This window comes from Trachypithecus francoisi, unplaced genomic scaffold, assembly GCF_009764315.1.
Source record: "Trachypithecus francoisi isolate TF-2019V2 unplaced genomic scaffold, Tfra_2.0 Lachesis_group14, whole genome shotgun sequence".
Lineage (NCBI taxonomy): Eukaryota > Metazoa > Chordata > Mammalia > Primates > Cercopithecidae > Trachypithecus > Trachypithecus francoisi.
Genome location: NW_022681459.1, coordinates 10,162,986 through 10,307,164, shown reverse-complemented (window position 1 = coordinate 10,307,164; position 144,179 = coordinate 10,162,986).

The following is a 144,179-nucleotide window of genomic DNA, read 5'->3' as shown; positions in this document are numbered from 1 at the left end:
CAATTGCAACTAGATGGAAGGAAAAATTTTTAAGGTTCTGTAGCACTGTAAGTTGACTATACTACTAAAAATTTATTGCATATTTTTAGATAGCTAGAAGAGAGGATTTGGGATGTTCTCAACACAAAGAAGTGACAACTGTTTGAGGTGATGGATTTGCTAATTTCTCTAATCTGATCATTGTACATTGTACACATGTAATGAAATATACTATCATATCTCATAAGTATGTACAATGAGTATGTGGCAATGAAAATAATAACAGTGAATAAAAGAGGAGCACATTGGCACATTGTTTGGGGGTAAAATGTTGGAGAAACTTAGATGCAATAAATGGATGTGAGAAGCCTGGAGTCCCATATTTCCAGAGAAATTTTCATTCAACTGTGCAGGACTTGTCATGTGCAACTGCAGAGGCAAAACATATTGGATACAGGAAATCAGCCATATTGTCATCTTGCTTCAAGGTGCTAAACTATGAAGATTTGATGAGGATGTGCCTACCTCCCTCTTACACTTATGGAATGTAAGAGTTCGTTTCTGAATTCCCATGAGAAAAGTTCTCACTGATATAGATAGATAGATAGATAGATAGATAGATAGATAGATAGACAGACAGATAGATAGTAAAAGCAGGAAAAATAATGAGCACCTAACAATACAACAACATTAAAATTGTTGTTCAAAGCAGCATTAGCATAACCTTTTCACTTTATGATATTTCTGGTTAAAAAAAATCCCAGCTACTTATATAAATTAGAAATGAAGGATCTGAGAGCTCTCAACATTGCATATTTCACAATAAAAATTTGGAAAATTATCAATGACTAAGTATATGCTGTAACCTCTTAAACAAAGCTGCAAGATACGTAGCAAAAGTTCCATTAATCCAGAACATTTTGGAGTAAACTTCTATGATTATTCAGATAGTCTGCTTAGGTGAACATTATAACATACAATTGCAAACATAGTGAAAGAAATTTGATATTTTCCAGCAGGCATGCTTTTATTTTGCACTGAATTGGAGATACAGTAATACGCACTTTAACACTGTAGGGCAAAGTAAACATAAAAGGGTAGAAAAATAAAGTCAAGCATGCCCCCTGATATTTTCCTTTTAAAATTAAATTTCTTGCATCATTTGGTGTAATTTTGATATACTTGGTATACTTGAATGAAGATGATGGCCCCAGATAAACAACAGCTTTCTATTTGAGAAGTAGTTTTTTCAACAATAATTTTTGCATGTGTAATTTGAAAAGACTTGGCTATTTATTAAAATAACATCATTTGACAATGAATACGATAGGAAGAAAATCTTTTTAATAATTACATACTTATATATAAATAAACATACATTGTGTATTTTCATATAATTTATGTAAGGCAATGAGTAAAGTATGATATACATGACATATTATTTTGTATTCACTACTATATATATGGTTTTAACACATTGTGGATAACAATGAAACCCAAACATGACAATTAACCAGCCAGTGGGCAAGTCGGAATTTAAATCTAATTTTATCTCTTCCAAAAATATAAGCTCTTAGCTACTATGGTACTCTATCTCCTCTTTGTTCATTTTCCGTTCAATTCATTCTTGCAGTGTCATAATTGAGCTTCTAAATAAAAGCTCTCAAAATTTCAATGGACTTTGTATTTGTAGAGATCCAAATGATACAGGACTGACAGATGTACAGCTAATAGGCAGCTGTCTTTCAATTTTGCACGTTATTGAGGAAAATTATAATGAATCCAGTTTATGATTTCACATATAACTCTGCTGCTATAGGTATAATATTGAAACTCACACAAGATATTATCTTGATTATACTTGTCATTAAAGTCTTTCTATTTTTATTATAGGTTAGCACCAATCTACTTTTACTTTGATAATTTACTAAATATTGGTTAATCATAGCAATCCAAACAATCAAGGCTGTGACAAATTGTCATTATTGCTAGATTGAAATTATCCACCTCCACATGGCAGTAGGAAATCTGTAAGAACAACTTGGAAAATGAATTTTTCAACCGTAACAAAAAATTACTAAACACATTTGTCTCCCCTTATTTGCAGGACACACATTCTAACACCCCCAGAGGATGCCTAAAATTCTGAATAGTACTGGACACTAGAGATACATTTTTTCTAACACATACAAACAGACCTATGATAAAGTTTCACCTTTTAACGTAAAGGAATCACTCTATGGCTTATTGTACCACCATGAAAGTCTGTGTGATAACCAAGGTGGCTACTAAGGGGCAGGAAGCATCTACAGTGTGGCTACTCTGGAGAAAGGGATGATCCATGTCCGAGGCGGGACAGAGTGGGGTGGCACAAAATTTTATCATGCTACCCAGAAGGCATATAATTTAAAGCATGAGTCATTTATTTCTGGAATTTTCCATAGAGTATTTTTGGACCACGGTTGACCACAGCTACTTGAAACCACGCAACGTGAAACTGCAGAGAATGGCGTGACTACTGCATTCTGGTGAGCATACACCAGCGTTCTCAAAACCATAGTTTCTCATCACATGCACTTTCCAGAAAACTTTGTTCACATGTAACGTATGCATTGCCATCTGGTCTCAGATTTCAGTGAACTTGGAGTGAGAAATTAAGACCATATTCTGAAATTATGTTTTCTTTACATATTTTTAAAAATAATATTGAACATAAAGAAGGGATACAAAGAAACAGAACACTATTTTAGCCATGTGAACTTTAATTCATCCCGTTTTTAAGTGTTTTACCTTAGTATTACATCCATAACATTCTGCATCTTTTAATGATATGTTAGATTTGCCTGAACTTTCATGGAATGTTGATAAGGGAGACTCAGATTACAGATGTCAGCGCATCCTATGTGGACAAACATCCTTGAAGCTGAGTTTGAGTCTCACTTAGATGATTTTTCTGGGACTCTCCTCCCCTCCCCTCCTCTCCTTTCTTTCTTTCTTTCTCTTTTTTTTCCTTTCTTTTTTTTGTTTTTGAGATGGAATCTCGCTCTGTCGCCCAGGCTGGAGTGCAGTGGTGCCATCCCCGCTCACTGCAAGCTCCACCTCCCCGGTGCACGCCATTCTCCTGCCTCAGCCTCCCGAGTAGCTGGGATTACAGGCGCGCACCACCACGCCTGGCTAATTTTTTGTATTTTTAGTAGAGATGGGGTTTCACCGTGTTAGACTGGATGGTCTTGATCTCCTGACCTCGTGATCTGCCTGCCTCAGCCTCCCAAAGTGCTGAGATTACAGACATGAGCCACCACGCCCGGCTATGACAAATATTTCATAATTTTTCTTGCATTAAATTTATTTCACCAAACAATATTTTAGGTCATGTTCTGTCATAGAGTCTGAAAAGGGCAGCACTCAATACTTTACTTAGATTGAGTTACTAGGAGAGCCCAAATAATGAATGGCTAAAAGTCTATGATTAATGGTAAGAGTTTCAGAAAATGAATTTTGTGAACTACTTCAAAATATATCTACCTCTTGTTTTTGTGATTAACATGGATTATAACACAGTCTTTTAATGAATGAACATTCAGTATATGTGTATATATACATTATTTTTATGGGACATTGGATTCCATCTTTGGGTTATAAAGAAAACAATAAATCCAAGTTTAATTCATTTTAAAATGTTTTGTCAATAATAATGTAAACGTGCTTTTCCTTCTTTTATTATATTGAAAGTAAAAGAGTATAAACAATCAATTAAATTTATATGCACAAGAACAAAATCTAGCACTATGATGAGAAGGATTAAAACTAATTATACTGGTTTTATGCTAAATATTAATTAGCCATAATTAGTAACAAACTTATTTAAATAAAAGCAAGCTTGCAATTACATATTTAATTTAAAAATTTCAGATTTTATTATAATAAAACATTTATTTTTATCTAAGCTCATTATCAGGCTTGCATAAAACAACTTTATATTTTTGAAAATGTATATGTACATTGTTATGTTCTGGTTTTGATAAAAGCCATGTCTCCACCAAGGTCTGTTAGAAAAAATTATTTTTTAAAGAAAAATATTGCCCATATAATATTCATTTATCTGTATTCAAATGTGTGTATCTTCAATAGCAAAAATTCAATAGTTTGCTGTTGAATAAAAATCATTAAGCAGGAGGCAAATATGGATACATAGGAGAAAAATCCTGCCAAAATAATGGATGTGTTCATTAAAACCAGTCAGTACAATGGTCTCAAGTTCAATACATGTACATATATAAAATGTCAATGGGGACTTAGGGTCAATTTGTTCTGGAGATTGGACTCTAAGGGCATTTAATCTTCACACAACAAGCATCTATAGCTTTCAGCTTCAAAACAGTGTGACTGTACCTATTAGAAAATCAATGAGAAATTTTTAATATTTTTCTCACTATTTCACATAAACAGTAAGATTATTTTAAATTTAGGGATACTATAGTAGCTTACCAGTTATGTTGTCTAAACAATAACATAACCTTGACACTGACACTATGAGGTTAAGAAAAATTCAAACCTTTTTTTTTTTTTTTTTTTCTGCACCACAGTGGGGACAATATTTGTAGCATGAACCTGGGATCAGCTGAGTAATATCTTAGTTTGCATGTATCCTAGGCTTTGATTCTCTTGTTAAACTCTGTTATCAAAACTGAAGCCCTATACATTTTGATTTGCAACTACCACCTGGAGCAAAGTTTGGCAATGATGGCCCTTGCACAAGCAACCCCAAATTCCAGGAATTCCTCCTCCTTGGACTCCACGTTCTGTAGTGCACTAGCCGACTGGCTTGCTTTCCCAGTAGATATCTCTGCTGCTTTAACCTCGCCTCAACTGACCCTACTACTGTCTCACCTCCTTCTCAGAGAAGGGTATTGTGCACTGAGAGCTCGTGGGCCAATGAATAAGAATCATGGTCTCACAATCTGGACAAATCCAATAACTTTTCTCCAAAGAGTGCTCTGCCTCTTTCCCTCTGTTCTTGGTTGTCCAGAACCTCTTACATTTCTATTAACCCAAATCTGACTATTAGCAGCTGGGGTATTGTCCTGAAACTCGGTTTGCAAGTCCTTATTTTAATTCAGTCTCTGTCTCTCTTAATTTTTTTCTTCCCTTTTTCTTCTATCTCTACCTTTATTTGTTTTCCTACCTCTATTACTCTTTAATTTTCAGTATCTGTTATATATTAACTTATTTAGATTTTACCAAACAATCCTATGATTTTATAGCATAACAAAACCAAAGATCAGAAAGGTTAATACACCTTTGCAAGGTCATCATAATTGTGTCTAAATTAATCTAATTTAAAAACTCAGTGGGAAATTATCTTTTGACATAATTTATATATTTTCCTGAACATATGTTTTTCATTTATTTATGTCTTCTAGAATTGTTATTTGGCTTTCCAAATATATAAAATTATCTATAGTGATATCAATAGTGACACATATCCTTCTATTAACCTATATCACTAATTTGTGTCAAAAATGAAGGTTTAATCAGAAGTGAGAAGAACATTTGGTGATGATTATGGCTCCAAAGATTATCTATTTTTTCTACAATATATGTGATACAGAAATAGGAGAAATCAGACCAAAAATACCTTGTTCTCAGACATATATGAATAACAAATCATAGACACTTTTAAGTTCTATGTAGTCTTCTGATGCTACAGATTATGGTAGATAAAGATAATGATTTTATCTGGAAAACATTTTTTCACTTCTTTCTATGTGCTATGGTAACAATAAGAATCATTACTTAGAAGATGTTGAAACCACTGGATAATCTGCCACTTAGCGCTGCTATGTGCTTATTCTATTTTAGATTCCATCCCAGTAAAACTTTTATTTTGGTCACTATAATGTTAAAGTTTACTTTTCTATAGCTAACAGTTATTAATATGGTATATATTTTTCAAAGAAAATTTATAGTTGTTTAAACGAACTATAAAAGCTTAATTCATGTTTAAATGTATTAAATATAACATTTTCAGCATGTCACAAGATCAATTAATGTCAGGTTCTTCTCAATTGAAGGTATTGTGAGAAATAAAGATAATAGAATATTTTGACAGAGCCTCAAATATGTCTTCTAAATGCTTTCCCATTTGGTATTTTTCAATATTGTAGAATAAATATTCTCATGGGCAGTCACTTAAACAAGACTTGACTTTGCAGCCTGGTGTGGTGGGGAAGACCCGTTTCTAAAGAGGATTTGTTAAATTGGGGAATAGAGAGCTAAGGATGGATTCAGTACTACAGCAATACAATCCATGTCAATCGAAATCTTGTCTTTACTTTTCAGTTTTCTGTTTCTGATAGATATCCTACAGAATTTGTCTGCGTGTCTTCTCCATTAACTTAAATTCTTAAATTTAATATCTTTCTTTTTAAAAATGTAACTACATTCTTCTCTCCCAAATGAATGCATAATAATCAACAGTTCAAGTCCACCAGATAAGATAAACTGGTTCAAGGAATGGCTACTGATGTAATGCATCATCATTCCACTGGAGATAATGGACTGGAAGGATTTCAAGGCAGAATGCACTATAAAATAGTCTGTTTATCCTTTTTGAAAATCTTCATTTATTTAAAGAAGTACAGTTTGGTTTATTGTTAATATGGGAAAGGTCTTACAGGGCTTCACGGTTATAAACTTACATGGTTATAAACTCATCATTAGTAGCTAAACATTACATGAATTTGTATAAATCAAGGGTAAACATATATAACAAATCACTGAGAAATTGTTTTAGGGAAGTTAATGTATTTAACAAAAATTTTTTTAGTCATTTTACTTTGAGATATTTATCTGATACCATACATGACAGAAGATGGCAGTGTAGTTCCTTTTGATTCAGTGTTTAATTCCAAACAGAGATCAACATTTAGATTTTTTAGAAAGTATTTATATCTACAAATACTGATAACATTTACAAAAAGTTTGCAAGAAGGTCATTACTAAAATGCAATTCCTTAGAAGCCACATTTTACACTACTAAATTAACAGGTGATTTGTATTATATATATACCACTAATGATATCATTATTAAGAAGAGTCACTTCTCTTTAGTAAAAGTAGCAGTTGATAAACCATAGACGGTTTAAAAGAGTAAAAAGTTAGAAATTCAATATAAACAAATACTGCTTATTGTAATTATTTTAAATTTGTAATAAGGTAAGTGCTTTCTGCACAATTTAAAGGTAAGTACACTAGAAAATTTTAATAAGGGTAACAAATAAAATTCAATATAAATATTAAAATTAATATTGAAAAGGTGAAAGTCAAGATTAATTTTTTCTAATAATTTTCTACTTTATTGCATGCAACATTTTTATTGATTTTTTTTCCAGTAAAATGAATTGTAAGAGTCAATTTGAAGACATACAAGAACTAACATAAACCAACAGAAGAGGGAAATTTAATTTAAAAAAAAAGAAAGGTGAAAGCAAACCAGTTTTTGGATTTTAATATTTTGAAGTAATTAAGCATTTAAACTTTTTAATAAACTGCTGCCTGTATTTAATTAATATGTGTTTTATATTACGACATAACGTACACATTTATTTTTTCCTCATAAAATGCTTTTAAATCCAATGCATTTAACAGAATATCATTTTTTCAAATACTCCATGAAATGATAAACATACAAGGAATTAGTGAGTTTATTTTATAAATGCTAGCATTAAAGATCATAGAACAGTGTAGTAAATCTTTGCCTCCTAGCCTCCAAAATATTGAACTTCTCATTTCTATATTTGTACAATGCAATAGAAGTATAAGTCATACATGGACTCATGGAGAAATATTTTCCTTCTTCTTTGAAACATATAGTCATTTCAGTTAGAATCAATCTTTTATATTGAATCTGGTAGATTAATATTAAAAGCCGTAAGAAAAACAAAAACAAAAAATCCAAAAACCTAATGTTCCTCTGTTTACGCTACTCTGATGCGAGGTAATTCACACTTGAAAAGATGTAGAAAGATTTTTCAACAATTGTGTTAAGTGTAGAAAAGTGTTTTCGAAATTATCAAACTGTTTCAGGAAACATATTTTGACGTGGTTCCTTTAGTTTACTGAGGTATGTTTTAGAGATTATTGATGACCTATGTGTGTGCTCTGAGATTCTTAATCCAGCCTTAACATCTCTTGAGAGAATACAGAAATAATAATGCCTTTGTAAAACACATAATTACAATAACCCTCACTCTACCCATCAGTATGAATAACTACATCATCAAGGCAAGATTAAGCCAAAGATAATCAGGAATTGTTAATTCAAATGTGTAATCTGTTTTGCCCTTTACAAATTTTTCTTTTTTTTTGAGACAGTCTCGCTCTGTCGCCCGGGCTGCAGTGCAGTGGCGCGATCTCAGCTCACTGCAAGCTCCGCCTCCCGGGTTCCCGCCATTCTCCTGCCTCAGCCTCCCAAGTAGCAGGGACTACAGGCGCCCGCCACCTCGCCCGGCTAGTTTTTTTGTATTCTTTAGTAGAGACGGGGTTTCACTGTGTTAGCCAGGATGGTCTCGATCTCCTGACCTCGTGATCCACCCGTCTCGGCCTCCCAAAGTGCTGGGATTACAGGCTTGAGCCACCGCGCCTGGCCACAAATATTTTTTATTAAAGTACATCTCTAATGAAGGCAGACAGATAAAATATTATTAATAAGTATTGCTCATAAGCATTGTGACATATGAAATGTTTTTTTAAGATACTGTGACATGAAAAATGTATAAAGTAGGAAGAATTCAATATATTTATTTGTGTATTTAAGTATTATAGATTTTAAGATAATGAATTGAGTGTAATGGTTTAGCTGAATGACAGAAACCAATGAAAGAATACATTCAGTGCTGCTGTTGTGCCCAGAGGATTGTCCAGTGCAAAATATATACAAGATAGCTTTGGAGATAGTTATATGGCATATGATAAAGGAGCATCTCTTTTGTTCAGAGTGCTACAAGGGAAGCTGTCTTTCTAGGGGATGGTCATATTTTAACTAAGGCAAAGAAAGAGAATTGAGTGAAGAGGTTAAAACTTAAAAGTACAGTTGACTTAAAGAAAAAATCCCTAAGAGTTGGTATTGGTGAAATATGTAGCAAAAGAACGTATAAAACTCTCACATGGCAGAGAATATGCTTACCTATTAGTTGATGATTACAATAGGCATGTTGGATTTAGCAGGTAAAATTTGATGCTAAAGAAATAGTTTCTGTGTTTATCTAGCAGAGAGTGAAAAGAGCCTGCTCTCTTTGTGTTGAAAATATCATAGAATCTCAAGAGTGAGAGCCAGGTGACTTGCAGTTTTGGGCTTTGAATTTCATATTCTGTGAAATTGAATACATTGTGTTATTATAATCTCCAAACACTATTAAATGAATGATTTTTAAAGGATATATCAGATTGATAGATTGTCTTCTTTAGTTACAGTGGTCCCGAAAGCCCATTGGGGGCAAATGTTACTATGAAAGAGCTTAAAATGGGGCAGAGATAAAAATATTATTTTCCAATAAATAAAATGTGTCGTTGAGGACAATTCTATAATCTAACATTTTTAGTCTTACAGATTTCCATTGATTGGGAAAAACTTCTGTAATCTGGACAACTGCATATATTAAATGTACATATCTGCTATCAGGATGGTTAGCTATTCCTTAGATGTGGCTATAAAATTATACTAGAGGTTAAGGAAAGCAAACAGTGCAGTGTCTAATATTCTACACATAACGTCCTCCCACCTCAACCTCCCCATAGCTAGCACTATAGACACATGCCACCATGTCCAGCTAATTTTTGTATTTTTTTGTACAGACAGGGTTTTGCCATGTTGCCCAGGTTGGTCTCAAACTCTTGGACTCAAGTGATCCACCTGCTTGGCCTCCCAAAATGCTGGGATTGCAGGTATAAGCCCCATTGCCTGGGCCAGCCATCATTTTTTTTTTTTTTTTTTTTTTAAAGAAAGGAAATACAGATAGTATTAGATATTTGAGCTCCATGTTGCTCATTCCATTCTAGGTCAGCACAAATGGTTTTGACAAGGCTAGAAGTCAGACTCTGTTTAAGGAATCTTGACATTTGAGGATTAAGGCTTCTTAATATCATGGTTTGGGCTCTATTTCTTGGGTCATATGGGTCAGAGCACAGTGGAAGTATGATGCAGTAGGCCCTTAGCTTCAGCTGTAACCTGCCAGTTCTGGTAAGTGAAGATAAAGGACCAGCAAAAGTCACTAAGAAAAAAACAGAAATGAGTTAAGAGAAGAAACATAGAGAGTAGTCTCTAAAGGATATATATGTTTAAGCAAAGTTTGACAAATTGATCAAACAACATCAGGGCTGAGGATTTCTCAGTGAATTTTAAAATAGATCACTGAGGACCTCGACAAGGGCAATTTTACTGGACAATTGGTCAGGGAAAAAGAACTAAAGAGAATGGGTGAAATAGACAATGTGAGAAGAAAAACTGTGAAAAGAATGCGCAGAACATCAAAGAATATCATTTTAACTTTAGCATATAAAAGTATTCCATGTAACTTAAGATACTAAAAGTACATGTAATTTTCATTGTATATTTTCATTATTAGAATAAAACTGCACTGTTCTTTTTTATATTGCTTTATAATGTCTTAATCTCAGCAGGGAAAGTTAAGTCCTTGCCACTTTCTTTAAAAATACTTTTGTTTCTTTTTCCTACATTTTCTTCTACATTCACCTTGTATATACCATGAAAATTATTTTGATACTTTTGTTTGCTTAATATCACAGTAAATCTTTACAATATCCAGGGAAAAGAGGTAATTATGCTTTCTTTATTTTTCTAAAATGTTTCTGATATATTTTTCTAAAAGGTTAACCACACTTCTATTTAACTTAATTATTTAGCAAATTTCATTGAGGTGTCAACCATGGAAGGCAAGTTCTTTCTGGTATAATTTAGCTAGTTATTCTAAGCTAAAAGGAAGGTAATTGCTTTTGTGTATTAATAATCACTTTACAAAAAGCTAACCATTTTACTAAATCCTGGTTACTTCAGGTAAATGAGTTGATTGAATTAACTTCAGTAGATTTCTAATGTATTGAGTTTAAGCTCAAATGATGTTTAGTTAAAGAGTTATTCTCTCAACAACTTCGAGCTAAAGTAGACTTGGACTGTGGCATGTTTCCCAAAATTAACTTTGCCCCTTCGTGATTGTCACCATAAATTTTAAAGTATTGAAATCACACAAACTATTTCTTTTTAGCACAATAGTATAAAGATAGAAATAAAAATAACTGTCAATTATAACATCAAAAACTAAAATATGAAGATAGTTTTATAATGTCTTTTGGGGTAGAATTAGGAAATACAATACTAAATGCTTCATTGGGAAATGGGAAATCAGGACCATTGTAAATTTGAAAATTGACTTTTTACAAAGTTACAGTAATTAAGCCAGGGTGGTATGGCAACCAGCAGAGAGAAGCAGACAACTGGATCATCAATAAACAGACTCATAAGTATATGATCATTAGTTTTATTTTTACACAAAGGAAACACTAAGATTTAGTGGGGAAAATGGGTTCTTTTTAATCAATTGAATTAGTTCAATTGATAAAAACATGGAAGAAAATATCTCATGTCATATACAAAAGTCAATTTCATGTAAATTGTAAAATACATTACTAAATTTGCTGCAGGCAAAAAGCACTAACCAAAACTGAAAATACTGATAAACTGAACTGTTATAATTAAGAATTTGTTATTATTTAAAAACACCAAGACAACATTGAGAATGTGAAAAAAGCAACCTTCCAAATAAAATATTTACATATATCTGGATAGAGGGTAGTGTACAGAATATATTACTTTACTTAAGACATCAATAGAAAAAAGATAAACAGTGCAATAAAAATTTACCTATGTTGAACCATCTTTGCATCCCAGGGATATATCCCAGTTCATCATGTTGTGCCATATTTTTAATGTGCTGTTGAATTTGGTTTGCAAGAATTTTCTTGAGGATTTAGCATCTATGTTCATCAAGATAGTGGCCTGTGATTTTATTTTTTTGTAGTGTTTGTTTTGTTTTGTTTTGTTCTTGGTTTTTGTTTGTTTGTTTTTTGATGGAGTCTTGCTTTGTCACCCAGGTTGGAGTGCAGTGGCATGATCTCGGCTCACTGCAAACTCCACCTCCTGGGTTCAAGCGATTCTCCTGCCTCAGCCTCCCGAGTAGCTGGGACTATAGGCCTGCACCACAACACCCAGTTGATTTTTGTATTTTAAGTAGTGTTTCTGCCTGGCCTCGATATAGGGGTAATCCTGGCTTTGTAAAGTGAGTTTGAAAGTGTTCCTTGCTTTCCATTTTCTTGAACAGCTTAAGAAGCATTGGCATTCATTTTCTTCATGTTTGATATAATTCACCAGTAAAACCATTTGATTTGGGATTTTCTTTGCTGAAGTATTTTTAATTATTTATCAATCTCCTTACTCATTTTTGATCTATTTGGATTTTCCATTTCTTCACAATGCAGTCTTGGTAGTTTTTATGTGTCCAGGAATTCATCCAATTTTTCTGAATTATCGAATTTGTTTGCATATAAATGTTCATAGTGTTATCCTATAATCCCTTATAATGTCTTCCCTTTTATTTGTAATTTTGTTTGAGTCCTCTTTATTTTTTCCTTAGTTAACTTAGCTGAAGGTTTGCCAATTTTATCTTTTCAGAAAACCAACCCTTATTTTTATTGCTCTTTATTATTGCTTTTCTAGTCTCTATTTATTTTATTTCTGCTCTGATGATTGTTATTTTCTTTCTTTACTATTTCTGAGTTCAATTTGTTCTTCTTTTACTAAAGCTTCTTTACAGCAAAGGGAATAATGAACATAGCACAAAAGCCAACTCTGGAAAAGAAGAAAATATTTGCAAACCATCTATCTGATAGCCAATTATTCTTTAAAATACATAATAAACTCCTACAACTCAATGTCAAAGAGTCAATAACCCAATTCAAAAATTGGCTAGGGGCCGGGCAGGGTGGCTTACGCCTGTAATCTCAGCACTTTGGGAGGCCAAGGCAGGTGGATCACGAGGTCAGGAGTTTGAGACCAGCCTGACCAACATGGTGAAACCCCATTTCTACTAAAAAAAAAAAAAAACAAATATTACCTGGGCATGGTGGTGTGCGCCTGTAATCCCAGCTACTCAGGAGGCCAAGGTGGGAGAATTGTCTGAACCCAGGAGGTGGAGGTTGCAGTGAGACAAGATGGTGACACTGCACTCCAGCCTGGGTGACAGCATGAGACTCAGTTGCCAAAAAAAAAAAAAGGAATTTCTTTGAAGCAGTCACCAGGTACATGAAAGGATATTCAACATCACTAATCATCAGGGAAATGCTGATCAAAATCACAGTGAGATATCATCTCACAACTGTCAGATGACTATTACTATTAAACAAAATATAATATTGGTATGGACATGGAGGAATTGAAACTCTTATACACTGTTGGTGAGAATGTATGCTACTATGAAAAGCAGTATGGAGATAACTGAAAAAATTAAAAATAGAGCTCTCATCTGATCCAGCAATCCAAATTCTATGTATCCAATAAACTTAAAATCAGGATCTTGAGATATCTACAACCCTATGATCACTGCAGTATTGTTTCACAAGGCAAACTGTGGAAAAAACAGAAATATATACTGACAGATGAATGGATAAAGAAAAGTATATATATATACTTTATATATATGTGATATATATACTTTATATATGTGATGTGTGTATGTGTGTGTGTGTGTGTGTCTATATATATACACTTTAAAATCCTATCCTTTGTGACACCATTGATGAACTTGGAGAATCTTATGCCAAGTGAAATAAACCAGTACAAGGACTGCATGATTCCATTTTTGTGAGATATCGAAAACAGTCAAACTCATAGAAGCAAATAATAGAATAATGGTTGTTAGGAGCTTGTGGAAGGGAAAATGTGAAATTGTTGCTTAATGAGTATAGGGTTTCTGGTCTGCAAGGCAAATGAGTTCTAGAGATTTTCTGGGTTATGTAGTATCTGTAGTTAACACCAGAGTGTTGTGCATTTAAAGCATGTTAAAAGGATACATCTCATGTTATGTGCTTTTACCACAAACAAACAAACAAACAAAAACACAAGCAAAGCTTTGGAGGTAAGGGATATGGTTAGTATCCTGTTCCTTCATCATGGTGAGTGTATGCATATTTTCAAACTCGTAAAAATTATACATTAACTATGTGCAATTTTAAAAATATAATCTATACCTCAAATGCTAAGAATATGAGAAAAACTCTGCACGACTTCATTCAAAATATTATGTTAAAAAGTATTTGGCAGGTACACTTCATGATTGTTATAAAAAGTGACATATCCAACTATTAACCTGAAATCAAATATTTGAAAAGTAATGATTCTCAATGACCTTGTCATTGTTCTCCTGTAACCAGCTATATTTGATATGAATTACTTTAAGCATATCATATTTTATTATATAATTGTCAAGTTTTAATCTTTTATGGAAGATTCTTTAAAAGTGATTAAAACTAACTAGAAGTCTTAGGAAGTACTAGATTAAAACACTAGATAGGTAATGCAATGCATGCTATTTCTAATATTTAACTAATTTATACAATTGTATAAATTAATATTATAAGACATTTGTTTTAATGTCATCTATTAAAATATTAATGCCATTAAACAAAGTTTTAATAACATTAAAAATTACACATATATTTTGATGTGGGTGATATTTATTTTCCTTGAATGCTACACATTGTACACATAAGTGTATATTACACATCCCCACATGCATCCTTAGACATTTAGATACATAGACAAAGACTGAACACTGTTCTTTGATTCCCAGCAAGAAAGAATAACATCTGTATCTAACAATAATGATTATCGCCCTTTCTGTTTTTTAGAGTTAATTATTAGTCTAACAAGATTTTAAGTTTGATTAGAGGCGTATATACACAAGTGAAATAAAACTATTGGTTGTATCTGACTTTTGTAAGACTTATGTGTATTCAAACATATATGTAAAATTCAACCTTGCTTGTACAGTGGAAGCACTTGGATAGAGAGCTTCTCTGAAACCTGCTTGTATTGTAAAGACTAATCTGACTCCAGACTTAGCCATATTTATGTAAAGTTTAAACCCATAGAGCACTTGACTTACAAAAACCATATATTTTAATTATTATAAAACTATATGGATTATATTTTGAAAAAACATTACATATTTCTTGTACTACATTGGCAATGATAATTGCAGTTAGCAGGCAGCATAGAATAATTGCTTTTGGTTCATTTATACTATTAGTTAATTTTTAAAGTACATTTTAATAAGGCAAAACCTACCTAATTTTAATTAAGTCCATACCTAAAACATATATCTTTCTATTATGAAAAGATTTCTCACATATAAATATATTTGTATATCTCTATGCAATTCTTATGTGTATATATACCTAGATAATGTTCTCCACTTTACAAGACATTTACAAATGACAATTAATAGCAATAAATGACTTCGGTCATTGATTTCATTCTCCAATTGGCTAAATTTTATTTATTTATTTATTTATTTTTTATTATACTTTAAGTTCTAGGGTACATGTGCACAACGTGCAGGTTTGTTACATATGTATACATGTGCCATGTTGGTGTGCTGCACCCATTAACTCGTCATTTACATTAGGTATATCTCCTAATGCTATCCCTCCCTCCTCCCCCTCTCACCAAAATAGGCCCCGGGTGTGTGATGTTCCCCTTCCTGTGTCCAAGTGATCTCATTGTTCAATTCCCACCTATGAGTGGGAACATGCGGTGTTTGGTTTTCTGTTCTTGCAATAGTTTGCTGAGAATGATGGTTTCCAGCTGCATCCATGTCCCTACAAAGGACATGAACTCATCCTTTTTTATGGCTGCATAGTATATTCTATGGTGTATATGTGCCACATTTTCTTAATCCAGTCTGTCACTGATGGACATTTGGGTTGATTCCAAGTCTTTGCTATTGTGAATAGTGCTGCAATAAACATATGTGTGCATGTGTCTTTATAGCAGCATGATTTAAAATCCTTTGGGTATATACCCAGTAATGGGATGGCTGGGTCGAATGGTATTTCTAGTTCTAGATCCTTGAGGAATCGCCACACAGTTTTCCACAATGGTTGAACTAGTTTACAGTCCCACCAACAGTGTAAAAGTGTTCCTATTTCTCCACATCCTCTCCAGCACCTGTTGTTTCCTGACTTTTTAATGATTGCCATTCTAACTGGTGTGAGATGGTATCTCATTGTGGTTTTGATTTGCATTTCTCTGATGGCCAGTGATGATGAGCATTTTTTCATGTGTCTGTTGGCTGTATGAATGTTCTCTTTTGAGAAGTGTCTGCTCATATCCTTTGCCCAATTTTTAATGGGATTGTTTGCTTTTTTCTTGTAAATTTGTTTCAGTTCTTTGTAGATTCTGGATATTAGCCATTTGTCAGATGAGTGGATTTCAAAAGTTTTCTCCCATTCCGTAGGTTGCCTGTTCACTCTGATGGTAGTTTCTTTCACTGTGCAGAAACTCTTTAGTTTAATTAGATCCCATTTGTCAATTTTGGCTTTTGTTGCCATTGCTTTTGGTGTTTTAGACATGAAGTCCTTGCCCATGCTTATGTCCTGAACGGTATTACCTAGGTTTTCTTCTAGGGTTTTTATGGTTTTAGGTCTAACATTTAAGTCTCTAATCCATCTTGAATTAATTTTCGTATAAGGAGTAAGGAAAGGATCCAGTTTCAGCTTTCTATTTATGGCTAGCCAATTTTCCCAGCACCATTTATTAAACAGGGAATCCTTTCCCCATTTCTTGTTTTTGTCAGGTTTGTCAAAGATTAGATGGCTGTAGATGTGTGGTATTATTTCTGAGGGCTCTGTTCTGTTCCATTGGTCTATATCTCTGTTTTGGCACCAGTAAAATGCTGTTTTGGATACTGTAGCCTTGTAGTATAGTTTGAAGTCAGGTAGCGTGATGCCTCCAGCTTTGTGTCTTGGCAATGCGGGCTCTTTTTTGGTTCCATATGAACTTTAAAGTAGTTTTTTCCAATTCTGTGAAGAAAGTCATTGGTAGCTTGATGGGGATGGCATTGATTTTATAAATTACCTTGGGCAGGTATGGCCATTTTCAGGATATTGATTCTTCCTATCTATGAGCATGGAATGTTCTTCCATTTGTTTGTATCCTCTTTTATTTCGTTGAGCAGTGGTTTGTAGTTCTTGAAGAGGTCCTTCACATCCCTTGTAAGTTGGATTCCTAGGTATTTTATTCTCTTTGAAGCAATTGTGAATGGGAGTTCACTCATGATTTGGCTCTGTTTGTCTGTTATTGGTGTATAGGAATGCTTGTGATTTTTGCACATTGATTTTGCATCAGGAGACTATGCTGAAGTTGCTTATCACCTTCAGGAGACTTTGGGCTGAGATGATGGGGTTTTCTAAACATACAATTATGTCATCTGCAAACAGGGACAATTTGACTTCCTCTTTTCCTAATTGAATATCCTTTATTTCTTTCTCCTGCCTGATTGCCCTGGCCAGAACTTCCAACACTATGTTAAATAGGAGTGGTGAGAGAGAGCATCCCTGTCTTGTGCCAGTTTTCAAAGGGAATGCTTCCAGTTTTTGCCCATTCAGTATGATATTGGCCGTGGCTTTGTCATAAATAACTCTTATTATTTTGAGATATGCCCCATCAATACCGAATTTATTGAGAGTTTTTAGCATGAACGGCTATTGAATTTTGTCAAAGGCCTTTTCTGCATCTTTTGAGATAATCATGTGGTTTTTGTCTTTTGCTCTGTTTATATGCTGGATTATGTTTATTGATTTTCGTGTGTTGAACCAGCCTTGCATCCCAGGGATGAAGCCCACTTGATCATGGTGGATAAGCTTTTTGATGTGCTGCTGGATTCGGTTTGCCAGTATTTTATTGAGGATTTCTGCATCAATGTTCATCAGGGATATTGGTCTAAAATTCTTTTTTTGTTGTATCTCTGCCAGGCTTTGGTATCAGGATGATATTGGCCTCATAAAATGAGTAAGGGAGGATTCCTTCTTTTTCTATTGATTGGAATAGTTTCAGAAGGGATGGTACCAGCTCCTCTTTGTACCTCTGGTAAATTTGGCTGTGAATCCGTCTACTTTTTTTGGTTGGTAGGCTATTAATTATTGCCTCAATTTCAGAGCCTGTTATTGGTCTATTCAGGGATTCAGCTTCTTCCTGGTTTAGTCTTGGGAGGGTGTATGTGTCCAGGAATTTATCCATTTCTTCTAGATTTTCTAGTTTATTTGTGTAGAGGTGTTTATAGTATTTTCTGATGGTAGTTTATATTTCTGTGGGATTGGTGGTGATATCCCCTTTATCATTTTTTATTGAATCTATTTGATTCTTCTCTCTTTTCTTCTTTATTAGTCTTGCAAGCGGTCTATCAATTTTATTGATCTTTTCAAAAAACCAGCTCTTGGATTAACTGATTTTTGAAGGGATTTTTTTGTGTGTGTGTCTCTAGCTCCTTCAGTTCTGCTCTGATCTTAGTTATTTCTTGCCTTCTGCTAGCTTTTGAATGTGTTTGCCTTTGTTTCTCTAGTTATTTTAATTGTGGTGTTAGGGTGTCAATTTTAGATCTTTCCTGCTTTCTCTTGTGGGCATTTAGTGCTATAAATTTCCCTCTGCACACTGCTTTAAATGTGTCCCAGAGATTCTGGTATGTTGTATCTTTGTTCTCATTGGTTTCAAAGAAAATCTTTATTTCTGCCTTCATTTCGTTATGTACCCAGTAGTCATTCAGGAGTAGGTTGTTCAGTTTCCATGTAGTTGAGCAGTTTTGAGTGAGTTTCTTAATCCTGAGTTCTAGTTTGATTGCACTGTGGTCTGAGAGACAGTTTGTTATAATTTCTGTTCTTTTACATTTGCTGAGGAGTGTTTTACTTCCAACTATGTGGTCAATTTTGGAATAAGTGCAATGCGGTGCTGAGAAGAATGTATATTCTCTTGATTTGGGGTGGAGAGTTCTGTAGATGTCTATTAGGTTGGCTTGGTGCAGAGTTGAGTTCAATTCCTGGATATCCTTATTAACTTTCTGTCTCATTGATGTGTCTAATGTTGACAGTGGAGTGTTAAACTCTCCCATTATTACTGTGTGGGAGTCTAAGTCTTTTTCTAGGTCTCTAAGGACTTGCTTTATGAATCTGGGTGTGCCTGTATTGGGTGCATATATATTTAGGATAGTTAGCTCTTCTTGTTGAATTGATCCCTTTACCATTATGTAATGGCCTTCTTTGTCTCTTTTGACCTTTGTTGGTTTAAAGTCTGTTTTATCAGAGACTAGGATTGCAACCCCTGCCTTTTTTTGTTTTCCATTTACTTGGTAGATCTTCCTCCATCCCTTTATTTTGAGCCTATGTATGTGTGTCTCTGCACATGAGATAGGTCTCCTGAATACAGCACACTGATGGTTCTTGACTCTTGATCCACTTTGCCAGTCTGTGTCTTTTAATTGGAGTACTTAGCCTATTTACATTTCAGGTTAATATTGTTATGTGTGAATTTGATCCTGTCATAATGATGTTAGCTGGTTATTTTGCTCGTTAGTTGATGCAGTTTCTTACCAGCATCAATGGTCTTTACAATTTGGCATGTTTTTGCAGTGGCTGGTACTGGTTGTTCCTTTGCATGTTTAGTGCTTCCTTCAGGAGCTCCTGTAGGGCAGGCCTGGTGGTGACAAAATCTCTCAGCATTTGCTTGTCTGTAAAGGATTTTATTTTTCCTTCACTTATGAAGCTTAGTGTGGCTGGATATGAAATTCTGGGTTGAAAATTCTTTTCTTTAAGAATGTTCAATATTGGTTCCCCACTCTCTTCTGGCTTGTAGAGTTTCTGCTGAGAGATCTGCTGTTAGTCTGATGGGCTTCCCTTTGTGGGTAACCTGACCTTTCTCTCTGGTTGCCCTTAACATTTTTTCCTTCATTTCAACTTTGGTGAATCTGACAATTATGTGTCTTGGAGTTGCTCTTCTCAAGGAGTATCTTTGTGGTGTTCCCTGTATTTCCTGAATTTGAATGTTGGCCTGCCTTGCTAGGTTGGTGAAGTTCTCCTGGATAATATCCTGCAGAGTGTTTTCCAACTTGGTTCCATTCTCCCTGCAACTTTCAGGCACACCAATCAGATGTAGATTTGGTCTTTCCACATAGTCCCATATTTCTTGTAGGCTTTGTTCATTTCTTTTTACTCTTTTTTCTCTAAACTTCTCTTCTTGCTTCATTTCATTCATTTGATCTTCAATCACTGATACCCTTTCTTCCAGTTGATCGAATTGGCTACTGAAGCTTATGCATGTGTCACATAGTTCTCATGCCATGATTTTCAGCCCCATCAGGTCATTTAACAACTTCTCTACACTGATTATTCTAGTTAGCCATTCATCTAATCCTTTTTCAAGGTTTAACTTTCTTTGCGATGGGTTCAACCTTCCTCCTTTATCTCAGAGAAGTTTGATCATCTGAAGCCTTCTTCTCTCAACTTTTCATTCTCCATCCAGCTTTGTTCCATTGTGGGCAAGGAGTTGTGTTCCTTTGGAGGGGGAGAGGCACTCTAACTTTTAGAATTTTCAGCTTTTCTGCTCTGTTTTTTCTCCATCTTTGTGGTTTTATCTACTTTTGGTTTTTGATGATGGTGACATACAGATGGGGTTTTGGTTTGGATGTCCTTTATGTTTGTTAGTTTTCCTTCTAACAGTCAGGACCCTCAGCTGCAGGTCTGTTGGAGTTTGTTGGAGGTCCACTCCAGACCCTGTTTGCCTGGGTATCAGCAGCGGAGGCTGCAGAACAGTGAATATTGCTGAACAGCAAATGTTGCTGCCTGATCATTCCTCTGGAAGCTTCATCTCAGACGGGTACCTGGCTGTGTGAGGTGTCAGTCTGCCCCTACTAGGGGGTGCCTCCCAGTTAGGCTACTCGGGGGTCAGGGACCCACTTGAGGAGGCAGTCTGTCCGTTCTCAGATCTCAAACTCCATGCTGGGAGAGCCACTACTCTCTTCAAAGCTGTCAGACAGGGACATTTAAGTCTGCAGAGGTTTCTTCTGCCTTTTGTTTGGCTATGCCCTTTCTCTAGAGGTGGAGTCTACAGAGGCAGGCAGGCCTCCTTGAGCTGTGGTGGGCTCCACCCAGTTAGAACTTCCTGGCCAATTTGTTTACCTACTGAAGCCTTAGCAATGGTGGGTGCCGTTCCCCCAGACTTGCTGCCACCTTGCAGTTGGATCTCAGACTGCTGTGCTAGCAATGAGTGAGGCTCCGTGGGCATGGGAACCATCTGAGCCAGGCATGGGATATAATCTCCTGGTGTGCCCTTTGCTAAAACTGTTGGAAAATCACAGTATTAGGGTGGGAGTGACCCAATTTTCCAGGTGCCATGTCACAGTTTCCCTTGGCTAGGAAAGGGAATTCTCCGACCCCTTGTGCTTCCCGAGTGAGGCAATGCCTCGCCCTGCTTCGGCTCATGCTCAGTGTGCTGCACCCACTGTCCTGCACCCACTGTCTGACAAGCCCCAGTGAGATAAACCCGGTACCTCAGTTGGAAATGCAGAAATCACCCATCTACTGCACCGCTCACGCTGGGAGCGGTACACTGGAGCTGTTCCTATTCAGCCATCTTGGAACTGCCAGCTAAATTAAATTTTAAAGGAGACAAATGAAAATAATCTCTTAAAAGACAGTAAATTTGGGCTTAAATGATAAAGATAGTTTAATTCAGCTCATACCTTCTAATTGAGGTAATTCTATAATAGAGGGATATAGTGTCTTTGAATATATGGAACTGTGAATACCATATAATTGGCAAATGAACAACTAGCACTTCAGAGCTGGTAGTTGAAAGCCTTTTTAAAGCAGATAGCTGATAATTTCATTGTTCAAGATCAGCAGGTGTTCTCACAAATTACCTGAAGTAATTTGCAGTAAAGAGGTGCAACAGAGAGCTTCACATTAAATATGAATATGGTGTATGCATGTATGCAGTTCTTTCTATAAAACGAAATCAAAGGTAATTTTATCTTTTTTCTGGTGCTCACTATTTACCATATAATTATTATCTCAGCTTATAAGAAAATGTGTAAAATGCATATTTTAATGTAAGGGGGCATTTTCAAGATCTTAAGTTGCCTGAGCAATTAGGATATGAATTTTAATTTTTAAGGAGTAAAGTGAAACCTATAAAACATATTTTGTGTTATTAGAGTGGGTATTAGTAGTTATTCACAGCTTTGCCTTCTATGTGTAGCCTATGCCATTGTATGTACTGAAATGTATACACTATTCTATTGAAATATCATTAATACATATTAATCAGATGACATTTTACCTATAAACATTTGTGAAGTCACTTTAACGTTTTTATAAAATTTATTACATTTTGCATATGTACCTAGTTTCTGATAAACCTTGTGTGAGAGTTACATCATTTTTTGTGCCCTCAAGTTTTTTTTTTACTTCATCCCAGAATGGAGTTCGATAGTAACATAATATACTTTACTTTTTTTATGTAAATTTAAAGTACAATAACTTAGAGTTTTTGTTAGTTGATCTAATTAGAATAAACAGCTCTTATTAATGTGTATCTAAATATTTATTTTTAATCATCGAATTTTAGATATCTCTTAATTAAGAAAAACAGTAATATCTGGACAGTGCTAAATTTCTAATGGATAAACAGCATTGTTATAGCACATATCGTTTAAACTGTATACAATCTGTCATAAAGATGTTTTAGAGTTTGACAGTGTAGTTTTGTGATTAATTGTCCAAATTTGGAGAAAAAGAGTTTATTTCTAATTCAAACATCAAATAAATTATTTACTTTTAACTCCAACTTCTTTGCTTCAAGCTTCTATCTCTAATAGAAGCACTTCAGCCATAATGATTTTGATTTAGAAAAATTTAGTCAAAGCAAGTTAATGAGTTAAAAGACGTAAGAATGGTCTACATGATTTGTGACAAGAGCAAAATTAAACTACCATAGTAAAAATATACAGTTTCATTATTTTTGCTACAAATTCAAATTTTTCAATATAGTTAAAATTTAAAATCCATAGTATCAGTACGGCCCGATGCATGTCCTGTAGGTCTGATAAAGTTTGATATTGACAAATGGAAGCTGCTCCTTACGCTATTCAAGAAATATAATTATAAAAAGGAATCATTGCATTTTACTCATTAGTTTTATGTAAATATAATCACATTTTGTTTCTTATGAAGTTCAATATTTCTTATCAAAATACATTACTCTTTAAGAAGAAACAAAATTTGAAAAATTTTTATGTCAGAGTACAAAGACATTTTTTACCAAAATATTTCAGTTCTCTAAGATGAATAAAATGTACATTTCTCTATGATGTAGGTCTCTATTAGGTAAAGAGTAAAGAAAGGAAGATAGGAAGAAAAAATAGTAAGAAAGCATGCCACGATGGGTGGAGCACTTTGGGAGGCCGAGATGGGCGGATCACGAGGTCAGGAGATCGAGACCATCCTGGCTAACACGGTGAAACCCCATCTCTACTAAAAAAATACAAAAAGAAAAAAAAACTAGCCGGGGGAGGTGACGGGCGCCTGTAGTCCCAGCTACTCGGGAGGCTGAGGCAGCAGAATGGCATAAATCCGGGAGGCGGAGGTTGCAGTGAGCCGAGATCCGGCCACTGCACTCCAGCCTGGGCGACAGAGCGAGACTCCGTCTCAAAAAAAAAAAAAAAAAAAGAAAGCATGCCACTAATTTTACAGCTGTTATTGGCAGGTAATATAACCATGAGATTAATTAAACATTCAGGACTTCACTTTTATTTATTTGTTTAATTTTCATTTACTTATTTATTTAGTTTATTTATTTTTTCCTTGTTGGAAAATAGGTGTAAAAACAATATGTAAGACAGATTAGGAAGCTTTTTATTATTGTAAATTATTAATTTAAAAAATAAGAAAAAAGAAAGCTATTATAAGAATTTCATGCCTAATATGATTAAAAAAATAATCAATGCTGCTATCTTTCTTCCCAAAATCAAGTCTGTAAAAGCAAAGAGAGAGGGACATATGATGAACTAACATTTAAAACAAATGATCAGAAAACTCCTGGCCATCAGGAATTTGTTTTAAATTGTAGATAGATTGCGAACGCTTGGACATGTAGGGGCAGGTACAGTGGTGACAGACACACAGGGGTTGGAGGTGGGGGCTCCCAGGGAAGCTGTGTACTTCTTCATACATTTCATTGGCAGAGTCATACCCTGAAGTAGGTTTAACACCACCAATTTTACAAAATAATATATATATATATATCTGGACACCACTGAAGTCCTATAAAAGATAATGGAAATGGACAACCTGTCTGCGCAGGGTAATCCTTTCCAGGGCTATTGCTATCCAGGGTTCCAAAGACAAATTTTAGCACGGAACCACTTGCTGCTTGATTAAGCTTCTGCATAAGGCTGGAGGTCAACTGTGGCTCTCTAACCTGAGCTTTATTTTCTCCTGTCCACTTAATGCCACATGATCAGATGAAAACTGTGGTCTGGGCTTTAACCCCTCCCAAAGCAAATTTTACCAGTAGGGCTGAAGCTATTTTCAGAGGAACAGGAAACAAAATAACTAGATATCAGAGCAGTAAAATGGCTTGCAGGTGAAGTAAAATTGCAAATTACATACCATAGAAAGAAGATTAATTAGAACAGATAGGTCATTGTCTTTTAATTTAGATAAAAACATCTTTGAGACATAAGGAAGGATTTGGGTAACTCAAGCTTTTACAAATTGGCATACCGTATTTCTAAAGACATGGGTAAATATTTTGCTCAAAAATAATTGTAGGATAGAAATAGATGTGCAATCAGGTAGATAACCGAAGTCTCAGAAAGACAGAACAAAAGAGTAGAAAAATATTTTAAATAACAGTAGAAACGCATTTCCCAGAGTTGAAAACGAAAGAACCAAGAGTGAAAGATCCATTTGATCCTAAAGAGGAGAGTTAAGGAACAACTGTTATGAAAACATATCCTAGCAAAATTAAAGTTTAAAATGCAAAAATAATAATTAAAATTTTAAAAGCAATTAGATTTCATATAAAAAACAAATTCACATTTTATAACATATATTTCAATAAGAATACTATAAGCAATATTATGCTTCAGTGGTATTTTCAATAATTCAATAAAAATAATTTTGACAAATATTAGTCCTTATAAAATTTGCCACACATTGAACACTCTGAATACAGGAGGGAAAGATTCATTAGATAATCCCAAAGGTGTATGAAGAGAATACATCGTGTCAAATTAGATTATAACTGGTACACATAGATGGTTCAATTTACTAAAAATAATCCATGAATAAAATTTAAAGCATTCTCTGATTAAATGACTAATAAATACGATGACTCAATACATACAAAAATAAAATGTAGGAAATAAAACTCATTACCCACTCTGTAAACACTCTTGAAAAATTAAGTATAAAAAACAAAATAAGAAAGATGACACATACTTTTTAAAACAGTGACAATTTTCTAAAGTTGATTAATTTTAGAAAATGTCAGAAAAATTCCTTTTTAAATAAAAAATGAGCCCAAGATTTTTACAGCCTTTTTTCTATGTATTAATCCATTGAAGTTCTTTGACAGTTTTGTTTTCAAAAATAAAAAATTCAAAGGTGAAATAAAATTTATTTGTATGCAATGTGATAGAAAACTAACATGTGATAAATATTATAGGAAAACTATTTTGGTGAGTAGTTACAAGATGTATTTTAAAAGTCATTTCTATTTATATATACCATTACCAAACAACTTGAAAGCATAAAGTGAAAATATCAAAGGATATCAAGTATCTAAGACAAATCCTACAGAAGATATTGAAGATCTCTCCAGAGAAAATTGTGAACTATTTTTAGAAATATGACACAAGCCTTACTTAAAAACAGTAACAGGTTAAATGTCCTCAAATTGATATACATATATATTTAAAATAAAATCCAACTCCTGACATTTTATTCTGTACAACTTAATAAGGTCATTTCATAATTTTCAAGAAGAATAAAAGGACCAAGGTTGACCTGTAATTTTCTGAAGAAGAGAGCAGGGAAATAGTATTTGAACTATGAAATACAAGTCATTCTGAAGCTCTATGGATTTGAAGATACTGGCACAGGGATAGCTATAAACCAAAAATAAAATTCTAAGGCCCCAAACCATCTGAATGGACCCCTCCTGTAGGCCTAGGGGATTCCAAAGATAACCTGAAAAACTAGTTCAGGTCATGATGGGAAGGGGAGTTAGACATGTGTCACTACTCTTAAGGTAAAAACAGACCTTGAGACTGATACAGCAGACTTGGCAAGTCTAATAAGAAACGTTTACAATCTATTCTCTTTGAAGTCTACTCCCCAGAGGCTTCATCTGAATGATAAATCACTGGTCTCCTCAACCCCCTATTGTAACTCAGGCATTCCTTTCTATTGATCCCAGGTCTTTAGTTAGAAGAAGAAAAGAAAGAAGAAAAACACTTGATATATGCAACGGGAGACATGCATGACAAAGTTAATCATAGTATCCATGAAAATAGAAATTGAAAACCACCCAAATATTTATGAATGGAAGAGAGAATGATAAAAGTGTGGTAAAGTGACATAAAAAGTATTGTATAGAAGTTGAAAATGAATATATAACAAAGGAATATATCTTAGTAGTAGACTATTGAGATAAAAAGTAGATACTTAAATAGTATATACAGTATAATCAATATTTCAAAAAGATAAAATCACCCCAAGTAGTATTTTGGTAATAATTTTATATAGGCTTGCCATGATAAACACAGAATTTAGAATGAGGTTTATATAATTTGCACAAATTATGGCACCTGGAAAACAAAGTAGAGGAAATCTAGGGTTAATTATAGGTTATTATTGAGATTTAAGCCTTTTTTAACACAGCAAAATTATAGTTGTTTTTGAAAGTATTTTAAGTTGCTAGTTAAAATTTTCAATTTTAGCTTCACACACAAAAAATTGAAATCATCACTTCTTACTCTCACAGAAAAAAAAATGCTGAATAAAGTGAAAATCGATGGACTCTCTTGTGAAAATACTAGAATTGAGGTCACAGAACAAACTATTACCCCAAAATTTGGAGAGACATATGAATGTAGATTTTTCTTTCTTTCTTTATCTCTTTATTTATTTATTGTATTCCTTGGCTCCTGGCTTAGTCTTCCATCTTCAAAAGCAGCAGTGTAGCACATTGTTTCAGTGGCCCCATTGCATTCTGCTATGGTATCCAGTTCTCTCTGCCTCTCTGTACTAAAGACACTTTTGATAGCATTTAGGGCCCCACTGGATAATTTAAGACAATCTCCTCATCTCAAGACCCTAAACTTCATTCCATTTGCAAAGGCTCTTTTGCCATCTAAAGACACAGTCACAGTTTCATGGATTAGGACCTGCATCTTTTTGATGGCCATCATTCAGTCTACCACAGTAACTTTGAAAAACTACGGGATCGTTTCTTGAAAAGATAAGAATAGTCTTAGCATACATTGCTCAGTCATGCTCATAAATATTTAGCAAACTGTATTAGTCCCTTCTCATGCTGCTATGAGAATTGCATGTTTCACAGTAGAAACCCTTGACACTGGGTAATTTATAAAGAAAAGAGGTTTAATTCACTCATAGTTCCACATGGCTGGGGAGGCCTCAGGAAATTTACAATCATGGTGGAAGGCACCTCTTCACAGGCAGCAGGAGAGACAATGCATGCCAGCAGGGCAAATGCCAGGTATAAAATCATCAGATCTCGTGAGAACTCACTCACTATCACGAGAACACCATGGGGGAAACTGTCCTCATGATTCAATGACCTCCCATTCAGTCCCTCCCATGACATGTGGGAATCATGGGAATTACAATTCAAGATGAGATTTAGGTGGGGACACAGCCAAACCATATCACAACTAATTGGAAAATATAACCACAGAAAAACATGCACAAAAACATTTATAGCAACATTATTTATTATACAATCATCAAAATGTGAAGCAACCAATATTTTCTTCAACATGTGCATGCATAAACACATTGGCATACAATTATAAAATAAAATATTATTATTTTAAAAAATGAGCTATGAAACCACAAAAAGACATAGTTGCATCTTAAATATATATTGCTAAATGAACAAAGTTAGTCTAAAAAATTGACATACTGTACAATTCTAATTTTATGATACTGTGGAAAGTAAAGATAGGCAAAGGGTAAACACATCATAGTAACTAGGACAGGGTAGGGTTAAATAGATAAAGTACAGAGGATTTTTTGTGGTAGTGAAATTTTTCTGGATAATACTGTAACTGTGGATACATATTATCATACATTTGTCAAAACCCATTGAACTTTACAGCACACACAAAAAAGAACCTTAATGTATGAAAATTTAAGCACATCATTTAAGTGGTCTAGGGAATTCTGGTGCAGAATACAGAATTTGACAAAACATTCTAACTGTACTACAAGTATATAAAACCATGTCATCGAAGGTAATAGGGAAATGGTGCTCACCTAAATTACTGAAAATTAATGAAGTCTGTAAAACTGAAGACCAACTGAAAAATACACACACTCTGTATTCTAGAGCAAGGGAAGAAGGCTTAAATGATTCATGTGGGAATAGATTAGCACTGGAAATATTAGTATGATCTTATTTTAGCTTATTATATACAGATGTTTACATATAGACATATTTATAGATATGTATACACATACAGGTTACAATACATGTGTATATTCCTCTGTTCTATCAATTGAAAGAGACCAGAAGCAACAGTTCTGCAGTAGCAAGAAGCATACCCAGTACCCGGATATTGCTTCTAAAAGTGTTCTGCAATAAAATGAACCAGGACTCCTTGGAGAAAAGATAATTCTAGAACTAAAGCATGAAATGTGGAAGATAGGCCCAGAGTACCTTGTAATGCCAGATATCAAGGAAGTGGATATATATACACACACACATACACAGACATATATATGCGTGCGCGCGCGCACACACACACACACACACACACACACACACATATATATATATATATCAGGTATAATTTGGCCATGGTGCTGCTACATGAATCTTTATTCCAGTATCCAGACTGTAAGTTCCCATGCTTCTATAGGAAACACAGGAAACTCATAGCAGAGTGATGTAAATTATTAGTTGAACCACATGAAGGCTTTTAAAATTTGTACTGAGAAGTAGTACTTATCTGCCACTTATATTCTAATACCAAAGTAAATCATATGGTCACATCTGATTGTATTAGTCAATTTTCACACTGCTGATGAAGACATACCTAAGACTCGGTAATTTATTTTAAAAAAAGAGGCTTACTGGATTCACAGTTCCATGTAGTTGGGGAGGCTTCACAATCATGGTGGAAGGCGAAAGGCACGTCTTACATGGCGATGGGCAAGAGAAAAAATGACAGCCAAGAGAAAGAGGAAGCCCCTTATAAAACCATCAGATCTCGTGAGACTTACTACCACAAGAACAGTATGGGGGAAACTGCCCCTGTGATTCCATTATCTCCCATTACTTTCCCCGACAACACATGTGAATTATGGGAGCTACCATTCAAGATGAGATTTAGATGGGGACACAGCCAAACCATATCAGTGATATAAAAGTGGCAGGGTAGATTTGATTTTATTATCATGCCTTATATATGCATTATATATAACACAGGCATGATAAAATAATGTGTAGAATATATACTTGTGATATGCATGGTATTTTATATGTATTATATCATATAATCAATAAAATAAAAATAAAATTAATAACTGTCAAAGAGTAGCAAATTTTGAAAACGTAGAGCAATGTTAGGATAATGTGCACTTTCAGGAAGATATAGTAATGTAAACAAGATAGTATGACTTTAAAGAGGAATTGCAAATAGAATAGAGTAGAATAGCAAGGTCTGACAACGTATGTATGGGAACATTATATAGAAAAACCTGGTAACAAAAGTTTGTGGGCAAAAACCATGGCAGAAGTTAACAACACATATCTACATCTGTATGTTCATTTGATAAATGTACTTTTCCTAATAAGATAAATGTTTTGGTAAACTATTGGTAAATTAGAAGGCAGACCACATGTCTCCCCAGCCCACAGGTCTACAGAAAGTGTTAAATGAAATATTAGAATGTTAGCTATTACTATCTGTGTTAGAGAGGGTATTATGAGAAAGATACAATCTCAGAAAAGAATTGCATGTTTTACAGTAGAAATAAAAGAAAATAGTGTACTGTAATCTGAAGTTTTCCAACACTGGGAAAGATGATTGATTAGGCTCCAAAGACAAAATTATGAGATTCATAAAAGACTTTGAATGGTAATGGTTCAATTCATATATGTAGTTAAATAAACTTACTTAGAGCAAAGACAAGTTTAAAGGTGCAGCTTTCCTATTTAATTCCAAGGTTCTCAAGGAAGCTTCTTTGTTTTAAGGAGACAGAGAGAGAGAGAGAGAGAGGGAGAAATAGGATCAAGGAAGCAGTTAATAAAAAGGAGTTTTGTGAAAAATGTTCATTAAAAAATATTCAATGTGTTTTTTGGCACAGGAAACTGGCAGCAAGCAAATGATTTTTCTTTGCAAACATTGGTTTTGAGGAACTTTTACCACCAAAAATTTGGACTAAATAGCCTTTGAATATTCTGGACCCTTAAACTTCCCAAAGCTGGTGACAGTTTCCGAAGTCACACAGCTCTAAATAGGGCCAAAGAGAATAATGATTAAGAATAAGCTTCCTAAAGTATGGCATAACTAGCTATGATAACGATGGCAGAAGCAGGTTCCATTTAGTTTACAGATCAGAAGCCTTAAAAGACAAATATTTTGAAGACTATACATAAAGAATATCCCAGACTTTGTGTCCCATAGAAAGGGTGTGAGTGATCTGTATGTGGGAAGTGGGGACAAAACTATTTGAAGTCCACAAGGCTTTGAATGTAAAAGTTTCAAATAGAATATTGTACTCATACTTGCTTGAATTAAATACATTGTGACCCAGAAAGGTTCACTCCTACTGTCAGATAAATCTTTTTTATTTTAATTTTAATTTTTACATTTAACTGGAGTAAATATATGAGTTACCATGAGAACCATTTTTCCAGTGTACAAATATGCAATGTTAAGTACATTTATATTGTTGTGCAATGAACCTCCAGAACTCTTTTCATTTTGAAAAGCCAAAACTCTACACCCATTAAAACATAACTTGGGAGTGGGGTCAAGGTGGCCCACTAGAAGCAGCTAGGGTGCATGGGCTCATGGAGAGGAACAAAAGGCATGAGTAAATAGAACACTTTCAACTGAAACATCCAGGTACTCACATTGGGACTGATCAGGGGGAAAGTTTGACCCATGGAGAATGGAGAAAAGCAGGGCAAGGTGATGCCTCGCCCTGGGAGCAACAGAGAGCCAAGATAAACGCCCTCTTCCCAAGGAGGCAATGAGTTAATGTGTGAACCTGGGAAACAACACTTCTCCCACAGATCTTTGCAACTCTCGGGTTAGGAGATCCCCTCATGTGCCCACTCCGCCAGGGCCTTCTGTCTGACATACAGAGGTTGCCTGAAGTTTTGGCAGAGCAGCTACTCAGGCAAACACAGAGACCCAGGAGCTTTATATGCTCTGGCTCTGGGATCTCATTCTATGAGGCCAGTATCAGCCTGATACCAAAACCTGGCAGAGACACAACAAAAACAGAAAACTTGAACGTGGATGCGAAAATCCTGAACAAAATACTGGCAAATCGGATCTGGCGACACATCAAAAAGCTTATCCACTCAGTCAAGGAGGCTTTAATCCTGGGTTGCAAGGTTGGTTCAACATATACAAATCAGTAAATGCGATTCATCACATAAACAAAACTAAAGACAAAAAATACGTAATTATCTAAAAAGACCCAGAAAAAGCTTTTGATAAAATTTAACATACTTTCATGTTAAAAACTCTCAATAAACTAGGTATTGAAGGAACATACCTCAAAATAATAAGAGCCCTATATGACAAATCCACAGTCAATATCATGTTCAATAGGCAAAGGCTGGAATTATTCACCTTGAAAATCAGCACAAGACAAAGATTCTCTCTCACCACTCTTATTCAACATAGTGTTAGAATTTCTGGCCAGAGCAATCAGGCAAGAGAAATAAAGGGCATTTAAATAGGAAGAGAAGATGTCACAATATCCCTATTTGAAGATGGCATAATCCTGTATCTGGAAAACCCCATTGTCTTAGCCCAAAAGCTGCTTAAACTGATAAGCAACTTCAGCAAAGTTTCAGGATGCAAAAATCGACGTACAAAAATTGCAAAGCATGCCTACACAGCAACAATAGTCAAGCTGAAGCCAAATCATGAATGAACTCCCATTCACAACTGCCACCAAAAAAAAATTATAAAATACCTAGGAATACAGCTAACAAGGGACGTGAAAGATCTCTATAAGGAGAACTACAAACCACTGCTCAAAGAAATCAGTGATGACATAAACAGATGGAAAAACATTCTATACTCATGGATAGAAAGAATCAATATCATTAAAAAGGCCATACTGCCCAAAACAATGTATAGATTCAATGCTATTATCATTAAACTGCCATTGACATTCTTCACAGAGTTAGAAAAAAACTACTTTAAAATTCATATGGAACCAAAAAAGAGCCTGAATAGCCAAGAAAATCCTAACCATAAAGAGCAAAGCTAGAGGCATCACGTTACCTGACTTCAAACTATACTACAGGGCTACAGTAAACAAAATAGCATAGTACTGGTATAAGAATAGACACATAGACCAGTAGAAAAGAACAGAGAACCCAGAAATAAGACCACACACCTATAAATATCTGATTTTTGACAAACCTGACAAAAGCAACCAATGTGTAAAGGATTCCCTATTCAATAAATGGTGCTGGGAGAACTGGCTAGCCATATGCAGAAAATTGAAACTGGACCGCATCCTTACACTATATACAAAAATCAACTCAAGATGGATTAAAGACTTAAATGAAAAAGGCAAAACTATAAACATCTTGGAAGAAAACCTAGGCAACATCATTCATGACATAGGCAAGGGCAAAGATTTCATGATGAAGATGCCAAAAATAACTGCAACAAAAGCAAAAATTGACAAACGGGATCTAATTAAACTAAAGAACTTCTGCACAGCAAAACAAACTATCAACAGCATAAACAGACAGCTTACAGAATGGGAGAAAATTTTTGCAACCTGTCCATCTGACAAAGGTCTAATATCCAGCATCTGTAAGAAACTTAAACAAATTTATGAGAGGAAAAATCCCATTAAAATGGGCAAAGGATATGAGCAGACACTTTTCAAAAGAATACATATATGCAGCCAACAAACCAATGAAAAAAACACAGTATCACTGATCATTAGGGAAGTGACAATCAAAACCACAATGAGATACCATCTCTCACCAATCAGAATGGCTATTATTAATAAGTTAAAAAATAACAGATGCTGGTAAGATTTTGGAGAAAAAGGAACACTTTCACACTGTTGATGGGCATGTAAATTATTTCAACCATTGTGGAAAACAGTGTGGCGATTCCTCAAAGACCTAAAGTCAGAAATATCATTCGATCCAGCAATCCCCTTACTAGATATATACCTGAAGGAATAGAAATTATTCTATTAATATTTTAGACACATGAAAGCATATATTCATTGCACAACTTTTCCCAATAGCAAAGACATGGAATCAGCCCAAATGCCCATAAGTGATACACTTAATAAAGAGCATGTGGTACATATACACCATGGAATACTATGCAGTCATAAAAAAGGATGAGATCATATCCTTTGCAGGGACATAGATGGAGCTGGAGACCATTATCCTGAGCAACTAACACAGGAACAGAAAACCAAATACTGTATGTTCTCACTTATAAGTGGGAGCTAAATGATGAGAACACATGGACACATAGAGGAGAACAAGGCACACTGGGGCCTATAGGGGTGTGGGGAATATGAGGAGAAAGAGGATCAGGAAAAATAACTAATAGATACTAGGATTAATACCTAAGTGATGAAAGAATCTGTACAACAAACCCCTATGACACAAGTTTACCTGTGTAACAAACCTGCACATCCTGGATGTGTACTCCTAATTTTAAAATAAAAGTTAAATAATAACAAGGATTTGAAAAAAAGCAAACAAAATCCTTTCCACTATTTTTACCTTTCTGACACCTGGCAACCACCATTCTACTCTCTGTTTCTCCGAATTTGATGACTCTAGGAACACTGTATGAGTAACTGTCTTTTTTGTGACTGGCTTATCTCACTGAGCACACTATCCTTAAGATTCATCCATTTTGTATATGTCAGAATTTCCTTCCTTTTAGTATCCCCTTGTAAGTGTTACATCATATTTTGTGCATGCATTCATCTGCCAATTAACAATTGGTGGATTGCGTCTACATTTTGGCTATTATTAATAATTTGCTACTATTAATGTAGATGTACAAATACCCAATTGAGTTCCTGCTTTCAATTCTTTGGGTTTTATTTCAGAAGTGGAATTGGTGAACCATAAGATAACTCTACATAGAGGTTTTTGAGGAGCCACCATATTGTTTTTCATAGTGGGTGCCCTATTTTTTATACCCACCAACACTGGGCAAGAGTTCTCAATTTTCCACATCCTTATCAATACTTATTTTTGGGTTTTGGTTAGTGTTTTTTTTTTTTTAAATAGTAGCATTCTAGTGGATATGAGGTGAATCTCATGGTGCTTTTGATTTGCATTTCCCTGATGATTAGTGATGTTAAACATCTTCTTATGTGTTCACAGAAAACTTTACATACATTCAGAATGAGAGCATATGAAATTATTAAGTACTGAATGCAATCTATGCTTCCATCACTGTGAACCGAATATACACAATATGGTTGATGCACATTATGGCATAATCCCAGAACTGCTTCTAATAGTGTAGTAGCAGTGTACATCCAGCCACATGAATTGAGTTTTACAAGGATACTGAGTAAAAGCAGTGAAATATAAAATTAAAACTATTGCATGCTATCATTCATAAAAATTTGAAAACCTGTATATTTTATTCAAAAATAAACATATGAATTAAATATTCTATCAAACACATTAATATTCCACCTATTGAATGAGAAGAGAATGATACTCACGAATTGTCAAATAAAAGCAATAAAGAAAAAGAATAAATTAAAGAAAGGAGCGAGTGGAGACAGGGAGGGAAGGAGAAGTAAGACAGGGAGGAAAAAAGGAAAGAATTAGAAAGGAAATAAAAAATAGAGGAAGGAGTTAAGTAATAAATAAAGGAAAAGGTGAAAAACAGGTAAGAACTTTAGAGCTTAACAAATATATATTAAAGCATAATACATCATTAGTATTATAATATTCTATTTTTATTATAAAGCAATCATTCATTAGAATAAGATTTATGCTGGTACTGTTATAAACAGGTTAAATTAAGCATACTGTGCTTTTTTGAAAAATATAAATGTGATTCAGTTCAACTATTTATTGAGGAATTTTATCAAGTTATAATGTTTCTGGTTAAAATTTAGATGTACAAATAGAATGCTGTTACTAATTTTTTATTGGCCCTGCCCAATTTAAAATTACTAATAAAATGTACTAGTGGGTAAACATTGCTCCACAATTACATGTTTAAACAACAACAATTTACACATAAGTAGATAAGTGAAGAAGGAATACCCAGGCAGAGAAGATGTAGGAATACACAGATATAAGTAACCTGTAGAGCCCAGAATATTTAAAATCTGCACTCAGCCTATTCTTCAGCTAAAGTGTCTTTCCACTACTCATGATGTTCCTTTGGCAGCAGCAGACGTGCTCAGACAAGTAATGAATCTCTATAACCAAACTTCTCTCCCTCAACCTCCCACACTCGCATATACATGACACTACCTATTTATGTGCATTAGCTTTCCTCCATTCCAGTGAACACAGACCATTGCTTTCAATTATTTCTGTCAAGAAGACAATTCCAAGTGTTGATTAGTGTTTAGACTTACTGATTATCAGTCAACCTAATTGATCCACAAAATCTATCTTGCAGAGTTTCAAGGATCTCTTTGGTTTGTATTAATTCTCTTTGAATGAGGCACCACATAACAGCAGTAATTCAACATTCTGAAGAATTGCCTCTTGGCAAGGAATTATGTAATTCCATTAATAACATCTGCTCAAAGAGAGTTTGAGAAATGCAGTAGGAAGTGAGTTCAGCAACTTTACTAAGAGTTAGCAAGCAGAGCTTCTCAGCTAGTGGCAGGGCCAAGACTGATTTACACATGCATACTATCGTGTTCTGAAAAGGGGAAGTAAAATATTCCTAATACACTCTGAATAGTGTAACATCAACGGTGCTGTCCTAGTAGCTCAGGCAAAGGACAGGTATACTCATTTCCAAACATTTCCTTTTGGATGACTTCTGCTCTCAGATAGGAAAAATATATCACTTGATCCATGGAGGTCACCATAATTTTAACCATATCCTTAGCCTGTCTAATAATGTAAATTATTTGAAAAAAAAACATATTTATGAATTCAATCAGTGGAGACTAAGCTAATTGTCTTACCTCTCCATATTATGCAGCTTGCACAAAAATGGCATTCATCATGTCTCTAAGCCAATATTGTAGTGTCAGAGTCCATTTTCTGCGGCTATAATAGAATACCACAGACTACGTAATTTTTGAATGATAATAAGTTTATTAGCTTATAGTTCTGTAGGCTGAAAAATTTATTAGCTTATAGTTCTGTAGGCTGAGGAGTTGACATTGTCTAATGGCCTTCTTGTTGTAGTATGTTGTAGTGGAATGTGGAAGGACAACAGATCATAAGAGGGACAGACTTGTCCTTACATGACAGCAGCAATGCCATGCATAAGTTGGACCCCTTATGACCTAATTGGCTCTTAAAGGTCCTACTTCTTAATACTGCTACAGTGACAAATTTCAAGATTAGTTTTGAAGAGGACAACATTTAAATCACAGCTTTCTGCCTCTGATTCCCCAAACTCATGTCGTGTTCACATAAAGACTACATTTATTCTATTCCAATAATCTCTACATTCTTCTTCTTCTTCTTCTTCTTCTTCTTCTTCTTCTTCTTCTTCTTCTTCTTCTTCTTCTTCTCCTCCTCCTCCTCTCCTCCTCCTCCTCCTCCTTCTTCTTCTTTCTTCTTCTTCTTCCTCTTCCTCTCCCTCCTCCTCCTCCTCTTCCTCTTCGTCCTCCTCCTCCTCCTTCACCTTCTTCTTCTTTCTTTTTCTGACAGAGTTTCGCTCTTGTTGCCCAGGCTGGACTGCAATGGTGAGATCTTGGCTCACAGCAACCTCTGCGTTCCGGGTTCAAGCAATTCTCCTGCCTCAGCCTCATGAGTAGCTGGGATTACAGGCAACTGCTACCACGCCCGGCTAATTTTGTATTTTTAGTAGAGATGGGGTTTCTCCATGTTGGTCAGGCTGGTCTCGGACTCCCAACCTCAGGTGATCCACCTGCTTTGGCCTTCCAAAGTGCTGGGATTACAGGTGTGAGCTACTGTGCCCTGCCAGTCTCTAAATTCTTAGCTGAATCCAGTATCAACTAAAATATCCAAAGTTCAGAATTTCATCTAAACTGGATACAGGTGAAACTCAAGGCACACTTCACCTTGAGGCAAATTTCTCTCCAGCTGTGAGCTTGTGAAATCAAACAAAATTACATATTTCCAAAATAGACTAGGAAAACATATATAAAATAGACATTACTACTCCAAAAGGAGAAAATGGACAAGAAAAAACCCCAGCAATTTGTTCCAAGTAATTACGAAGCTCAACAGGGAGAACAAGATTAAATCTTAAGGTTGGAGGACAATCTTTTTTGACTCCGTGTCCCAGCCTCTGAACACAATGGGGTAGAATTGGGGTCCACAAGACATAAGGAAGCCCCATCACTACAGTTTTGCCAGGCAGAGCTCATGCCCGCAGTTCTCATACACTGAAGGCAGGTGCCTACAGTTCTCTCAGGCTGGAACTGAACACTGGAGACTCTACATTTCTGTTGTCTCAAGGGACGCCCCATTCCAACAGCTTTCCTCAGCCCAATGGAGATTCGCTGTATGGATCCAACTCAAAAGTTTTGCTAGGTATTTCTCCAATAGGAGCTTTTTGCAGTGGTTCTGCCCTTATAACAAGTCTTTTCCCAGGCCACCAGGCTGTGAGCAACATGCTATGAAATCCAGGTGAAGGAAACCATTCCTGGCATAGCTCATGTGTTTTGCACCTGCAGACAATACCACGTAGGTGCCACCAAGATTTGCTGCTCGCGCCTTCTGGAGAAGTGGGTGGGATTGATCCCCAGCTGTGTGTAGCCGATCCTGGCAAGCCTGAGATGAGGCTGGGGCTGCTGATGAGCCCTGTACTAGAATGTAGGAAACTGAGACTTGAGTTGGCCCTGGGCAGTAAGTCCCAAGTTCCTGAGAGCACCTGAAACCTCTCCTTTGACATATTTCCTTCAGTAAGGCCTTGACACTCTGGGCCTGTGATGGGAAGGGTCATACTTGTAAGCGCCACAATGCCTTTATGGCCATTCTCCCATTGTCTTGATGAATAGCTTCTGGCTTTGTTCTATTCCTACTAATCTCCTTATCAAATAGGTCACTTGGCCGCAACCTTGGATTCCTCTCCTGAAAATGGTCTTTTATTTTAGACCACACCACCAGGCTCAGAATACTTCAATTCCCTAAATTCTGTTTTCCTTGTATTTATTTTTCCATTTTCTATATGCAGTTAAAAGAAGTCACACATCATCCTGAATGCCTTTCTATTCAGATATTTCTTCCACCAGATATCCTAATTCATTGCACTTAAATTCTGCCTTCCACAAAGCCCTGTGGCATGGACACAATTCAGCCAAGTGCTTTGCCACTTTATAACAAGAACTGTCCTTACTCCAGTTTCCAATACCTTGTTTTTATTTCTATCTGAGACTTCATCAGAATTGCCTTGACTGCCCATATTTCTTCCAACATTCTGTTCACAACAACTTAAGTAATCCTTAGTAAGTTCCACTTTCCCTAAAGTTCTTCTCTTCTAAACCCTCACTAGAATTGCCCTTAATGCTCTGTTTATGACAATATAGGGTTTTTCTAGCCTACTCCTCCAAATTCTTTCAACCTCCACTCACTATCCACTTCAAAGTTGCTTTCACATTTTTAGGTATTTGTTAGAGCAACAGCTGCACTTCTCACTACCAATTCATTATCTTAGTCTGTTTTGCCTTGCTATAACAGAATACCACAGACTGACTTATTGTTAAGAACAGAACTTTATTGGCTTACAGTTCTGGAAGTGTGAAGTTCAAATCAAGTGGTCATCATCTGGCAAGGGCCTTTTGCTGCATTATCCCATAGGAGAAGAGTAAAGAGATAGTGAGATAGAAGGAAAGAGAGCGAGAATGGGATGAACTGAAGTCACCCTTTTATAACAATACCAATCCCACTGCAAAGTGTGAAGTCCTCATGGCCTAATCAGGTCTTAATAAGGTCCTAATTCTTAATACTGTTACAACGGCAATTAAATTTCAACATGAGTTTGGAAGGAGACAACATTCAAACCATAGCATGTAGTAACCTGGGATTGAGAAATTAATGAAGCTAAGAGCATTTTGAAACTTATGTGTTGGTGAATGAAAGTACACTAAGCAAGTGCATGAAAATCAATATGGTAAAAAAATAGCAAAATAAATAACAAATATGAGATGTAAAAATTCACCTAAGTGATGGAAAAGGGCCTGTGGCATGAATTAAGCCAGGTGATATTTGAAAAGTACTATAAATTATAAAATGAAAAAATAATTTACATATAATAGGCTTCTTATGTATACTTATTATATGGAAAGCTGAAAGAGACAAAGGATACAAGAAATAATCTAAGCCTAAAGCCACAAACAGTCCACAAGTGTATTAATGGCAGAATAAATAAATGTTGATTTATTTATTCAGTAAATTGTATTAACTGTACAATTTCAGCAAACAACTAATACGTGTTGTTGCATTTGTGAGTGAAAAGGTATAACACTCAAAAAAACCACACATTGTATAATTTCATTTATCTAAATTCCAAAGACAGTCAAAATGAATATATGCCGAGAGATTATTTATTGTTGCATAATTGACTAGAAAGTTTACAGATTATTCTAAATCTTGTTTAAGGTGATAGTAACATGGTTTTCTATAACTGACAAACTCATCAAAATGAAAAATTATAATCTATGTATTTTGTTCTGTGAATATTATATCTTACTAAAATCATTTAATTCATTAACTATACATGTCTTTACCTAACTTCAATGTAAAAAGTTAGGCATTATGTACACTTTTAAAAATTAATAGGCCCCGATACTTACATAATATTTTGCTTTAGAGATACATAACAAATGTATTATTTTACTTAATAACAAAATAGGAAATTAGATTTGTTTGATGATAGTATATATTTTATACTAGGGCCTTCTCTTTCATATTGATAATTGCTATTTCTAGTGTTGATATTAAAAGGTAAATATTTTCACTGATGTGGCTGTTGGCTTAGCCATGCAGAACCAATACATATGCACGCATTATTCAAATGAGATTTTGAACCATTTCTGGCTTCTGTTTGTGTGTAAAATTGGCATTTTACAGTAATTATGCAAATACAGTTTTTCAGTGAGAATTTTTTCATTTTTATCTTATCCTTTAAAGAATTTTATGGAAAAGTTTTAACCCATGATAATTTTTTAATTGAGAAAAAAATGATGCATTACTTTCTAGAATGTGAAACTATGTATAAGCTTAACTTCTATGTTTCTATTGTAGTTAGTTTAACCCACATTAGTTTATCTCTTCCAAAATGTACTTAATTAAACATTTTATGTACCCTTTATTCTAGTTCTAAATCACATACCCACAAATTAAATTCTATTTACTGAAAGGCAAAACATGTTCAGTCATATTGCTTCCAGCAAGACGTAAACAAATACTGTTAGAGGAATAAAAACTGGAGAAAGGAGGTATTCAGGAATGGTCAATAAACACTATTAGCTATTTCACTAGGCATAATTAAAGAGGAAGAGTTTTAATTTTAAATTTATATTTATATTCTGAAATGAACAAAATAGAAACCAAGTTTGGATTATTTTGAAGTGCAACAATAAAAGTCTTTATCTTTTGTCTTTTGCACAAAAACATTTCTGAGGATCTGTATTATTAAAAATAAATTATAAATTTAAAATACATTTAGAAAAAAGATAAATAGATAAACATTGTGCAAATAATATGAAAGAATGTAAATGTTCCAGCCATCACAAAATTCACGAGAATAAAACTTGTTATTTAATTAAAAATATTTTGTGTTTACATTTTAAAAATTCATTATTACGTAATTTACAAAAGATGTGCCTAAAATATAAAATCTGAGTTTTTAAAATAAGTTAAAAATTAATTTACATCATGAAAATATTAACACAGGTAAGCTGATTCAAATTAATATGAGGAAAATTGACCTTAAGGCCAAATATATCGGTAGATACAAAGAGGTTGCACACAGCAAGTCCTAATTTAATTTATCAATCAAAGACTTGAAAATACTAAATGTATATAATAAATTTGTATAGCTCCAATTGCATGAAACATATAACTCAGAAGTGAAGTAGAGATTGAATTATCTAAAATCACTCTAGTAGTTTTAAGCAATCTCCTTAGGTAGTTTCTAGATCATGTGGACAAAACTATGATGATGCCGTAGAGTAATAATTTTAATACCACAATTAAAAATTGCTGTCTAAAATATATGTATGTATGGTCCTGGTACAATTAATTCCCAATCTTCTTAAATGAATAAATTCTGTATTAATGTTGACCAAATTCCAGAAAAGAAAACATATGTAGAAGAACTACTGTAGAAAAAATAAAATAAAATAAAAAGACACAGACTTAAACAAAATTAAATATCAAAATATATAAAAATGTTCACTGGATTCATCCGTAGATGACTCAATATAATATTTCTTCCAAAACTAACCATAAGTTAATCAAATATCATTCACAAATGCATTAGGGCTTTGCATGAAATGTGATTGCATTGAGTATTTTTTAATTGTAAAATGTTATTTGCCACAAAATATTTAGCAAACTTTTGAAATTGAAAGAGAAAGAAGTAGTAGAAAGAGTTTTGGAAGGAAAAGGAGAAGAATGAGTGAGAGGAAGAGGGAGAAAGTGAGAAGGTGAAGAACATCAGGACAGCAACAACGTGTCTTAGAGACATGTCTAAGAATATTATTATATTCATTGTTTGTCGTAGCTAAAAATTCAGAACAACTCAAATGTCCAAAAGGAAGAGACTGAAAACGTACACTGTGGAGGGTGCGATATGCATAAAGGAGCATTAATGAAAGCAGGAAAGAGAGAAAAGGAGAGGAGGAAGAACAATAGCAAGAGGTCAGGGATAATGGTGTACCAGATACCTCTATAAATCTTAATTAATTAAGTTAAGCCATGTAGTATAGGTACAGAATGAAAAATAGAATATTGGAACAAAGCAGCTAAGAAACAGAATTACAAATATTAACAAAACATCAATTTATGAAAAATATAAGGGTCAAGATTTGTCCATTAATATTGCTTAGACAGTTCTCTAGGAAAAAATAAACCAATCTTATAATTTCTGTAAAAGCAGTATCAGTTCCCTGATATTAAAGAAAACCAATTTTCTGCCATTTGAAGTAATTAAAAACCCCATAATGCACACACACAAATACACACCCTCTTATAGATCAACTAGACAAAGACAAAAATTTTAATGGCCCTCCTGTGGAATTCCTCTCCAACAGAAGAAATATTTTTGAAAAGACAATGAACAAAATGGGAAACTTAGTTACAAATGAATATATAAAATAATGATCAAATGCCAAATAGGAAAATGCAAAATAAAACTGCAAATGGATATCATTTTACAAACTTCAGATGAGCAAAGATTTTAGAATCTGACAATATCAAGTAGCATGAAGATGGAGAATATTAGAATGTCTTATTTATTCTTGTTATTAATATGTATTGATATTATTTCACAACACTCAATTATGAAGACATGCCTAAAATATGATATAGCAATTCTGTGACCAAACGTATACTCTAGTAAAAGGTTCATGCCTGCTCATGGATACCAGTTCAGGAGTATTATCAGATGTAAAGCTTGTAATAGCCAAAAATTAGAAGTAATTAAAAAATCTAATAGCAAAAGATTGAATGTGTACATTGTGGAAACAGATGACACAATGTGCACAGTTTTATTGAAAACAGGTGTGTTAGTTCATTTGCATTCTGCTATAAGGAAAGGAAGGAAGGCAGGCAGGCAAAGAAAGAAAGAAGGAAGGAAGGAAGAAGGAAGGAAGGAAGAAGGAAGGAAGGAAGGAAGGAAGGAAGAAAGGAAAGAAATTAAAAGAAAGAACTGCCCAAGACCGGATAATTTATAAAGGAAAGAGGTTTAATTGACTCACAGTTCAGTGTGGCTGGGGAGGTCTCAGGAAACTGATAATTATGGGCGCAAGGCCAAGCAGAAGCAATGCACCTTCTTCACAAGAAGGCAGGAAGGAGAAGTGCCAAGTGAAGGGTGAAGATCCCCTTGTAAAACCATCAAATCCTCTGATAACTCACTCACTATCACAAGAACAGCATGGGGGAGACCGCCCCCCGATTCAACTACCTCCACATGATCTCTCTCTTGACAGGTGGGGGTTATGGGGATTCTGGAGATTACTATTCAAGATGAGATTTGGGTGGGAACACAAAGCCTAACCATATTAATAGGATAGTAGCATATATATATATATATATTATAATATATATAAAATATATATTATATTACATTACACCATATATATGTGTGTATATATATAGTGTTAAAACATCTACTGAGACCCTACACTTTGTTGATAGATATATAAATACGAAATTAGAATTTAAATTAATACATGAGAATGATTAATAAAAATCTAGGATAGTGATATCTTGTGGAGAAAATCCATTATAAAAGGGAGCACATTTTTTAATGCTTTATTTTTTAAGATTGGTGGTGTTAGATACATCACTCATTGTAACCTCATTACATTGGAAATAATATCACACATTTTTAAGTTGATGAGCCTTGACTTTTTTCTTACTTGTAGCTCCTTCAGTGTTTTTGTTTGTTTGTTTGTTTTTTGAGGCGGAGTCTTGCTCTGTTGCCCAGGCTGGAGTGCAGTGGCCGGATCTCAGCTCACTGCAAGCTCCGCCTCCCGGGTTCCCGCCATTCTCCTGCCTCAGCCTCCCAAGTAGCTGGGACTACAGGCGCCGGCCACCTCGTCCGGCTAGTTTTTTGTATTTTTAGTAGAGACGGGGTTTCACTGTGTTCGCCAGGATGGTCTCGATCTCCTGACCTTGTGATCCGTGTTTTTAGTAAAAATTATCTACACCTTTTTTACAGTTCATATTTTGATAAAAGTAATTTCGCTTGATCAAACCAAATCAGTATACTTATTGAACAAAACAGGAAACTTAGTTACAAATGAATATATATAATAACGTTTGAGCTCTATTTCTCTGCTCTGAAGCTTGTAAGAGCCATTTACTTAGTGACTGAGTTTTTCACTACATAGGTATAAAAATTTCATTATTTCTATTAAAAAGGACCATAGTATAAGTAGTATAATGTCATGCTTCCAAGAAAGAATACAACAACCAAAGGAAATTCACAGGGTGGTTTGGTGGGTAACACACACATATTTCTAAAGTTAAACAAAAATATTCACTCTAATGAAAACAGTAACATTTTAAAAATGGACCAGGCCTGGCAGCTTACGCCTGGCAGCTTACTCCTGGTGGCTTATGCCTGATGGCTTACACCTGTAATCCCAGCACTTTGGTAGGCCAAGACAGGTGGATCACTTGAGCCCAGGAGTTGGATACAGGCCTGGGCAACATGGCAAAACCCTGTCTCTGCAAAAAAATACAAAAATTATCTGGGCATGGTGGCATGCACCTTTAGTCCCAGTTACTTGAAAGGCTGAGGTGGGAGGATCACTTGAGCCTGGGAGGTGGAGGCTCCAGTGAGCCAAGATGGCGCCACTGCACTCCAGTCTGGGCAACAATGTGAGAGGCTGTCTCAGAAAACTAAACTAAACTCTAACCTAAAATAAACTACACTAAGATAAAATAAAAATAAAAAACTTTTTGAAAAACAATTTTTTCTGAATTTTATTTCAGAGTTTAATAACTCAAACTTTATTGTCAATCTTCAAAAGGAGATACAATGTAGGGCACCTCCCAAATTACCTGAAAAGAGATTATTTGGGTGGAGAGACAGGGTATCAATTTCGAACACAACCTTGGAAGTAGTGCCGTGGAATTGCAAAAGAGGAAGTGTTTTTTGTGCAGCTCCATGAAAACATGATGGTTTTTTATGAACACTTTGGAGAAGAAAGGATAAACATAACAACAATTTCTGACCATTATTGGTAGACTAATAAAACATTACATAAATGTCAGAGAAATTAAACATATCCAGCAACTTTTCCGTAGCAAATTAAGCTTAAAATATGTGACTTCTTGTCATTACATTCTCCAAAACTTATTTAAAATTTAACATCTTTAGGTTATTATATTTTATCACGATGAAAAGAGTTTTCTGTGCAATATTGACTAAAACATTAATATTTGACTAGAATATTATATTCAAAAGGAATAATATAGAAACAAAAATATTTACTTTGTTTTCTGATAAATATCCTTTGGGATTCATGGGTATGTCTGTTATCTGTTTTTTTCCACTTAATTGAACATCTGTTTGCCTAGGTCTCTTTTTTTTTTTTTCTAATAAGGATTCTGAACTTGGAAAGTAAACGCGAAATGAAGGACCAACTGTTCGTAAGACACTCAAGCCTGTTTTGGAGACCCTCTGGGACACCAGGGCGTGAGTTGTTGCTTCCAGGCTGCAGACAGCAGAAAAGCTGACAGATGTTACTGTTAGTCCTCAGATTACTCCTAACAATCACACACCTCCAAAGATGCCAGTCCTTGTTTTCTTTAATGGATTAAGTGGAGAGACAAGAAAAATAAAATGAGAATGTTCAGCATCTTATATAAACTGCCTGGAATGTAGATAAAGCTAAGATATGAACCATAGATTGTCTTCTTAAAATTTAAAATACATCAAGAACTGCATTACACATCATCTTGGTATTATTGTGTGATCATTAATAGCTTTTGGATTTACTGAGATCTATGGGCATATCAAAGAAAGAAAATATACATATCACTCTCCTATTTACTCTTCTAAGGTTGATTTCTTCAGCTGTTTCATCAGATAATATAGTTTTAACACACTTAAGCAACGTGATTTAAGACAGAAGTTCTAAGGAATAGTCCATTTTTCGAATACACAATTGACATTTGATTAAGTTAAAATTAGTTAAAATAAATTCTGTTTATATTAATATTCATGATCCAGATAACTATTACTATTATCACATCTTGGGAAATATAGCAGACACATTTTAAAACCATAAGTCAAAAGTTCAGTAATTAATTCAGTGGGCTGTCACATATAGCAACATCTTTTGTAGGAACTTCTTTTAAGAAAAGATTTTTGTAGTTAAGTGAGAAATGAAACTTTATTTTATGAACATATGCCTGGGTGATATTTTCAATTATTTGGAATTTTAAATGTTTATCTTTGATGAGGGAACACAATGTAATATTACATTGATGTAACTTTTTGCAACTTCAAAGTTCTTTCAGAATTTAAGTTTTATTTAAAATTTATAATACCCCATGGTAGATGTTATTCTTCTCCATTGTAATTATAAAAAATATTAGGCCTAGCACTATGAATAATGAATCGTTTGCACAGTTATTTTAAAAAATGAAAAATTCATCTTCTAACTGCATCTTTTTTTTTTTGAGACGGAGTCTCTCTCTATGGCCCAGGCTGGAGTGCAGTGGTGCGATCTCAGCTCACTGCAAGCTCCGCCTCCCGAGTTCCCGCCATTCTCCTGCCTCAGCCTCCCGAGTAGCTGGGACTACAGGCGCCGCCACCACGCCCGGCTAATTTTTTGTATTTTTTAGTAGAGACGGGGTTTCACCATGTCAGCCAGGATGGTCTAGATTTCCTGACCTCATGATCCACCCGCCTCGGCCTCCCGAAGTGCTGGGATTACAGGCGTGAGCCACCGCGCCTGGCCACAGCATCATTTTTTATAGCATTAAGATTTAATACCTTCCTATATTCTTAATTTGTCAAAAAGCACTTGACCCTTTCTAGTAACTGACTTTTAGAGGCACATACAATAAATAAATAAATAAATAATAAATAAAAAAAAATAAACACCGGGACCTTTCGTGGGGTTGGGGGCTGAGGGAGGGATAGCATTAGGAGAAATACCTAATGTAAATGACGAGTTCATGGGTGCAGCAAACCAACATGGCACATGTGTACGTATGTAACAAAACTGCACGTTGTGCACATGCACCCTAAAACTTAAAGCAAATTAAAAACATAAATAAATAAATAAATAAGTGAAAAAAAATTAGTAGTCAAGAAGAGAATATCGAGAAAATTCCAATAAAACCTCCTTTTTCTTTCATAAGTTAACACTAGGGAACTCATCATTGCCACCAAAGTAAAAAGTATTCAGGTGAATTGTAGATTATAATTCTTATTTTTGAAACTTTAAAAAAGTGTTTTGAATATTATATTTATATTAAATACCACAGTAGTTTCCAAATGTTAAAATAGTTAAATTAACTAGAAAACAGAAAATATAATTATTGCATCGGCAATGCTGCCATATCATTAATGCTCAGAGAGAATCACTCATTGTTTTTTAAAGGGAGGTTTTCTCCTCCATACATTTTATAGGTTATAGATTTATGTTTTAAGCTCTTTTTCCAGTATTGAACTTCTACGTACATTTACAGTTCAGAATGTCGACAGATTCCAGACAGCTCATTAGAATGAAAATGAAATTTGGACATTTTAAAATTTACTTATCTTTGGACTTCATTAAAATAACCTTATTTAAATGTTATACAACCAAGACTTCCCCTAAGAGACTGTTTATACCACTAAAATATAATTTATTAATTTAACACATTAATAAACAGAAGTTATACAGGCAAAATCAAACATTTAAACATATTTTATTTGTTAATGTCTCCTTTTTTTTTTATTTTTATTTTAGATTCCAGGGTTTAGATGCAGGTTTAGATGCAAGTTTGTTACATGAGTAAATTTTTTTTTTTTGTTTTTGAGACAAAGTCTCACTCTTGTCCCCCAGGCTGGAGTGCAATGGTGCATTGCAATCTCGGCTCACTGCAAGCTCTGCCTCCCAGGCTCCAGCGATTCTCTTGCCTTAGCCTCCTGAGTAGCTGCAATTACAGGTGCACACCACCACGCCCAGCTAATTTTTGTATTTTTAGTAGAGATGGAGTTTCACCATGTTGGCCAGGCTGGTCTTCAACTCCTGATCTCAGGTGATCCTCCCGCCTTGGCCTCCCAAAGTGCTGGGATTACAAGCGTGAGTCACTGCGCCCGGCCGTAAATTGTATTTTGTTGAGGCTTGAGGTACAATACTTACCCAGATAATGAGCATAGTACCCCATATATAGCCTTCCAACCCATGCCCCCTTCCTACCCTCCCCTCTAAAGCAGTCCCCAGTGTCTACTGTTCCTATCAGATTCTAAGAATTTTAAATATTTCAGCAAGCAAATAAAATACAAACCATAATAACTGGATAAATTGTGACCTCTCGTTAAACCTGATTAAAAGCCCTAACGCACCTAATTCAGGTTTGTTTTTCATTGCCTCTGTGCTCATCCTTATTTTGAACATAGAGACAATAATTCCTCCCAGCTACTAAAGCTGGTAGAAATTTTATAGGATATTATCTTTATATCTGTGTATGGTGCAGTGCTTTATCTTACACAAAAGAAAAACAGGAAAATAAATAAATAAACAAAACAACCCAAAACACCATTGCAGACCAGCCAATCCAAGGTTGCAGGATCTGAGGTGTTAACCAACTGAAGCTTGGTTAGAGAAGAAAACTGTTCTACTTGGTAAATTTATTCAACTCTATGCATGAAGTCATTATTTCGTTGTTTCTATTGTGGTGTCAAAAGAAAATTGAAGTCCCTGTTTTCACAGAACTTTAGTTTTGAAGATTCAGATGTGTAGTGTTTAAACAACGTAAACTGAATTCATCTTTAGCAGGACTGTGCCCTGCTAGAATAAGAGAAAGATATCCTACATATCCACTGATGTTAACCACATAGTGTTATGTATGAATAAGTAACACAGACTTTTAGAAGTAAAAAATAAATGAAATCTGATGAATCACTGCAATATTTAAATTTGCTTGACTGAAAATACCAACTCATATTGGTATTCATATCTATAACTTTATTATATTATTTTAGTAAAATGCCTCCACATTCAACTATAATATGATTTAAGTGATACATATTTTATCACATTTACATAATTAAAGATCCATTACATTTTATATGTGAAATCTATATTCTACATTACAGGTTGGCAATGTACATTCATTTACATATTGTCCCTGGCTGCTTCTGTGCTACTTTGGCAGGGTTGAGTAGAGATGACAAAGACCATTTGGTGTGCAAAGCCTAAATGTTTACTTTCTTTAACTTTGTAGAATAAATTTGCTGACCGAGTCTCTCCTATATTACACAGATTTATATAATATTCATGTATATTACATAAGCAAATATTCTCTATCTCTTTCTTTCTCTGTCTCTATCTTTCTCTCAAGGTAAATTGAAATGGAGACCAGGCCTGAAAAATCCTTGAGCATACAAAGCCAATTAGGTCTTGAAATTAACCTTAATCTTACTTGAACTGCAAACATAAATGACACTTACTTTAGTTATAAGTTACAAATATTTACAAGCTGTTTCTTGTAAATATTTGTATTATAGAAAAACTAAACTTAAGCTCAACTAATCAAAAACACTCACTTTATAAAAGCCTGTCCAATGAGCTTCCTCATCAGAATCCAAAACCCCTTTTGGTTGGTGTTTACCAATTCATGAAATTCTGTTTGCTCAAATAAACCTTTAAAAGGTTTCTTTGTTTTATTCAATCCACTTATCTATTTATCTTTGTATCTATGTATCAATCTGTCTGTCTCTAATCCAATTAGCTATCTTTTTTGGAATACATGGAGAAATGAAATACCAGATTTCTTGAGTCATGACATTATATTACCTGTACTATGGTCCTTTTTAATAGAAATAATGAGATTTTTATACCTATGTAGCGAAAAACTCAGTCACTAAGTAAACGGCTCTTACAAGCTCCAGAGCAGAGAAATCGAGCTCAAAGGTTATTATATTATTTTATCCAAAACACAAAAACAACTTTCAGAAAACACTTGATTTTGAAACAAATACTACTAGAGAAAATAATGTATCTACCATACTTGATTATTCCTTAGTCACTTATTCATGTGCTCTTCCAGTTATTTTATATAGACTTGTATCAATAGTTAAAAAATTATAATCACCACAAAATCCTACTTCTTACCGTAAGTGAGAAAAAAAGAATAAATTGGGGAATACAACCACAAGAAATCTGCATTCAAATAAGAAAACAACACCGACATCAAAACCCACAAGACCACGCCTAAAAAATAGTATACAAGGCTACCATTTCAATATTTAAAATTACCAACAGGAATTAAGTTTATATTTGCATATATGTGCAACAATTTTTATCGATTCTTAGGTTGTATGGCTATACACAAATGAAAAATGATTCTGAGGATGCTATTCTCTGTAATATATAAACAAACGGATCGGAATGGGCTTCTTTATTGTGACTTGATTGGCTTCCATTGCTTTACAATCTTTTTTAACTCTAGGGAAACTCTAAGAAAATTAGTTTGCCTGAAATGAATGTTGAGAATGATTCTACAATTGTGTTGATACAATGAGTCTGATACAACAGAGATTAGTCTGATACAATAAGATGATACAACATCATCTGAGAAACATTTGTTGGGGTGAATATTTTATTCCAAATCTGATATCACTTCTGCAACAATATTTGTGGCACTCCTTTTAACTCCACTGCCAAATCATCCTGGCCAAGGTCCTTCTGGATCAACTGTTGTGCAACCAGCCATTACCAGCAGGTCACAGTGGCATTACTCCAGGGTGAATTACAGCAGATCAGATATTTCCGTGTAGCAGACATAGAGAAAGCAAAGAAAGCAACACAATGTATCCGGATTAAAATCATTTAACCTTACAAAGCATTTAATATCATCAATTAATAAGAATGCTGGTAAAGTTTAAGTCAAAGATTCATCCAGAGACTAAGATTTATCTCTTATCAAGTTTATTGTGCCTATCTTTTTGAATTTACTGACTTTTACTGTATAGAAATACTATAGAGAGCAGGTGTTGGCTTGTAAATAGGGCTTTGGAATTTTTTATTTTAGTCATTAAGAATATTATTCAAATTGTTTAGATTCCCTCAAATAGCTTTAAGGCTTTGATAACAAATCTTAAACATAATTTTATGACTACTGATGGAAGCACACATATAGTAAACAACATAAGAGAGAGTTGGATATCTCTGTAGAGGCACTGAAAGGTAATAGAAAAGATGGATAATCTTCAAAAAATACAGAGATTATTGCAAGGGGCTATTATTGCAATAGAATTAGGCATGGCTGGGCTGAAGGTTAGGAGATTTGTGAATAGCTAGTGAAGGGCAAGATTCTCTTTCTTCATTTTATTCTAGTCAGAGCCTATTTTCTTCCTAGGTTTTGCCTAATAGTCTGTGTTTCTTCTATCCTTCCCACGCAAACCTTCTAGGACCATGTTTCTCACCTAAGTCCCTGTAAGAATCATTGGCTGTCTAGTATTTTATCTTTCCCTTTACCTCACCTCCAACATTGGAGATTAAAGGTAGATATCTATATTTTAACTCCTATTCAGACATTTCTGTTGTGTAACATGGCTGGTGGCCATTGAGAAAGGAACAAAGATACTCAAATGTTCTCCAGGTAACTTGGAAGTCAGCAATGGTAGAAGCATCTCCACTTTTAATAACTTAATTAAGCTTCATGTGAATTATAAAATGTCTCAAATTCCAAAGTAAACAAATAAAACACATACATTACCCTTCTGTATATCTAGGTAATTTTTTTTTATTTTGGGATTAATTAAGTTGCCAATATGAGATAGAGTTTGGAAAGTTTCCACAAAGGTGAAAATTCATGTTGGGTAGAGAAGACCTGATTATGGACAAAGTTTACTGTGTGGTCTTTGTTACAAATTTCACGTGTGAGTCATCATCTAAACCACAAATTATAGAACAGAATCAACATCTGAGTAAAGGTCAGATAATATACGACTGGAGCCATGGAGTAATTAATCCTGCTTGGCATGTAAATGCCTTCACAAATATTGTTATTTTGGGGTTAACTCTACATTGAAATAATAGCCTAACTGAAGATTAAATTGTTAAATTATATTTTCTCCTTAGGGAATACACTCATTAACAATTATTAAGATGAACTAAATGGAACAAAAAACCAATAATAATAATAATAATAATAATAATAGCAGTTGTAGTCATCTCTTCAGGTAATCTCCTTCATATATACATAATAAAGGGCATCCAGAGGCTTCTACTAATTCTGAGAAATTGTTCTTTGCTTTGCACTTGCATATATTACACTTTTTAGTTCCTATAAATATCTTATAGTGTAATAATTAGTAATTCTGTTACATATTAGGAGACCAAACTTGCCAGGGACTGATCGAGTAGTTAAAATCCAAACACATGTATGAATGAAGTGGCTGGAATTTAAATCTAGGACTTCTGAATCTTAAGCCCTTGATGGGTCTCTTGAGTAAACTGAATGACTGAATGAATCAGGGTCATTGTTCTTTGTGGGAAATGCAGACTGTGAAAGATCATGAGCTTGCACATTGGCTCATGCCTGTAATCCCAGCACTTTGGGAGGCCGAGGGGGGTGCATCACCTGAAGCCAGGAGTTCAAGACCAGCCTAGGCAACATGGTGAAACCCCATCTCCACAAAAAATTTTAAAAATTGGCTGGACATGGTGGTGTGCCTCTGTAATCCCAGTTACTGAGGAGGCTGAGGCATGAGAATCGCTTGAATCCAGGAGGCAGTGAATGAAGATCGTGCCACTGCACTGCAGCGTGGGTGACAGAGTGAGACTCCATCTCAAAAAAAATAATAACAATAAATAAATTTGACTAGCAAATAAGACATTTTGGGTGGATAGGGTGGTAAAAAGCAAAGAACATACATCTCAGGCAAATCAAGAACATCTGATAACAGGTAAGATACAGGCTTACAAAATGCTATAAAATATGAATGGTGTTGGCAGACATTGGATTTGAAGGTTATATCAAAAAAAATTGCTGTAAAGCAATTGATTAGACATAAAGTGTAACCAGATAGAATCACAAAAGCTAGAGGAAAAAAACCAAACTTTAAGAAGAAGATAATGGTAAGTAGTCGTAAATATTGCAAAGGGACTGAGCTGCATCAGAATGTGAAAGAGGTCGCTATGTTTCTCAGATAGAACGTAGGTTATTATGTCTGAAAAAGCAATATTGTAGTCAGAGTGACATTTTGGGAGTGAATGAGTGACTATGTGATAAGAGAGAGCAGTAAAGATAGAATCACCAAAATACTAGCAAATATTAAACAATCATTTTTCAAAATTGCCAAATATATTGCTCTATGACTTTTACAGCATTTCAGACAAAATATTTGCAAAAAGACTAAATTTTCTTAAATGATATTCCTAATGTATTAGTTTTGAATGTCACCCTACATTATTTGACCTTTTGATATATTTGGCCATATAATTTTTACTACCTACTTTTTCTCTAAGAGTGAATGTTTTCTTTTAATCCTAACATAATGTTACATGCATAACATTGTTTAACTAAAATGTCAAATTGTGTTAGCAATACTTGCTCTTACCAAATCTACGTCTACTTGCATAGGTGAAAATATTGGGAGCAAAAGAGACCAAAAAATTGAAATATAACTAGAAAAAAAAAAGTAGGACTCAACTTCACTACTTTCAAGGTGAAGCTGAGGAAAAATGATGTACTGGGCCACTGGGCTTAAGATGATACAGGTTTGAAAGGGAAATTAGAGTCCATTTATCGAATTAGTTAATTTCCTCTCTTACATTACTACCTAGACATTCTCTGACTTCTGTTTGTACCTCACATTAGACCCCAGCTCAGGATCTAATGAATAAAATTGAGTTATTATATGTTAACCAGAAGCTGAATAAAAATAAGATATTGAGAGAAAAAATGTTGCCATGCTAGAAACAAAGTCAATTTTTAAAAATAGTTTAGAGGTTACATTATAGACATGTAATGGCAGATGTAGTGCAGACCCAAGCTTTATCTGGCACCTGAGTAGAAGAAGCCATCTTTAATGGGAAAAAAAAATCACTCTGACATTTCCTTGGACACCTTCCCCCACCGCCGCCCTCACCCAGACTGTGAGCACATGGAAATGAATCCAGCCTCCCACGGATGAAAAAGGCAACAAACATAATCCCTTTATGAGGAAGATTTGGCAAACAACGTGCAGAGGGAAGGAGTAGTAGAGGAATTTCTATGGGCAATGGATTTTAGCCTGTGTATTTCTAAATATTAAACTTTATAAAAGTTCATTTTCTGAGTTTTTCTTTCCTAAATAGCTCCATGCCTTAATTTTCTTTCATCTGCAAAGCAGCTCAGCCATGGAACGTGGGGACAGTTGTGACTCCCCTGGGATGGCCCAGCCTGGGCACTCTAGCTGCAAGTGGCAAGACGGAGCCAACAGTCTTCACTGATCAAGAACTCTATGCTCTAAAGCTCGCCATTCTATCTGTGAATAGCTCTTTTAATAAAATACATGTTTGAGCCAAGTCTTTCCTTCTGCTACTTCTAATAATTGGACCTAAACTATATATGTAGCAAATAAAATATGGCTAATTCATGTTCCAAATTTTTACGTTAGATGACAGCACTCAAACACCTTGAACCATTCTTGTCTCAACCAAAAATAAGACTATTTTTCTCTTCCCTTCTCACATTTAATGCCTTTGAGGTTTTTTTTAAATATAATTCTGGATTCCCTTCTCTACATGCATGTGTGTCTGTGCATGAGTGTTTAAGGTCTTTTTTAAAGGCTGACACCAAGACAGGTATAGTGGACTACTCTATGTCCTGCATGTCTTAATGAGAACCCACAGTGCCAGAGGAAAGATGTCCATGCAATCTAGAATAGGAAGGCTTGAGGTCTCTAAGAAGAGTAAGATATTTCTGCTGCAAAAGCAGCAGAGCTGTATAACCATGCATTTCCAATACTAATTGCAGTCATACAAGTCAGAATTTAGATGCTTGACTTACATTAAATGGCTTCTTGGGACCATCATCTCACTGGTGAATTTTATTCTACTCCAAGTGTCTAAGAAATGTTGCTCAGATCAAAAGCAGATGTGTAGATGTGTTGAGTACAAATATGTCTCAGTGTTTTATTTACTGGCCATAATAATACAGGGCTCTTCAGAAACACTGTGAGCTCTCACAATATGAAATATCAGACCTGAGCTCTTCCCATTCCATCATCGGTATCCTTCTTTTCATGGTCTGAACTTACTTTCTATCTATAATAATATACCCACAATCTCTGTGTAATTACTTTATCTCCGTCATACAGTCATGGACCAAATAATATGAATCCATTTTGTGCTACATAATTGAATACATTAGTTGACTATAAAGTAATTGGTTTACTTTTGGGATGTCAGAATGCTTATTTTTGTTTTAAAATAATTATCTTAAAATCTGATTGCATCTTAGTTCTGTATCTATTATAGTATTGCTCCTCTGGTATTCTTGATACTTCTTAGCGTGATAATACATCTTAAATCTAAAGTCTAACTTGATGTACACAATAGACCAAGACTTTATTTAAATAACCACATTCAAAATATATTCATACATATATATGTATACCCACAGATCTATGTATATTTTTCTCCTCTCAGTCAAGGAAAATGCCAGGAAACTTGTATCAAACAAAACTGGAGATTCTGCTGTTTTCTACTCATTTCTTTTTTTTTTTTTTTTTTTTGAGACGGAGTCTCGCTCTGTCGCCTAGGCTGGAGTGCAGTGGCCGGATCTCAGCTCACTGCAAGCTCCGCCTCCCGGGTTTACGCCATTCTCTCGCGTCAGCCTCCCGAGTAGCTGGGACTACAGGCGCCCGCCATCTCGCCCGGCTAATTTTTTGTATTTTTTTAGTAGAGACGGGGTTTCACAGTGTTAGCCAGGATGGTCTCGATCTCCTGACCTCGTGATCCGCCCGTCTCGGCCTCCCAAAGTGCTGGGATTACAGGCTTGAGCCACCGCGCCCGGCCTCTACTCATTTCTTACAATCTTCATCCCAATTAAGCTTATTCATGGCTAGAGCTTTGGATGTTTGCCAAATACCAGGCTGTTTGTAGGACACTCAAAATGCTTAGGCGCCCCACATGTGCTGCAGAGTGTTTGGATTGAAGTACCAGAGCTTGTGATTCACAAACAGAGGCCACTGGACCAGTTACTTATAGACTTGGTCTTTTTGGAAAGTTAGACTCAGACTTCAGTGCATGGATTAGCCAGTTCTCAATTACCCAAAGAGGGAGACAGAAAACTCAGTATATGGTTTGCTAAGGGGAAATTCCTCTATACCCAGATGGAAGCACAAAGCAGGGTGGGTTGGCTAAAGGAAACATGGGTGCTTGGGTGGGATTGGGATGTGAAAAAAGCCGGGAGGGTGTGTGGAAATAAAATTGTCTGAAACATCTCTCAAGACAAACATGCGACAATTAAGAATTAACCCACAGTATGTCTCTTTTGAGTATAAACCTGCCAAAGTTCACTGCCAGTCCTGGAACTATCATTTAGCATTGGCGGGGCAGGAAGCTTATGGGTACAATGTTATGATGCCAAAGAATCATAAAGGAGTTGACAAGTGAGATGGCCAAATGTCAGCTGAACCCAGGCTGTCCTCTCTTCTTACTCAGTCCGTATAGCTGTATCTCCTTCTGTTCAATACAGTGTGCTTGGGCAACCAACTAGCAATGTGTTTCAGTATCTTACAGTAGTTTTTCCATTTATTTGACAAATATAAAATCACTACTCTCAGATGCCCATCAGAGTAAGCCTAGAGAGTTTATAAGGATGAAATGTATCAAATATTTTTGCAATATTTATTAGATGATCTCATTCTGTTGTTTTCTTCTGTTTGTTGGCCAGTGTACATAAACTTCTGCATGTTTGGAAAAATGGCAGCTTTTTCTCTTTTATTTCTCTTCGAAGAATGCCCCAGTGATCCCACCTCCTGATATCCTAGAGGTAGCCCCCTCCCCTTGAGAGTGGGCCTATGTGCCAGACTCTCTGTTAAGCCCAATTCTCTTACACACCACAAACACTTAAAATACAAAGCATGTGCACTGCCAGAAGTGAATAAAAACGCCATGAGTTAGTTTGAAAGCAATCGAGAGATAAAACAAGGAAGCAAGGATTTGTAGCGTACGTGGTTCACAGAGAATGTGATAGTGCTATTTTCCTCCAGATAGAACAAGCACCTTCTCCAGGGCTCATTAACAATTCCAGGCCACATGGATCCTTAGTGGATCAAAGGAGAGTCACAGAGCACACATATTTTGTTACAGGGGGTTACACCAATTTTTACTTCCACCAGCAATGTAAGAGAATTCCTACTGCTTTATCCCTTCAACAACACTTGATATTATCAGTCTTATTTAAATTCTTGCCAATATGATTGTGCTAGTATCTCATTGTGTGTTTAGTTTGAATTTAGCTTATGAACAGTGATATGAAGGACTTGCTGTCAACATTTGCATGCAATTAAATTACCCTCTTTGTAAAGTGTCCATTCAAGAATTTTGCCCATTATTAAATTATAGTCTTTTCTCACTCATGTATAGCTATATTTTATATATTCTGCATATAAGCCTTTGCCAGTTACATAAATTGCGTATGTTTCTTTGGCTCTGTGATTTCCCTTTTCATTCTTTTAATGTAGCTTGCAGATGAAAAATAATTTTTCATTTTAATGGTATTAATTTTATCCATCTTTTACTTTGGGGCATTTTTTTTTTTTGAGATGGAGTTTCACTCTTGTTGCCCAGGTTAGAGCGCAATGGCACGATCTTGGCTCACTGCAACCTCCGCCTCCTGGGTTCAAGAGACTCTCCTGCCTCAGTCTCCTGAGTAGCTGGGACTACAGGCATGAGCCACTATGCCTGGATAATTAGAGCATTTCATCTTTTTTAGAAAATATCTTCTTCATGGCTAAACCAATATAATTATTATTATTTCAAGGAGGGTGATTTCTTTTCTTATTTTACATTTAGCTTTCATGTTTAGGTCTATGATCCCTTTCAAATTAAATTTTGTCTATGGTGTGGAGTAGGGTTTACAGCTTACTCACTTACTTTTGAGTGTAGGTATCTAATTGGTACAGCACTATTTATTAAAAATAAATCTCTTGCCCACCAAATTGCAATAGTTTCTTCTCTATTATCAATCAGGTAGTTGTTTATGATCAGTTATGCTTCTTGACCATATATTGAATTCATTTTACCAACTCATTAATTGATATCTAATACCACAATAACTTAATTTACTGTTTGTAAGTTAGTTATGCTACTAGTTTCATATAAGGGTACATTTTTTTCCCTTGATACTTAATGTTTTTGAAATGGCTCTCTCCACCTCTCTTAATATTTCTTCCCTTAAATCTCCATTGTCTGATCTTAATATAAGAGTGTGAGCTTTATTTTGCTTCTATTTTTCATGGCATTCTTTTCCTATTCTATTATTTTGAAATGTTGTATTTTTAAATGTAAAATATTTTTCAAACTCTATGTAGTTTTTCTTTCAATCAGTTTTGATAACATTTGTGCTTTACTTGTTCTTGGGATACTTAGGCAGAAGTCATTAAGCCTTGGGGCCAAATCTCTTCAGCTGCTTATTTTTGTAAATAAAGCTATATTGGAATACATCCATGACCATCATTTTATGTATTTTCTATGGCTGTTTTTACATGACAGGGACAGTGTAGGGTAGTTGAGACAGAGACCATATGGCCCACAAGCATAAAATATTTACTATCTGGATTTTTACAGAAAAAAATTTGCTGGCCTCTGGATTAAAACGTTTACATTCAATATAATACTGGTATGGTTTGGTTTAAATCTGCCTTCTTGCTGTTCATTATCTCAGTCTTCCATCTGTTAGGTGCCTCAGGCTCTGTTCCCTAAATTAATCTGCAGGGATATTGACTGGCTCACAATCTCATATAAACCTTGACTACATTGTTGATATTATACAGCTATGAATGTAGACAGCAGATGTAGAAGCTACCTGATTGCTATGTTTAGATGAATATGTACCAGAGACTGTTGAATCAGTCAATCCTATACAAATTTAGGATCTGACATTCAATGACTTTTCTGGAGTGAAACAGTTTGGCAAATTTTAGAATGCCCCCTTTGAAGATAAAAAACAAAATCTGTAATTTAAATTCCTACCAATAAGAAAGCTAATGGATCATATTTTAGAATTAAAATATTTCACATTTGAGCATATGGCATTCATACCAAAGCAATGATCTCAAAGCAGGTCTAGCCAGCATTAGAACAGTTCTATCACTTGACCTGGATAACCTCATGAATCCAATGCTTATTTAAAGTATCCCTAGATCTCTAGATATTAAAAGATCATCTCTAGATTATCAAGAAGCTGATTCTGCAATTTCAGTATAAGACTCCAGTAACAAAATTACAGAGGAGAAAGGGACAATTAGAATATTATAGCTGTGCTCATGAATGGTATTGAAGAAAAACAGAAGAGGGAAATCTCCCCACTAGGCACAATTTAAATAGTACTCTTGATTAGTCAATTTACCAGTAAGACAGATGACCATTGGCATGGCTCAATAGTAAATCAAGATTAAAGCTAAGGGTTTACTTACCTGTTTAGGACATGAAAAGAGCAAGCATGAGAGATTCTTGACAAAGCAGTCATTTCAAGGGGTGTCTATGGACATCTGGAATTGGCTCATAAAAATTCACTGTAAAAGGTGTGGCTGTTGGTCTCTTTCTTTTCCAGTTACCACTATTCTTTCCAATAGTTACACATGCACTCAATCAAGACTAATCTTAACATCACAGGCTATGTCAATATGTCAGCAATACAGATTACAGCTTACTCTCTACATTTGCTTACCTCTAACAGCTTGACAGACTCAGAAGTCTCAAATAACTCAAAGACTACAAGGAGCATACTCATGAAAGGCTTTCAATAAAAGGAAATGATGTCGTTTAGCAGGAGAAAGAATACAACATGAGGACCCGAGTGAGTTCCAGGCACAGCTCTTTAGAGCACCATCTTATTTACAGGATTCTCTTTGTCTCCAGAGTAGAAAGAACATATATTTTTGCAATGGACTTGGTTTCCAGAGAGCTCTGGCAAAATTTATAGCAAGATATTGTGTGCCATACTGGTCAAGTGGCCAACAAGGCTGTTTATTAGATTATTTAACCCGTTAGCCATAAATTAAAAAACAAACAAAAAGTCCCTGGATCCCAACAAAGAAGTTTTAAAGATTATATGCCTGTACTAGTTAGCTCCGGCTACCACAATGAAATACTACAGACTGGATTGCTTAAACAACAGAAATGTACTTCTCATAGTTCTGGAGACTGGAAAGTTCAAAATCAAGATGTTCTTTAATTAGGTTTCCAGTAATGGCTCTCTTCCTGGCTTGCCTATGGCTGCCTTCCTGCTGTGTCCTTACCTGGTGGAGAGTTATCTGATGTCTCCTCCTTTTCCTGTAAGTGTACCAGCTCCATCAGATTAGGGCCCCATTCTTATGATCTCATTTAACCTTTATCACTTCCTCGCTGGTCCTATCTTTGAAAATTTATACATTGGGGGTTGGGATTTCAACGTAAAAATGTTGGGAAAACACAAACATTTAGCCCGCAACACCACCATATTGTAAAGTATCACTTAGTTTAGTAGCATTTACCTTAAATAAGTATCAGTAGCAGTCTCCAAATGTTCCCAGAGATATGGCTTTCTCTGTCCAGTGATAAAATAACAGACATAATAACTAAGAGGACAAGTCACATATATTAAACTAACTCCAGCAATTTTATTTGCTGAATATATAGTTAATTCTGATTATTTACTTGTGTTTTCTTTCTATACTGCTCCTGCCAACTACCCTATCAGTGAATATCTAACCCTGAATGCCTAATTTTCCATCATTCACTATACTACTGAGGCGATGTGCTGATCCATCAATGTGCTGATGAGATTCATACGTCTTATCATTTACCCTATCACGAAGGAGCATCTAGTCTCATAGAAGAGCAGATATCAAATGGAAAATGTTTCTACCAGAAAAAGAATGTGAATTCAGAAAGCTAGAATTTAACTCTTCTTCCTGACCATGTTCATACATTCATTTCACCAATCCAGTAGGGAAAAAATAGGAGGACATCTTGTTAAATGGCAGAATTTACTTTATTTATCAAGGTGATATAATTTTATCACATTTTGATGGAGGCAGGGAGAAGTATTCCGAATCCCCATGATTCCATGGAACACATCCAAATATTCTGTATTTTCAAAAATAAAAGTTAATAGACTCATCCTGACATAAGTGGAAACACCAAAGGACACAGCTAGAAAGATTCCACTATCTGATATGATATGTACACGCTAAGTCGATGTGGTAAGGCTACCGGAATAAGATGGTCTAAATGTAAACTATGAATTCACGACTAGTACACCAAAAGTACGGTAGGATGTCCCACAGTTTCTTCTTCATACTGATATGTGGTTAAATGTTCATGTTCCCTCTATAGATTTCACTAAAATATATTATGATTGGATTCCTCTCAGTTTAACTATAACATTTCACCACTGAATTACGAAATTCAAGATGAGATTGGGATTTAACTAGAAAATACACTGACAATTTATGAAAATTGGGGCATCGTTTTATAGAATTATTGTGCTTGTATGTGGGGGTGTTGTGTGCATCTGTGTGTGTTTAGGAGGAATAGTTGCATTAGGCAGATAATGTTACTTTGATATTGATTTAAAGTGTGGATAATGAGTACTTAAGATGTAGGTTGCTGCAGATGCTCTAGTTAAGTTTGCTAAACATCCATTGCATATCCTTTCTAAACTGGATCTGTACAAAGAAGTGGACATACTAATAATTACCTTTTCTACAGTCCCTTGTAGGTCAGCAGATGGGGTTCAGGTCACACCACATGAATGTGCAGGAGATTAATTTGGTATTCTTTTGGCAAAATTGTCAGGCATCTTTTCTTTTGGCATATATTTTCAAGAGATGTCCTGTCTTGGACACTATCAGCTATTGGGATGGCTCCTTGATTAGTAGCAGGTATTCGGACTGAACAATTTATTGACTATGAAAGAGATGGCATGGATGTGGGTTCAACAACTGAGGTTGGTGATGGGAGAGACTGGTTCTCTTGATGAATGTGGCGCATATGTAGAATTTTTTCTTTTTTTCTAGAATTGCCTGAGCTCTCCAATTGATTTTACACATCTTAGTAATTTAATCTATATGTTAAATAATGATAGTAAAATCTGATGTTTATAATTAAAAGCATTTTGCAATACATAACCTTATACAATTCACTGATAACTTCTTTCCATTTTTGTTACCCAGTTTGGGCAAAAAAAAATTTTAATTCCTCTCCCACTCACATTGCCTAATTGAACTACCTGATTCTCCATAGTCTTCTTATTCTATAGACTCCAATTCCTACCTATATTCAAATGGCATTTAGTTGCTTATTGCATATATTTTATCTGACTTGTAGCTATATGTCTGAAGCTAGGACAATGATATTAGTAAATATTATAGTAAAGATGACCGGCATATGTTGCAAGAAACTGTCAATGAAATGGATTTATAAAGTAAAATACATAGTCCCTTTCAAATTCGTCAGTTAAATGTAAATTTGATTCATACTGTTTTTTCTTTTAAATTTTATTTTTACAGACATTTCAAAACTAGGAATGAACTTTGTAACATTATTGAAACCTATAGTGACATTAACTTAAATTCTATTCTAAACATTTCTTCACCTCTTGAACACTAGATTTTTTAAAATTTTGTCTGACATTTAGACTGGCTTTTAGAATATCTTTTGGAAATGTCTTCATAATGTCTTTCATTATTATAAATATGTAGCTAATGGGATCATGAAATAACTCTCTGTGCTCTCATCTTTATCTCTGAGGCATTTTATTACTCACCAGATATGTAAGGAAGCCATAGCTGCACTTAATATGTTATCAGGCTCTTTTCCTGTTGACTATTTTAAATGCATGAAAGCAAACTTTTAAAAGACAAATACAGTGAAAGTCTTCAAAATTAAGTTTTTCGTTAAGGCATACAAGAAAGAATGTTGAGCACCCTCTCTGTTTTGTTAGCTAGGTGGTCCAAATAGAAGAATAAAATTTATGTTTCTTGCCCCAAAATATCTTTCACATTTTTCTGCTGTCTTAAGTGAGAGAAAAAACAAAAAAACAAAATATCAAAAACACAGACAATTATACTACAACACATGATTATGTGAAACGTGAGTCTGTCTATAATAAAAACATACTCAAATTCAGAAACCAGACCAGAGACACTTACTCTGTTTTAACTGTGGTTCCTGGAATCTTAGTGCTAACACCACCTGCAAATTCTCAGGCCTAATCACAGATATACTAAATTTAGATATACTAAATTAAGTAGTATGGGGATGTTTAAAAACCATCTGTGTTTAAACAAACCTTTCAAGTAATTCTGAGGTAAGTTCAAGTTTGAAAACCACTGGCATAGAATATTATCTCGAAAGATTATCAAAGTCTATAAATGATGTTAATTTAAATATATTAATTATACCAAATTATCTTAATTGGAATCTATAAATTATCTCATGTTCTGTGTTAAGATATTAAAGAGAAACTGGAATGACCTATAAATCATAATGATTCTAAGAAGTTGTGAATAGTTCAAGACTTTGGGACCATACAAGGAAGCAGAGTTGCAAGAGATAATGCTGAATCTTTGTTCCAATGCTTGTTTATGAAGGGTCTTTATGTTGTGGTAAAAAGCTTTAATGGTATCATTTAGGTCAATGGGATTTATACTTTTGAATGCAATCCACAATGAACAGTAGTTTTTACACTTCTATACAGTACGGATGTGTATGTGTGTATATTCACAAAATTATTTTTATCTTTATTTCTTCTTTTTTTTTAATTTTATTAGTTTCTATTTCATTTTAAGAACTGCTGGTCTAGACACAATATAATTCCATGCAGGTATTTTGTAATGGCTACTAACAATGTACAAGGGTTCCCTTTTTTCCACATCTTCACTGAAACTCTTTATCCTTTATCTTTTTTATAAAAGTCATGCTAATCACACACACCTGTGTGATTATATTTCATTGTGGTTTTAATTTGTATTTCCCTAATGCTTAGTGACATCAAGCATTTTTTTCATGAACTTGGCAGTTTGTATGTCTTTTAAAATTTGCTCACGTTTTAATTAGTTTATATGTTATTTTTTGATATTGAGTTGCTTGTATTCCTTATATATTTTGGATAATAACTTTTTGTTGAATGTGTGGCTTGCGAATATTTTCTCCCACTCTGTGAGTTGTGTCTTTAGTCTGTTGATTGTTTCTTCTGCTGTTTGGAAGCTTTTAATTTGATGTATTTACATTTGACTATTTTTGCATTTCTCGCATGAGTTTCCTGAGTCAAATCCAAAGTATCATTTCCCAGACCAATATTGTGAAGCTTTCTCCATTTGTTTTATTCTGGAAGTTTTATAATTTCATGTCTTATATTTGTCCTTAATTGATTTTGAGTTTATTTTTGGATATTATATGGGATAAAGATCCAATTAATTCTCCTACCTGTGTATATATAGTTTCCAAACACCATTTTTTAATGCTTGCCCTTTCTCCATTGAATATTTTTGGCACTTTTATTGAAAATTAGTATGATCACATCAATAGATGCAGAAAAATCAATTGACAAAAGTCAATATCTTTTCACGATAAAAACTCTCAACAGAATATGTATAGAATGAATATATCAAAGCACAATAAAGTCCATATATGAAAAGCCCAGAGTCAACATCATATTCAAATGTGAAAAGCTGAAAGAGTTTTCTCTAAGATCAGGAAAAAAACATGGTTGCCCATTCTCACTATTTGTTTTCAACATAGTACTGAAAGTCTTAGAACAATTGAGCAAGAGAAAGAAATGAAAGGCATCCTAAGAGAAAAAGGAAAAATTGATTTTTTTTGTTTTTTGTTTTTTTTTTTTTACAATCTAGCATAAAAACTCTAAGTACTCAACCAAAAAAACCATTTTTTGACATTTTATTTTATTTATTTATTTTATTATTATACTTTAAGTTCTAGGGTATATATGCACAACATGCAGGTTTGTTACATATGTATACATGTGCCATGTTGGTGTGCTGCACCCACTAACTTGTCGTTTACATTAGGTATTTCTCTTACAGCTATCCCTCCCCAAGCTGGAGGCATGATACTACCTGATATCAGAATCAACTACAAAATTACAGTAGTCAAAACAGCATGGTATTGGCATGAAAACATATGCATCAACAAATGGACCAGGATCTAGAGTTCATACATAAATCCACAAATTTGCAGAAAATTGATTTTCAATAAAGCTGTCGAGATTTACCTTATCGTCATCTCATTCTCCTTCCAGTCTCATTTTTTCAAAATTATCTTATAAGAAGCTACATATCAAAGTCCTAGTTGCTAAGTTTAGTATCAAGGGTTGTGGGACTATCTCACATCAGATGTAGTACTGGCAACAAAGGGACGTAAATTCTAGCATTAGATTCATAATTATTTGTATTATATTTTCAAAGTTTTGAAACCTTAGCTTAATCACTTGAAAATATCTAATAGGTTTATTGCATAGCTGACATTTAGACAATATGTGTACATGAGTCTGCTTTTAAGTAATATTAATATGTATAATAATCAGGAAGTAATTACCTGATACTAGTATCATTTAGATAAATTATCAATATTATACCATTATTTCTCATTTTTAACATTTTGATGTACTACAGAATCACACTTTTAAGATTTTACTAGGTCAACATTGATAATCCAAAAATTACATATTTGTTTCCTCAGATATTAATAGTATATGGATTTATATTGAAATTATTTTATTTTTAGTTATGTTCAGTTTAATTCTATCATTTCATGTAAATTATAATTACTTACATAATGGTTGTATAAATAAATGTATATGTATGCATAATTTATACAGAAATGTATATTGATACATAAACATAATTTACATAGAAGTGTACAAATTATGTATAAGCAGACACATCAACCAATGAAATAAGAGAAAGGGTCTAGAAATAAATTCATACATTTACAAAAAATTGACTTTCATGTGTTTTATAATTGTATACATTATACGGCCACCAAGTGGTAAGCAGAATAATGTCTTCCAAATATGTGCATGTCTTAATTACCAAAACCTGTGAATGTTACCTTCTGTGGCAAAAGGAAGTTTACATGTATGATTAAGTTAAGGATCTCAAGATTGGAAGGTTTTTGTGAATTATCAACATTGGTCCTAAGCATCACAATGGTACTTATAAGAGGGGCACATGAGGAATCAGTGGGGAAGGTGATGTGATAACTGAAGCCAAGTGATGCCCATTCATGGAGGGATGACAAACCAAAGACTGCAGATGCCACTAGAAGCTGAAAAAGCTTGGAGACATACTGTCTCTTCAGCACCTGCAGAAGCAAACAGTCCTGCCGGCTTCTTGAAGTTAGCTCAGTAATTTTGGACTTCTGACCTCCAGCACTTTAAGATAATAAATTTTTTATTGATATGTGTTACTAAATTTGTGAGTATAGCAACAAAAGGAAACCAATGCTTATCATAAACACATTCTTCTTAGGTTATTTGTAAACAATAAATCTGGAAAAATATTTTTCAAATAACAGATTAAATGCTGATTTTAAGTCATTTTATAGTATCTCCTGAATGTACAGATCTTATATATTAAAGTTCATTTATTCCATTTACCAAGAAGTTTACTTTGACAAATACACTATTTCAAGGCTGAAGAGGTAACTTTTCTTGTATGCATTTGTGTGGGCGTTTATATACATGTATGTATTTCTTTCTTTCTTTCTTTTTTTTTTTTTTTGAGACGGTGTCTCACTCTGTCGCCCAGGCTGGAGTGCATGGCCGGATCTCAGCTCATTGCAAGCTCCGCCTCCCGGGTTTACACCATTCTCCTGCCTCAGCCTCCTGAGTAGCTGGGACTACAGGCGCCCGCCACTTCGCCCGGCTAGTTTTTTGTATTTTTTAGTAGAGACGGGGTTTCACCGTGTTAGCCAGGATGGTCTCGATTTCCTGACCGCGTGATCCGCCCGTCTCGGCCTCCCAAAGTGCTGGGATTACAGGCTTGAGCCACCGCACCCGGCCACATGTATGTATTTCTAAGCTATACCATAGGTAGAAATATAACTCAGGGAGACCTGCTGCTGAAATCTGTTAGTACGAAGGTAAGCCTGGCAAAATGTCCTTAGGTTTATTCATTCCTATAGAGATTATAGTAGGGCTAACCTCTACCCGGTGGGCTGACACACACAGGGCTATAGATTGAACAGTTTGAAAGGCCAAACAGATATAGATACCTCCTAAGAATGTGAAGTGGAGTTTCTAGAAGGACTTCCACGTCTTCACAATGAGAGTAGTGTTAGCTGCAGCAGTGGTGTCTTGTGGAGGACTTGAGGAGAAGACTGGTCTGTACCCCTCACACTCAACCTTTGTACAGAAAGTTATCTCCTGGGATTAATACAATTGATAATCTTTGTCAGTATCCCATTTGTACAGCAGAATGTCATGATGATTTATTTAAATATATTGTTGAAAGAAACAATAAATTAATGCATGTAGATTTTCTCTTAATATTAGGGAACTTTTATAGGTCACTTTATTTTGGTTATTCCTCATGAACACCAAATGTTACCTAAAATCAGTATTTTATATCTAATATGATAGAAATAATTTTATTTCTGAGATTTAATGAGAGGATATATTTGTGTATGTGTATAAAAGTGTATATATGTCTATATAGAGAGAAATCTATTACTTTGAGTATGAACACAGAAATGTGTGTGTCTGTATGGATGTGGTCTTTTGTGCATGAAGTTTAGTTTTGGAAAGCTAAGCTAAGAACCTGTCAAAGAATTGTTCTTTGCTCTTTTAAATCAGTAAAATCATATTTGTATATCTTGCAAATATGAGAACTGTGAAATGTTAAATGTATTTAATGAGACTTCACGTGTTTCCATTACATATTTTATGGCAATAATATGACATTCAATTATTAATTAATTTATTTATTCATTAATCTCTAGATACTTTTAAAATCAAGTGATTTTGCATCTCTCTAAAACATCACATTATATTACTGGATTCTTTTTTTTTAAGTGTCAAGGTTAGGCAACTAGATACTGCAGGTTACCTCAGCTAAAATAGGTACTAAAATGAGGCATGAGAGGCAATGAGGAGAGCTTTATTAACTACAAGAGGCAGTTGACTGAATCTAGCTGGAAACCAAATAAAGAATATTAACTAGTCTGAAGGTTGCATCATTTTTCTTATCACCGTCAGAGAGAGGAACCTCTGAGGCCTGAGATGATTTAACAACAGATACCAACATCTAGGCAGGAAACAACATTCAGGGATGCATGCTGAAGCCCATAGTCTGAAGTCTACGCAGAATGGCATCGAGGGTTATGAGTCTTATTAATGAACAACAGGAATTCATTGACAGGCTGCCATTGAAGGTCAATATTCAATATTCCAGCAACTTGGGGATAACCATAGCACAATATACAAACTAGACATTGAGTACTAAGCAGGTAAACAGGAAAGAACGAAATCAACAGAAGCAGACACTGCAAAACCTGTTCTTTTTTTTTTTTTTTTTTTGAGATGGAGTCTCTGTCGCCCAGGCTGGAGTGCAGTGGCACAGTCTCGGCTCACTGCAACCTCCACTCCCCCCTAGGTTTAAGCAATTCTCTGCTTCAGCCTCCTGATTAGCTGGGATAACAGGCACATGCCACCACACCCAGCTAATTTTTTTGTATTTTTAGTACAGACTGGGTTTCACCATCTTGGCCAGGCTGGTCTTGAAATCCTGACCTCATGATCCACCCGCCTCGACCTCCCAAAGTGCTGAGATTGCAGGTGTGTGCCATTGCGCCCAGCCTGTAAAACCTGTTTCTTAAATTAAGATCCACAGAAGATCTTGGGCTCAGAAATTTAGTGTAGGAAAGAGTGGAATGGTAGCAGTTCAATGAAAATAACCTCAGTGATCACAATTATACAAAATATTAAGCATCTGATTTAGATTAAAAGTGAATTATTAGCTCAGTGATTAGGGCTCAAACATCATATCACTTCTCCATCAATTTCAAAGGCAAGGTTAATAATGATCTTTCATCAAGCACTTCATTTACAACTCCAACCTGCTTAGTCTTTTAAAAACTGCATCCCTTTGGAAATAGCGCAAAAGACAAGACAATTTTTAATAAATGGTCTTGAATTCACTTTGGATAAATATAATAAACCATCACACTTTCAAATCTTCCTAAAACAGTTCCATACCAAGAGAATGTTTAAACCCACTGTAGAAGCTTCAAAATGGGCCATAAAAACAGAAATCTCTCCTTCCATAGTTTCTGCTCAGACTAGTCTATAGCTCCTTTCTGTGCTTTTTTGCCAAGTAATTCATGAGTATCATATTCTCACTGATCATCATTTATTACTAATACACACAGCTTTTTATAGATGCTTCATTAGGAAGTCATTGATGAGGACTTGAATATTTTACATATTACTAAATACGTTGTCATCAAAACAACTAATAGTGTATTGACTCTTTAGTAATATTCAAACAGTTTCCACAAGTGGTAACTTAACAGTACTGTTTTAGAGTTACAGATTCACAGATTTACAGCCTTGAAATAATTTAGTGTTTTCATGTTGTGTGAGTTTTCACCACGTCAAGTCTTCCTTTCTTCTGAAGGCCTTGTTTTTTAATGTGAACTTGAAATGCTGCCAACCTCAAAAGGACAGAAGAACACTTTCTATAATCATATACATTTTATCACTGTAAGAAAATTTCAGACAAAAAAAATCACTTTTCCTTTGGATAAACTCAGATTCGCTCCCCTCAGTGTTTTCCCTACAGTATGACTGAGTCAAAACTGAAGAGTTTAATGTGTAACGAGAGCTTTTCTATCATCTCTTTTATGAAAAAAAAAAAAAAAAAAAAAAACAGTTTATAATCATTACTTGGATTCCCCAGGCAAAAGACATTTAAACTGAAAAGACGGATATTTGCAAAGAGATTAAACTCAACTAAAGAGACTGAAATCAACCAATACGGAAAATTATAAGGTAAAAGGATAATTTATTAAACTGCATTTGCAGTTTATAAGTTGAACTCCCATATTTCTGTAGTTATAGAATCAAGTGAAGCACAGATAGTATTAGATTTGTTATACATTATTTTTCATTATATTTCTCTATTCTCCTTTATGTTACCCCACAGGGCAATGAAATATTGTGGTGCACTCCAGGGTACTGAATGTCATAGATCATACTGTAAGCCCTTAGAGACAAGGGAATATTTAGTTTGTAAAAATAATCCAGAGACAAAAAGAAAGTCACGGTGAAAAAGACAGATTCTAATATATCTTTCCATATTAAAACACATTCAGAAATATGCACTTTCACACATGCCCCAAATAATATTGTCTGAAACTATATTAAAGCACATAAATATGTAAAGCAAATATTCATAGATCTAAAGGAAGAGATAGACTGCAGCACAGTTATATTGGGAAGTTCCAATATCCTACTTTAAACAATCAACCAGAACATCTAATCAGAAAATCAATAAAGAAACACCAAACTACAATTTAGACTAAATAAATTTAACAAAAATATACAGAGCATTCCATTCAAATGGAATTCTTCTCACGTACACTGGACATCTCCAGGATAGATCATATGTTAAGTGACAAAGTAAGTCTTAACACATTTAAGAAAACTTTAATCACACCAAGTATCTTTTCTGATAAAAACAGTATAAAATTAAAAATCAATGATGGGAGAAAAATTCACAAATATGTGAAAATTAAACAACATGCTCCTGAACAAGCAATGGAATAAAGAAAACATTAAAAGAAGCCTTAAAAATATCTTCCTACAAATGAAAATAGAAACACAGCATATAAAAAAATGTATGGCATACAATGAAAGAAGTTGTAAGAGGGAAGTTAATTGCAATAAAAAGCACCACCAAAAAAGAAGAGCTCAAACAACCTATTGTTACACATCACAGAATTACAGAAAAAAGAACAAACTAAGCCCAACATTGGTATAAGGAGGAAAATAATAAAGAAGGGAAGCAATAAATAAAATAGAGACTAGGAAAACAATACAAAATATCAATAAATCAAAGAGTTATTTTTTGAAAAGATAAAATAAATCTCTAGACTAGCTAAGAAAAAAAACAAGAGAAGATTTAAATAAATCATGAAAGATGAAGACATTACAAGTGATATTACAGACATACAAAGGATCATGAGAGACTACTATAAACAATTATATGCCAACAGATTGGAGAACCTAAAACATTGATATATTTTGAAAACATAAAACTTGTCAAGAATGAATCATGAAGAAATAGAACATTTGAACAAATTATTCAGTAAGACTGAATAACGGCTAAGGAAATTGAATCAGTAACAATTATTCCATCAAAGAAAAGCCTAGAACCTTACAGCTTCACGCTGTATTCTACCAAATATTTCAGGAACCGATACAAATCCTCAGAAACTTCCAAAAAATCTAAATGAAAATAACACTTCCAATGCATTTTCAACATGAGCATTACCTTAAGACCAAAGCTAGTCAAATACACCAAAAGAAAAGAAAATTGCAGTCCAATATCCCTGATGAATACAGATGTAAAAATACCCAGCAGCTATACATTAAAAGTGATCTATCACAACAAATAATCAAAAATCAATCCCATCTGCAATAGCTACACAAATAAAATAAGAACAAACTTAAAAAGATAAAACATCATCACAGAAAATTATAAAACATTAGTAAAAGTAATTGAATAAGACAGAAATCAATGGAAAGATATCCCATATTCATGTATTGAAAAAAATAATTTTAAATTTTCCATACTATTCAAAGTGATTTACAGATTCAGTTTAATTTCTATCAAAATTCCAATTATATTTTTCATAGAAATAGAAAAAAAGGTAAAATTAATATGGAAGTACGAAAGACCATGAACAGCTAAATAATTTTGAGCAAAGGAGCAAACCTGGCAGCATCACACTAATTCAATGTAAAGTATATGATAAGGCCATAGAAATCAAGATAGTATGGTACTGGCATAAAAGCAAGATACACTGACCCAGGGAACAGAATAAGCGGCTGAAATTCAAACATGCATACACCATCAAATGATTTTCACCAAAGATGCCAAGAACACACAATGGAGAAAGGATAGTCTCTTCAATAAACGATGTTGGGAAAACTTGATATACACATGCAGACAAATGGACCTTTCACCAATACCTTACATTCAAAAAATTTCAAACTAAGTAAAGACTTGAACATAAGATCTTAAATTATAAAATTCCTAGAAGAAAACATAGGGGAAAGCTCCATGACGTTAGTTTGGGTAGTAAATATTTTGAATTTCACCCCAAAAGTTCAGGCAACAATTGCAAAATAGACAAATGGGATTGTATCAGACTAAAATGCTTCTTCACAGCAAAGGAAATGATGAGCAGAGTAAAGAGAAAGCCTTTGAATTAGGATAAAATAATTTCATTGGATTAGGAGAAAATAATTTCAAACCATACATTCAATAAGGGGTTAGTATCCAAAACATATAATGTATGCAAACAACTCAAGAGTGAGAAAACAAATAACCCAATTAAAAATGAGCAAAGCATCTCAGTAGACATTTCTTAATAAAAGACATACAAGTGATCAACAGGTAATATAAAAAATAATCTACAGCACTAATCATGAGGGAAATTTAAATCACAATGTGTTGACATCTATGGAGATGCCATATTATTATAATCTAGAAATGAAAATAATATAATATTATTAAATTATTAACTTATAAGACATTACTTTAGAAATGAAAATAATATATTACATACTTAATATAACTTATTAATAACTTATAAGTTCTATAAACGACCCTCTTTGATATCATCTCCCACTGTCCTTGCTTTGCTTTCTTAGCTCCAAGCAACCTAGTCTTCCTGATGTTCCTTGTGTACACCAAGCATATGGCACCTCTAGCCACTGCCTCAGTCAATCACTAAATCTAGTTAATTTATCCTTTGCAACTTTTGTCGGCAGTCATTATTTTGATCATTTTATCACTGCTACAAATACAGATTTGATTAGTTGCTAAGTTCACCTAAGCTTTCTTCCTTTTTAAATTTGTATGTTTCATTTAAAATTGTATTAATTGTGGCAAGAACATTTAACATGAGGTGAACTCCTTAACACATTTTTAAATGTACAATACAGGGTTGTTGTCTAGACTAAGAAAAAAAGAAACAAAATCAGAAATGAAAGAGGAGACATTACAACTCATGCCACAGAAATAACAAGTATCATAAGGCACTGCTATAAATAATTACACACCAACAAATTGGATATGGATAACTAAGAAGAAATGGACAAATTCCTAAAAACAGACAATATGTAATTTCTATTTCATGAAGAAAGAGAAAACCTAAACCAACTCCTAACTAGTAAGGTATTTTAATCAGAAGTAAATTATAATCATAAAATAAATACCAGAACTTTCTAACAAAGAAAAGTCCAGGAGTAGGTGGCTTGCTTGTTCATTCTTAATTCCTACCAAACTACTTGGCACCTAGAAAGTACTAATCCATGATTTTTAGAATAAAGGAAAGGATTACGGAACAAATGAGTAGCCTCACTTTATCTCTCATAATTCTGTTTCCTTATCAGATTTTACCCTCCCAAATCTTTTTGGTATCCCAAAAAGTCCCAAACTTTTCTGCAGTTTTGTGTCACTGAGTTTTTAGTATGTGATGCTATCCCTCTTCTTTTTTAGTATGTGATGCTATCCCTCTTCTTTTTACAAATTCGACGTAGTTTTCAATTCCTAATAAACTGCTTTATCCTTTATGATCATTTTACTGATGATGGAGCAAAATGTCATTGCTTCATATACTTTATTTCAAAACTACTTTGCTGCAATTCTGATAAATTTTTTCTGATAAATGTCTACTTATAAGCAAGAATTATAAAATTCATATATTAGACTATATGAGTACTTAGAAAATATTTTATTATATTTAATTATTGATTATTATTAAAATTAATAATTATTAATTGCTTTGTTTAATTATTTTAATAAAATAATGAATTGCTGTTAAAGTAAACCTATTAGACTTACTAAAAATAATGTGACTTGAAAAGATATATCCATATTTTCAAAGTGGACAAGTTTTGTGTTTGGTTTTTTGAGTTTTTTTTTTTTTTTTTTTTCTTAATAGGGTCAGAACTCTGTGGGTTTTGTTCGTTTTTTTTTTTTTTTTTCCATTTAAAACAGTGTTAAGCAATATGTTTCTCTGATTTGTTCTATTTTCTTAATCGATGTGATAAAACTACTGAATATATGTTAAATAAGATATGATTCAGACCCAAAATAGAAAGTGCATCCCTTGAGATAATAAACTCTTTAAATATAATAATTTTAATTTTTAGCAAGCCTGGAGTCCTTAATTTCTTTCTAAAAAATGCTCTTGCATAATACTATTTTTTGGCCTGGGCAAGACACTAGTCTTAAAATGTTAGGCAATAACTCTACAATAAAAGAAAGAGCATACCAACCAACAAAATATTACTACCTAGAAGTATCCAATGTTTACTACTGGGAAACATTCTTCCCAACAACTTTTGTTGGTTTTTTGAAGGAAATATTAGAATTTACAATTTTTAAGTTATTTTTTAAACAATATTAAGTATCATTAATATTCAGAGCATGAATTGACACTGTCACACTCACTATTTGTACGTTAGGTTATCACATGTGTTAGATGTTAAGGAGTTACCAAAGGTAAAACGAAAGAGCTACAGTTAGGAAAACAAGATTCACTCCCTATCAGGTGTCTGAAATGCATTACTTTCAGACTACTATAAGTCACTGCTCTTTTTTGTGTGCATGTTAAAAGAAAAGACATAGACATTGTCATTTTGTTTGAAAAATATTTAAATGGTAGACTATTTTAATGACTAAATAATAACATGGAGAATTAGATTAAATTAACTTATACACAGACATTTACTGGCTGTACACAAAAAGAAAACGGTAAAACTTAGAAAGTCAGTCAACTATAGACGTATTCATGTCTCAACATTTAAATATTGTAAAATAGTATTTTCTAATTTGATAAATGAAATATATTAAATAAGACTTTGAGTAATATTTGACACTGGAGAAATGGAAATTTACTAACTTTGATTTTAAAATTGTTTTCATAGCTGGAAGTTGGAAATGGAGAATGAATGAGACCATTTAAGCAAGCACCACCAAAGAAGCTTTTGTTCCATTTATATTCAAGTGTCCTTGGAATATATTTTTTAGTTGTAATCAGAACAAAATTTTGAAATACACTGAAATGAAAATCACTTTCACAAATAATTATATTATCATCTTAAACTAAGTGTTTTAAAGATGCATTTGAATATATGATCATAACATTACATTTAATTTGTGAAAATAAAACATTTAAAATCGTACATTTATCTCAGTATTTTTAAACTTTAATACTTGTATCTTTTTATATTGTTAAAATAGTATTGAGAAATGACATGTACAAGTAAACATATGTTAGTGGCAAAACTCAATGTTTTCATATGTATGTATGTATTTATTTATTTATTTGAGACCGAGTCTCACTCTGTTGGTTAGACTTGAGTGCAGTAGCACTATCTTGACTCACTGCAGCCTCCACCTCCCGGGTTCAAGCAATTCTCCTGCCTCACCCTCCCTACTAGCTGGGATTACAGGCGTGAGCCACCACACCCAGCTAATTTTTGTATTTTTAGTAGAGGTGTGTTTTCATCACATTGGCCAGGCTGGTCTCAAACTTCTGATCTCAAGTGATCTGCCCATCGTGGCCTCCCAAAGTGCTGGGATTACAGATGTAAGCCACCACACCCAATCAAGCTCAGTATTTTAAAATTGATAATAATGTTTTATCAGAATCACTTGGAGATGAAAATAACGTATTATATAATCCATTGCTCAAACATTCATTCTTTTTTTATACAATTTTGAAATTCCGCAAGAATTTACGATAAAATACCTCATGTAGCTAAAATTAGATATGTATATTCTGCTAAGAAATTTACATTATATTTTTTCACATAGGTTAAAAAACATAAATTTTATTTATGCAAAGTAAAATGTACACAGTTTTTACTGTGTGTTTAACATACTTTATATTAACAGTAAAAAGATGAGTACCTTAAAGTCTAGTCAAATTAAAAATTATAAGTGAAAGCTTCATTGTTGTTACCAAAAAATAATGGAAAATAATTATTTGTTTCTTTCAAGTTAACGCTTTAATAAGATCCCAGCTTCAGCAGAATGAGGACTGTGAGGATCATGACTTCTACCACTTATGTAAGGTTTTCCAGTATGTTATGAGCACACTAAAGCTAACTGAGAAAGAATCACAAATAAATGATGCATCCAAAACCTTTCTAAATGGCTATGAATTTTGAATCCATCTTACCTATTATGTAAGTAATTATTTTGCTCTTTTACTTTATTTCATGATTTAATATTTGCATTTTATGTTTTCCAGATTGCACTATTTATGAATTCAAGTGGTCCTAGAACTTTTCTCTCAATAATTAACTTCTGTGTTGGTGTATCAACGAATTATGAGCTAAAAAAAAGAAAATATGAGCCTGGGTAGATTAACCCATGACGTTTAGGTAGACAACAAGAATTTCGTGATCATGAAAGAATGCATGCAAATATTGACTCATTCTTATTATGTATCCTGTTTTCCAGAATTATCAGTTTCTGCTTTGTAGTGCCATTTATCGAGAACCATAGTCTACAAATTTATTCCTATGAAACCTCCAGCATATAAAAAAGAGTCCTGGCCACATATAGATATCTCTGATCAGCAGCAAGCAGTGTCTGAAACTAGTTAACTGTGTTCACTAGTTCAGTTTCTAGCACCTGCCTGAAACTGGGGCTATCACACCTGTAAATGGGCTTAACCTCACCTAATTAATTAATGAGTTGTCTTATTTACAGATGTTCTCATAGTAAAGCATCTTTTCATTCCTGGAATACATACCACTTGCCAGACAGATTATTCTATAAATATATATTTACCTAGGTTTGATGATATGTTTTGCATATATTTTGACAAAAGAAATAATGTATTCATTTTGTTATATTATTCTTAAAAATTTTAGCTACTGATATTAGCTTTCAGAAGTAATTTATAACTTCTTGTATAGTTAATATCTGTTTAGAGAGCATAAATTTTTTCTTTATTTAAATGTTTATATTAACCTGGCTATAAAAGTATCTGTAATTGAAGACTTGGAGGTAAAGAGACGAGGGGTGGGTTGCTTTTTCTTCTGTTTTGTTTTACTTCACTACAGTTTCATTCATATTTTTTCTTGTTTTAAGGTTAATTAGACTTCAATTTTTTTTACTACATGCTTGAAATTTTGTTTTTATAAAACGTCATTAATTCAGTCAAAATTATCTTCATAGATATATAAAGACTTTTTCTTATGACATTAATTAATGTCATAAGAAAGTGAATGCCTTATCTTATATAATAGAGGCATTTTAATTATTTATATTATAAATGCAATGTATATATGCCTTGCTTGTTTGTTTGTTTTGAGACAGAGTCTTGCTGCGTTGCCCAGGTGAGAGTGATGGTGTGATCTCGGCTCACTGCAACCTCTGCCTCCTGGGTTCAAGTTCTCATGCCTCAGCCTCCCAAGTAGTTGGGATTATAGGCATTCACCACCACACCCAGCTAATTTTTGTATATTTAGTAGAGACAGGTTTCACCATGTTGGCCAGACTGGTCTCAAACTCCTGACCTCTGGTGATCCACCTGCCTAAGCCTCCCAAAGTGATTACAGGTGTGAGCCACAGCACCTGGCCTGATAATACATATTTTTATTTTTAAAGCTTACATAAGTGGAAATAATGTTCCTTTAAAATTTTTCTCAGTCCAGTATGCGTCCCAGAGATAGTTATTATTATAGTACTGCTTGGTAAAATTTTTCCCAGTCTAGTGTGTTTCCCAGAGACAGCTATTATTACAGTACTGTTTGGTTTCTTTCCAGAGTTTTTTCTACCTACACAATTACATATATACGCATATGTGACCTGAGATATGTCATTGCTTGGTGACAGGATGTTTTCAACACATTTATTATTTTAACACGTAATAAATAGCTTTCTCCTTTATAGTATATCTCTTAATAGTATAGAGATATACTATACTATCTATACTATCTCTATAGTATCTCTTTATAGTATATCTCTTTATAGTAATTCTTAATATCAGTGCGTATGAATGATATACTCCATCCTATTGCATTGAAGTCTAATGGATAATAAAATCATGATATTGACAATCCTCAAATTATGTATTCCCCTTTGCTAATTATTTTTATCATCCTTTTTGGGGGTCATTACGAATAATTTATAATTAACCTCCTCCTCATGTCTATATTTGACTTGTTCTGGAATATAAAATAAGTAGAATTGCTAAGTTATGGAATTTGTGCCGCTGATATTTACTAGATTTTCTCAATCTGTTCCACCAAGGTGCCTCTTTGTTATGAATTTTATGACTTTGAGCAACAAAAAAACTCTTTTTCTGATGTATATGAATTTAGCAAGGGTAAAGAAGGGTTATGCAAAGAATATAAAACAGTGCATTTTACAAAATGAGCTCACAATAATTGTTAGCTATTATGGCATCCCACAGAACACTTTTTTTTCACATATTCTGCTAGATATAATTTAGTACCATTTAAAATAATTTTCTTAATTGTTTTTACTCCCTTTATGGAATAATACAGGCACATAAGATAGCTCTTAAGTTGTTAAATAAATCATATATTGATCTTGCTAAACTGTCTATGAGTACATTCAATTTGTCAGCTGATTCTTTAGATTTTTCAGACAATAATACCATCTGAAAACATCAAGGATTTGTTACTTCCTAACCAATTTGTCCTCCTAATTTATCTTTTTTTTTTTTTGCTTTTACTTGTATGTTGGCTCAGAGTTTCAGAATGATAATGCATAATGTGGTTTATAATGGATGTTTTGCTTGTTACTGACTTCAGTAGAAATGTTTATCCTATTGACCCTTAATTTGATGTTTAATTTAGACTTTTGCTAATATATTTTCTAGCTAATAAAAAGAAGTAAGGTTTTTCCCATTCCAATTTAATATTTTTATTATTTTGACTGTGCATTAAATTTTAGTGAATGTTCATTATTTTAATCTACTGAGATTACCATGTGGCACTTTTCATTCCTTTAATATGTTAACATAGAGAACTATTAAATTTTCTAATGTAGGTGTACATTTGCAGTACTGCGAGGTCCTAAATGACACCTCATTCTCTTCCCCTAAACCCATTAATAGCCATTCCAAAGGACATTCATTTGCAAAGGGAGGAGAATAAATGGTCAGACATAGATTGGTGGTTTTTGGAGTTAATATGTGTTAACTCTAGGTTTACAAATTCATTAACATTATGTTATTGTATCAAATGAGATTATGTATATGTATATATACATACACATACACATATATATTTGATATTCATGCATACAGACATGTGTCCATAAGTATATGTATGTACATTTGCATACATAAATTAATACACACACACACAAATGCATACACAGAGAATGACAGGGATATTCACATGTAAACTATTTGACCCCAGTGTTTGACATGGCATTGTTGTTCAATAAATATTAGTTATTATCCTCGGAACATCTGAGGATAATAGCAACTAATACATCAATTACATAATTACATAACTAATGCATGTTTATAAACTTTGATAAATGATTGTAAAGAAAGCTAGTGAGTGATAAGAGATCTTACAAAATTACAAGGGAATGATCCTGTCTCTGAAGGTGTAAGAGGGACCTTTGAGAAAGTGGGTCTCAAAAGATGAGTAGAGTTGACTAAACTATAGAACTGAAAAGATGTTACAAACAGGCAGAATAAACAACACTAGCAAAGTCCTTGGGGCCAGAGGAACCCACACATTGTAATTACATCGAATACTATAATTCTGACACCAATAGTGAGAGTACTGCTAGTTTCTATTGTATGTAAATTAGGCTACTGCTAATCAAAATGTGGTTCTCATTGAGATTAGGAGAATAAGTACATTGCTTATTTCTCATTATGTTGTTTTTTAATAGTAAGTCTTTTCAAGTGAAAGAAGCAATGATTAATTTACATTTTGCTGAAATCTACTTACTCATCCCAGGCCTATATTATTAATAGCACTTTTAACTGCAGTAAGAGAAAGAATCTCATTTGCTTGGTGCACTATTATCAACCCCAACATTAGTGAAATATCTGGAATAAGTTAAGCACACAATTAATACTGTTTTTGGCAGATATGTATAACATAAGCACCCAGTAAGTTATTTAAATTGTCCCAATAACTATTAGTTTAAGATACTATTTTAAACAATCTCTTGTTGGTCAATTGTATGAGAAATAACATGGTTAAAATCTTTCAATTAGAAAAATCTGAGGTATAAATTTTTTTAAAAAAATTATAAGGAAATTATTATTTTAAAATGACAGGCAGTGTGCATTTCAAAATAATCATTATATTCTAATTCATTTTTATAAATTATGCACATGTGTATTGACACACAAATTATTGATATACTGTGATTTGAGAGCATGAACTCATTGAACTAAACATGCTAATATACTACGTACTGGCTCTTAGCTTAAATGAAATCCTATAGATGCAAAATACCACTATGGTCCACCTGCTATACACACACACACACACACACACACGCACACACATACTACACAAAACTTTTATCACCTGATCTTTGCAGATAGGGCATTTATATTAAGAAAAGTAAAGTGGACGTCCCCAGAAATACTCCTGCCTACTAAAATATTAAGCCAAAAACAATACTTTATTCTTGGATGGATTGCAAGTGCTGGTGTCCATCAGGACTTGCAGGACGGCTGGGCGCAGTGGTTCACACCTATAATCCCAGCACTTGGGGAGGCTGAGGTGGGCGAATCACATGAGGTCAGGAGTTTGGCCAACATGGCAAAACCCCTGTCTCTACTAAAAATACAAAAATTAACTGGACATGGTGGCAGGTGCCTGCTAGCCCAACTACTCGGGAGGCTGAGGGAGGAGAATCACTTGAACCCAGGCAGTGGAGATTGCAGTGAGCCTAGATCGCACCACTGCACTCCAGCCTGAGTGACAGAGTGAGACTCCATTGCAAAAAAAAAAAAAAAAAAAAAAAAAAACTTGCAAGATATAAGACTAATTATTACTATCTCATGTCCATTTAACTCACCTACTTGACCTGTACAGACACTAGAATAATAATAATTTTGGAGAATAAAGACAGAATGTCATTAATTAAATTAACTGGTGATTTACATCACACTTGCCTGTCCCAATGTATCTTTACTAAAGCATACATAACATGCAAGTTTGTTTGCTTGTTTGTTTTTTAGACAGGATCTCACTCTGTCACCCAGGGTAGAGTGCAGTGGTGTAATCATAACTCATTAGAGCCTTGACCTTGGGCTCAGTTGATCCTCTCACCTCAACCTCCCAGGTAACTGGGACTACAGGCTCATGCTACAGTGCCTGGCTAATTTTTTGTGTGTTTTGTAGAGACAAAGTCTTGCTCTCTTGCCCAGGCTGATCTTGAACTCCTGGGGTCAAGAAATCTGCCCACCTCAGCCTCCCAAAGTGCTGGGATTACAGGAGTGAGCCACTGCATCTGGTCTCATATAACTTTTAACACCTAGTATATGGCTGTTGATCTGGAGAATGCTTTTGACTCTATGTTCATAAAAAACATAAGAAGCAGTTTGTTTCAGCTTTCAGTAGGAGGAACACACCTTAATTGCCCAAACTTAGGGATAGATCAACTATCCTCCCCACTTTAACCATCTGTTCTCCATGGACTTTGAACATCTCTCCATTACCTGGAAAATCATGCTGGTCTATCATATGAATGATATCATGCTCCTCTGAGTGAAAAAAGAAAAATCCTTTCAAGGGCCAAAGCAGTAAACCTGATCATATGTCTTCCTTAGAAAGAGAGCCAGAGGTACACAATCATGGTTTGTGAACAACAGATTGAATGAGTTCATTATATTGGAAAATATAAAAATTAATATGTGAGTATTAAGATATTTTAAAATTTAGCCAGATTTATGAATATTAGGTGTTATTTGTAAAGACAAATGGCACATCATAATGAAATTAAAAATCAGGTAACGTTGCAAGGCTTTCCAATAAATATTTTTTAAATAAAAGTATACCAAAATGAAATGTATGTTTTAGCTACAAGGAAGACAAATTAGTGGTTCAATCTTAAGGATTTTTAAGAAATGTCATAAACTTCTGAGAAGGCGAATTGAATCATTCAATTCAAGAAATATTAATTGAGCATTTTTATGCTGTTCTTTGTAGTTACGTGTGCATAGTTTTTTTTGGAGTATATAAGGCAGATTAGATCTCTTTCAGGTACTCTGGAAATCTTTTAATAATGAGGTTTAGTAAAGTTTAGATGTTTCTAAAATTTTTACTCTTTTAGGATTGAAAATATATCTACTTTTAAATATCATAAGAGTCTTGATATTTTTTTCTCTTGCTTGGATAGCTGTAGCAAAATAAAATGAATTTGAATGAAAAGTATTTTCCCCTAAGCCAAAAAATCACTCATATATATTGGTTCAATAAAGCATTTCAGAAGAAGTGAAGAATATCCATGAAAATAAAGTTCCCTGTAAGTTAAATAAAAGAAAATGTATTTTGTTTTGTAAAGAGGTAAAAAATAACTTTAAAATATTCATCTAACAGGCCCTCGGTGAAAATACTGTTCTTTATCTGGCTTAGGTGATGCCATTGTGTTGATTGAAAGAAAACCATTTGTAAAATATAGCTTGGGTATTCCAATATGAACTTATATATTCCAGAGATATGTGTCGCTTAAGTTCTATTGTAACAGATACTACAGAAATGCAAAATTCAATACTTGTATATGGAATATGTGAAATCAAGAATTTTTTACATATCTGGTTAGATTTTCTTAAATAAGCAAAGCAAGTATCCCTGATTTTTTATTTATTCTGCAACTACTATCATACTCTATATCCCTCTCCAGTTGTAAATGTCACCATCTATTCATGTAGTTTGCCTAAATTGCAGATATACCAATCTTGCTAAGGGTCTTCCCAAATAATATATGGAATGATAAACCAAACTGAGTATTTTCTCTTTATTACAATTTTCTTGCATTTATTATTATAATCGCTGCTCTAAAACTTTGCCCTTCTTTCTTTTGTGTAGGGAACGATTGGGAATGGTGACTGGAAGAAAGAGCAGCATGGGAGAAGCGACAGGAACAGGGTAGCTAATAGTAGAGTGAGACTATGTCCACTGAATCAATCAAACAGGAACTCATACCTGCAATAAAGTGAAAAGCTAAGATGGATAGTTACATAAAAAGGTTTTAATGAGAGAATTATTACGACAATATTCTAAACTCAGCAGGCTACAGTCAGAAGCCAGAATGTAGCTCAGAATCACGGAATAAGTAAGGCCCAAAATGTTTATAAACTAGAAACTGAGGCAGAGTTTCTAAGACAGTAATGCTTTTCATAGCTCTAGGCTATCACTTTTTTATCTTTGCAGTGTTCATCTCAAAATAGCTGTACTAATTGGTGATTATCTACAACCCGCTGCCCAGATACCTTGCCAGAATGGCATATTTCTGCTGCTTTTAGTCCCTTCTCCCATTTCAAATTGTTGCCATGTGTATTTTGAGACTCAAGACTTCTTTATATCTAACACCTTTGTACTGTAATTTGCCAGATGCCCAATTCCTATGCTGCTCTTGTCTGAGCCTTCGTTGGTTCCAAATCCTTGAAGTGTTTTGGGGTTGATTTCGTTTATTGTTCATCCTCCACCCTGCACTCTGCTGGGTCCCATATCTCCAACAGCCAGCATGCAGACCATGCTGCTGATTTCTAAAGGCACCAAATATTTGCTTAGGAAAATGTTTCAATGTAGATAAAGGAAAGCATTTGAGGACTGTATTCAAACAGACGGAGAGACAGTCCAGGAGCTTAGAGTGGAAACTTAGATCGACTAGTACACGAAATCTCTAATCTTTAGTTTGTACATCTCTAAAAACTCAGAGTTATTACTCTGGTTTTCCCAAACACTCAACTGTTTTTGTTTTTGGTTTTATTTTTTTTCTGGGGGTGGTGGGGATTCATTGTCATCCCCACCTCTGGAGGCATGGACCACTGTCTCCACTTAGCAGTGTGCTGTGTCAGACTAAGAGATAGTTAAGATAACATGGACTCTTGTATATGATAAAAACTTAGCAGTTTACAAGGCTGAGGAGAAGAATTTACATCATACTCATATGAGAGCAATGAATTACAAATGGCGTTTTCCATCTGAGCTAATGTCTATCCTCCTGAGGGACTGAATGTCTGAAGCAGATTGTGAGGGAACTTCTCTGATTAAGATAGAGGTATGAATGCAATGGACAGTGACTGTACCTTCCATTCATGGAGGGAAATACAGCATGTTCACAGAGTGAATTCTATTCATTGGCCAACTCTTCTTATAAGGTACCATAAAATTGTTTAAATTGTGCTAATAGTACTTTGTAAGTGCTCTCAGTTTTTTGAAATGTTATTTGACATGATGTCATGGCTGGGAATTATTTTTAAATGGCCCATTAATGTGGTGTGAAGAAAACACATGAAACAAAACTGGCCATGTGTCAATAAGTAGAAACTTGGGGATTTGTTACATAAAAATAAAATAAACAAAAGAAAGTAAAAGAACAGTCTGCAAATGACTGAAAATATTTGCAAGTTAGATATCAGATAAGGGATTACATCCATAAATATAAATAACATTTACAAGTCTACAATAATATAATACACAACCCAACTTAAAAACAAGTAAAGAGTCTTTATAAATATTTCCTTAAATAAAATATATAAATAGCCATGAAGCACATAAAAAGATGCTTAACATCAGTAATTATGGAAATACATCTCAATACTACAACGAGATATTATTCTAATACACTATCATGTCTATAATGAAAAGACAGACAATAAAAGGTGCTGATAACATGGTGGAGAAATTAGAATGCTCATACATTTTTGATGAGAATGTGGAACACTTTAGACTCTTTGGAAAACAGGTTTTCAATTCCTCAAAATGCTAAACTAAGATGTTTATGGACACAGCAATTTCAGTCCTGGGGAGATTTTTGCAATATATGAAACCATACATTATTATAAAAACTTGTACAAAAATATCCAGAACATCTTTATTTATAATACCCAAAACTTTTGAAAAACACCCATATGTACATAAACCAATAAATGAATAAATAAAATGTGGTATATTGATTAAACTGGCCATGATTTTGCAACAAAGTGAATGGATGACTGGTATATACCAAAATATAAATGAACTTTGGAAACATTATGGTAAGTGAAAGAAACCAGTCACAAAGTCAATATATTATATGATTCCATTTATATTTAATGTTCATAATTGGCAAGTATACAAAGACAAAAATGGATTAATATTTGCCTATGCTTAGTAATGGAAAGCACAATAATTATGAATATCTTTTTGGGGTGATGAAAACGTAAAATTACATTTTGGTGATAGTTGCACATTTCTATGTATATACTAAAAACTATTGAATTATATACTTAAATAATTTAGTTTTCTGGGATGTAATTTGTAATTCAGTAAAACTATTAAACAGAATTAAAAAGGAAAAAGATTACTAGCTGGATTGATAAAGAAAAAAGAGACAAGATACAAATAAGCATAATCAGAAATAATAAAGGTGACATTACAACTGATACACAGATATAAAAATGATCATCACAGAATACTGTGAGCATCCCCATGCACAAAACCCAGAAAACCCACAGGATATAAATATATTTCTGGAAAAGTAAAGCATCCCGTGATTAAATCAGGAATAAATAAAATTCTGAACACACCATTAATATGTGATGAAATTGAATCAGTATAAAAAAAAACACAGCAAAAAAACGTTCAAGACCCAATGGATTATCCCCCAATTTTATCAGACATACAAAGAAAAACTAGTACCAAACATACTGAAATGTTTCCAAAAAGTTGAGGTGGAGGAATTCCTTCCTAACAAATTATACAAAACCAGTATCACCCCAATACTAAAACAAGGCAAGGAAGCAATAAAAAAAAGAGAACTGCAGAACAATATCCCTGATGAACATAGATGTAAAAACCCTCAATAAAATACTAACAAACTCAGTCCAAAAGCACATAATAAAAGGTAATACACCATGGTCAAGTGGGTTTTATTACAGGGATGCAAGGATGGTTCAACATACACAAAACAATAAATGTTGTTCACCACAGAAACAAAATAATTTTTAAAAATCCCATAAAGTCATCTCAGTAGATGCTGATAAAGCACTTGGTAAAATCCAGCATCTCTTCATGACTATCTTCAACCCTCACAGAATGCCACTGCTTTCACACATACACATATATTAAAAATATTATATAATGAAATCAAGACATATTTTAAGACATGCAATAAATCATATCGAATAAAATCAATCAAATTAGCATATAGTTTTAAGTCAAATCAGTCTTATGAGTTAATAACTCAAAAAGTGAATTTTAAATAACTTTAGCATGTATTAAAAGAACAAAAGTTCTGAATGTCACTATTAAATTACCTAAGCATAAATACCTCAAGCATTTATTTAATAAATAAAAAATAATTATTTATTTTTACTTCAAATAGCTGTGAGATATTAAGTTTATCTGAAGAATTGCTAGAAAGGCAATATGAAATATTAATGAGCACCCCAATCGTTACTTGGGTACCAACTCATTATTTGAACTAGGTTAGTTATCCCCTAGTTTTCGGATTTTGTTATCTAATCTGGAAAGAAATATAACTCAATAAATTCACTGCTTTTACTGTTAAGATAATTCCCTGCCAAACATACTCTCTTATGTCAACCTCACAGCCTTACAAATGGTGACTTGTAGTCCCCAGCTCTAGTCTCTATATCAACCAGTTAGTCAAAAGCCTTGATTTACATGCTAAAATTGAAAAAAAAAAAAAAAGTTGTCATCAAATTTATTTATGTTATCTTTGAATTATTTTGGTTTTTACTAAATATCATTTATTTTATTTGAAAATGGTAATTTGCTTTTGTTTGATATACTATTTGAATTTTATTTCCAACTTAAGCTTGAGGAGATTTGAAATCTCTAGTGGCAAAGAGTTTAGAACTCTCAATTTTAAAGCTAGATTTGTTTAATCTTTCAAAAATAAGGAACTACAATACCACAAAAGCTGTTTAAAGCAGAGAATGAAACTAATATAATCCTGATGCCAGTTCCTAAGGAGTTAAAAGAAACCGAAGATATACCTAATGTAAATGACGAGTTAATGGGTGCAGCACACCAACATGGCACAACATGTATATACATGTATACATATGTAACAAACCTGCAAGTTGTACACATGTAACCTAGAACTTAAAGTATAATCATAATAAAAAAGAAACAGAAGAAAATTATACATCATTATTATGTTTGTATGAAATTGTTATATATAAATATATTGTTATATATTTATAAAATACAAATAAATAAATGAAAACACTCATGTTTAAGACTGTAATTAACAAGTAAGCTTCATTTGGTTCAATAGAAAAAGCCATCCTGTTGACCTTGATTTTGGCCCAATGACACGCTTTGTGGATTTATGTACAACTGTAAGTTAATACATTTGTGTTGTTTTAAGCCACTAAGTTTGCAGTAATTTGTACAGAAGCAAGAGAAAACCAGTACGGATGCAGAAATAATTCTTAAAACATTCAGAGAAAAAAGACAGTTTTCTATAAGAAAAAAATGAGTCAACTGACATTTTACTTGTGAAAAACATCAATGGAGTTCAAAAGTACATGGAATAATATGTACAAAGTTCCAAAAAGCATATCTAAATCTAGAATTGGGAATACAGTGAACGCATCGTTAAAGGATAAAAGCAAGTAGAGATATTTTCACATAAACCAGAGGCAAGGAAGTTTATCATTAAAAAGAAAATCTTAACTGAAGTAAATTTTCGGTAAAAATCTTAACTGATGTCTAAGCAGTGGTTCTCAAACTGTCATCTGTGGACTTTGGCAGTATCTGTGAGCTTCTTTGAGGTTAAAAGAAAATGATTAAGTAATAAAAAATAAAATAATTATAAAACTAGATACAGGAAAAAGTAACAGAATTGAGCTATTCACTCATGATAACAACTTTCAGCAAACAAGGAATAGCAATGAACTCCATAGCTAGTCAAAAATAATCGATAGGAAAACTGTTGCAAATGCTGTATTTAATGGTAAAACTTTCCCATTCCTGTTTAAGACGAGGGATCAAGTTTGCCTACTATTAACACTTACGTAAAACAAACTAGAGGGCTTAGTACAAAAATTCAATACAAAAGGTGACATATGTTGGTAGATGATGTGATTATATTCATAATCACTGCACAAAGGAAATTGCTTCTTACTTTAGTGCATATTTCCAAATTAATTTCTAATTGTAATGAGTGCTTACACTGTATTCCAAGAAGTATTCCCTGTTCTCTTCACATCTGTGAAATGAAGAGACATATAGAAGAGAATAATTTTCCCCTAACTACCCCAAGTATCCTCTTGAGAGTGTAACTGCTCGACATTGTATATTCTAGTTGCTTTAATACTTATAATAGACCCTTTTCCACAGGGTAACTAAATGAAAAGGCATGTAAAATCCAAAACAAAATTAAGTTACTCTCAAACTTGGTTAGGCAACAACATTGTGAATGCAGAACAAGGACTCTTAAAAACCTCCTTTGACTAAGAAAAGCAAGCCCCGGATGTTGTGAATGGTAAGTATGAATATTCAGTTGGATTGGTTTTTTGGTAAAACAATACTGTGGGGAATTCTAAGGAATGATTTTTATCCTTGAAAACTGTGTGCTTGTGTGTGTGTGTCAAGTAATTAGAGTCATGCAATTATTTAAACAAAGAAAACACGACTATTTCATCATGAAACTTTTTCTTTTAGATTGAAAAATCTATTCTCTTCTTGTGTAAAAATATATTTCTATTCTTGTGTAGATTCTGCTTATAATTTAATGAAAACTAAATATGTATAACTGTGCTTCATAAAAGTATAATAAATATTTAATATGGGATATACATCACATGAAACTGTAGATGCAGTTTGGTGTACAAAATAATATTTGTGGATATACATTGCCTGTATTAAACACATAAATATAAAGGGCCATCCTCTGTTGTAGCAAAGCGGCAGGATTCGGGGCATTAATAAAATTTTAAAGAAAGCAAAAGCTTAAGGCTCAAATGCAATTGTGGGAATAAAAATCATACAAGTTCTTTCTCTGAGCAATTCTCTAATCTGGAACCCAGGAACAAAAATCTATTATTTTTTTTTCTCACTGGCATAAATATTTTAAAACTGGCATAAAAATTTTATAATTTTACGAAGACATCAGATATAGCTCTATTGTATAGATGGCTCCTGTAGTTATAATGTGATTGGGGTTGCCTTATTGGCACTGGTTAATTTGAGAGAGGTCAAGTTAATCTCTCAGTAATGCAATATATATGTGGTAATAAGAATCCATAGATCTAGTTCAGTAATTTGAATAATAGATGCTGAAAGTCAAATTCCCTAGTGGAAGCAATTATTTAAAGTATTGTGTAGTAAAAAGCTTGAGCTCTGTTATGTTACTAAGATAAAATTCACTCTTGCCAAGTATGTCTAATATCCTTTGTTCAGTTGTTTTCTTTATGGTAAAATATGTTTGCTATTTCCAAGTAATATCTATTTAAATTTGACATCTTCCATATAAAATATGTTTTCATAAATTTTTTAATAATGTATTATATACTTTTTTGAAGCATAAATTACTGATAAAAGATTATATATATTTTATCTGGGGTGCTGTTTATTTGGAATTACACTAGTGGCAGGAGAACTGTTTCATTAGTAGTTTTTATTTTAGAAAATGTTTCATCTTGGTACATGAAGGTGAAAATATAATAAAGCTGCCTTCTGAGAAACATTTCTGAATTCATCTGCTGAGTGAACTAATTACCTACTTGCAGACATCTCACCTAATTAAATCCAACAGAGGAATTTTCTAACGTATCACTTTTGGAAGATAAAGTGCTTGTTCAGTTTATTGAACTTCATTTCAGAAATGAAGAAAGTGAGAATTAATGAACACTTTAAAAATGGTTCTAAAAGATGAATGAAGTAGTCGGATTTAGGTTGCATTGTTTTCTTTTTTTACATTCTGACCTGAGAGAATGTCACGTTTGTGTGGACCTCTTCTAAGAGAAAGACGCAATAGTCATAAATCCTCTAAATTTCACAAATACAAGCAATCTTTCCAAAACAGTTCTTACAATTTATGTGTTATTATAAATGCATTTTTATCTCATGCAAATGCATAAAATTCAGTATCAAAGCATATAATGTAAGATGTTGTCACTGGAGGGGTGAGAGTTCTCCTATAAGATCTGTTTTTCATAGCAGCTCCCCCTCATAGATGTGCTATTAGTCACAAACAGCAAGTTATTTTTATAAAGAGAAATTATACAGGAAAACAGAACACTGAAACTAGTAAACATCTTAAGAAACACATCCGTGTATTAAAAATAGGTAAACATTAATAAATTTACAAAGTTTTTTATTTAGCATATAAAAGAAAGGAATTAACTAAGTGTTCTTAGAGAAAGAATTTTCTGGAAGGAAAAAAAACTCTGCTTTGGAGATTGCTGGCATTCTTTGTTGAAAGTCCCCAGAAAAGGAACTGTCATTTTTGGGCAAGATAAATATCTATCTATCTATCTATCTATCTATCTATCTATCTATCTATCTGTCTATCTATCTATCTGATACACACACACACATTTATACACACACAATCCATATATCTTTGAATATATAAGCATATATTAAATATATATAAGTACATCCATATACCTTTGAATAAATACATTAATATACACACACTCCAGCCTGAGCGACAGAGCAAGACTCCATCTCAAAAAAAAAAAAGAGTATGATTTCTTACTTTAACAGATAACCATTTTCATACTCAATCAAAATACTGAAGACATGTTTTATACTTGCTTTTCAGACTGAGATTGTGCAGTGCCATTACAGATTCTGAGATGGTAACAGTCTCAACAGTCTATTACTAAAATAAAAGCACTAAAATTTGCAGTTCAATGGCTGTCACTTTATAATTAACTGCTTGTTTTTTCATTAGCAGTTAACAAAGCATTTTAGCAGCAAAGTATTGATGAAGATACACAGAACATCTTCATATTGTTTGTACGATAATTAACTTATGAAGAACTGCTCAAATATTTTAAATGTCATAACAATATTAGTATTTTTATCCTTTTTTTTTTTTCATTTCTGCTGTATGTTCTAGCACCATGGAATACAAAACAAAAAGAGACTTGATACTGGAAATCAGTTTAAAGTGAAGACCCAGCCATTATAACAATTCATTATTTACATGCCTTAAAAAGGATTGGCTCTAGTGGTTTGCTTGCTTGACTGACAAAAATTAAGCTCAACTAGGCCCACATTCAAGGAGGATGAGATACCATCACTCCCTTGGTAGCATACAGGGGAAGGTATCAAAAAATATAGAAATATGACGGTGGATTAATCAGGAGAGAACTTGTTCCCTCCCCACATTGAAGAGTCTGAAAGGTAGGTCCTTGCAAAACCACTGATACCTACACTATAAGAACAGAGAGTTTTGGTGGCTGTCCTAATGGTGGAGGATGCTGCTGAACTCCCAGGCAATTACTGTGCATGATAGGACTCTGGAGTTACAGAGGCCAGTGATCACAAGAGACAAGTTAGGCACAATGACTACCATGCATCACAGAACAAAATGGAATCCAGAATATTCGACATATTAGAGTTTGTGGAACAGGATCTTTTTTCTGAAATCTTAGGAATAAAAGAGATGGGAAACCTCTCATTGTACTAGTGAGTTTACTAATGTTTCTGGACTATTTTTTTGAATTCCATTATCTATTTGTCTTTCCTCAAATTTTACACTTTCTTAATTGATTTATCTCTATATTAAGTCAGAATACTTAGTAGAATATGCCCTCCTACTATGTTCTTATTCTTTAATGCTTTTTGGCTATCACTGAGCTCATGCTTACCCCTACTTCCAAACAAAAATTTCTATGGTTTCAAGGAGAGAATGGCATTTAATCTGTATATATATTTGGGGAGAAATAGAATCTCTATTTTATTAAATCTTCTAATCTAAAATTATAATATAACTCTTTAGAGATCTATGTCTGTGTAATTTCTCTTGATTTTCTTTGTATTTTATTTGAACCTGCCTCTATTTTGTTAAATATATCAATAATTTATTCATATAAAATTTTAAAGTCAGCACAATTAACTTGAGTCCCACTCAAGTTTCTGGCACCTATAGGTTGTGAAAGTTTCATTGAAATAAAGTTGTTTGTTCATGATGATATTTTAGTGAAAATCAAGCATATCTACATGTCTATACACACTTTGCTTCTGATTTTATATAGACAATATAGTATGATGTTCACATCTGCGATGAGTTTCCCACGTTTGCAATGACAAAAAAAGACACATCTAAGAATTAAAATATATTTATTCTGACACTGTCTATTGTTTGGAACTGTAGCAATTTTCATCAATAAACCATTGAAGCTTTTTTTAAGTCTATTTACAATTTCTTCTACTGTCTGCTTTAAAGAGTTGTGCTTTGTTCCTTTCTTTGCATTTCTTGTAATTTCTTATGCAGTGCTTGGAGCAGTAGCAAACTTCTCCCCAAAGTTTCTATAAAGTCCTTGGTGTATTACACATTGTATTAGTTCATTCCTTCATTGCTATAAAGAACTACCTGAGACTGGATAATTTATAAAGCAAAGAGGTTTAATTGACTCACATTTCCAAAGGCTATACAGGAAGCATACCTGGGAGGCCTCAGGAAACCTACAATCATGATAGAAGTTGAAGGGAAGCAGGCACATCTTACATGGAGGGAGAAGGAAGGAGAATGAAGAGGGAGGTGCTACATACTTTTTTTTGTTTTTTGTTTTTTTTTTGAGACGGAGTCTCACTCTGTCGCCCAGCCTGGATCACAGTGGGGCAATCTAGGCTCACTACAAGCTCCGCCTCCTGGGTTCATGCCATTCTCCTGCCTCAGCCTCCCAAGTAGCTGGGACTATAGGTGCCTGCCACCAAGCCCAGCTAATTTTCTGTAGTTTTAGTAGAGACAGAGTTTCACAGTATTATCCAGGATGGTTTCGATCTCCTGACTTTGTGATCCGCCTGCCTCAACCTCCCAAAGTGCTGGGATGGTGCGACACACTTTTAAACAACCAGATCTCATGAGAATGCACTCTGTATCATGAGATTAGCAAGGGGAAGTTGGCCCCCATGATCCAGTCACCTCCCACCAGGTCCCTCCTCCAACAATGGGGATTGCAATTTAACATGAGATTTGAGTGGGAACACAAATCCAAACCATACCACACATCCTCAGATAATATTCAAGAATGCAAACCTTAAGATTTCAGAATGATTTATAGAGCTTTAGCCCTCATACACTCTTGAATATTTTAGAAATGTGTTTGAAGGCAAAATCATAAACAAAAAATAAACATAAACTGAATTTAACAGAGGTATTTATTTCCTCATATACCAAGAAATCAAGAGATAACAGCCCAGAACTTCAATGGTTTAACAATACCATCTCCTCCTTCCTTTTGTGATCATTTTACTTAACAGACTATCTATCATTTAATGATTTTCCACTGAATCTTCTGAAAAAATAAAGGCAGGCTTTATTTTTTATTTCAAATCAGTAAAATGTGGTAAGAATCATCACCTACTTCAGGCTCTTGCTTTTATAAGAAAACAGAAGATTTCCTAAGAGCTCTGCATCCTACCCCAGGAAATTTCTGTTAAAATTTCATTGTTTGTATCTGTTGTATGAAAACTAAAGGGGAAAAAAATTGGAAGGAGATGTATTTCAGCTTTTTCAGATTCCATTGTGTAGGCCACTAAGGAAGCATTTTGGAATTGGTATGTGATTAGCCAAACTATGCTATTAGCTGAAAGCCTTATGATCATTTACATAATATCACATGATTTTTTTCCTGTGGTCAGCTTTTTTAAGTAGCATTTCCTCTGTGTGGTAGTGCTGGGTGTCTCATTTCTACAAATTATCTTAATCCTTTCAATGTGTCTTTAGTTCTGGAAATGGTTAAAGATCAATTAACAGTCACTTGGTAAGGAACATTTTATTTTTTTTTTGGAGACAGGGTCTTACTCTGTCACTCAGGCTGAGGTGCAGTGGCATGACCTAGGCTCACTGCAGCCTCAACCTCAGGGGCTCAAGCAAACCTTCCGCCTCAGCATCCCGGGGAACTGGGACTACAGGTATGAGCCATCATGCCTGGCTAACATTTTTTTTTTAAATGTTTTGTAAAGACTGGCTCTCGTATGATGCCCAGGCTGGCCTCTACCTTCTGGGCTCAAACAATCCTCCCACTTAAGCTTCCTAAAGTGATGGGATTAAAGGCATGAGTGGCCATGCCCAACCAAGGAATATTTTTATACTTAATACGCATTTATTTATACTTAATACGCATTTATTTCCAGAGTGTATGTGAAGCACCACCATCCATTTTTCTCCCAGCAAAATTTGTACTTGGAGTTGGAAATAACTATAAATTGTCTCAAAAAAAACCCTTTTCTTAATTTGCTATAGAAAATAGTATAACAGGCCAGGCGCGGTGGCTCAACCCTGTAATCCCAGCACTTTGGGAGGCCGAGACGGGCGGATCACGACGTCAGGAGATCGAGACCATCCTGGCTAACACGGTGAAACCCCGTCTCTACTAAAAAAAAAATACAAAAATTAGCCGGGCAAGATGGCGGACGCCTGTAATCCCAGCTACTGGGGAGGCTGAGGCGAGAGAATGGCGTAAATCCGGGAGGCGGAGCTTGCAGTGAGCTGAGATCCGGCCACTGCACTCCAGCCTGGGCGACAGAGCGAGACTCCGTCTCAACAACAACAACAACAAAAAATAGTATAACAGTAGACAGTCACGTAATTCTAACAAGAATGTGCCATATAGTCTAATAACCTTATAACTACTCAGTCATTTAGTCCTGTTATTAAACTGTACGACTGCAGCCACACAGAACTTAAGTGACCTGCCCAAGGTCATTTGAGTAGTACTTGGCAGGACCAGAGTTCAAACCCAGGTAACTTTGCTCCCAAGTCCACACTCTTCAGTACATTTAACTGCACTATATCTACATTATGTATAGCAGGGGTTCTATAATTCTTCAAAAGATGTTGCAGAGAATTCCCCAGAGTCCTATACTTCTTCAATGAACCTAAAGTGATTAAAAGGAATTTATGTCACACATACACTTTGTGGATATATGAAGAGAAATTTGAAGTCATCAAATGAAAACTAAATTTTAAACATCTTTCCCATTCTATTTTCAAGGGCATTAATGCAATACAAACATTCAGCTGTCTTTTCATGGCAGTATGAATTAATTAAACAAAGGTTTCAAAACCCATTGGGGCAGATTTGGGAGTGAAGGAATCTGTTATTAATAAGTAAACCAAGACAAAAGTATAAAACTGAATTATCTCCCAGTAAACCAGGACTTTTCATCACCCTAATTTTAAGTCCTCGATATATTCAGTAGAGTCATCTTATATTCTTTCAACAAACTGAAAATTCCAAATTAAATGATTCACCCAGGTTTTTCTGAAGCATAAGCTCAATTTTAGAAATATACCTTTCATTTCATGTACGTAAATAACTGTCACTCTATTCAACTAATATCCATAATTGTCAGCTTGTTTCTGATTGTCCTGTCACATTCCCTACTGCTATAATTGTATTCATTATTCAATCTCTGGGATGAGAATACAAGCAAACTCCTGGAACAGCACACTATGCGATGAAATAATGAATCTCCAGCTTTGAAAATCATGGTTTCAAGATCTCCTTAATATTTGTTTTCTGACACTGCCTCCACTTTGTACTGATGTGTCTATTACAGTGGGGAACTATTAGCATGGGTTTGTGGCCGCGGGTAATATTTCTTGGAGAAGTAAATACCTGAATAGTAATTGGGTAAACTAATATAGATTACTTAAGTAGACATATTTATGTTTTCCTTAGCAATATGCTCCCCAAACCCAGCCAGGCAGGCTTTTGTACTCTTCCATTCCTGGGAGAAGATGGATGTTGCAATACATAAAGCTCATCTCTCATCACATTGCTCCCCTGCTCAGAAATAGTGAATTCCAACCATCCGCAAATCAAACTTAACTTGTTAGCCAGACTCTCAAGTCTTTCACAATCAGGTCCTATTTAACCTTCTTTCGTAAATTGTAAAACATGCTTTTTTCCTACACTTTAACATTTATGAACAGGGGAAGAATCTCTCCATCACCATTGTTCAGTGTGAGTTTTTCTTTGCAGTTTAGAGTCTGTTGTTATGTTTCTATAATAAGTCCATTGATTTTTCCTCTGGTTTGTGTAATTTGCTGTTAAGAATATCCAATTTTTTTTTTTTTTAAGATGGAATCTCGCTCTGTTGCCCAGGCTGGAGTGCAGTGATGCCATCTCCCGTTCACTGCAAGCTCCGCCTTCCGGGTTCCCGCCATTCTCCTGCCTCAGCCTCCAGAGTAGCTGGGACTACAGGCGACGCCACCACACCCGGCTAATTTTTTTGTATTTTTTAGTAGAGACGGCGTTTCACCGTGTTAGCCAGGATGGTCTCAATCTCCTGACCTCGTGATCTGCCTGCCTCAGCCTTTCAAAGTGCTGGGATTACAGGCGTGAGCCACCACTCCCGGCCTATCCAATGTTAAGTGTATATATTCATAGGATACTTGAGGTGTTTTGGTACAGACATGCAATGTGTAATAATCACATCATGGAGAATGAGGTTATCAATCCCCTCAAGCATTTATCCTTTATGTTACAAACAACCCAATTACACTCTTTTAGTTATTTTAAAATGTACAATGAAATTATTATTGACTATAGTCACCCTGTGGTGCTATCAGAGAGTATGCCTTATTCATTCACAAAAATTATAAATTAAAAAATTAAAAAACATAAAGAATACTCAATGTTATTTTTATTTGAGAATTGCTGTTTCCAATTCAAGAAGTTTCACCTGCCTCCTTTTCATAGCTATCTTTTCTCTCCTACTACATTAATATTTTGATTTAAATCCACTATCATGTATATAATGACTATTTTGAAGTTCTTATGTTCCAATCGCAACATTTCTATCATTTCCGGTTTTGTTTCTAATGAATGATTTTCCTGTTTATTAAGGATACTATTTTTCTTATTCTTTTCATTGATAATAATTGCTATTTGATGTCAGTTTGCTTGCTGTATTTTTGAATGCCTACTCGATTGTATCTGTTTTTAAAGGTTTATGTTTTGTTTTATTTTGTTTCTGACATGTGCTTGAGTGGTTTGAGGATCAGATTGACCTTTTGAGACCTCTTTTCAAAGCTTTGCTTTGCAGGTCTAGAACGGCTTTTATTCTGGCACTACTTTATCCTTCACTGTTAATGCAGGATGCTTGCAGAGTATCTGCTAATGTCTTAGGTGTTTACCAAGGCCTCTCTGCTCACTCCTACTGGAACCTGAATATTCCTCCAGTGTACATGATTGCTGGGGAAAGCTACACTACAGCACCCAAGAAGTGGTTATTTTCTAGCCTCACGGAGTTCTCACTTGTCTGTGCAGCTTAGCATTCTGCAAAAACTTGAATGTCCTGTACAGTCTTGTATTTCTTTATCTGCATATTTCTCTTCTCTTTGGAACTATGGTCCACAAGTTTTAGCCATCTCAGCCTCCTTCCCATCTCTTTCTCCTCAGTGAGACTGTGTATTAGACATTTTAGGTTTCTCCTTACTGTTCTTCACCCTGGAAAGTCCTTTTAGGTTGAAAGCCAGGATAATCTTCAGGCTCAACTCATTTGTTTCAGTCTTCTTAGAGATCACTCTCCAAAACTATCTGAAAATAGTTGATTCATAGATGTTTTTCAGATTTCTTGTGTAAGGTGTAAGGAAAACTACAGCATGTTTGTTGGTCATACACCAAAGCAGAAGCCCTCAATATGGTTTTAGTGGAAAAGAATTTCTGTCTTCAATGTAATTCCCTTTAAACATTTTAACATTACTGTTTGCTTGTTTTCTTGTTATTGATGATATACCGTTACTGATGATATACAGAATTTTGTTTCTTTGTAAATATTTTTATTTTAAATATTGTATTTCATACTTTTTAAATTATTATTTTCAATGTTCTAACATTATTACTAAATGTTAGGTTTTAATTCTTTGTGTTATTACTTCTATTAAAACAATAATTTGTGTGTGTTTCTGTTTTTGTGTTTTGGGTTTTTTTTGTTTTGTTTTGTTTTGTTTTGCTTTCTAATATTTTGCATTTTCTCTCCTACGCTGCTTTGTGTCTTTTTTCTCTATCCAGGAGACTTCTGATTAGATTTGGTCCAAGGTAGGTCCTTCTGGGAGGTCAAATAGAATGGGTGAGACAAGAAATAAGCAAGTGTATTCACCTTCTTGTCACTGTTTCAGGTGTTGCCAGACACTGATGACATCTTTTTGGCTCCAGCTCTTACAAAAAGCCCCCATTTCTGTGTTTCTTGCTCCTGTTTATAATATAATTTCTTCAATCTGCTGTCTTGAAACCAGCTGTGGTACTCAGCCTCTTCATCCATGTCAATCAAAGATGCATTTATATTTATCTTGTCAGATAATCTGATATGGCATAGAGCATTTAATTAGGTATCAGAATAATTTCATATTAATATGACAAAGTAATTGGTGATTTTTAAAAGCAGCTATTTTCTTTTAATTCTTGCCTGTATTCTAAGCATGAGAAAATTACATACTGTTTTTATATCCGATTGGGCATCTTTCACGGTTCTTGAGAGAACAAATTCCTCCATAACATTTTAAAATCAAAAAGTGAAGTTACTTTGCAACACAGGAATCCATTATTTTCTGAAGTGATACATCTCAAAGTACCAGTAATTCCTTCCACTTTTACTAAAAGTGTCATCAATTACACATTCACTGTGGAAACTCAATAAATTGAATATTTGTCTTATTATTTAATATAATTTAACAAAACATGAAAGTTTTTCCTAATAATCATGAGGTTTGTGGAAAACTGAACAAAATTAATGTTTGAATCTTATTACAATCTATACATAAAGTATTTTCAGGAAATCTCTTAAAGTTTACAATTATATGGGTAGTTTATTTCTTGAGAAATATCACAAATAAATAGTACAAATAAACCAAAAAGCAATTACTTAATTTGCTATAATCTGCAACAGATTATTGTTACTATGTCATATTTACATGCAGTTTTTTCTGAAATAAAATATATATAGCATTATATATAGTGTTAAATCCCCTTTGGAATCAAATCAAATTGCCATTTATATCGCGGAGTCTCTCAAATCAACAACTGTCATGAAATTGGTACATGTAGTTTTGTATAGAGCACTTTCCATCCTTTCATAAACATTTATACTTCACATGAGCATGATAAAATATTTTTGCATTTTTGATGTTTTAATAAATCACCTCAGAATATGCATACAGTTTTGCAATTTGTTTTTACATTTAATATTATGATTTAATAATATAAATATATACAATAGATCTAAATCAGTATTTTAATTAGGTATATATTTTATAAATCTTTTATTTATGTCCATATTAATGAGTGAGTATGTTGGACCTTGCCCTTAAAGGATACTGAGAGTCTATTACCATGTCTCATCTGAAATCCACTTTCAATGACCTTACATTTGTTGACTGAAGTTGACTATTTAATGGACTTCTTGGTCATTTTTATATCCTGTTTGGACAGATATCTATTCAGGTCTTTTGCACATTTTTAATTGGGTTATTTATTTTTCTGCTATTGTATGAGTTCTTATAAATCTTGGATATTAACTCATTATTAGATATGGTTTGCAAATATTGTTTCCTAATTGATAGGTCACAGCTTCATTTGGATGATTTTTTCCTGTGCTGTGCAGAAGCTTTGTACTTTTCTGTGGCACTATTTATTTATTTTTGTTTTGTAGCTAGAGGTTTTGATATGATACTAAAAATTACTGCCAAGGCCAGTGGCTAAGAACTTTCTCTTATATTCACATCTAGGAATTTTAAAGTTTCTGGACTTAAAATTTGATCTTTTATTCATTTTTAGTAGTGTTTTGTGCATGGTATAGATAACAATCCAATTTTATTTTTTGCATGTGCAAATTCAGTTTTTCCAGCACCATTTATTGAAGAGACTATCCTTTCCCCAATGTGTTTTGTTTGTACTCTTATCAAAAATTAGTTGACCATATAAATTTGGATGTATTTCTGGGCTGTCTGTTCTGTTCCCTGGGTGTATGTGTCTGTTTTATGTCAGTAGTGTACTGTTTAGAATACTATAGATTTGTAATATAATTTTAAATTTAAAAGTACAGTTCCTCCAACTTTGTTTTTCCTTTGCAGAATGTTTTTTACTCTTCAGGATCTTTTATGGTTCCATCCAAATTTTAGTACTGTCTTTTTTTTTTCCTATTTCTGTGAATACTACTACTGGGATGTGGCTAGAAATTTCATTGAATTTGTATGTTGCTTTGAGTAGTATGGACATTTCAACAATATTAATTATTCCAATTCATGAACATGAGATGCCATTCCATTTATTTGTGTCCTCTTCAATTTCCTTCATCAATGTTTTGTAGCTTTTAGTGTATATATATTCAAATTCACCAACCTTGGTTAAAGTTATTACCTATTATCATTTCATTTGTTTTTTAATGCTGTTGTAAATGGGATGGTATTTTTAATTTTTTTAAATTAGGTCAAAATATTTGCATTGAAATGCTACTAAATTTCATATGTTGATTTTTTGACCTTCAGTGTTACTGAATCCATTTATTAGATCTCACAGTTTTTTGTGGAATCTTTGGGGTTTTTTTCATATAGGATTATGTCATCTCTAAATAAAGATAATTTCTTTAAAGATAATTTCTTTTTTTCTTTCCAATGTGGATGCTTTTTTTTTTTTTTCTTGTCTGAATGCTGGAGTGGCAGAGCTGAAAGATAATTCACATATACGTGAGCCCACATAGTGCAAACCTGTGTTGTTCAAGGGTCGACTGTAAATGTAAAATTAGCAGGAGTAAGAAAATAATAAAAATAACAGATTCTTATTCTTTTATTAAAAATCAATAAAACTAAGATTTTTTTCGATACAATAAACAAAATTGGCAAACTCTTGGCTGGTCTTAAAAAAGATCAGGCTTATAAAATCAAATGCCACCCCTCTTCCTCAGCCTTCTCAACCTGAAGATGGTGCAGATGCAGTTTGTTACAATAATTTGCTACCACATAATACATAGCAACTGTATTTTCTCCTTCTGATTCTCTTAATACCATTTTCATTCTCTAGGCTACTGTATTGTATGAATACAGAATATAATTACATAAAGTATGAAATATATTCTAATTGACAACTTATGTTATCAGTAAGGCTTCTGGTCAACAGTAGGCTATTAGAAGGTAAGTTTTTGGGGAGTCAAAAGTTTTATGTGGATTCTTGCCTGGACAGGGTGTCAGCACTTGAAACCTCCATGTGGTTTAAGGGTCAACTAGTTTTTTTTTTTTTCCTTGAGATGAAGTCTCGCTCTGGTTTGCCCAGGCTGGAGTGCAGTGGCATAATCTCGGCTCACTGCAGCCTCTGCCTCTCGAGTTCATGTGATTCTTGTGCCTCAGCCTCCCGAGTAGCTGGTATTACAGGCATGAACCCCCACGCCCATCTAATTTTTGGTATTTTTAGTAAAGACGGGGTTTCTCCATGTTGGCCAGACTGGTCTCAAACTCCTGACCTCAAGTGATCCACATGCCTCAGCCTCCTAAAATACTGGGATTACAGTCATGAACCACTGCACTAGCCTGAAGTTCTTTGGGTTTTTTTCCTAGTTTGTTGTGGCAAAACATTAAGCTATTTCTTAGAGATCTTTCTTCTTTTTTAATGTAAGAATTTTTTGCTGTAATTTTCCCCTTAGAATTGTTTTTGTTGCATTCTATAAGTTTTGACATCTTGTATTTATATTGTTGGCTGTCTCAAGTATTTTCAAATTTCCTTTTGTTTTCCTTTTTGATCCATTTATTATTCAGAAGCATGATGTTTAATTTCCACATATTTGTGAATTTTCTAAGATTCTTTTAGTAACTAAGTTCTAGTTTCATATTATTAGGGTCTAAAATAATATTAGGTATGAATTCAACTTTTAAACTTACTAAGATTTTTCCTGGGGCCTACCATACATTCTATCCTGGAGAAGGTTCCATGTTTGCTAGAGAAAAATATATATTTGCTGCTGTTGGATAGAATTGTGTTAGATTCATTTTATCAAAGGTGAAATTCAGTTCCAATATTTTGTTATTAATTTTCTATCTGGTTGATTTATTTGTTGCTTATTCATTGTTGAAAGTAGGGTATATGAGTCTCCTACTCTTATTATATTGTTATCTATTAATCACTGTGGTTATTAGTATTTGCTTTATATATTTAGGTGCTCCAATGTTGGTTGCATATATATACAATTCATGTGTCCTCTTGATGAATTAACCTCTTTATTATTGAACAATGACAATTTGTTTCCTGGACAATTTTTGACTTGTCTAATAAAATGTACTTCATAAGCATAACCAAGCACCCTTACTCTATTATGGTTACCATTTGCATGGATTATCTTCTTCCATCTTGTTGCTTTCATTGTATGTGTACAATGACAATTTGTTTCCTGGACAATTTTTGACTTGTCTAATAAAATGTACTTCATAAGCATAACCAAGCACCCTTATTCTATTATGGTTACCATTTGCATGGATTATCTTCTTCCATCTTGTTGCTTTCATTGTATGTGTATCCTTAAATCTTAGTGGATCTCTTGTAGGCAGCATATACTAGAATATTTTTAATTTATTTTCTCAATCCACTTAACCACTTTATGTCCTTTGATGGGAGAATTTATTTTATTTTCATCCAAAGTTGTTATGTATAGAAAGTGTTTACTACTATCTTTTTGTATTTTTCTAGCTGTTTTGTAGCTCCCTTATTCTGTTTTCCTCTCTTGTCCACCATAGTGATTTAATAATTTTTGTAGTGTTAAGCTTTGATTAATTTTTCTTTGTCTTTTGTATATCTGCTATTTTCATCTGGTTTTGTAGTCATGAAGCTTACATAAATAATCTTATATTTAAATCAACTATTTTAAGGTAATAACACCTTAACATCTATCACATATAAACACCAGAATTGTACCCTCCTCTCCCATTACAATTTATATTTTCATGTCACAATTTACATGTTTTTATATTGTATAATTGTTAAAATGATATTTTTACCTTTAGCTTATTTTGACTGCTTTGACTTTTAACCTTCATACCAGAGACATACATAATCAATATACTACCATTAAAGTACTGGTGTGTCCTGTATTTGACTATGTATTTCTCTCTACCAGTAAATATTATCCTTCCATATGTATCCGCAATAGTAATTTTCTCCTTTTATTTCTGCCTGAAGAACTCCTTTAAATATTTCTTATGGGAGGGATCCAGCAGTGATAAATTCCTTCAGCTTTGCTTGTCTGAGAAAGACTTTATTTTTTCTTAACAGCTGTGCTGGATATAGTATCTTAGTATTCTTGGCCTATAGGGATTGTTTTTCTTTGTTCTTTAGAATTTCAAGTATATCATCTCATAATATCCCTGTAGCAAGGTTTCAGTAATAATCTAAGGAGATTCCCTTATATGTGAGTTGATGTATCTCTCTTGCTGCTTTTAAATTTCTCTCTTTTAATTTGACAGTTTGATTTTAATGTGTCTTTGAGAGGACCTTCTTGGGTAATATATGCTTGGGACCTTTTGGGCCTCATAGATCTGTGTTTTCATATTTCTCCCAAGACTCAGGAAGTTTTCAGCAATTATTTTATTAAATAAGCTTTCTGTTTACTTCTGTGTTTCTTTTCTTTCTGGAATTCCCACAATGCATAAATTAGATTATTTAATGTTGTCCCATTAGTCTTGTAGGCTGTCCTCCATCTTTTCATTCCTTATTTCTTTGTTTCCTCTAACTGGGTCATTCAAAAGGACTACATTCAAGTTCACAGATTCTTTCTTCTTAATTTATTCTGCTGTTTAATCTCTGTTGTATTTTGGTTATTATTTCACTGAATTAATACTTAAGTTCCAAGATTTCTGTTTAGTTATTTTACATTATATATGTCTCTTTGTTGATTATGTTATTCAGATCATAATTTGTTTTTCTGATTTTATTGAGTCATCTATCTGTATTCTCTTGTATCTTGCTGAGTTTCCTTTAAAACATTACTTTGATTTTCTTTGCAGGCAATTTCTAAATTTCTATTTCTTTGGGACAGTTATTCAACAATTATTGTGTTCCTGTGGAGTGTTATACAGGAAGCTTGAGATCCCCATGGGGGCTGGGCACCAATTTAGTGTGAGCCTAAAAGGAGGGTGAATAAGCAACTGAAACAAGGGGATGGGGCAGCTTCCCACTAGGTTGGCCCTGTTAAGCAGGTCATAGCAGCAACTCAGGTCAGGGCAGGTGTGCTTTTGGGCGAGTGTGCTGCAGTGGCAGCAAAATCTCAATAATGGAGAGATGCAAGGACTACTTGCCTCTGAGATAGAATACACTCTACAGTGGCTCTGGTTTCAAGATGGTACAATGCAGTAGCAGGGCAAGTCACAGGGTGGAGGTGGGGAGGTCATAGCATTGACTCTTTCTCTGGTAGTACCACAGAGTGAGGACTCCAGAGAACTCCCTCACCTGGGCTCAGAGACTGTGAGGATTGCAAGAGTCTCTGGTAGCAAAGACTGCATGTGTCTGCAGTGGTAATGGAGTCTGCTGGGTTCCTTTTGCAGAAAAGAGTCTTGCTGATTCTGACTGAAGGTGGTTGGGTAGCAAAGGCAAGGTGTTTCCTTCCCTTCTCCACGTGGCCATACTCTGTTTCTGTGCTTTACAGAATTTGTGCTGATTCTTTGCTGTTCTCTGGAGCTCCCCCTGAGTTATTTTGGTCAAAATGTGGTATATTCATTTTTGTTTATTTGTTTTTTGTTTGTTTTATGGGAAGGAAGAGCACCAGAGCTTCTAGTCAATAATCTTGTTGACATCTCACCCCAAAAAACTAATTTTCTTTATTTTCCATTAATGATTAGTTCTAATGATCATTATTTATTAAACAAGCCTATTTATTTCCCACAGTTTTTAAATCAAGCTCTATCAAATGCCAAGTTCCTAATTCAGCTACTGAACTATTTATCTTTCTCTATACACATACACTGTTTTTATCTGTGGTTACTCTGTAACGGGCCTGATATTAAGGAGTATGATAAGCCTTTCATTTACTACTTTTTCTTACCTTTTAAAATTATATGAGTCTCATCATTCTTTACTCTGTCAAATGAATATTAGAATAATATTTTTAGGTTACATGAAAAATTCTGGATATTATTTTAAATAAAATTTATTAAAATTGTATTAAAGTTACTAGCTAATTTTGAAAAAATTTACCATTGTGGTATTTACTCTTAATATTTGGATATAGTATTTTATATTTGGATATAGTATTTTATATTTGCTCAGATCTTCTGTTATGGCTATTCATAATCTTAAAAGTTATATTCACATTACTCATGAACAGTTCTTGGTATAACAGTAGGCACATTATGAGTTTTGTTGATATTAGTGATTTTGTTGCTCCATTGTTTATTGCTGATATATAGAAACAATGCTGATTTTTAAATATTGGTATTTTATCAAGAATCTGGCTGAACACTGTTATCTTTATTAGTTTGCTATTTTATTAATTTTCTTGGACTTCTAGCTAATTAAAATTACCTAACAAATTGACATAACTGTAGATTTATTTCTTCTGCTCAACTCATTTTCTTTGTTGTCTTGTTTTGTTTTCTATCTACTGCTTTTCCTAGAGCATCCAATTAAAGTCAAATGTTGAAATTCATAGAACACATACAGTATTTTTTGAAAATGGCAATGCTTTATTATTTTGGTTTTTGTAAAGTTTATTTGGTAAATACTTTTTAAAATTTAAGAAACATATTAAAACCTTAGATTTTATGTCTTCAAATTATTATTTTATGATTATATATGTTATTTAATAAGTCATGCATTGATTATAACTGTCATGTAGATGTTCTCCTTTAATCATATTAGTGGGTTTGGATGTACTTTATCTTATGTGAGGAAATGTATTTTGTTGACACTATTTTACTCATTTCTCTTGAGTTGGCCATCTCTCCTTGTTGGTTAACAAGGGAAATGAGAGTTATCTCTGCAGTAGACTGTCTGGATGCTTTAGTTTTAAGTCAACATTAAAGTGGTTACTTGGTAGATTGCACCTCTAAGTAATTTCCCTAGTAAGAAATGTAATGTCAACTAAAAACACATTTTTTTTTTTTTTTTTTTGAGACGGAGTCTCGCTCTGTCGCCCAGGCTGGAGTGCAGTGGCCGGATCTCAGCTCACTGCAAGCTCCGCCTCCCGGGTTTACGGCATTCTCCTGCCTCAGCCTCCCGAGTAGCTGGGACTACAGGCGCCCGCCACCTCGCCCGGCTAATTTTTTGTATTTTTTTTTTTAGTAGAGACGGGGTTTCACCGTGTTAGCCAGGATGGTCTCGATCTTCTGACCTCGTGATCCGCCCGTCTCGGCCTCCCAAAGTGCTGGGATTACAGGCTTGAGCCACCGCGCCCGGCCAAAAACACATTTTTAAAATAACATAATTTATGACCTAATATGGCCTGACTGGAGTTCATAGAAGTAAAAGGTGGTGTATTGTTTCCAATAATTTCCCCCAAAAAACAGTTTGGTTTCTCATATGTATACAAAATCCAAAAATTATCTTATTTTCTTTTTAATTTTGCTGTTCACACAGATTTCCTCAGGTTGCCTACCTTGGAATGGTCTTATAGTTCCATCTACCAATGAACCATTTTAGATGGAAACACTGAGGTGCCTTATCATGTCTTTCTTTTAAAAAAAATTACTGCAGAATATAATAATGATAGAGAACAGCCTGCTTTCACTAGCCTTGTATTATTATATTTTGTTAGCAGCCTATTTTATTTTGCTTTCTAAATAGAAAAATAAAACTTTAAAACCTACATTATATTTGTTTCCACTGTCCATCATACTTGATAATGCTTTATTATTTTCATAGTCTACTAGGATATTTAGTATTTAGTTTTGTGTTTCTGTGATATTGGTTGTTGGCTATATTACAGAACTGTACTATCTTCATAAAATAAGCAGATTATTCTGTTCTGCTTTTTTACTCTCTATTATCAAAAAAAGTTTGTATAAGATATATTTCTTCATTACTTGTCAAAACTTTCTATGACATTGAGACTATTTTATTTAGAATAGAAAGATTTTTGTTACCAAATAACATTCCTTAGTGGATATGTTTTCAGATATTGTGTTCCTTTGTCGTATTTATTTAATTTCCTCAGATAATTTACATTTGTTATTTAAAAATATTTGAATGTATTTATTATTTAATAATGATGTGTTTTGATTTTCCTCTTTAGTTTATTGAAATATTTTAATTGTTTCACTATTCCTACAAAAATGTTTTATGCTTTATTCCTTTTAAAAAGATGAAAAATTATTTGTTTTGTTTTCTCTTTTATGAATTTTTGTCTCATGTCTCCTACCCACGACTTACTCTAGCTAAGTTACTCTTGTGTTTTTTAACAAAATCCTTTAATGTTTTTTATTTTTTATACATTTTGTTCATTTTTTTTGTTTTCTGGTGTTTCTTTAAAGATTCAAATGACTTCCTAATTATGACTCTACATGAATCTCATAAGTTTTGTTATATAGTTCTCATATTAGTGTTTTTTTTTTTTTCCCACAGAGACAGAAGTAGTAGCAAGGGTACAGTTTTTCTGTTAAGAATGCCATTTTGGGGACTGAATACAGGTATGAAGTAAATGCCTCAATGACAGGGACATCTGTACTATAAGCATTTTACAAACTGTGTGATTGGAGAAACACATGGCCTCTGCTGCAGTGATCAAGAGTTGCACTCCAAGTCTCGGAAGCAACATGACGTTGAAACTTAGCTTCCAGCCTGCTTCTACCTAATCAGCATTCATGGCTGGAAAAGAATCGCCCACTTTCATGGCCACAATAGCTGAAGGAATTTCAGCCAGGGTTACCTTCAGCAACTGTTTATAGCTGATTTCCATAGAGCTCTGTAGAAGGTCAACTCTCTGTGTGAGATGAATTATCTCTTATTATCATAAATACTCTGTAATTTCAGAATAATTGCCCTTTAACCTGTCAGCTAATATTGAGAGAGTTATATGATTACAAACTAGGAGTTAGGAGATATTTTATGTTTACAATTGTATTGTTTATATATGCCACAAAAATAAAGCAAGGTAAATGGAACTGGAAGTGTGAATGTGATGTGTTTTCTTGTTTCTTTATTTTTACTCTGTCAACTAAGAATTTATACCTAAGATAAGATATTGCTTATCTTAAAATTTCAAAATATACCTTCACAGTTGTATTGTGGTTATTTTATCACAGTTTAGGACTAACTACTGTGCTTCACTAGCATTTTAAAGAGAAGCTAAATTTTGTGCCTAATATGTGACACTATTACTGTATTTGTAATAGGATACATATACATATATAGGATACGTATACTTATATGTATACTTATATATAACTACATATACTATTATATGTATAGTATATGTAGTTATAGTACTAGTATATGTAGTTATATATATATTTATTTATATATCCTATCACAAATACAATATAACTATACATACTAATATATGTAGTTATATATATATAATTATAGTATATATATAGATAAGTACATATAGTCATATGTACTAGTATATACAGGAGCATATATATCCTATTAGTGTGTGTATCTATATACACACACACACCTATACAAGGGAGCTTATTAACTATTAACTTACACGATCACAGGGTCCCACAATAGGCTGTGTGCAAGCTGAGGAACAAGGAGAGCCAGTCCAAGTCCCAAAACTGAAGAACTTCGAGTCTGATGCTCGAGGCAGGAAGCATCCAGCGTGAGAGAAAGATGTAGCCTGGGGGCCTAGGCCCATCTTTCCTTTTCATGTTTTTCTGCCTGCTTTATATTCACTGGAAGCTGATTAGATTGTGCCCACCAGATTAAGGGTGGATCTGCCTTCCCCATCCCACTGACTCAAATGTTAATCTCTTTTGGCAACACCCACACAGACACACTGAGGATTAATACTTTGTATCCCTCAATCCAATCAAGTTGACACTCAGTATCAATCATCACAAGTCCACTCCTTGTCAACTTGAAACCGCACACATCATCTGAGATCAAAGTCTTCAAATAAAGACAATAATGAGGCCATAATTAGGCCTAACATAATACAAGTATGTTTCATGAAACAGGAAACACACTAATCACCAAACCAACTATTACTACATAAAGTTAACGATACTTAAATGCTGATATGAAGTCAATAAATCTTATGTTCCATGATAAACGAAAAGGAAACACAATGAAGATATTTTCTTAGTACAAGTGTTTACATGCAAAAACATGTTTTTAACAAAAGAAGGAGGAAATACAGTTACAGTCCTCATTTCTGCAACTAGTCACCTGGTCAGCACTGCTAGTGATAACTGCCTTCTTCTACTATTCATTCTGCAGTCTCTTTGCCTTCAGCAAGCACCTCAGCAGGTTGTGTTTTTTTTCTTTTTTTTCCCTAGTGGAGTGACCTAAACTTTCATTCCTGAAGGGTCTGCATCATTTTCAGTCCTGCCTGGCTTGGGATGTTGCCGTTTCCCATTGACCTTAATCACAGCACATGGTAATATTAAGAGACGCCCCTAATGGATCTCCTGTATTCCATGCATTCTCTTCCTTACTTCCATTGTGGAGTAGTAGACTGATTTCATCTTGATAGCCTGGGTCAATCACCCCAGTCAACACTGCAACTCCCTTCTTAGCCTGTTGACTTAAAGGTAGGAGGAGTGGTAATCTTAATTTCTAGTTTAATGGAATCATTGTTGTGTCTCCTGGTGGCAGCGTTCCTCCCTCTGGAATTAAGACCTGTAGGCCAGCAGAATGTAATGTTGCAGGAACAGAAAGCAAACATTTTGCTGGTGGATCACTAGGGGTGATGGTGATTGGTGCCACTTCCACTTCCACCCTTGATTCCTGAACCCATGAATTCTGGTTATGGGAGAAACAGTACCATACATTGGACACTGATTCAGAGCATATATGGCCTTCTGGAGAACTTTGCCTGAGCTCTACAATGCTAGTTGGCATTATAATTGTGACTTCAAAAGGTGATTCCACTATTCTATCAATCCAGCTGCTTCAGGATGATGGGGAACAGGGTAAGAACAGTGAATTCCATGAGCATGAGCCCACTGCCTCACTTATTCAGCCATAAGGCGAGTGCCTTGGTCAGAGGCAATGCTGTGTGGAGTACCATGATGGTGAATAAGCCATTCCGTGAGTCCATAGACGGTAGTCTTGGCAGAAGCATTGTGTACAGGATAGGCAAACCCATATCAGGAGTAAGAGTCTATTCCAGTGAGGACAAATCTCTGTCCTGTCACTAATGGAAGAGGTCCAATATAATCAACCTGCCACCAGGTGACTGGCTAATCACACTGAAGAATGGTGTCATATTGAGGGCTCAGTGTTGGTCTCTGCTGCTGGCAAATTGGGCACTCAGCAGTGGCTGTAGCCAGGTTAGCCTTGGTGAGTGGAAGTCCATGTTGCTGAGCCTATGTGTAACCTCCATTCCTGCCAGCAGGGCCACTTTGTTCCTGGGCCCATTGGGCAATGACAGAAGTGGCTGGGAAAAGGGGCTGAGTGATGTCTACAGAATGGGTCATCCAATCCACTTGATTATTAAAATCCTCCTCTGCTGAGCTCACTCATTGGTGAGCACTCACATGGGATACAAGAATCTTCCCAGTTTTTGACCACTCAGGTCCATCCGAATACCTCTTCTCCACATTTTTTTGGTCACCAATTTTCTAATAATGCTTCTTCCAAGTCCCTGAACATCCAGCCAAACCACTGACTACAACCCATAAATCAGTATATAATCACACAATTGGCCATTTCTCCTTCCATGCAAAGTGCACAACCAGGTGCACTGCTCAAAGTTCTGCCCACTGGGAAGATTTCCCTTCACTGCTGTCCTTTAGGGATGTCCTAGAAAGGAGCTGTAGTGCTGCAGCTGTCCACTTTCAGGTAGTACCTGCATATTATGCAGAACCATCTGTGATCTATGCCCTAGTCTTCTCTTCCTCTGTCACCTGATCATAGCAAACACCCCATTAGGCCATCAGTGCAGTCTGGGGAAGAGAAGGCAGGGTGGCAGGAGTGGAGACCATGGGCATTTGAGCCACTTCCTCATGTAACTTACATATGCCTTCAGGACCTGCTCAAGTCCGATCACATATACCATTTCCATTTGATGACGAAACGATGCTATGCAGACCCACTTTATGGCTAGATGGGTCAGAAAGCACCCAATTCATGATAGGCAGTTCAGGTAGCGTGGTGACTTGATGACCAATAGTCAAACATTCAGTTTCCACCAAAACCCATTAACAGGCCAAGAGCTATCTATCAAAAGGAGAGCAGCTATCTGCAGAACATGGCAGGGACTTGCTCCAAAATCCTGGAGTCCTCCGCTGTGATTCACCTATGTGAACCTGCCAAAGGCTCCAAACAGCATTCCTATCTGCCACTGACACCTCAAGTCCCATTTGATCTGCTGGGTCATATGGCCCAAGTGGCAGAGCAGCTTGCACAGCAGCCTGAACCTGTTGCAGAGTCTTCTCCTGTTCTGGACCCCATTCAAAACTGGCAGCCTGTCGGGTTACTCGATTTATGGGCTGAAGTAACACACCCAAATGAGGAATGTGTTGCCTCCAAAATCCAAAGAGGCACACCTGTCATTATGCTTTTTTCTTGGTTGTAGATAGGGCCAAATGTGGCAAATTATCCTTTACCTTAGAAGGAGTATCTTGACAGGCCCCGCACCACTGGACCCTTAGAAATTTTATTGAGGTGGAAGTCCTTGAATTTTAATTGGATTTATTTCCCATCCTCTGGCAACAAATGTCTCATCAATAAGTCCAATGTGTTTGCTTCTTCATGCTCACTGGATCCAATCAGCATAATGTCATCAATGCACTGGACCAGTGTGATATCTTGCAGAAGCAAAAGGCGATCAAGGTCTCTTCAAATAGGATTATGACACAAAGTCAGAGAGTTGATATACCCCTGAGGGAGGACAGTAAAGGTATACTACTGGCCTTGCCAGCTGATGGCACATTGTTGCTGGTGGATCTTACGGACAGCAATGGAGAAAAAGGCATTTTCCAAGTCAATGGCTACATGGCAGGTACCAGGAGATGTGTTAATTTGCTCAAGCAACGAAACCACATCTGGTACAGCAGCTGCAATTGGAGTCACCATTTGGTTAAGGTTACAATAATCCACTGTCATTCTCCAAGATCCATCTGTCTTCTGCACAGGCCAAATGGGAGAGTTGAATAGGGATGTGGTGGGAATCCCCACCCCTGAGTCTTTCAAGTCCTTGATGGTGGTACTAATCTCCACAATCCCTCCAGGGATGCAATATTGTTTTTGATTTACTATTTTTCTAGGTAGAGACAGCTCTAATGGCTTCCACTTGGCCTTTTCCACCATAATAGCCCTCACCCTATCAGTCAGGAAGCCGATGTGGGGGTTTTGCCAGCTGCTAAGTATGTCTATGCCAATTACGCATTCTGCCACTGGGGAAATGACCACAGGATGAGTCCAGGCACCCACTGGAACCACTGTAAGTTGGAGCTGAGCTAAAACTCCATTAATTACCTGACCTCTGTAAGACCCTACTTTAACTGGAGGACCGCAATGATGTCTTGGGTCCCCTGGAATCAATGTCAGCTCAGAGCCAGTGTCCAGTAGTCCCCAAAATGTATCAATGTCAGCTCAGAGCCAGTGTCCAGTAGTCCCCAAAATGTCTGATCATTTCCCTTTCCCCATTGCACAGTTACCCTAGTAAAAGGCCAGAGGTCTCCTTGGGGAAGGATGGGAGAGAGATCACTGCATAAATTGACAGTAATGTAGTGGTGTCCTTCCTCAAAGGGTTCTGGTCTGTAAACTGGCTCCAGTCTGGAATAAACTGGCTCAAGTCTGGAAATTGATTGAGGGGCCATGATTCTCGGTTTTTAAAATTCAAATTAGTCTTTTATGTGTTCAATCTAGAAGTTTTCTGCTTGTATAATTTAAGTAGGAATGCAGTAGGCTTCCTATCAATTTCACTTCTAGGAACACCATGATTAATTAACCAATGCCAGAGCTCTACATGAGTCAGACTATTCTGATTGCCACTTTGCCTCTGCTGCCCGTTAAAGTAGCTACCCTTTCCTCGCCTTTGATGGCCGAGTGCTGCCACTTGGACCCTGCCATCTCAGGGTCCAATTATTCCCACTGTATTTAATTTTATATTTGAGTGACTTAGGCTCCCACCATTAGATCTGACATAAAGAGAAGAGCAACTGCAGGCCTCTTCAAAGACACAGGTGCTTCTCTCACAAATCTATTTCACAAGGCATTGGTCAAGGGTGTATCCTCTGGACCCTCCCAGCTGGGATGAGTTGGTCTAAAGTGACTAATCCACTCCACCATGCCAAGCTCCCTAAGCCTTTGGATCCCTTCCTCTGCATTAAACCAAGGGAGATCAGATATTTGCAGCTCACTCACAGTGAGCCATCTTTTAATCCACATTTCAGCTAACCAAGCAAATAAACTATTAGAAACTTTTTTAATTTCCTGAGCTGCAACATTACATGCAGAGTCACTACCTAGTGGGGCAAAACCAATAAATTCAGCCTGATCCAACCCTATGTTCCTTCTACCATTATCCCATATCCTTAATATCCATTCCCATGCCTGTTCTTCAGATTGCTGTTTATATAAGTTAGAGAACTCAAACAGTTCTTTTTGAGTGCAGCACACCTCCTCATGGGTCACATTTTCAACCTCACCCCCAGGGCACCATCAGGACTTTAGTCTAGTTATAGGCCTAGAAGCAAACAGGGGTGCAGGGGTGGCCCTGAGGAAAATTAACATTATCTTGCCTGGCAACTGCCTCAGGGGAGACCATCACTGTTGCCTCAGCCAGCATAGGGTTTATCTCCTTAGACAAAGGTGGAAAGGGTGATGGCAGCATGGGTAGGGGAGGGGATGTTGCCACTACTGAGTATGAGAAAGCTGGGTATTTTGGCAAAAAAAGTTCATCCAAGTTTACAAACTCTGTGTCCCCAGCTTCATCAGGGTCCTCCCACACATCCCCATTCCCAGCTTCGGGGTCCATTCTCTTCTAATCAATGCCCTCACTTTAACAGTAGGCACCTGGTGAGGCTGTGCATGCATTTTTCCTTACAAGTCAGCCACTCACAGGATAAGAGCTTCTGTCTGTTTTTCCACAATTTCAGCTCTTTCTCTAAAGGAGATAAGACTTTCACTCAGGGCAATCTTGGCAGATTTAGGCTCAGTATCTGCCTCTGAAGCTGGGAGACAGAATCCCTGAGTTCATCTTTTTTTTCATCACATTGTCCACTGAACTTAGGGGCAGCCAACCAGTTTCATTATGTTCCTTGGTTCTCCACACATAGTCAAAAGTATTATGTATAGAGTCACTATACTCCTTGCCTCTCACAAGTGGTGAATCAGGGGTGTCAAATGTATCTATTTTGCATAACTCTCTAAACAGTCCACAGAAAGGATTATCAGTGTTCTCCATATTATTAGAAGTAGAGTCCTTAGCATTTTGGGGTCTAATCATATTAAGCAACTAACTCCAGAACCCCCAAAACCAATGAAAGAACTCCATTATTAATATTCCATTCCTCTAGAACCACTTCTGTTACCAAAATCTGTATTTGTTAGGGTTCTCTTTGAGGGACAGAACTAATAGGATCTATCTATCTGTCTATCTATCTATCTATCTATCTATTAACTTAAATGATCACAAGGTTCCACAACAGGCTATCTGCAAACTGAGGAGCAAAGAGAGCCAGTCTGAGTCCCCAAACTGAAGAACGTGGAGTCTGACGTTCAGGGGCAGGACGCATCCAGCACGGGAAAAAGATGTAGGCTGGGAGGCTAGGCCCCTCTCTCCTTTTCTGTCTGCTTTATATTCAGCTGGAAGCTGATTCGATTGTGCACACCAGATTCAGGGTGGATCCTTCTTCCCCAGCCTGCTCATTCAAATGTTAATCTCTTTTGGCAACACCCACACAGACACACCGAGGATTAATACCTTGTATTCCTCATTCCAATCAAGTCGACATTCAATATTAGCTATCACAATTAATAAATAATGAAGTCAATTAACTTCCATATGCTTAATCAAATGCATAAGAAATAAGAAAAGATGGGTAACCCCTCTCAAAGATAAGCCATCTCATGAGAAAACACACAAATGTAACTCACAATGATTTTGTTTGCATAGACGATGACTTCATATAAAACTTTTCTAAATGCTAGGTTTATCTTTCATAATTGAAGGAAGTTTGTCTTGATTTTAAAATGTAAAGGACATATCTATAAAGATATTGAGGATGCTAAATACTGTGAATTGGTTAAATTAACAGCAGATTTCTATTGATCTACTCAATTTAATTTTAATGAGTTCAAGTGTTTAAGTTTAAATTATGTATGTCAAAATGAGGAGAATTGTAGCAGTAATTCTGATCAATAATTATGATATGTAATAGTAACATGCCATGTATAAATAAATTCTCTTGATATATAATTTTATTGTAGCAAAACATAAGAAATATTTCAGAATAAATAATATATTTAATATATTATTGTCAACATTTGTGACAATACTATATGATTTTGAATTGCTCTCTACGCATATGTAGATAGATATAATGGATAATTACTATAGTAAATGATTTTATATTGTGTGATTAAGTAGGATAGAATAAAGATGTCACACTTTTCTTCACAGGATTAAAAAAATTCTATCTCTGTTAGCAACAATTCCCTATATCCACCATAAACAAGACAAAATGTTATATACTACTAGAATTAATTGCATTTAAACCTCAGTGCCACAGATACCACATTAAAGAAACGTTTGAACTATCATTTTTAATTGACTTACAGGCTTGGTGTTAACTGGATGTTCAAAACCATTAAAAAACATGAAATTGTATAAGAATCTTCTTATTCACTCACTAATATACAGAAATACTCAAATGCATTCCATGGGGTATTGTAATTGTTTCTTGAGGAATATGAGTATATGGAATAGACGAAAAATACGTTCTGATTTTAAGCCTGCATTTTATTAGGGTGTGTGGGCTATAAACAGTAGAAAAGTTACATCAGTAGATTATATTATGGTTAGGAGGTTACATATACTATAGAAGAATAAAGCCAAGTAAATGAATTTGGAAATGTCAAGATGCAGAGGGATTGCAGGTTGCAGTATCAAATAGTGTGGTCAGATAAGCCACACTGAGAAATGACTTAAGTATAGATATAAAGGAGAGATAAGAGTTTGCTATGAACATATCTGAGGGAAAGATATTTTGGCAGAAGAAATAGCCAGTGTAGGCCGGGCGCGGTGGCTCAAGCCTGTAATCCCAGCACTTTGGGAGGCCGAGACGGGCGGATCACGAGGTCAGGAGATCGAGACCATCCTGGCTAACACGGTGAAACCCCGTCTCTACTAAAAATACGAAAAACTAGCCGGGCGAGGTGGCAGGCGCCTGTAGTCCCAGCTACTTGGGAGGCTGAGGCAGGAGAATGGCGTAAACCCGGGAGGCGGAGCTTGCAGTGAGCTGAGATCCGGCCACTGCACTCCAGTCCGGGCGACAAAGCGAGACTCCGCCTCAAAAAAAAAAAAAAAAGAAATAGCCAGTGTAAATACTCTATGGCAGGAGCATACGTGAAATAGCAAAAAAGAGAACACGCCTGGAATAGATGAGCAAAGGAAAGAGTGGTTTGTCAGATCAGGGATGTAACTGGAATTTCCATTATGTAGAGTGTGTAAGCTTTTGTTTTTACTAGGATTGAAATAGGAAGTCATTGGGCGGATTCTAGCAAAGGAATGACGTAATTTGGCTTACGTTCAAATGGATCACTCTGGTTGCTCTGTAGACAATTTACCATACGGGGCAACAATGGAAGTACTGCAATCAGATAGAATGTAAAATAGGTAAAAGATAATGTCATTTTGAATCAAGATGGTTATGAGTTCTTGAGAAATGATTTAGATCCCACAAATTATATAGAGAGTGTGAGTGACAATTAATAGTCAAAGATGACCTCAAGTTTGGCTACCAGTGAAAAGATAAGCCACAGACTGGGAGAGATCCTTGAAAACCGTGTATTTGATAATGGTCTCATAAAAGAAAGACCGTAGAAAAATTAAATTTAGTGGAGTTTATCTGAGCAAAGATCATGCAGCACTCAGAGCCAGGAAAGCTTCATTCAGAGAGCTCCACTCAGCAATGCAGGCAGCCAGTATTTCCAGAAAGAAAAAGAAACTCACTTACAAAAAAGTCTTGATTGGCTAAACTTGGTCATTTGCTTTATTTGGGTATGATGTGTTAAAGAATTTTTTTTTACTTAAATGTACCGTGTTGTATCAGTTGGCAGCCTGTGATTGGCTGAAGCTCAGTTGCTATGATTTGCGGAGATTCAGCTATCCGTTAGAAGAATATATATATTCATATATATATATAATATTCTCTCCACATATATATATATACGGAGAGAGAGAGAGAGAGTCTCTTGCCCTGTCGCCCAGGCTGGAGTGCAGTGGCACAATCTTGGCTCACTACAAACTCCACCTCCCGGGTTCAAGTGATTCTCCTGCCTCAGCTTCCTCAGTAGCTGGGATTACAGGCGCCCACCACCACGCCCGGCTAATTTTTGTATTTTTAGTAGAGATGGGGTTTCACCATGTTGGTCAGGCTGGTCTGGAACTCCTGAGCCCGTAATCCACCCGCCTCGGCCTCCCAAACTGCTGGGAATCCAGCCGTGAGTCACCGCGCCTGGCCAGAATAATATATTTTTAAGTTAGCTTGTGGTTTGTTTTACATACTAAGTTAGGTTGTAGTTTGCTACGTATGGAGGCAGCTTTAGACCCAATTTAATTTAATTTAACAGGACATATATTCAGACTTTAAATACAACAACAAACACCTCAAAATTTAGCAAAAAGACAATAACACAATTTAAAAATATGCAATATTTGAATGCCACTTCACCAGAGAAGGTTATGGATATCAAATAAGCCTGTGAAATGATACTCAATATCATTCATCGTTAGGCAAATGCTAATTAAAACAAGTTTACATTGGACATATATTGACTACAACAGTAGCACAATTCTCGATTGCAAAAATATGAAACCAGCCTAAATGCGCATCAATCAATGAGTGGATAAAGAAAATACGGTATATATACATCACGGAATACTACCCATACATAAAAAGGAATGAAATAATGGCATTCACAGAAACCTGGATGGAGTTGGAGACCATTGTTCTAAGTGAAGTAACTCAGGAATGAAAAACCAAATGCCACATATTGTCACTTACAAGTGGGAGCTAAACTATGAGGATGCAAAGGCATAAGAATCATACAGTGGACTTGGGGGAGTTGGGGAAGTCTGGAAGTGGGGTGAGGGATAAAAGACCACATACTGGATACAGTATACACTGTGTGTGACGGGTGCACCAAAATCTCAGAAATTACCACTAGATAAATTATTCATTTAATCAAAACCACCTGTTCCCCAAAAACTATTGAAATTTTTTAAAAATGAAAAAAAAAGATTGGTCTATTCATTATTAGTGGTGGCATGAAAAATAAAAACTGAAATTCTTACTCACTGCTCATAGAAGTGTAAAAACGTGCAACTATGAAAGCTAGAAGGACCATTTCCATAATACACACACTTCCCACATGACCTAGACCCTTCCACACCAAGGTATTTATCTCAGAAAGTCATATGTTAATGTTGATACTTATATTTGAATGTTCATGGTAAATTACCCATAGGTAAAAATAAGAAAAAACCAAAACTTTTTCATCCAGGCAGTTGGACAAATTTTAGAATATTACATCATACGATAAATACTACTCAGCAAGGTAAATAATAAATTACTTATACATGCATAAATCTCAAAAATATCTTGATCCATGCAAGAAAAAATAAATGGCTTCACATTGTATCATTCAACTTATAGGACAGTCTTGAAAAGACAAAACTATAGAGACTTAACAGAGATCGTTTTTGTTTTCTAGGAGCCAATAGCCGGAGTTGGAGGTGAGTTGCAGGTGAGCTGACTGAAAAGGGCTCTGTGGGAAGTCTATGGGGTAATAGGTGAATTCTGTATCTTGTTTGTAGAAAAAGCTCTGGAGCTGTATCTATTCATCAAAGTACATTCAACTGTATATTTGGAAATTGTGAATATTATTATATGTGAACTATACCACAATTTAAAATAAATATGCCCACGTTTTTGAGCAAATATTCTTTCTCATTGAACTGCTCTTTGTTATATTGTGTCCTTATACTTTATTCTTCCTTCCTTTACATTATTATTAAAAGTATACTTCCTTTTAAAATCTGCCCTCTTCAAACAGAAAATCTAAGAATTATTTTAATAAAAAGCTATCTCAAATATCAATATTCTTTTCTTACATGCCAATTTATCTGCAAACTCCAGCTTTTGTTAGTACATGTCAGACACTGCACTCAGTACAATGAGGTATTTCTCATTGTCTTAATTTTCTGTAAGATATATTTTATGATAATTTGTGTAAACCTTCAATATAAAAATAAATTGAATTGATCTTGTTATAGCTCTATCAAAGAAGCACCCATTTGGAAAGAATGTTGGCTGAGAAGATAATGAGCAGGTACTTAGTTTGCATCACCATTTTCAGAATGATGCAGAGTGTTTTCTTTGATAACTATGAATATAAAACATAGTACATTATTGTCCCATGTGGGAAGTATGATAGTTTAGATTCCCCATTATAATTTTTTCTCACACTACGTTTTTCCTCAAGATTAATAAAGATTAGAAACCTAATTTCTAAATTAAAGTTTTATGTAAACAATCTTCCAGTCATTTTTTCCATAAAAAACGTAACTTTGGAGTAGAGATTTTTAAAAATGCGTAAAGCAGCCAAACATTACTTCTATCACATTATACTCATCTAGTCAGTGTCTTTCTTTCTGAGATTACACTTCTATCTCCTGCAATAAGTAGCATGTCCTTCACACTATGATTTCCAAAAGGGGAAATGTAAGTCTGGTATAGATACAAAACAAATTGTATATAATTTATTTTCAAGGAGCTTGCTTGTGTATCAAAATTAGAGTGACATCGTTATACTTGGTATAACGATAAACATACAGATAACAACAGATAACATACGATAACATACAGATAAACTCTGTATGTTTAGAGTCAAGTTATTTGTAGAAGTTATTTTTGGAAAATATCTACATGATGCTTAAGGGACTTGAAGTGTTCTTAATACTAATCTTTATATTTGAGAAAATTGTGGATTCTTATTCAGCTATAAGAAACAATACAGAGGCATACTATATATCCTATATTTAGTTCAGAGGTAGAGCCCTTTAAAAGCAAGGTTGTCTTATGTTATTTTTGTTTATGTTTCTTAAGTCATTTGATCACTTATTGTTATGTAAGACTATTTTCTGCTTCATGAGGTCTTTTGATAGTTGAAACATAGTTATACAATTACATACTGCCATGGAGCATCTCTTGCATTTTTCAAGAAAACAGGCATTAGAGAATCTCTCAGTTACAGGTGATTACAAACCCAATTAAATCTGACTTAAATAAATTTGGTTTTAGTGACACACATAAAACTAAGTGTAAACTGACTTCTGATTCATCTAATGTTGCTAATACTTCTGTTCTTTTCATCACTCAATTTTCCCAGTGCTGTGTTATTAGTCAGACCTAGATTTTCATATTTACTCCTTAAATAACTACTGTAAAATTAATAGATTCACTTCTACAAAAGGCACTGACCTCCAGAGTGGAAACTCATCTGAGTTATTTATGTTTTGAGCATTTTTGTGATATAAAGGCTGCACCAACATATACATGTTAGAAGAAATTTGGCAATTAAGTTTAATAATAACATTTATTTCTATTTAACATGTATCCCACAAAACTGTAGGCATTTTTTCTCATTTAACAGGTATAACAAATCAGCCATTATTTTACAAGAGTTTAGGATTATAGAGTTTCTAAGTAAAAAACAAAAATCCACTATTGTTCACATAGGTGATTTATGTTATTATTTGTTAAAGTTGTTCATATGCCTTTTCTGGGACTGTTTGTCCAAGAAAATCATGATATCTCCATGATATCTTAATAACCTAAAATAAGATAATAATGTTACATTTTCATATATTTAACTGGCTGGGCATGGTGGCTCATGCCTGTAATCCCAGTACTTTGGGAGGCCGAGGTGGGTGGATTATGAGGTCAGAAGATCCAGACCAGCCTGGCCAACATGGTGAAACCCCATCTCCCCTAAAAATAAATTTAAAAAAAATAGCTAGGCATAGTGGCGTGCGCCTGTAGTCTCAGCTACTTGGGAGGCTGAGGTAGGACAATAGCTTGAACCCGGGAGGCAGAGGTTGCAGTGAGCGGAGATCGTGCTATTGAACTCCAGTCTGGGCGACAGAGCGAGACTCTGTCTCAAATATACATACATACATATATATACACACACACATATATATTTATGTAAATGTAACTAATCATTTGTTCTATATAATGTTATCTGTGTTTTGTAGGAAAAAATACATAAATTATTTTTTTCTTCACTAAACAAATGTTTGAACTGATCCAAAATTTTAAAAGAAGTTAATTTAAAGAAGCATCATATTTTTGGTCTGCTGTGGGAGCCCAATTCCTCCAAACAAGCATGAGATAACTATTTAAAGACAGGCAGTTCCTAATTGGGTTATCGGCCTTTGCCAAAGATCTTAATTTCTTGCCTTTACTTTCTGCTGAAAACCATGATTTTTTAAAAAGGAGAGGAATTTCTGTTATGAATTTTTTTTTTACTTCTTTCTATTCAATCCATGTTTATCAGTTTCATTTTTATCTCTGCATTCTCCTTCATATTTGTGACCTAGTTACTTTCTTTCTTATCAGAACTCCTCACTACTGTACAGTATCTACTTTCTTGCTCTGTCAGTGCTTGAAAATCTAGATTGTTTTAATCAAGAATGCTGACAAAAACATTTTTTAAAATGTGTTTGCCATGTAAATTTCTGATTATGTCAATATTGTGATTTCGCAGTTGCAAATGCCAATTTTTAATCCTCAAATCATGCTAAACAAAATGTGAAATTTTAACTTTTAATAAAAGAGGCTACACTTAACACCCAGGTGTGAATTAGCATGAGAGATCAAGAGGTGATTGAAACTGGTTTAGAAGCAGCTGTCCTGCTGGGCTTCTGTGTAAATACAAGAAGACCAAATAAGTAATTGAAATGATTTTGTCTGAAGGCATCTCTGCTGGTCTCTTCCCTGGAACTGCACTTTAGTATATATCTTTAATATTAAAGAATTTATACTCAAAAACATGCCAAGTGATAGGACTGAGGCATCCAGGTGCTTCTGCCTGGATGAGAAGCACTGGAGAAAGTTTAAGTACTGCTTGGATGAGAAGCACTGGAGAAAGCACTGGAGAAAACTGGAGAGAGTTTAAGGGCCAGGCTACCTGCTACTCAGAGGATGGACATGCACAATTTTCAGACAACCATCCTCAGGCCTGTATTATGAAGTAGCTCTGAAGTAAGGAGACTAGAGGTATGGATGTGGGTAGAGGTAGTCTTATAGAGACAGGGGATTATTTAAAAAATAAAATGTAAACTCCTATATATATCTACTAACCTCTCCACATACACGAAAACATACAAAACATACCCACAGATAACACTATTCTTTATAGTATTGTGATATTGTAATTTCTTTTATTTTTTTTTCAAATTTAGACATTACCTTAGCATTGTACACCTGAAAGTATTATAATGAAAAACTGAAAGTTGCTGGCATTGTTTGGGAATACCACAGAGATACAAAGTATGAATTTAGAGAAATTAAATAGATTCATGTAAAATATTCTTATCTGAGCAATTTTTTTTTTTTTTTTTTTTTTTTTTTTGAGACAGAGTCTAGCTCTGTCACCAGACAGGAGTGCAGTGGCACAGTCTCGGCTCACTGCAACCTCCACCTCCTGGGTTCAAGCGATTCTCCTGCCTCAGCCTCCTGAGTAGCTGGGACTACAGGCGCCCGCCACCACGCCCAGCTAATTTGTTTTTATTTTTAGTAGAGACGGGGTTTCACCATGTTGGCCAGGATGGTCTCGATCTCCTGACCTCGTGATCCGCCCGCCTCAGCCTCCCAAAGTGCTGGGATTACAGGCGTGAGCCATCAGGCTTAAGGCTCATTTTTCACCGATTTTCTTGATTTGGCATTTAATTATGAATTAATAAAAGATTCACGGATATTGTTCTTGCCTTGGTGAAAAGGTATTAGCTAAGATTATAATTTATTATTGCTGCTATATAAATGTATATTGTATCACATATAAATATATATTCGTTCTATACTTGTGAAATATCAAGCTGTAGAGAAATAACTCGAATAAAAACGTCCTCATGTCAAATATCCTTGCCTTTATATTACTTTCACTCAGTTACACAGTATACGCAGTTATGAGTAATACACTATAGTCTTTTCAAATATTAGATCAAACTCAAAAATATATATTTATTTATGAATTTATGACATCAGCTCGTATTTTTTTTTCAGAGTTTTATTGACTGTTCACTTCTAATGTAGCTTTTTTTTTGAGACCGAGTCCCGTTTTGTTGCTCAGGCTGCAGTGCAATGGCACGATCTCGGCTCACTGCAACCTCCACCTCCCAGGTTCAAGCAATTCCCCTGTCTTGGCCTCCCGAGTAGCTGGGATTACCATGCCTGGCTAAGGTTTTTGTATTTTTAGTAGAGACAGGATTTCACCATGTTGGCCAGGCTGGTCTCGAACTCCTGACCTCAGGTGATCCACCTGCCTTGGCCTCCCAAAGTGCGAGAATTACAGGCGTGAGTCACCACACCCAAGCCTAATGTAGCTTATTTTGATAGCCTCCACTTGCATATGTTCTTGTCTATAATAATAATAAAACTTACTATAAATGATGTCTCCTTTTGAGCAAACTCATTTAACACATATATCTAGAAATACATCTTGGTGATTTGCCTATAATTTTGAAATATATAATGCATTACAATTAAGTGTAAATAATTTAATAATAAACACTTGTTTGTCCAGTCCACCTCAGAATAACAAACAAAAGATTTTCCTTTAAGAATAATTTGGTACTTCCTATTCTGTTTTTAAGTTCATGTTATTTTCTGTGAAATGAATTATCATTGACACATCTTCACATAGCAGTTAAGAAAAAATCGCACTGTTATTACCTATACCTACACACACATTAACAGACAGGTAATTATTGATAGCAATAAGCTTCCATTTTAGTTATTGTCCTTATTAAGCTCTTGAGAAAATATAGTGGACAATACAGGGAAATTTGAAGTGAGAAATGAAAGCCATCCGTCTATAATACAGCTAAAACAGCTCTGAACATGAGGCACAAAAACAGATTCTGCTGATGTGGCCCACATATGCTCTAGTGTTACTTCAGCTCCAACAGAAACCATTTGAAATAATTTGAAGACATTCTAGAAGCTGTTTTTATCCCTTCCTTCCTTCCTTCCTTCCTTCCTTCCTTCCTTCCTCCTTCCTCTTCCTCCTTCCTTTCCTTTTCTTTTTTCTTTCTTTCTTCTTCTTCTTTTCTTTCCTTCCTTCCTTCCTTCCTTCCTCCTTCCTCTTCCTCCTTCCTTTCCTTTTCTTTTTTCTTTCTTCTTCTTTTCTTTCCTTCCTTCCTTCTTCCCTCCCTTCCTTCCTTCCTCCTTCCTCTTCCTCCTTCCTTCCTTTTCTTTTTTTCTTTCTTCTTCTTCTTCTTTTCTTTCCTTCCTTCCTTCCTTCCTTCCTCTTCCTCCTTCCTTCCTCCTCCTTCCTTTCCTTTTCTTTTTTCTTTCTTCTTCTTCTTTTCTTTCCTTCCTTCCTTCTTCCCTCCCTTCCTTCCTTCCTTCCTCCTTCCTCTTCCTCCTTCCTTTCCTTTTCTTTTTTCTTTCTTCTTCTTTTCTTTCTTTCCTTCCTTCCTTCTTTCCTTCCTTCCTTCCTTCCTTCCTTCCCTCCTCTTTCTTTCTCTCTCTCTTTCTTTCTTTTCCTTTTGCACACAACTATACCTGGCTTCCTTCTTTCTCTTTCTCCTTCCTTCCTTCCTTCCTTCCTTCCTTCCTTCCTTCCTTCCTCCTCCTCCTTCCTTCCTCCTTCCTTTCCTTTTCTTTTTTTTTTCTTTCTTTTCTTTCTTTCTTTTCTTCTTCTTTTCTTTCTTTCTCTCTCTCTCTCTCTCTCTCTCTTTCTTTCTTTATTTATTTTTCTTTCTCTCCTTCTCTCCCTCTCTTTCTTCCTTTCGACAGAGTCTTGCTCTTTCTCCAGGCTGGAGTGCAGTGGTGACATATCGGCTTACTGCAACCTCTGCCTCCCGAGTTCAAGCAATTCCCCTGCCTCAGCCTCCCAAGTAGCTGGCACTACAGGTGTGCACCACCACACCCAGCTAATTTATTATTTTTTTTACTTTTTAAAAAATTTTCTGTCACTTATTGGGGTACAGGTGGTATTTGGTTACATGAGTAATTTCTTCAGTGGTGATTTGTGAGATTTTGGTGCACTCGTCACCCAAGGAGTATACACTGCACCATATTTGTAGATTTTTATCCCTCACCTCCCTACAACCCTTCCCCACAAGTCCCCAAAGTCCATTGTGTCATTCTTATACCTTTATTTCCTCATAGCTTAGCTTTATGCTTTACATGCATGCCATCAAGAGTCATTAGTTTTCTTGGCCTGTATATGGCAACCGTGGATTGTATTATCTCTTCTCATTTTTTATTTGTGCTGAAGTAACATCTAAGATGCTGATTCTTGTCAAAGGCATTCCCTGTGCTGTGATGCTGCCAGAGCCACTTTCTATGCCAGCATCTCAGAAAACTGGACTACTAAGATGATGTCTGTGCTGAGGCACTTTCTTCAGAAGCCCAAAAAACACTGACACAGTGAGTATCCCCATTCTGCCAAAGTCCCCTCACAATGGTGTTTGTCAATTGTACCCTCAAACTTGCAATTTTTATTGAAACATTCTTTTGAGTTTTTTTAATGCTAAAACAAGTTTTAAACTTTTTACTTAAGTTTTTACTATGACTGAGGCATTAATCCACTTAGCACAAAAACTAATAAAGGCAAAAATAAACATTATATTTTAAAAACATAAACCTCTTCTGCAATGCCATTACATTAACCTTTATCAAAATGTCAGTATCCATCTGTTTTCTATTGAAATAAATTGTTTCCAGGGTGAACGTTTTCGTTTATATAAACAAGTCCCAAATGAACAAAAACAATCTGAATTCTAGACTTGCCTACACATGGCTAAGTGTACACAGTAGCAAAGTGTAGGTCAAATGTGTATTTCAGGTGTATATAGTTATAATGAAGTGTATTTTGTTAGACTTTAGCAAAATTATTTCTTTTGTATTGATTTTGGAATGTGTAAATATGTTTTTGTTTGTTCATTGGGGAGAGAGGACTCTGATATCCTTTATTATTAGGACATCAGGCAGCTGCACACTTTTTTCTTCAGCTGCAGAGAGAAAGGATTTCTGAAACAACGAGCATCACAAGTGAGTATTTAGTACAGAAAAGAAATGCAAAACCCACAAATCTTCAAAGCTTCTATTAATTCAGTGGAATTCTAACTATCAAGAAGAAACAACTCCTTTTATTTATTGAAAGAAATTATCCTCTTTAGAAATCCAATTTGGCAGAAACCCTCTAAAATAACTGTCTTTTATAGACAAAGAAAACAAATTTGCATTCTATTAAAAATACATTTTAGGAGTGTATTAGCCCCATTTTCTGCTGCTTAGAACAGAATATCTAAAACTGGGTAATTTGTAAAGGCAAAAAATTATTTCTTACAGGTTCAAAGGCTGAGAAGGCCAAGGTAAAGGGGCTGTGTCTGCTAAGCGTCTTCTTGCTGGTGGGGTCTCTTTATAGAATCTAGAGACAGTACAGGGTAGCACATAATGATGAGGCTGACCACATTAACATGCTAGCTTAGGTCTATTTTCTTCTTCTTCTAAATGCACTAGTTGTCTTCTCATGAAAACCGATTGATTTATTAATCCATGTATAGCTTAATCCATTAATAAGAACAGGGCCTTCATGATTCAATCACTTCTTAGAGGACCCACCTCTCCATACTGTCACATATGAAATTAAGTGTCAACATATGTTTGGAAGAGGACATTGAAACCATAGCACAGAGCATATCCACTCAAATAGAAAGTATCTGTCATTTGTATTATATAAAGGACATCTATGAGATTCAGCGTCTCCCTTGACAGCGTGAGTAGAAATGAAGTTTTGCTGTCTCCAGGGAAAAGCATTTTGGGTGCATGTTCACTCAAATAATGACCATACTCTTTTAGTGATTTTATTTTTATTTAATTTTTTATTTTTTTTTAGATGGATTCTCACTGTGTCACCCAGACTGGAGTGCAATGGCGTGATCTTGGCTCACTGCAACCTCTGCCTCTCAGGTTTAAGCGATTCTCTCACTTCTGCCTCCCAAGTAGCTGGAACTACAGGCACACACCACTACGTCAGGTTAGTTTTTGTATTTTTAATAGAGACAGGGTTTCACTATGTTGGCCAGGCTGGTCTGGAACTCCTGACCTCAGGTGATCTGCCTTCCTTGGCCTCCCAAAGTGCTGGGGTTACAGGCATGAACCACTGCACTGGGTCTTTTAGTGACTTTAAAAGGATTTCCATAAAAGCCAGCATCCCTCTGGACATTGTGACTGTATATCAATTTTTCTACTTGAGTGGGCTCAATCACAGTTTTGGAAGATCCACTGTGCCCTACATCACTATGAATATCAGAGTAGTAATTATTAATGTTTGAAAACTACAAAGAGTGGAGTAAATAGCAAGATCAAAACATATATATGTATTTATGTTTATGATATATACATAAATATATATACACACACACGTATATATGCACAAACCACACAAACACATACATAGGACTCAGAGAAGTTCACTGTGAAGATGTGAGCATTGGTTCTGTGGGAACTATAACACAGAATTTGCTGCTTTTCAGAGTATTTATTGGCTTTTGTACCTCAGAAATTGGAGGAAAAAAAAATACACCAATAGCAAAAACAAGAAAAACAAAAATAAGAAAAAGTAAAAAGATGGGACATTTATTTTTTATTTACCAAAGTTGTTTGAAGGTAAACTTATCTAATATATTTGTCACGTCTCTACTGCACATTAAATACAACATCGATTTTTTACAACATTGATCATCGATGTTTTACAACATTGATATATTCCATGTGAAATTTAATTACTTAGGATATGTAGCTAATATTATGCAGGCATAGCTGTCATAATGGTACTGGGCACTAGATCAGCCAATATGTTAATATTTTCTGCAACTTGACCTATAATATTGCTCCTATTTCTAAAAGTCTTCTCTCTTGAACAGCTATGGTAGGGTGGTTTCAGACTGTGATAAGGTGATTTCAGAGAGCACAGGGCCAAGGTAGCTGCTTCACACTTGCTAAATCTTACTAATAAAACTCATAGGACACTTAGAAATATAAATTATAACCAGTCAAAGTCTTTTTCTGAATTCTGCCTCAAGCTGATGAAGTGATTTTGACCCTGGCTCTGTTTTAAAAATTTCATCATGGCTAAATATATAAATATTGCACTCAGTAAGCATGCAGTAATGTTTTGTTGTTGTTGTTGTTGTTGTTGTAGCCTTATGATTTCTGTTTTAATGACAATCAAGTTTAAAAAATCTACAGTTCCACTTACCCATACTATTCCTTTATTAAAGGCAGATTTCAGGTAAGCTTCTAAATGCATGCATAATGTAGAGGCTAATATTTTCTGGGAGTCCTTGTTTCCTGAAATTGAACTTCATATGTGTTTTAAACTTTTGTCAAAATAGTCATGAAAGATATGTTATTTTTGCATAATGAGGTAATATATCAGGGACAGGCACTCATAAGTATAAATCCACTTGTCTAAACTTGCATGAGGCTATGTGCATTGTAAAATGCCACAAAGAGTTTTAGGTCAGTGAATATTTTGCTGAAGGAATAACACTTACAATTAACTCAGCACTATTCTGTAACAAATACCAAAGCAGGTTTTTGTAGCTATAAACTGTGTACCCAGATAACTACAGGCTGGTCTGTCATGCAGCTAAAAGTTTTACCTGGGAAACAGAACCCACCTCTTTGCTAATGTTTTTTACTTCTCAATCTCTTTGTCATTGGTGATTATTTTAACAGAGTTCCCAAAATTTCAAAATATTATTATAACTCAGAGTAAGGTAAATATTCTCTTATGTTTGCATATAGATTCAACTACTTCACATTTAAAAATTGTATTTATTTTAATTATATATAATTAATTCTGTTGCATATATGAAGTTTTAAGTTATTATATTTGTCTTGCATAGTCAATAGATAATTCTTCACAACAGTGCAGCACCACTACACACAAGATCTCACATTCCTCTTGTTATTCTGCCTAGAAAAAATAGTATGTTATCCAAAACCTTAAATAATTTTTTAAAGTATAATTATATTATTTAACCTTAGGCTCATGGCAGAGATCAGACATGACACTTTTCTGTTTCTGCAGTGCTAAAATAAAAGTCAAGAAAATTTGAGAATGCAATTAATCACCTATAGTAAGAAGTCTTTTGTAGGAATTTATTTGAATGGTTTGAATTGTTCAAAATTCAACTATATATTAGATGCCAACATAAATACATTTACAGAAATTTCAGCATAATCTAAGAACAGTAGATAGTTGGGAAGAAATTATTATTGAAACTTTCATTGAAATTATCCAATCTCAGAAAAAAAGATAAAAATAGATACCAGTAAACAGAGTTTCAATGACCAAAGGGAAATATCAAGAGTACTAATAAACATGTAACTGGAGTTGGCATTGGAGAGCAAAAAGGATGTGTGGCAAATATATATCTATATATTGAAATAAATAATAGTTTTTTTCTGTCATTTTACAGATTCAAAAATCTCTGACTAAAACCCTCCTACAATAATTACAAAGGCATCACACTCAAACAAAGTCAGTGAGGTAAATCCTGCCCCCCTCTTCTTTATCCTGTAATAACAAGGTGGGTGCTCCTCTCAATTTCAAGCCAGGGCTGAAGAGACTATAGGGTGGAACTTTGTCATCTGAGTGACTCACAAGGTTTTATAAACTTAACTGAAATTTAAAGAACAACGTGCTTAACAGGTTGACTATACTGAAAGAGAGCATTTAAATAGGAAACTGAGACTTAAAACCTAATACTCAAACCATCCAAGATACACCCTAAAATTTTTTTTCTTACAAAAATTAAAATACTAATAATTTGAATAAGAACAGAGATGAAAGACATAAATGTTAAAATTACTGAAAAAGGATTCTGAAGCAGCTGGCATAACAGTGTTCTAGAAAGCATTTTTAAACACTCTTGAAACAAGCAAAAAAAAAGAAAATCTCAGCAGAAATGTCTGAGGTTCAAAAAGATATAAAGAGAAACCAAAGAATAATTTGAGAACTAGAAATAATAATTAAAAATCCATAAAACTTACTGGATAGGCTCAGTTATTACTGAGCTTGTTAGCTGGAAATAAAAGAGGAAAGACTCAGTTAATTAAAGATGGATCAATAAAAAATATCCAATCTAACCAACAGAGAGAAAACAGACAAAACTAAAACTGTGCAGCTAAGCATTATGAGTTAGACATTAGTAGAACATCAAACATATGTTTTATTAGAGTTCTAGAAAAAGAAGAGAACAAATGGGTGACTGAAGAAAAATGTTTGAAGACAATAAGCTAAATATTTCTCCACTTTGGCAAAGACACAAACATGGATGTAAGAACTTGAGCAATTCTAAACAAGATAAACACAAAGAAAATCATGCAGAGATATTTTGCTGGCAAAATTCTTTCTAAAAACAAGAGAATCATCTTGATGCAGACTTAGTGAAACAAAACATTACCTATAGGAGAATAACACCTTGAAAAACAACAGATTTCTCATTAGAAACCATGGAGGCAAGAATGAACTGACATAACATTTTTCAGTACTGAAATAAAGTGTTATCAACATGAAATTCTATATCCAGAAGGAACAATCTTCAGTAATTATGATTAAATAAAGATAGTCTCCTATGATCCAAAGCTAAAAAGATTTGCCACAAGCCCATATGCTGAAACTTGGCTAAAGGGAGTTCTGGGGAAAGAAAAAAACATATATATTAAGGGAAGAAAAAATATACATATTAAAGGACAAATATATTAAAATACGTATTGGAGAATTATAAATGAAGAGAGAACAGAAAGAGTAACTATATGGGTAAATATAATACATTATTATTCTCTTATTCAGATTTTAAGATTGTGTTTGACTGTCAAAAGCAAAAATTTTAACATTGAGATGGTTGTCAATATCTGTTAGAGTTAACACTTAATAAAATTTTTAATATTGATAATTTTGATACTATATTGAATTCAATTATGAGATTTCTAGAGAAAAGATCAGAAAGATTATTTTAGAAATGATCACATCAGTTTATCGCACACAGTTATTCGCTCCTTGGGGGCAATGTGGTGAAAGCTGGAGACTTACATCTCATGTACAAAGGGGATATATTTTGTGACATAAGAACTCTGAAATTGTAAGTCTGAGAGTTTATGTAGAAATGATACAGGTGACACCATCCTGGGCAGAGTGAAAGAAAATAAACCTTCTTTAGCCTCTCAATTTATTTTGCCCAAAAAGCCAAATTGCAGAAATGTGTAAATTTAATGGAACAGTATTTTCTGACGGTATTTAAGACAGCTATCTAACAATTGTGGTTGGAGCTTAATTTGTATTTCTCTTGAAGAGATAAAATGTTGATAATAGTAGATTCTAATATATTCTGTAAGTGTATTGCCTTCCCTGGAGCCATCAATGAAAAATATACAGAGACATTTTCAATATAATAAACTACAGATTAACATTAGAATATCAAAAATGTTTATATAACCCATAGGAAGATAAAAAGGAGGAAGCAAAAACAGAAGGAACAAATACTTATCGATAATGATACAATATGTTAGCGTAAGTTAATGTAAATTAATTATTATGTTAAATATAGTCTACAATCCTTAAATAAAAGACAGAGAAATATTATGTCTACCAGAACTCACATAAAATATAATTATGTATGTTGGTTAATGGTAAAAAGATGAAAAACACTGTCATATAAAACTAATCAAAAGAAATCTGGAGTGGCTATTTTAATATCCAGCAATGTAGATTAAAGACCCAAACAAAATTACCAGAAGGCAAAGAGGGACATCATATAAAAATAAAAATATCAACTCATCAAGAAGGTATAACAAAATTACATGTGCATGCACCAAACAATGGCTGCAAAACACATGAAGAAAACCTGATTGAACTGAAAGAAGTAGACAAATTTACTGTTACGTTTTGAAACTTCAAAACCTCTCTGTCAGTTCACTAGCAAAAATTAGCAAGATTGTGGAAGAACTGAATACCAAAAGCAAAATTATATGATGAACATTTATTCCACCTACCAACAGTAAGAATGAATAGTTTCAAGTGTGCATGGACATTCATCAATACAGATTATCTTAAGTCATAAAGCAAACACTAACAAATATAAAATAATGGAAATTATATTTAAAATATGCTCCCTGAAAATAATTTAATTGAATTAGTAGTCAATAATAAGAACATACAAGAAAAATACACAAACACTAAGATATTGAATAACACATTCCTAAATAATGCATAGGTCAGATGGAAAGTCTTGAGGGAAAGAAGTATTAAACTAACTCAAAATGAAAATATAATTATCAAAATATATAATATGTTAGACAAGCAGTGCTTAGAGTATAGAACATTAAATGCAATATTAGAAAAAAAGTACTAAAATCAATAAACCAAACCACCACCATAGAAAGCATATAAAGAAGAGCAATTTGAGCCTAAACAAGTCAAGACAAATAAATAAGAAAAAGTAGAAAACACATTAATGGTACGGTTTTGCTCTATGTCTCCACCCAAATCTCATGTCAAATTATAATTCCCAATGTTGGGAAAAGGACCTGGTGGGAGGTGATGGGATCATGGGTATGCATTTCCCTCTTGGTGTTCCCATGATAGTGAGTGAGTTCTTAGAGATTTGATTTTCAAAAGTGTGTAGCACTTCCTCCTTCTCTATCTCTCCTACCACCATGTGAAGATATGCTTGCTTTCCCTTTGACCTTCTGTCACGATTGCCTCAGCAGCCATGTGTCCTGTACAGCATGTGGAACTGTGAGTCAATTAGACCTCATTTCTTCATAAATTACCCAGCCTCAGTTAGTTTTTTGTAGCAGTGTAATAACAGACTAATACAATCAGCAACTTTAAAAAGGACAATGACATAGAAAACAAACTAAACCAAAAACTGTTCACTAAAAATATCTAAAAGATTGATCAAATTCTAACATGGCAAAAGGAAAAAAAATAAAGAGCAAAAACACAAATTACCAAGATGAGAAATGAAAAAGGGGTCATTACAGTTGATACTATAAAGATAATCGTAACTGACTATTACAAATAATTTTACGGCCACAGTTTGACAAAGTCAAAATTTTAAAATTGCTGGAAAGACAAAAAAACACCAAAGCTTATACAAAAAGAAATAGATAATCTGGGTAGTATTCCTCTATAAAGGAATTTAATAACTAATTAGTAATCTTCCAAAAAGAACACACTTAATTACAGATTACTCACCAATAAATTCAACCCAGCATTGAAGAAAGAATACCAATTCTCTATATTCTCTTCCCCAAAATAGAAGTATTAAAAGTATTTTCTAACTCATTCTGTGAGCCCACCATTATCTCATTACCCAGCTTTAGTAAACAATTACAAGAAAAAATTTTCTTAAAATATCGAAAACTACAGACCTTGTCTCTCTTATCTACATGTATCTCCTGAACACAAACAGAAACATCCTTAACAAGTAACATCAGCCTGTAAAAGTAGCAAGGTGGTAAACCAGGAAGCTCAAGTTTTGGTTCCCCACAGAAATATTTTTTAAAAGTTTGCAAATGAATAAAATAACTATATAGAAGCAGTGGAAAATGGTAAAAAGTTTACAGCTTCAAGTAAATGAACAAACAAGGAAAACTCACTTTTGTGGCATTTGTGCTTCATCTTCTTCCACTTTCTCTCCAGTTCTGCGTTATTTTGGTCTTGGTTTGAAGAAGGTGGCATGTAGGCCCAATTGTCACTTATCTCCCTTGAACCCACCTGGAAGGAGAAGAGCAGACAATATTTACAATTTTCTAAAGGGTCTGGAGCTGCCTGAAGAACTGTCTTTGTCCCGACTAACTTGGAGCTCAGGTTGGGAGAAGCTGGGTAACTAGGATCTCAGGCTGGGTAAAGCTGCTGGAAGCATCAGGCATTCCTCATAAATAGAGCTAAATACAGTGTTTTTGACAAATACTAGTCTTTTGGATACTACATTAAAATTGTCATTTTAGTGAGACAAATCTGTTCTATGAAAGGATAAAATTTGATATCAAATCTCTATATTGTGCTTTATCTCAAAGCAAGAGTAAAACAAGAAAAAAGAACTATGTGTTTGTAATACTTTTAACCTAAATAAAATGGCCAATAACTGTAATAAATATAATTAATTGTCTTTTAACAGAAGGTTTTAGTATTTTATTTTCTGGCATCTTGAGATCTAGTCCTGGATGTGTCTCTTTATTATTTTATTGTACACTTGTAAACAAAAGAAATCCACTTTAATTTCAGAGGTATATGGCCAAGAAACTAGGAAACTACATCACAACATCCAAATAGCTCATTGTAGAATAGTTCAAGTACTTGTGTTATTTATACATGTAAAATATGCTTTAGCAAATCATTAATTACACCTTTAGCCAGTCAGGAATAAAATATTGCAAATTAGCCCTGAAGAAGAATTTTAATAGAAAGCAAATACCACACAAAACTGTTTCATCTATTTATTTTTTTCTTTACAGATTACAGCATATGCTATCAGCATCAGAAATATTTGAACCATAATTCTTCAACTCTTAATTATTAGCATATTTTTGTCAGTTCTTGAACATCAATAAAATGATAGCTATGTTATCTTACATTTCTTATGGTATTAACTGCTCATACAGAACAACTCACAGCATCAACAGCAAACACATTCTTCAGGCACTGGCCCTTAATTAATCAAAATAAACTTTCCTACTGAGAAGCATGAATGTTTTAATTATTATCAATTTGCAAAGTAAATTAAAAGAACTTAAATCATCACAAAAATGTCACTTATAAAGAATTAAAAGTTGGAAAATATAATCCTATTATCATTATGGGAAGCATTTAAAAATTACTTTTTACCAAAGGAGCCAATATTAAAGATTAAGATTTAGCTATTCTTTGATGCAAGTTGCCATGATGTTATCAAATATATAATTTAGAGTGATTATAGATATAAATAATTAACAAAGTTAATTGTTTTATTTTCACTTTGCTTTTATTCGTCTCCTGCAATTCAAATAACAGAGTGCATTTCTAGTTTTTAAAATTATAATAGGTAATAAAAGTGATATTATTTATAAACTTTCATAAATCCCAAACCAATTCTTGACCATTGCTGTCATTTGCTTAGTAGGATTTAGGCAACTTCCACAACATATCTTGTAGTTTAACCAGTCACTTTGAGAATAAAAAAGCATAGTCAAGTTGAAATCATTCCCCTACTTCCACAAAAAAAGTTTTCTTTTAGTAATTTATAAGAATTGGTTAGGAAAAGTAAAAAGACACTTTGAAATCTATGAAATCTTTTCAATTCAGACATTTATTCTATTACTTCGATTCATATTTGAAAGAAATAATATAAATTAATAGATATGTAAATAAAATATAGTGTTTCTTCCTTGCTTGCCCTGAAATTAACTAGTAATCTAACAAAAATTGGCAAGATACTTGAAGTCCTCATTTACTGTCTTTGATAGGTTCTTGGAAACTTTGACTTTTAAGTGAAACGATGTTTGAGAAAACAAATGTTACCACAGGCGAATTGATAAAAAATATTACCACAGGCAAATTTATAGGTAAATTCCTATAGCATATGTCTTGTCAAAAAAAAAAAAAAAAAAGTAAAATTACTGACCTTTGAAATAAACACCCCAAACAATTCTAAAATTAAACATTAAAATAAATGTGAGCTATACACATTTAAGAAAGATTAATAAAAACAAGCAGGATAATTATTGCGAGACAAAGTAGCAAACGTAAGAAGCCACATTTGCTGGTTTCTGCTTGTTAACGTACTTTCACAACCCTTCACTCTCTGATAATGTGCAGCTTTCCAAAAAGATGCTTTGAAGACAAAACTGGATAGAAGACATACTCTCCCACATCCCTTATGTGAGTCATTATATTTCTTAAACAGCAAATGACCTAGTCTTTGCTTTTTCCTATAAGGAGGTAACATCTGATGATGTTAGTGATTATGCTTCTGTAATCTATACCAGATCTACTCCTACTCCTACACCAAAACTTCGATGTTCTTTACTTTAATTGAATGTCTGAGAAAGTTGAATGTGGTTTTGCACAAAGTATCTGTTTACTTTTCCTAACCAATTCTAATAAAATTTATAAAATTTCTGCCACCTGTATGTAAACAGGGCTGAAATATTGTGCTAGAACTCTCCAATAGAACCTTTCTAAAGGGCTGCTCTTTCAGAGGCTAGTTCAGTCTATAGTCCTGAGTAAGACTTTGGAATAAAACTAACTTTAATTCTTTAAAAGCTTATTTTTTTTTTCTTTTAATCAGCAATCATGACAACCACAAAGTGACTCAGAGCAGACTATTCAGGGTTGTCTGAAACATTGCAGGGACCTGCCATCTTGGTACCAGCACTTGGTCCCTCTGGTCCTTCTGGCTCCTTCACAGTTACAGACAACTGGATGTGTCTCTCCTGTGTCTCAGAATTCCCATTTAGTTAACAAACTTGAGTTTTGTTCAGCTAGTTGCTCTTTCTCCTTGACAAGGGATAAGGTCTTTCTCAAGATTTTTTTTATTTCTCAAGAAGGAAAAGTCTCCTAGTTGATAGATAGTAGGAAGAATAAATATGAGAGGCTGTCAGATTGGCTAGGCTGTATTAGTACTTTCCCTTTCAATTTGACTTTGTGAATAAGGCTCAGGAGGACAGAAATTATTAATAATTTATGTGGGTTTGACCTGTGTTAACTCTGCAGACAAGACACACTCAGAATCCTTTCAGCCGGATTCTGATTTGGCATTTCTGGTGATCAGAGGTCTTGTGGAAGTGTCAGAGGTACAATCTTTATGATGTGCAGTGGTCCTGTAGAAAATTCCTTGTCATAAGTAATGAAGAATTGGTTCTTCCATGGACACACATGTCAGGGTCAGTCACTCAGTGCTTTGAGTCCCCATGATTGCTTTAGGCAACCAGGTGGAGAAGCTGAAACATGTAATGGGAGTGATAGTCATTGGCAATACTCAAAAGAGGACACCTGATCCACCACATTTCTCACTAGTATTCTCGCTTCAGTGACATTTCACAATGGGAAATAAATAGTCAACACTCTTGTAGGCTTGATGTATAACTCACACATAGCCTATACTTGCAAGTACCTCTCAAGATGGAAGGGTTTACTACAAGAGATTTAATACTAAATGACATTTCATACTAAATGTCATTTAATACTAAAATGACAAAAAATTGAATTCTAAAACATTAAAACATGCTGGGTTGGCTAGACTTCCAGAAACCTACATATTATGGTCTGTTCTTATGCATATCTTAAACTGATGGTCAAATTACATCAAGAAAAACTTAGAGTTTCAATGACCAACCTGCAGCTATAGAGCTAATATGTAGAGTCAGCCAAGTTCTCTGTCTAGCTATGTTTTTCTGCTTCCTTTGAATCTATTCACTTTTCTAATAGTGTTGAGTTAAAACTCATTGTTTATGGTGTCACTAATTCAAGGTTCTTTGGAGATTTTGTGGTTTTCATACAGTTCAGCCAGTTGTAGCTACAATGTAAACATTAAAAATTTAAACATAAGCCCATTTGATGAATTAAAAAAAGGTTAAAGAGGTTTTAAAAATCAAATTTTTGTGGCAACAGCTTTAGCCAAAATTTTGGTTCATGGCATTCAATATATTTTCCATCTTAGCAAGAAGAGTTTAGCCACACGAACAGTTCTCAATTTTATCAGACGTAATTTGGATCCATTATTTATAAACAAATGAATTTATATTACTATTTTAAGTCTGAAGCTCTAAAGTGAAAACTATTAGATCTTTGAGTGTGAGTGCATATGTGTTTATATGTTTACATACATGTACATATATTGTGTTATATGTTGTTTTTACATGGTATCAAATTGACTTATACATTGTATTAGTTCATTTTCACACTGCTGATAAAAATATACCTGAGACTGAACAATTTACCAAGAGGTTTAATGGACCTACAGTTCCACATAGCTGGGAATGCCTCATAATAATGGTGGAAGGTTAAAGGCACGTCTTACATGATGGCAGACAAGAGAAGAGAGCTTGTTCAGGGAAACTCCCCTTTTTAAAACCATCAGATCCAATGAGACTTTTTTACTATCATAAGAACAGCACAGGAAAGACGTGCTCCCATGATTCAGTTACCTCCCACTGAACCCATCCTATAACATATGAGAATTCAAGAGGAGGTTTGGGTGGGAACACAGCCAAACCGTATCTTACTTAAATGAGTACTCATAAATAAGCCCAAATAGTTTCCTAGTTCTCATGACTTAGGTAATTAATAAATAATTTGGTTATAAAATTATTGGTAAAATAAAATAGTGTCTTCAAGCTTGTCAGCATACATTTTTCCTGTGTTTACTGGTCAGTTTTATATGTGTCTAATACAATGTATAAGTCAATTTGATACCATGTAAAAACAACATATAACACAATATATGTACATGTAAGGGGAGTTTATTAAAGAGTATTAACTCACATGATCACAAAGTCCCATAACAGGCCAACTGCAAGAAGCCAGTCCAAGTTCCAAAGCTGAAGAACTTGGAGTCTGATGTTTGAGGGCAGGAAACATCCAGCCCAGTAGAAAGATGTAGATTGGGAAGCTAAGCCAGTCTAGTATTTTCACATTCTTCTTTTTATTCTGCCTGCACAGGGCAGCTGATTAGATTTTTGTCCATCCAGAATAAGGGTGAATCTGCCTTTCCCAGCCTGTGAACTCAAACGTTAATCTCCTTTGGCAACACCCTCAAGGTATACTCAGGATCAATATTTTGCATCCTCAATCCAATCAAGTTGACACTCATATTAACCATCACATATTGTATGCCTGAAAAATTCTTATTTGGAAATAAATTGTATTTATCCATTCTATTTTTTTTTCATATGATTATTCCAGTTTAGGGTGACAAATTGCTGGAGCCTACCATGACTGCTCTAGGAACAAGGCAGGAACCAACGCTGGCCATTCCATTTCCAGGCACACTCACACACCCACTCACACACTCAGAGGGGGAAAATTTAAACAACTAATTTGCCTAAAGAGCACATCTGTTTGATGTAGAAGGAAACTGGAGAATCCAGAGAAAAGTTACACAGACATAAAGAGAACATGAAAACTCTACACAGATAGATGCCTTAGCCATCAGGAATCAAGTTTTTTCTTATCAATGTTATAATTAAACATGTTGAATGAAACCACATTATTGGAAGATCTTCTGTATGTGTAAGTAATGGGGCTTAAAAATTCAAATAAAAGTCTCAGTATTTAATCAAAATACCTCATGTGTCCCATAAATATGTACAACTATTATTTTCCATAATAATTAAAAATAAAAACTATTTAAAAAGAAAAGAAATAAATACATTATATTTTATGAAATGTATAATGAGACTCAAAAAGAAGTCAGTGATATACATCAAAACAGAGGTTTGACTTTATTTTCTGGAATAAATAACTGAATGGGTATTGATATGGTTTGGCAGTGTCCCCACCCAAATCTCACCTTAAATTGTAATAATCCCCAAGTGTCAAGGGTGGGGCCAGGTGGAGATAATTGAATCCTGGGGGCAGTTTCCCCCATATTGTTCTTATGGTAATAAATAAGTCTCACAAGGTCTGAAGGTTTTATAAATGGGAGTTCCCATACACAAGTTCTCTCTTGTCTGCCACCATGTAAGATATTTCTTGCTGTTCCATAATTGTGAGGCCTCCCATGCCATGTGGAAGTGTGAATCAATTAAGCCTCTTTTCTTTACAAATCACCCAGTCTCAGGTATGTCTTCTTTAGCAGAATGAGAACAGACAAATATAGGTATAAATAAGTTTTTTTGTCTTTGTTTGTTTTACAGAAGAAGTTCAGCTAATCAATGTAGAAGAGATTAGGGAAAAATGGAATCACCACTGGTGAACATCAACAGTCGTAATTGTTATAAGTCAAAATGTAGCAATAGATCTAAAATCAGTGGGTAAAACTTTAAGAAGGAATAGAATATTGCATACTCTCAAAGTACAAAAGTCAGAATAATATATTTATGATGAAGAAATCTAGCAGTCACTATCTTAACCAAGCAATATGGGTTACCACGGATAAGACATGTCAAAATCAAGTATCTTCTGATATGATACACTAAGAAGAGAAGAAAAACATTATTTGCCAAAAGTGAATAACCTCAAACTAATGATAATAAAATATCAGACAAGTACAAAATGAGAGACATTCCAAACTTACCTGATCAGTATTTTTTAAATGTGTCAAAGTAATGAAAAAAAAAAAAAAAAAAGAACAGAAAAACTACCACAAGCTGAAGAAAATGAGAGACATTACTGTTAAATGTATTGTGTGATCCTGGATTAAATTCTGGGTCAGAAAACCATATTAGTGAGAATCATAACGGAATTCAAATATAAGTTTGTGGTTTAGAGGATGGTATTGTATCATTGCTCATTTCTTAGGTTTACAATTCTTACATGTGATGTTAACATGACAGGAAGAGGGATGAATGCCATTCAAGCACTTTCTGTAATGTTATTACAACTTTGCTATAAGTCTAAAATCCTTTCGAGATAAAATGGTAAAATGTTTCTTAAAAAGCTGTACTAGAAATGTGTCCTCAAATTAGTGTATAAACTTAACGCAGTAATACTGATCAGATTAGTAATAACTAATGATTTGGTTAGTAATAACTAAACTAATCTCTAATTCACTTAGTAAACAAAAATTATGTGAAAATCACAGGCCCAAAGTACCAGCGATGCAAATATTTGATTTTAGAAATGTTAACACTAAGGACTTTCATTTTCATCTTTGATTAACTATAACTTTCAGCTTTATTCTTCCTCAGGGAATTTGTCCCAATCCCTCAAACTGTGTTATCCATATAAGCCTCCAATCCCACTACTTATCTTGACAACCTGGAGCATGAATGCATATTTTATGATGCTATTTGAAAATAATGCCCGAGTGTGCTGAATGGTGTAGCTGATGTTATGGGGTCCTCTGCTACCAGTGTGGCAGGACTGACAAGACACTTACTTAAATATCTCCTTTCATAAATGGAAAAAAATGAGAGCGGGGGTTTGTGACAGTCAGACAGAAAGACTGGCATTCCTAAAAATTACTCAATTGAGTCATATGTACCAAGCACCTAGGATAAAAAATCCCATTGTGCTAACTGCTGTTCGTACAACCTAAGAATATAAGAAAATTTAAAAGTTGAATTTGGTGGTAATAACAATATATGTAGAAAGTAAATTAGACACACACATACACACTCATACACACACACACCTACAGAGCCAGCTTGAAATTTTATGTGCTATGAAGCTTAATAAGCAGTGAAAGTGACAAAGGGTTTAGAAGAATAAGTATTTGCAGATAAAGATGGTTAGAGAAGATTTATCTCTCTCCCACTCTCTCTGTTCATCTTACCCACCTCCAACCCCATACACACAGCACACATACACACGTAAACAGAGGATTTTCACCTGATCCTTGAAGAATGTCAAGCAGGGCCTATGACTCAGGAGAAAATGTTCAAAATGAGGAGTATCCTCTTATCATTCTGTAAGAGTTTGGGAAAGGTAGACATTTCTTTTGATAAACAAAGTCAGAGAACAATGGTATCTTAAAATACTAAGAAATAAAATCACATGGCATGGAGTGCTATGCCAAAGCACTGGTCTGATTAGAAAAAAATAGAGCTTAAAGTAATTTCCACTCCAAAATAATTTAGCCACATAATATAAGTCATACTATTTCTAATTTCTTCTCTTAACTTAGAGGTATAAATGATGCTTGAGTTTGTTCTCTAAATGAAGAATTTGGGGAACATGTTTGACGTAAATTTTGAAATACAGGACAGTTAGAAATCTGGCTGTTTATACCTATTAAGAGGTTATTCATCAGATAATATATTTGCTTTTTTTTCTTTTTTTTTTTTCTTTTTCTTTTTGAGACAGAGTCTCACTCTGTTCCCCAGGCTGGAGTGCAGTGGCACAATCTCAGCTCACAGCAAGCTCCGCCTCCTGGG